Raw genomic sequence first — 144,179 nt, 5'->3', positions numbered from 1 at the left:
AATGGCGGACTCAACGGTTTCGTCGAGCAGTAGCGACGACGAGGAAAACACAGAAAGGCGAAAAAGATCTAGATATAAACGCTGTTACATGCACATTACTTCCGTGAAGCACGCGCAGGTAGATAATTTCACCAATCCACGATGGAATACGTACAAGACAAGCCTACAACGGTGGCTCGGGTTGAGGGGTGAGTCTTCGGACGTGGCCGAAAACTATAAACACTGTGTTGATTTGGAGTTTAAAGACATTCCCGAGGACGCTGGCTTCCATAACACATGCTACCGACGTTTCACCGACAAAAACGCCATGTCAAAGGTGGAAAGACGTCTCGAACGTGAGAGAGAGCAAGAACACGAAGTTACGGAAGACCACGATGTCTTCGAACCCATGCCATCGACGTCAAAGAAACTCAGATCCAGGTCAGGCCTGCCAATCGTAGGCTCTGGCCCCGTCCTTCCTTCCCTTTGCATAATATGCAAGAAAAAGGAAAAATTAATCAACAAAGCAGGCAAACGACAAAGGGATCCTCTGTCAAAGGCTGAAACATTAACAGCGGGTAAGCAAAAATCAAAAATGCAACCCATCCCCCATACACACATACTGTGGTTGAATGACTGAAATGTACAATTATGTGTGAGAGATCTGTCAACAAACTCATTGAGTTCTCCTTTTTGTTTCGTTAAAGCCAATTGCAGAAAGCTGCTAAGTTGAAAGATGACCAAAGCATTCTGATGCATATAAATGACAAAGACTGTGTGGCTCTGGAGGTGCAGTACCACAAAGGCTGTTACAATCAGTACACCAGGTTTTTGACGAGGCCTTTCAAACCAGAGAAAGAACAGTAAGTCATTTATTATATTGTATTTCAAGGAGCTACTAGCCACTGTTTACAATATTCATTATAATGCCCATATTTATTGTTGTTTTCCAAACTCTATCCCTGCGCTGCTATAGTTTTTATATTACCATGTCTACATAATTATCTAATATTGTCCATATTTAAAGCTGGTCTCTTGACTTTATCCTTGCACTGCATTACCTATTTGCACTACCATCATGAAACAGACTATCATAAAGCACCTTACCATACATACTGAATCACAGGGTCTTTATTGACTATACTATTCATATAGATCTCTTTCTTATAATCCTGCTTATGTTGTATGTGTTGTAAGCTACTGGGACCTTATATATCTATCTACTTAACATTATATAAGTAAACATCAAATTTTCCTTCTGTTGTATGTGCACACAATCACAACACTTATTAATTTATTTACTTCTCATTCATATGTGTTGCTTTAGGGATGAGCCAATGTTTGACGTCAGCTATAAGATGTTCTGTGAGACCAGGCCCGGTTCTACGGGGGTGCATAAGCATGCATTGCACCCCCAAAAAAATTGTTTGCACCCTCAATTGAAAAAAGGAGGGAGTGAATTATTATTATTTTTTTATAAATATGATTAAAAAAAAGAAAACACTTGCTCACAAAACTAATTGTTCCATTAAATACCGTTGTTTGCTGCATTTATTTTGTTCACTAAACCGATGAGAACGTTATTATTATTATGACAGGTGCGCGTAAACTGCGCCCCGTCCGGCGGCGCGCACGTCAGTGACATTAAACTTCTTCGGCAGCAACAATTAGGCATTTACAATGGATATCCGAAAATAAAAAAGAACACCGCAAAAGAATCCAATACATCAGACAGTATAACCGTTGTGAACACTAGCACTAGCAACGCTAGCTCAATCCTGCCCGACTCGCTGCCTTTGCCGGCGCAGCTCTCACTCCCGGACAAGCAGCCTGCCGGCGCCACTGTGTTGTTCATAAGAACCCATATTTGCCAATTGTGTTTTGATTGTATTTATTTACAATCTTGTGAACTTTAAGAAAGGCACTATGTATTACTGATTACTTTTTGTGAAAATAACATTCCTAATTGGGTTTTATCTGTCAGCATTAAAAGTTTTGGGCAGCAGAATAAGCACTTATTGACATTAAGTGGTTCACATAAAGGTGCATCTCATAATATTAAAATATCAGGGAAAAGCTATTTTTTTGTAATTTAATTCAAAAGGTTCCATATAATCTAGATGTATTAGACATGAAGTGATATATTTCAAGCATTATCTTGTGAATGATAATGTAAAATTATTTTGTAACATTTAGTGGTTCACTTATATAAATACAGAGCATGTTTTATGTTTATGTTGTTAAATTATTTGGTCTCACAAGGCTACAGTGCTGCTTGAAAGTATGTGAACCTCTTGAGCCTTTTCAAATTTGATTTAATTTAACCATTATTAATTCATTCTCATATCCAAAGCTTGGATATCAATAAGCTAACGTTGCAGCTGAAATGTTCTCCACATCACAAGACATGATGTGATACCATCTTTTAAGCACAGTAAATGTTTTTGTCCCAACATGTCAGTACAACTACCCAGAAGTGCTTGTCTATCTACTGGTAGAAAGGCCTAGTGTAAAAAGCGAAGTCTGAACTGAAGCTGGGTAGCTGGTTTTACTATAGTACTGGTGCACCCCCTATAATCTCAGATGCACCCCAAGGCATTCTGTTCTGGAACCGGGCCTGTGTGAGACGATCATCCGCCAAAGGCTGCTTGTCAACCAAGAGGTGCTGAGAATGGGCCAGCTGAGGAAGGCCTTCATTGAACTGGTGATGGCAAATGAAGGTCTTGATGCTTCAAACTACAGGTAACTGCAATGCAATTTTCTCAAGTCTTATTATTTCTCATGTGCAAGGCCAGCTTAACACAAAATGTGTGTGACATGCCTGTTTGGAGAAATAGTTTTTAAGTCTTGCTGTTTGCACAGACATGTACCAGTTGGCAACAAGGAGAACAGCTGATGTGTACGTGTTGTGTGGTTTGTGATGTTGTGTGCCTGTCTTGGGCATCTTTGGTGTTAAATGTGCTGTATGGCAGAAAGGTTCTAGCCTGTAATGACTTGTACCACCTCCACCACTCTCTGCTTTTGATGGTACTCATGTGACTCTTAATTGTCACTGTTTTGTTGTGTTGCAGACAGGATACGTTGAAGAAGAAGCTGACTCGGGATTTCCCTCAGCTGGTGTTTCACTGTCCCACCAAGCGCAACGTCTGCGAGCTGGTTTTTACAGAGACTCTGTCAACAGATACACTTGTGAACATGCTACCTGATCCATCAGGTGCGGAAACCACCCAATCTAGTGAGTTGACCCAGACCGACAGCGAGACTGAAAAAGGGCCAACACACCAAACGACACAAGAGGACACAAGGACACTTTATACAGCAGCAATGTTCTTAAAAAGACTGCTTAGTGACACTCCTGGCATGTCATGCCCATGGCCTCCCACTTCTGAAGATTTGAATGTCACTGAAGCACAAACTGTTGTTCCCCTTGGATTATACAATCTCGTTAGCTGGATTATAGGAGCCACTGAGGAGCCAACACTGGATCATTATGTCGACATTGCTGATGACTTGCACTTCAAAGTGTTGTCTGTTTGTCAAGACATTGTGTACCTTGCTTCCAAGGGCCGTAAGCAGACCCCTAAGTCATTGACTTTAGGTTTAACTGTTCGACATTTAACAGGATCATCACGCATTGTGTCACTGCTTAACAGACTGGGACATTGTGCATCATGGGACACAGTTTTGAGTCTGGACACTAGCCTTGCCCAACTGACACTAGTAGAAGGCAGAGACAAGATACCAAAAGGATTCTCAAAGAAGGCACCCACAACACTTGTGTGGGATAACATTGACTTTGGTGAGGAGACTATCAGGTCGTGGAACCACTCACCATACAAATGGAATTATGCTCCAGAGTCTGGCCATGTCCACAGAAAACAGACAGCCTCTGAGGAAGGGTGTTTCCACATTCAAAGCCCCACCCCCAATGCCTATACAACCGTACCATCAGTCCAAAAGGCAAGGGCCACAGAACTTGTGTCAACCAGTGCAGCCAGCGACATGCAGAATGGACACCCACTTTGCTGCACAAGCTGAATTGGCATATGTTTTTGTGAAGTCCACGGATACATGTGCAATCCCAAGCTGGACAGGGTTCCATACACTGCTTCAGGATGAAAACACTCTGCAGAAGTCAGCATTGTATTATCTCCCGGTCATTGAGGCCTCACCAACAGAGATGTCAACAGTCAACACTATCCTGAAGAGAAGTGTCCAGATTGCTGACCAGCTAGAACTGGATCATATAGTTTTAGTGTTTGACCAGGCTATATATGCCAAAGCACAGCAAATACGCTGGAAGAATGACGACTTTACACAGCGCTTAGTGATTAGACTAGGTGAATTCCATACATGCATGTCCTACCTGAGTATTTTAGGCAAAAGGTTTGGAGATGCAGGACTGCAAGATATCCTCATTGAATATTGATATTTACCTGCATACTGGCTGGAAATGGTGAATTTGCCCATCACACATCCCTCTTGCCACAGCGAGATGAATGTTAAAGGCCAGTGGACTGTCCAGCGACAAAGTGTTCATGGATTTGCCTCCATTGCTTGCGACCAGGCTATTGAGCAAACACTTAACAGAGATGCCAAGACAAAAGGTGGCTGGACAGGGATCATACAAAACCGGTCTGCAGTGTATCGCTGGATACTGTCACAGCACGAAAGAGCCGCTATAGCAAGACAGTGTGAATCAATGGCAGGGATATCTCCTGAGCTACGGACAAGAAAAGACCTTGACAAGACACGCATCACTGCTGATGAAAGGGCTGTGAGCAGAATCATTTCCACCATTGACTCCATGCTCAACCCTTTTGATGTATACCAAGACGGCATTGTGTGTCTTAGCTCTGGAAGAGTAGCAACAGAAGAAATCATGAAGGATTTGCTTGTTGCCCCAGAAAAGGGTGAAAATGCTGTAAAAGAGTTTATGGACCAGAGACTGTTAACCAATTCAGTTGACATATTTGCCCCCATAAAATCACAAAAACTGCAGACCTTCAGTGATCAGGTAAAGCCCAAAAAGAAATCTGCAGCAGGCAAGGAAGTGATTTTGCGTGCTGACAAGAAGTTGTTTTCCAGGCTCCTCATCCTTGGTCAGAGCAGAAGAATTGAAATGAGGGAAATTCTGTCATATTCCTTGGGAACTGTGTCCTATCCATTAGCAAGTGCTGATGGTTTACTTGCCAAAACAAATAAATCTGCTCTCATGGATCTATTGGAGAACAAAGGTGGAGACTGCTTGGTTGACCAAGTTCCAGTAGATGGGGCCATTCTTTTTGATGGCATGGCAGTCATACAGGCCATGCGATCCAGACCAGGTACATTTGGAGAGCTTGCAGAGACCATACTGCAAAACATACTCCAACTCTCTTTGCAGCACAAGTGTACACGCATTGACTTTGTCATTGACCAGTATCCACTCATCAGTATCAAAAACCTAGAACGGTCACGTAGAGCTGATGCAGGGTCACAACGCATGCAAATCTTTGGCCCGGATCAAAGGGCCCCAACCCAATGGAAAAAGTTTCTCTCTGAAGGAACAAATAAGGAAGCACTTGCCGAATTCCTGTATGTTGCATGGAAAAATGCAGACCTTACAACAGTGGGCAAAAACCTCTGCTTGTACATCGCACATAAAGATCAATGTCACTGTGTGACTGTTATGGAGGGTGTACAGTCTGTTAATGTTGTTGAAGACCTGCAGTGTGATCATGAAGAATGTGACACAAGGGTGTTTTTACATGCACAACATGCTGCACAGGAGCATAAAGCTGTCATTATCAAGAGCTCTGACACGGATGTGGCAGTCATTGCTGTAAGTCTGCAGACAGATTTTCCATGCAGCTTATATGTTTTAACAGGGACTGGCAACAGGACACGTATCATTGACATTACCAAGGTGTCATCAGCTCTTGGAACCAGTGTGTGTTCAGCCTTGATTGGAATTCACACATTCTCTGGGTGTGACTCCACAAGTGCCTTTTATGGCAAAGGTAAAATAAAGACCTTTTCTGTTGCATGTGAGAAAGAGGAGTATCTTAAGGCTTTTCAAAGTTTAGGTACAAACTTTAACTTGGAACAGTCAACATTTGCATCACTTTGCCAGTATGTATGCCACCTATATGATCAGCCAGCTGCCGAAAATGTTAATGAGGCTAGGTACAAGGCTTTCTGTATGGCATCATCGGCCTTGCCAGAATTATCCATTCCCCCTACTTCTGATGCCCTCCATCAGCACTGCAAAAGGGCAAACTACCAGGCTGTAATAATGAGGTCCTGTCTCAAAAGGAATATCAGTGCTCCATCCCCTGCTGGATATGGTTGGCAAATAGAGGATGGGAACTTACACGTCACCTGGATGATAAGAAATCCGGCCCCTGACAGTGTTTTAAATGTGATACACTGCAGCTGCAAGGAGAGTGCCTGTGAGAAAGGCAGGTGTTCCTGTTTCTCTGGAGGACTGTGTTGCACTGACTTGTGTCGTTGTACCAATTGTGCAAACACAGAAGACACAGAGGAAAAGGAAGATGATAACTGTCCGGACACTGACAGTGAGGACTAGTGTCTTATTTCCTTATTCCTTATTCTGTAATTGTATTGTTTTTGTATTGTAAGTTTTGTATTGTAATTGTTAGTTTTGTAAAGTTGTATTTTTCATATTTTTAAAAGATTGTTTTATTGTTTTTTTGATCAGTGTTGTTTTCATTTGTGGATGGATGAATGAATGAATGAACGAATGGTCATTGGCATAAGTACAATTACTGCCTTTTATTTATTTATAAATGACTTAACATAAAAAGTTCACCTTATGGTATATTTGCCTCATTGTTCTTCTTGGACACAGCTATGCAGTGTTTCCCACAGTGTTTTCTTATTTATTTTTACTTGAACGCGTTTTTTAAATGTAACTCCGCCAGCCCGTAATCGCGCCCCCGTAATGCTGCCAGTCCGACATGTTCCCAGTCCGACAGTCCTGTGCGCGTATACAAATTAGCCATGTGCGCCAAACAGAAGAAGGGCGCTATCTTGCGCCCGGCGCAATTGACTTTCTACACCGACGCATGTGTCGTTGCTAGTTTGCACCCGGCGCAAAGCTGATCTTCCCCCGCAGCAACCAGGCACCACTACACTTGCATGTTAAATATTATGATGTCAAAGATTATTCATACGTGTGAAACTGCATAGAAATAGCGTGTGGATTGTGGAAACTTTTTTTCCATAGGGCTGCATGAATGAACATGAATGAAGTATAGTAGGCTATGCCATGCGTTAAAATAATAATCAGTAATACAGTAATACATTCGAGCAAAGTATATTCCAGGCTTCCAAAACAAAATCTAGTTTTAGGGTAAATGACTGGTTAAATGATTTGGGAAAGAACAGCTGATACAGCGGTAAGTTGTACTTTTAAATCAATGCATCTGCAAACACCGTACAGCGAACACATATGTTCTTGACCCAGACATCGTGTACAAGCCCATTACTTTTAGGAGTATTTGATCGTGAGAAAACAAGTTAGTTTTACCGAGAGTGAGTGTTTAAAAGAATGAATGAATGAATGCGGGTGATGCTTGGTGCGCGTCTGTGTGCGCGCCCATCTGTCTAAACACACGCAAATTAAACGTAAGTGTATGAGAAGGAAATCGAGTCAGTCGACCTGCGATAAGCAGCTGATTCTGAACGGACTCGTCTTCGAGATGGACGTGTTCTAACACATTTTAATCAATGAAATGTTAACACAACAGTATATATCTGACCATTTTCGAAATTTTAGATGAAGCAGAGCTTCCCTTGCAGTAGAGAAGTCGCCACTACGAAAGAATGCAATGTATCCAACTAGCGGGATCTAAACAAACTAAGCTCCAGCGAATTACTACAATGCAGAAGTAGTGGAGAATGGCGAAACACAGCAACTCTAGCCTACTCTCAACCAAAATAAAACTAATCGCCGCCCGGTGCAGCAGTGAACTGCCCAGTTTTTAGAACGTCTCAGCCCATCTCGTCGCAAGGAGTTGCAAGCAGTTGCGCCGCGAATCTTTGGTCTGAACTGGGCTTTAGCATTATAAGCAGTGGCGGTTTTAGGCACGGGCGAAAAACGAGACACACGAGAAAGAAAATGATCCGCATTTTCTATTAACGATAATGCCCCCCCCCCCCGTCAACAAATCCGCCACACATTGCTACCTGGTCTGTGGGAAACACTGCTATGTATACAGTCAAGTAAGTACAGGGTACAACCCAAAGCGCCGAAATAGACAAAACAAAACACAGAATACCTCAGACTTAATGAGGTCTTAGTCATATGAAAAAAACATGACAAAAAAACAAACATACAGCACTGTTTAGAATCCATTTGGCCCTGTATCGGTAACGTTGAATCTAACCGTTGAGGCCGCCATGTTGCAATTCTGTTGACAAAAAGCAGCTACCTTATTGGTTTAGCACGATCACGTGTCGAACCGTGGCACCACTCGCGACCAAAATCGTATTACGCTCTGAAGAAACTAGTTCTGCATAAAACATAGACGCACGGACAATCGACTGGAAAATCAGCGACAAACTTTTTTTTGGTAGTTTAGCATGACCTGTTATTTTTTATGAACTAAAGATTATGTAGATGCATGCCTGCAGAGCGGAATTCCTTTTCTAAAAGACTTTTCGTGGTTCACCTTGCGGCCTAAACAGTACCCACCAGTTTTCGTCAAGATTCATTTTGTACCCACCACTTAAAAAGACAAAAAACTTGAGTTTAATTATTATGGATTATTACACGGCTCTTCTCAATGCTGTGGAATGCGCTGTTGACTTGCATGGTCCTTCCCGACTTCCAGCGGTGAATTATTTTTCGATAATTGACCGTTGCATATAATGACCGCTGTCAAGGAAAGTGGCTCTGATGCACGTCTCTCATATCACTCCGCAAGTAGTCTGGTAACTTATCAACCCCAGCGTATTTGGTTGCTAAGCAACGTCAACGTCTATGGCGGACTATTTCTCTGCTGATCAACACTACAGCCGTTTCTCAATTCGCGTTCTCGTGTACTTGCGTTCTCGATAAACGTCATCAGTGGTAGCCCAAGCACTGTTCCAATTCCAAGAAGTGTTCTCGATGCGTTCTCGATGAGGCCGTTCTACCGAGGATGCATCGGAGGTGACTCGTGTGGACTTGGGACCGTTAAATATCCCAGAATGCATTTCGCATCTCGTTTAAATGGCGGAGCAGAAGACCCCAGAGACGACCCATAACTGTAAGCATAATTACTATTTTACAACGGCTAAATACTACTTTTGTTTCACCAAAATCGGTATGTGTTTTTAACGTTTTTATTTTATTTTTTTATGTTTATTAGTTTTTATTATTATTTATCATTCTCCAATCTGTCAAGACCTACTTGACATTTTCTCGGACGTTTTCGTTTTTGGAGCCTAGCTTGTCAGGAAGATAGCTGTAACTCGACAAGACATTTTCCATTTTTAAATTGTTAAACTTGTCTTTATTGTGCATTCGATTAATAAGGGACCAATGATGAGACAAGGGCCCTCATTGAGTGGCGGGCGGCCAATGAAGTGCGCTTCACTGGCCTCCGTAACTCCTCCATCACGGGATGGGAGTGAGTATTCCATTGATTTAAAGTGCTTGTATGTCTTGGGGACGGTTCAAGTCGGGTTTCATTAGTCTTCAATGTGGCTTTGCTTTACCCAGGGACTTTATTTCCACGGTTGGCCCTGGAATTTCCACAAAACAGGCCAAAAAAAAGTGGAACAATCTAAAGGCAAAATACAAAGTAAGTATACGTTGCCTGTTTATCTGCTTTGTATTATATATGACAATTAACCTACACACAATACCATTTCAGTGGCCCTATAAATAGAGTAAGTGTAGTTAAGTGTGAATACATGAGAATAATTAGTTTGACAGTGCAGTAATTAATACCCTGTTTTCAGGAGCTTAGGGACCCACCCACCGGCAGAGGGGTAGAGGCCGGTACAGCTACTGCTGCCACCTGGCAGTGGTACGATGAGATGGATGCTGCACGCAGCACTCCAGGGGCAGCACTCCATCAGTCCGCCCCTGGTAGTCGCAGCAAACCTCACTGCCACTGCCGGTGGCGTAGTTAGCACGCCGGCCTCTACCTCCTCTGCTGGGGAAGCCTCGGAGAGAAGCAGCAGCAGCAGTAGCAGCGCTAGCAGCAGGAAAAGGAGCCTCCTGGAGCTCCTGAGGGAGCAGGGAGAGAGAGAAGATGAGAGAGAGAGAGAGGCAGTGGCGAGAGAGGAGGAGAGGGAAAGGGTGGCTGCCGTAAGGGCAGAGCGTTACCTGGCTTTGTTTGAAAAGTTAATAGAAAAAATGTAATAAATTAAATATTACAATTAATCCAAATCCGCTCATTCTTGATAGCAACAGTGTATTTTTATATTTTACTTTTCAAATACTAGCAAATTCAGAGTGTTACACAAGGACTTCAGGAGGCAAGAGTTTCAAGAAGAAAATCGCTGCTTTATTAAGCATAAACATTACCCTGGAAATCCAGAGAGAGCACTATTTGAATTTCCCATTCTGGGAACAAGCAATATACTCACTCCCTGATTCCCCTTGCCCACAACATTAACCAATCACATCGGTGTATCTGATATAGGCGGGCCAAAAGCGTTGCTGTTTTACCGATCGGATACGGTAAGAGTTATCTATTGGTTAGCTCCGCTGGTCTGGATACGTCACCGCTTGTATTCTTCTGATTGGTCGTAGTGTTATCAAACTGCATGCAGTGATATTTTCAAATGCATGCTTGGTGCCGCCCCTTGAGTTGGGCCATTTTCATTACTCGTTGCCAGACCCTACAGCATTCTAGATGTGGGTCTGGATTTACAGGCTACATACAAAACCTTTCTGCAGAAAGTCATTCAGCATCAAGAACATTGCAACCAAAAACGTATTTACACAGAACTGGAGTTAACAATACTGAACCGATTGAGCTAATAGAGAATATAACTATATATATAATTACAAATGTACATTTACATTTAGCTACAAAGCTAGAAATATATACAATTTTTTTTTGTTTTTTTTGTTTTTTTGGGGGAGGGGGTCGTGTGTGTGTGTGTGTGTGTGTGTGTGTGTGTGTGTGTGTGTGTGTGTGTCTATATGTAATCGTGTTCTCCCAGGCAAATGTCCAGTCCTGCAGGAGCAGACACCTGGGCAGCAAGCCTCTCTCTTGATGCAGTTCCCGACAGGTCCCTCTCTTCGGCCTCCACCGGGTCACCTGGGCCATCATCCTCCTCCTCCATGATATCCCCTGCTGCCATGCAAATGTTATGAAGGATGCAGCAGGCACCAACCACCTTGGGGGCAAACAGAGACCGGATCTCCAGAGAGCGCAGGAAGATGGCCCGCCAGCGCGTTTTCAGGATTCCAAATGACCTCTCCACAATGTTACGCCTTCTGGCGTGGTGCCTGTTGTACCGGGCTTCAACGTTGCCTGGTAATCAGAATTTGCATGGATGTATCAGTGTCACCAAACTAACAATTTGTTTCTGCCCATGTGTGACATAAGAGAGGGTTCTTACTGGCTACAGGGTGGCGGTATGGCGTCATGATGGCCACGGGACGCTGCAGGCATGGGTACCCTCCATCACCCAGTAGGAAGTACCCAGTGGGTGGGTACAGGGCCTCTCTATAAAATGGAGAACGCCGGAGCACAAGTGCATCATGCACCGACCCCGGGTTCCCGACGTAAATGTCAATGAATTGCCCGTTTTCATTGCAGATACCCTGCAGAATGATGGAGGTGAAGAGCTTTCTATTAAAGTAGCTCTTCTTCTGCTCTGCAGGTGGCAAGACTCTAATGTGGCACCCATCAATGGCCCCGGCAGCACATCTGAAGGCCTCGTGACCTGCAAGGCGAGCAAAGCCAGCCCCCACCTCCTCCATCTCCTCAGCCTTGGGGAAATGAATGACCCTGTGGAGGATGGCCATCATCTCCTCCACCACTCCGTGGACCGTCCTACAGACGGTGGACAGGGGCATCCCAAATATGTCTGCCGTCACCCTGTAAGATGCTCCACAGGCCAGCCAGTACACAGCCACCAGCACCTCCACCTCATGGCTCCATCCATGCCCTTTTTGCCGGGGCAGCAAGGCAAGCAGCCGGTTGAAGCTCTCCCTGGAGAGCCTGAAGGCTGGCTTCAGGTCCCCACCAGAAAAAAACACAGCCAGGACAGGCACGGTGGTGTTCAGCTGTGTGTACAGCTGTGAGCTGCTTTGCTCCTGAAACCAAAATAATAATAAATATATTTTTTAATTTTTTTATTTTAATGTACAATAAATGACAATTATGAATTGAATATGTATTGTCTACTATGAATTGTTAGTATAGCAGAATTAAAAATCCATTTAACATTTTACTTGTTTGATCAGTAAAAAAGTAAGGATACATTCACCAGAGGAATCTTTTCTAGGCCTATATTCATATAGCATTTTTTATACATTTCAGCCTGTTCAATATGTTGTGTGTAGCTGTAAGGGGCTTCAATTTTCAACCCTGTGGTAAAATTACAAATTTACCCATTACAGTCAAGTGCATATATCAATATTAATCGATAAATTGAAAGGTTAAAAACAAGCCATATCAATAAAACACATACGTGAGACTCAGACAGACAACTGAGGATGGCTCGTCTCCTTAGCATCCTCAGCCTTCTCCTAGCTCTCCGGTCACGGATCCGCCTCCTCAGTTGGGCAGCCTCCTCTTCTGCCAGCTGATAGAGGAAACCCATCGCGGCAACGGAAATCCCGGTTGGATTCATCCGACGTGTGTGTGTGTGTGTGTTTCTATGCTAATAATAACTCGCTCGTTCGTAAAAATCAACCCTACTCTCCAACCTACTTCGCTACAATCTTTTTCCCGCCACTGACCTTTTATATGTAGGGTAGATGCCGGCACGTGCATCTGTACCCTACATATAAAAAAGCCGTTGCGCTTATACATACGACAAGCATATCTTTTCATTTATATTCATATATTATATTCATTTATAGCTTTTCATTTATATTCATTCAAAATATTCACATACTATTTTAAAATGAAAGAGGCTGGGGGCTTTGTTTTATATAAATTGTTTTTATTAGTAGTATATCTGGCATATATGCCTTAAATGAGGCCGTAAAGCAGTTTACAGAGCTGAGGTGGTGACGTCATCGAGTCCGCTGCTGTTCTCGCGTTCTCGAAAGTCTGTACTTCGAAGTCCGGACTTGCCAAGTACGTACTTCCAAGTCCGCGAGAACGTAGTCCGCGTACTTGGTATTGAGAAACGGCCTATGAATGCTGGTAACAAATGAATTGTAAAAAGAAGAGGCGAGCGGGTAGAGAGAAGACGCAGCATTCTGTCAGGCGGCACAACAAGCGGGCGCACTCCCGTGGAACTGTCGCTTCCGTGCTCATCGAACGCATGCGCGTGCTCGTGTGAGCCATTGGAAGAGTTGAGAACTGTTTACAGCCGTTTCTCAATACCAAGTACGCGGACTACGTTCTCGCGGACTTGGAAGTACGTACTTGGCAAGTCCGGACTTTCAAGTACAGACTTTCGAGAACGCGAGTACGCACCTGCAATTGGAACAGCAGCGGACTCGATGATGCATTCTGGGATATTTAACGGTCCCAAGTCCACACGAGTCACCTCCGATGCATCCTCGGTAGAACGGCCTCATCGAGAACGCATCATACTTGGAATTGGAACAGTGCTTGGGCTACCACTGATGACGTTTATCGAGAACGCAAGTACACGAGAACGCGAATTGAGAAACGGCCATTATCTTTTTGACGCGGCGGTTGAAAAATCTAAATCACGCTCCTCCGCCCGTCACTTCACATGGGAACACGCAACGTGAATCCCCGCGGCCAGCCGACAGCATGAGCGGAAAGTATTTAAAGAGCATTTTTCAACAGCTCTGAGTCGCCAGTTGTGTTGATACATACTATTGATATACCCGAAAGAAGTCCAGACGGAGTCAACTGGAAAGCCCAAAAAATACATGACTGAGGTAAGAGTACAAAGTAGAGGAAACAAAAAAAAAGTTATATTCTGTTAACGTGAGTAGGCCTACATGTAGTCTACAGATAATTGGCCAGACATTCAGTCAGTGACAGACAGCTAGGGTACAAGGTAACAGCTTGCTAGATATGTTTACAACATTGCTAAAATTAGCTTTTAACTAGCTTTTAAAATTAACTAACAAAGTGTTTTCCTTACTTTCAGAATGAATGATTTAGAAGAGAAAGATGCGTTGGTAGTCAAGCAGGTGGATGCAGGCATAAAGTGCAGTTGGAACTGGTCATGGCTAAAATTAGATGCAAAAATTGAGGTCAGGGGAGCAGAGCACACATTCCCTTTAGTGGATGTCTTCAAAAAAATTAATAAAAAAGGTTTGGCAAGGTGTATTCTTTGCCACAAAGAAATTAATTATGCGAACAAGGGCAGCCATGCTTTGCTAGCACACTGCAAAACAGAAGAAACAAGAAGAAAGTCTACAATATAGCAACAACGCACAGTGTGGCCCCTAGCTTTCTACCTGAGTCTGAAGCATCCACCTCAGCTTTACAGCAAGGTCCTGAGAACATCAGACAGCGAAGTCAGGCAAAACTTCCCACACCCATTGTGAACCGCATAGCAAATGCAGAGGTAGGTAGGGTGACCATACGTCCGTATTTCCCGGGACATGTCCGTATTTCATGTCCTGTCCCGGGTGTCCCGGGTTATTTTTAGAAAGTGAGGAAATGTCCTGGTTTTTAAAATTACCTTCTTTGGACCATTACATTTACATGCACTAGGGCACTGCCCACGGCGCTGCGTGCGACGTAGCCTAATCCCCGCCCCTATGCTGTCAGCCCTATTAATCAGAACGTAGACAACGTGACTGTCAGTCATACGCAAGCAACATGCCGAAGCGCAAGTGCTCGTTTACCGACAAATTGCTAAAGAGTTTCCCGGCTTTCAGATCGGGTCGAGACAAATGCCTTGTGGAAGGCATTTGTGGAAGCCTTGTGCACAATGGAAGCCTTGTGCACAGTGTGCAAAGCAGGCACATATGTCTCGGTGTCCAATGGAGGTGCAAGAGATCTGAAAATCCACCTGGACACAGAGAAGCACAAAACAGCTGTCCGAGGCGAGGGTAGTGCTAGCTCGATCACACAGTACTTTCTCAGACCAGGGAACGAGGATGCAGTGAATGCAGCGGAGGCTGCATGGTCATTTCACACAGTGAAACACCACAACAGTTACAGATCCATGGACTGCACTAGTGCATTGCTCAAAAAGACCCTCCCCGATTCAGACACTGCTAAAAAGTTAAGTTGTGCCCGAACTAAGACCGAGGCTATTGTTGATAGTGTACTGGCACCGCATTCTGTAGAAGTGGCGCACGAAGCACTAAAAGACATCCCTTATTGTGGTGTAAGTACTGATGGGAGCAATCATGGTGTGGTGAAAATCTTCCCCATCATTATTCAGTATTTTGATTGGAAGGCGGGTGGTGTTCAGAGTAAACTAATTGAAGTGCAAGATACACCCAACGAGACTGCAACGACCATCGCCAATTACTTAATACAAACATTGACGAAAAACAATTTGGCCTCCAAATGAGTCGCATTTACCGGCGACAATTGCAACACCAATTTTGGTGGAACTCGGCGTGACGAAGGGGGAAATAATGTGTTTGCACATTTGAAGAGGCTGCTACAAAACAAAACATTGATTGGCGTGGGATGCCCAGCACATATCCTTAACAACTGTGTCCATCACGGGGCAGATAGGCTTAATGTGGACATTGAAAATATCATTTTCAAAATCTACCAGTACTTCCACATATACACTGTGCGCACAGAGTCCCTCAAAGAGTACTGCGATTTTGTGGATGTGGAATACAGGAGGATGCTGTCACACAGCAAGACCAGGTGGCTCTCTCTATTCCCAGGAATAGAGAGGATGCTGCAGATGTTCCCTGCTCTAAAAGCATTCTTTTTATCCCAAGAAAAGCCACCTGTGATGATCAAGGTTTTTTTTTGAAAACCCTTTTAGTGAGGTGTATTTGTGGCACATGCACTCCCTCATGTCCATCTTCCACTGCCACATTCAGGAGATGGAAAGGGAGGACAACTCCATCATGGAAATCAAGAAAATATTGAGCAGCATCCACAATGTTGTTATTGAACGGAAGACCAATAATTTCATGTCCCTGAAAGTCAAGGGACTGCTTGCCGCACACCGCAGAGAAGGACTTGGAGAGGGATGTGACAAGTTCATGGCGGATGTGCTAGGCATGTATAGCTCATGCTTGGAGTACCTGGAGAAATGGATGGCGCCCATGGAAGAATTCACACCTTTCATGTGGATGGACATGAGCGAGGCACCTAAGTGGGATGATGTGGAGGCCTGCATCAAGTACCTTGAGGAGAAAGGGGTGGCAATTGACGATGTGAAATGCTTTGACCAAGTGTCCAATTTAAAGAAATTTGTGGAAAGCTGCAGTGAGGATGAAGCATTCATGGGCCTGCAGGTGCACCAGAGGTGGGTCAAGTACTTCGAGAAGGCCAAAAGCATCGGATGCTACTCGGAGCTGCTGAGGATGGCACAGTTTGTCTTCGCACTTTCTCCACATAATGCAAATGTGGAGAGAGTGTTTTCACTGATGCAGAGCCAGTGGACAAAGGAGAGGAACCAGCTCTCAGTTCCATCTTTGAAAGGGATCCTATTTGTGCAATACAATCTCAAAGATATGTCATGCAAGGACTTTCACACGTACATGTTGGGCCACAAGACACTGCTGAAGAAGATCAGCTCTACAGCAAAATACAAATGGGCAAAGAAGGACGAGGAAGAAAAAACAGACGAAGAGGAGGACAAAACAGATGAAGAGGGAGACGAGGATTAAGCAGGGAAGTTACGATGGTGTGTTGATATTTATTATTATTTTTTGTATATTTTAAGTTATTTTTTCGAGTATACAAGAGGGTTTTTTTTGTATTATGCTCATTCGTTAATTTATTTTCTCCAATAGGCTACCTGATTGTAAATGAGCTCATTTGTTATTTATTTTAATTATTTTCAATGATTGTAAATCAGCTCATTTGAGTTATTGTTAACTTAAGTGAAGGATGTTAAGATGCGACATTATTTCTTTCATTGTGCTGTTCATTCATTACAGGAATTGTTGACTCAAGCATTTTGAATAAATACATTTTGAATAAAATTATCATTTGTTATTGGAGTTATTGTTATTGACTTTTACTGAAAAGCATTTTTAATAAACCAACTAAATATCTTGTTCTATCTATATAATATAATATACCGGTATAATTGAATAATAATAAAATACTATTAAAGCAGCAGCATCCTCCACATGACCGCCCACCCCCCAGCCCCCCCCCGCCCCGCCCCACCTTCAACCCCCCTGTAGGTAGGCCTATTAGTTCAGCACAGTAAGTGTCACTACTTGGGCATAAAATATACTACCTGCTTTTCTAATTTCATAATTTCTGTTCTAGGCCATGGTTCTTGGAGTGATAGCAGAGCATTCTCTCCCTTTTGCTATTGCTCCAGTAATTGTTGAGCTGGCCCAGAGTCTTGCTTTGGACAAAGTGGCTTTGCAGGGAATTAAGCTATCTCGAACAGCGGCAGCATACAAAATGGTTCATGGCCTAGGGCAAACCTTCTCTGAGCGGACCTTCTCCAACCTGAGAAGATTTCCCTTTTCCCTAAACTTGGACGAGAGAACATCGAACAACAACAAAAAGGTTGGTCTCATATTTAATTAAAGATACATTGCAATTAGTGCTGTCAAACAATTAAAATATTTAATTGCGATTAATCGCCTATTTGTATCTATTCTAGCCTAAATGTCCCTTGATTTCTTTTTGCCCCATGATTTTTTTCTCATTTGAATGCCCTTATCACACCCATTCTCTACACCTTTGTAATTCAGTGTATTTTTTCTAAAATATCGTAATTTCCCCGCACCCCTAGAACAGCATACACAAACATAATTGGAACTCATTTTATTGAAAACCAGTTAAATGATTTTAATGGGAAGTTACGCTGCAAGACATGTTCTGTTTGAATGAACAGTAACTTAACTGCGAGCTACATGTATAGTTTGTGGTGTTGTAGTTGTTGTTGGCCTAACAAACCACAACGTTTGTTAGGCCAAAAAGAGTTAATCTCGCGCTAAAAAAATTAATGCTGTTAAAATGGGTTTGCGTTAACGCCATTAATAACGCGTTAAACTGACAGCATTAATTGCAATATATTCTACTGTCTCAATTCTATTTGCACTAACTTCTAGTTTAAATCTTATATTATAATAATTGTACATTTGATTCACAACTTTTACATTTGGTTTGATTTGAAGATCCTCTCCATGCTCGTCAGCTACTATCATGATGACTTCAAGAAGGTGAGGGTGGAGCATTTGGGGTCCCTGGAGGTCGTAAAAGTGAACGCCGCTGCCTTGGAGAGGGTGCTCCGCGAGTTCTTCGACCAAAACAAAATACCATGGAAACATCTTGTAAGCATGCTTATGGACTCATGTTCGGTCATGAGGGGCAGCAAGACCGGCCTTGAAAAAAGGATCCTACAGCACTGTCCAGCCCTGCTTGATATTGATGGAGACTCGTGTCACCACATTCACAACGCAGCGAAGAAGTTTACAGAGCCCTTTGAATACTATCTTGAGCAGCTGTTCGATGATCTGCAGACAGACCATCAGTGGTGTCCTGATCAGGTAAAAAGAAATGGAAAGTTTTTAATTTATTCATTCATCAGATAACTGATTTTTTTTTACAAATCTATTTCATAATCTCTCTTTTTATCAGGTGATGTACCTCAAGGAGGTATGTCAAATTCTGAACATCCCTGCCTCCAACCCTTACCTTATTGCCACTCATATTAATGATTCTCTTTTCACAGGCATGACACAGCAAGGGAAAGACAGGAAGAAAAGGGTCTGTCGAAAGGTGTGGCCTGAGGAGACAACACTACTACAGCTCAGCGTTTACATGGGTGTATTGGCTATCCTGAAGGAATATGTCATGGTTTTCCAGGTAGGTGGTTACTTTTGTTACACATTACTAAAACTGTGTAACCAATGATGTTTAGGGTTAGTTTGTTTTACCTAAACAGGGTAGCCAGACGTTGGTGCACAAACTCCATGACAAGCAGTTTGAGCTGTTCCTGGCTTTTTTGGCTTGCTTCATAAAAGGGGAACACATCACTCAAGTGTCTCCCAGGGCTCTGGGAGAGATGGTGCTGGAGGTTCTATGTTGGACAGGAAGCAGACACATTCAGGACCAGGAATCCCAATCATGCGGTTAGTACCCTGCACTATAATAACATTTGATACTTCACTTTTTTTCCTAATTGTTTTTTTGAGATATATAGTAATTGTTTGTTTTGTGGTTTACTATGTTTCAGCTTCTAGAGCCATTCCTGGAACAAGTCAGAACATGCAGAAAAAACTTCCATTGTCCAGCCAGACACTGATTGCCCTGTCTTCTCTGGACCCACTTCTAAGAGGCCACTCACAGGCAACCATCCAGCTGAAGAGGTTGGGTGGAATGCTAGACCACCTTTTACCAGCTGTCAAGGACATCCACAAAGAAATCCTACGGTACAACATTGACCTTAACGTGCCCACATTCAAGGAGGGGGATAGCATGGTGGAGTGGTGGGGTCATGTCTTTGACAAAGGATCTAAGTACCCAGCCCTTGCATTGCAGTGCAATGGTCAAATGTGCCCTCTCCATCTTTCATGGACCCAGAGTCGAATCATCTTTCAGCCTAACTGTGCGTTCACACCAAAAGACACAATTTTCGCCTGTTCGCACGAAGCTGCGTATGTTGTCGTGCGAATCAGCGAAATCTGTCGCTGTGCTTAATGTGTGCTTATTTGTGTGCACTTAACGTGTCGCGGGGCGAATTTTTCGCGGAGCGTTTTGCCTGCCAACGGTCATTCATGCCAATTCATTCTCATCAACCATGGCCGAGATGTGTGTCTGTACCTGTTGTGGAAGAGGGAGAGACGTCGGAATGCCCGTCGTTTATGGGTTAATAATATAATCCGGAGGCACACACCGCTTTGTGCCGTGATATTAAATATATCGTATATATTATATGATATAGATATTTATATATTATATATAGATATAGAGCTCCGGGAGTCGCAAACGGCAACAATCACTTTCTCCTCCAAGCTGCGGTTCACTGAACGGTTGAACGGTGATTGGCTGTTTTACGTTACTTCACCCAGGGAGTGAACTGATTGGCTGTTACGTGACGTCACCCAGGGAGTGAACGCTGATTGGCTGTTTTACGTTACTTCACCCACGTTACCCACAGGGAGTGAACGCTGATTGGCTGTTTCAACGCGAATGCCGCGAAAAAGTTTAAATATTTCAACTGCGAAATCTGTCGCTCATTCGCGCGACAAAATCCACGTGAACGCGCCTGCCCGTCTTGGGGAAAACTGTCGCCCCGTCAATCAAATCTTGTCGCGGGTCCCGGCGACAAAAAGTTTTGCCCGATACGCGTCTCTACGTTCACTTAACATTGAAACGTGTCGCGGGGCGAAGTGCGGTGTGAACACACAGTTATGAATGAAATCCTTGACCCCAGAAGTGGAAACATGAAAGTATCAACATTCGGTGCCATCCAAACCGTGAAATACACCCTCCAGTCCAGGGAGAAGACGGCTGTGGAGCTGTTAAAAAGGGAGGATGTGAGGTACGGGGAGGTGGACCGCACACTTATGCTAGAAAGCAGAATATGCTAGAAAAGCAAAGGCAGCAGATCGAGTATGGCTGCCAAGCATCAGGCAGTGCTTCCTTGAGCAAAAGGCAGAAGGCTGAGGAAGAGAAGAGAGCAAGACTGAGGCATGCTGTAAAACAGCGAAAGCGGGCCCTTGAGACACTGGTCCAGGCCAAGAAGAAAAAGAAATAATGGCATACTGTTATGATATTTTAGTCCAGGAAAGGCCGCTGAGACAGGATCGCTTTTAACTCACTTTATTTGGTTAAGGTTTTGGTCTATTGTCTATCGTCTATGAAACAAAAGGAGAGGGATGGTATATAACACGCGCGGAGCGTCTCTAAGCTTGATATCAAGGATACGCCGCCGAGAGATTCTGCCTGCCTCTGTTCAGCTGTTGCTTTTTATAAACAGGTAAAAGTAGACTTCTTCTACGGCTCTAAAAACTTGCTCACTTCCTCTGTGTGTCCGTTGTTGCCCCTATGTGTAAATGTTGTAACTTTGTTAAATGTGCTCAGTACTGCCCTCTGAGGTTGTGTGAGAGTATTACCGCCTAATTTGTCAAATGTGCTCAGTGTTGCCCTCTGGTGATTGTGAGGGGAAATTACCTCTCAACTATGCTCGGTGCTGCTTCATGTGGCTATGTGAGAGTATTTCAGCTAAAATGTATCACAAGAGAATATTATGGCTGAAATATGTTACAATACTCCTATTGCCCTGTCCTCCCACCTCTTTTCATTTTTCTTGGAGAGTATTAACTTTGTAATAAGTTATTGGGGCTGCCCTTGCACATAATAAATTAATGTTTTGTTCATAATTGTCCGCAGTCCTGTAATTTTTTTTAGCTTGTGACTAACCCTAGTACATTAAAAATGTAAAAGAAAACTATACTATATACAGGGTTATACTATAGAGTATAACCCTGGAACCCCCTAGTGGGTCTGTGTTTTTCTCAGCTCACGCATCATTCTCACCTTTTTCACCCCAAGCCAGTTTGCATGCCTGAAAAGTATGTCCTGAACATGATTGTCTGTGACATAGCTGTAGTCATCCAGTGTCGTGTAGGACTTCAGGCTCTCTCGGGAATAGAGACTTGGTGTCTCGATCAGGTATGAATGGATGTCCGGCCACTGAAGTCGGGGCCACTTTTTCCTCATCAGTTATCCACTCAGCTGCCCCTAATGCGTATGGGTCATTAAGACGTATCCCATTCACTAATGTTAATTTATCCGCATAACCAATTTTATCACTCGCTGATAAACTGTTGTAGTAAGCTGACAACATCGCTAGTTAACACCGCAACTGCAAGTTAACCACACAGAGATAACCATGGCAACCAGTGAAACGTTTTTCTTTCTGCAGTCATGCTGCGCGCGCATCCGCCGTGTTGATAAACAAATAATCCCCCTATACATTATCCCTTACTTATTTTTGTATGAGCTGCCAGCCTGGCTTGGACAATGAATGAGGTATTAATACCAATACTCTTTGGCTGAGATGCAATGATGAGGCATCAGACAATCAAGTCGTTTTAGCCTGAATACATAGGCCTAGGTATAAAGCACCAGAGCAGGTTGGTAGTACCATGGACATACAGAGCGACAACCTGTAGAACTAAACGGATGTGGTAGGCTACACCACGGGATGCATCTGCAGACCACTACCACAAAAATAAAGGTAAGATGCAATATTTATTGCTTAAGATTTGCTGGTGCTGTGGTGAGGTGTGTTTTTTTGCACTCAAGTGGTCGGCTGTTTTAACTCTTGCAATTGATGTTAGCCATAGCCACCAAGTAGCCTAACTTATCCACGGTTTGCATTCGTACAGTGTTGGTATAGTGGAGTAATTAGTGGAATAATTGTGGTGGGGAGTGTATGAGTTTTGGTCAGAATGCCTGATGTAACAGCCAGCTCATGATGTGATGTGAGCGTTCAGCTGTGCAACAAATATCTTTTGCTTTTTCGACATTTGTAGTGCTGTGTGTAGCCACACATTTGCCCCTTCACAACTTAAACACGTAGTTAATTTGCTTTCCTAGCTCCTCTTTGTTTGTGTTGGTAGCTTAGTCATGTCATGTCACGTTGTCAACATTGGGTACATGGAGCACAACATAGTTGGTCATCCCTATGTTCCCCGGGTCCTATGTTCCCGGAGAGCGAATGTGTTTTTCGTAGGTGGAATCCGGAAGAATCATGAGGGTTAGGGTGAGGGTTATGGTTAGAATGAGCGTAACGGTTAGGGTTATGGTTAGGGTGAGGGTTATGGTTAGGGTTAGGAGTCAGTGTGTGAGTTTGCCTGCCGGTCCAATCCTAGCGCACAGTCACGACCGGGGAACATAGGTACGCTTCTGGTCATAGCCTGTCCAATGCTTTTTGGAAACGCGTTCTTCATGAAACGTGTCAGACATCAGTTTTTTGTATACCTTTTTATTCATTAGTAAGCTACATGGGTATGCCGTCTTTCAGAACCTTTCATTACCTGCACTAAAGAGAAAAAAAAAGATTGCATCCTCATTGTACCCAGCACTTCTGAAAATGCACTTTTGAATGCGTCTCTGTCCCCAGCACATTTCAAACCAAACTGACGCCCATGGATATACATGTTTCTAATAAGATGATATCATGAAAAGTTCATAAAGTAACGGTTTAATAACACAACAGCAGAAAGCATGTGAGCTGCTAGTTTAACGATAGCAGTGTCCCTAGCAACCTGACGTCGTTGAAACATGCTTAGCGAGACCGAAAAAAATATATAAATGATCAAACTAAAGATCTGACACATTCACTGACTGAAGATTATGCAAGTTAAAAGTATATTTTTTGCTAGAAATGTTATTAGAAACACGTTTAATGGTGAATCTGCCCTAAAATATTGCATTTCCCAGTCAGATAATAAAGACTACGTAAACATATCACCAAATGCTGGGAGAACGTCTCGCCCCCTGTTGGTGCTATTCCTCCATTCATTTAGATGGGCGGAAAAAAGCGTGTACTCGTCACGCTTTGGTCAGGCAAAGCGTGACAATGTACACGCTTTGCAAGGTGGACCAACGTATCTATTTCACACTTTGGCGTGATACCGGGTTGAAATAACCCTGTTTAAGCTTAGTTACACGTTTGCATTGAAAGGGACTGAGTTATCAACTTTTGTGTTTCAAATTATGTGTGCAAAATGCTTTTCAGAGCGAGAGAAGCACTTTTTGACCAACAATGTGTTTTTGACCCTAACACGTGAATTGTGCTCAAAACCAATGCGCGTCACTTCCAAATGGTGTGCAATGGCATAAATAACCCTATTTAAAGACCGGGTAAACCAAGAATAATTATGGGTTTTGAGTTTATAATACCACAGGAAAATATATTATTAACCACCCTGCCAAATTTGAAGGACTAAAAAAATCGCGAAGTATATAAAATTATGCTTCAAAGTTGATGAAAAATGAGCAGTAATCCCTGGCTCAGGACGGTGGGGGCGTGTGCGCTGCAGGCCAGGAAACCACGCCCATCACCGGAGAGGTCCAGCCCCTCCCAATCTCAAAGCTGAAAGCAGGGGGCGGGTTTATGTGAGTATGACCGCTTTACGTAAAGCGGTCATCGATGTAGACCCGCCCATTTTAAACCTGCACACAGAACATTCTCTGAGGCCTAGCTCCTCAAGGAAATGATGAATGGGAAAAATATTTTTTACATGTTTTGAGGGACACATTTAAGGCCTAATTAATATGATAAGAAGAAAAATACTGAATTTGGTTTACCCGGTCTTTAAGCTTAATTACATGTTTGCATTGAAAGGGACTGTAATGAATTAGCGACTGACTCCATTGATTGCTAGACAGTAATGCTTTAATGAAACCAATACATCCTATTTCCAGCTGCTAGCGTGTGATCATTCATTATACAACAGCGCCCCATTGTGTCCTGGGGACCTTATCATATCATTACATCTCCCCTTTTCTAAGGTGACTTAACTTGAATAACGGGCAACAGTACTGTGTACAGTTTAACTTAAAATAGCAGCAGTTAAAAATCAGGATGTTCTGTAACTTAGGGAATAACATTTAGAACATGTAAGCTCTCGGTAACTTCGTCTTGTACAGGGATAACGATTATAACATGTAACATTCAGTAAGGCGGTATTTAAGTAAGAACGCTCACGGGTAACCTGCAAAGGAATAACAAAAGTTAGGAGGTCAAACTGTTCCCGGGTATCTGTAATAATTTCAGTCTGTTACAAATTCAGTCTTTCTTTGGGTTTGGGTTTTCTGGATGTGTGTCGTCTTTCTTTTATCTCAATGTTCTCTCCTTTCCCCTCTGTACATGCAGGGGTGTCATCTTCTGCTTTGATGAGCTCCCTTCTATTTCGCCTGTACTGCTGTCCGTTTGCGTCCACTAGGTATGAACGTGGTTCGGGTGTTGGTTTTACTACTTTAGCTGGTCTCCACTGCTTGCCCTCCCTTAGCCTTACCGTATCTCCTGGCCTGAGGGCTGGCAGCACGCGTGATCCTCTGTCATAGTAGTGTTTCTCTCTGTCTTGGTTGACCCTCATTCTATCTTGCACCCCTTCCATTCTTCCTGGTTGAAGCAGTTTTTGTGTTGTGGGCAGTCTTGTCTTTGTTCTGCGGCCCATAAGCAGCTGTGCAGGTGAGGGTTTATCCATCCAGGGGTGTATTCCGATAGTCCAGGATGGCGAGGTGAGGGTCTTGTTTGTCAGCTTCGGCTTTCTTGAGAAGGTTTTTAGCTATCTGTACTCCCTTTTCAGCTTTCCCGTTGGATTGGGGGTATGTGGGAGATGATGTTGTATGTTTGAATCCGTACTCCTCACTGAATGTCCTGAATTTGGCGGAGGAATACTGTGTGCCATTGTCAGAGCGGACTTCATCGGGTATGCCATGTCGGGAGAACTGCTGTTTGCAGATGTTGATGACTGCCTGGCTTGTTGTGGTGTTTAGTTTGCTTACCTCAATGAAGTTTGAATAATAGTCAACCAGGACGAGGTAGTGCTCTCCATCGAGTTCGAAAATATCAGTAGCTACCTTTTGCCATGGCCTTTCCGGTAGGTCATCATGCCCAATCGTGGGCTCCTTTCTATTCTGCCTTCTGTATGTGTTGCATATGGCACATCTTGAGACTGTGTCAGTTATCTGGGCTTGCATCCCCGGCCAGAATATGACATCTCTTGCTAGCCTCTTTGTTTTTTTGATCCCTTGGTGGCTGGAGTGCACTTTTTTCAGCATCATCTTTCTCAGGGTGTTTGGTATTACTAGTTTGTTGCCTTTGAATATCAGTCCATCTTCTACTGTCAATTCGCTCTTGTAGTCCCAGTACACTTTGGCCTCCTCCGGTGTTTCTGATCTTTTATCTGGCCATCCCTGGAGGATGAACTTTTTTACTGCTGTAAGGGTTGGATCCTTCTCGGTTTCTGTGAGTATTTCCTGGAGTCTGGCAGGTGCTATGGGTAAGCACATCACTGCACACACTTGTATATCATCTTTATTTTCATCTTCGTCTGTATCCTTTAAATAGTTCCTGCTCAGGGCATTGGCTACGTAAAGTTCCTTCCCTCTTTTGTATTTCACAGTCATGTTGTATTTCTGGAGCCTGAGGAGCATTTTCTGAAGTCTTAGTGGGGTCTCGGCCAAGGGTTTTTTCATTATGGTTTCCAAAGGTTTGTGATCTGTTTCAACTTCGAACACCCGTCCGAACAGATACTGGTAGAACTTGTCACATCCAAACATGATGGCGGCCAACTCCTTTTCTATTTGTGCATATCTTTTTTGTGTGTCAGTAAAGGCTTTTGATGCGTAAGCTATGGGACACTCATCTTGAAAAAGCACAGCTCCTATTCCACAACTAGAGGCATCCACGCTCAGTTTGACTGGCTTTGATGCATCGTAGTATTTTAGTACTGGAGCTTCTGTGACCATCTCTTTTAGCTTCTCAAAGCTCTTGTCTTGTTCCTCCATCCAGCTCCATTCTGTGGTCTTCTCTAACAGGATCCGGATTGGGGCAGTTACGGTGGATAGATGCGGTATGAACTTCGCTAGATATGTTATCCCTAAATATATCTGTAGCTCAGTCTTGTTAGTGGGTTTTTGCATTTTCCTGACTGCCTCCACTTTCTTGGGGTCTGGCTTAAGTCCTTCTGCTGTTAGGATGTGCCCCATGTATGTGACTTCTTGTGCAGTGAATGTGCATTTTTCTGAGTTGAGTTTTATGTTCTTTTCTCTAACTCGCTCCAACACCCTTTCCAGCCCCTTCCAGCAGGTTGTGCTGCTCTTCATTTTCCCCCCATACGAGGATGTCATCAACGATCACCTGTACTCCCTCCATGTCCTCGAACATCTCGGTCATGAGTCTTTGAAATATTTCTCCAGCTGTGTTTATTCCGAAGGGTAGACTTTTGTATGCATAGCGACCGAAAGGGGTGTTAAAAGTGCACAGCGCTGAACTTTCTTTATCCAACTTGACCTGCCAGTATCCACATTGAGCATCTAATGTGCTGAACACTTTTGCTCCTGCCATCCGAGCCATCACTTCTTCGATTGTCCTCATGGGGTAGTGTTCCCTTTCAATAGCAGCATTCAAGTCCTTGGGGTCCATGCATATCCAGATTTTCTGTTTTTCTGGTTTCCATACCGTGACCATGCTGCTTACCCACTGCCTGGGTTCTGTTACTTTTTCAATGACGTCCAGGTTTTCCATTCTTCTCAGTTCTGCCTTTATTTGTCTCTCAAGGCCACAGGGACCTTCCTTGGTGCATGGACGATGGGTTGTGCGTCTGCTCTGATCTTGATGTGCTGTTCTCCTTCCAAACAGCCCAGTCCATCAAACACGTCTGCATACTTCTCCTGTATATCTTGACTTGGTCGTGTTTTCACCTCACTGATGCGTTTTGAGGCCAAGGCATACGCAGGTTGTTAGTCCTAGTAGTGGTGTTGCACTCTGATTTAAAACTTGGAATTCAACGTGATGGAATCTTCTTTTGTATTCTGTCAACAGGCATTTTCCTATTGGCTTTAAGCATTGTCCTCCATAAGTCACTAACTTTGCTTTAGACTTCCCAAGTTGTGCACAAGTCTGTCTGTGGATTGATTCTGGTATGATATTGCATTGAGCTCCTGTGTCTATTTTAAATCTTATTTTCCTGTCATTTATTATAAGGTCTACTTCCCAGTCTTCACCATTATTTGCTTTTACCATGTTTAGAAACATTTCTTCTGAATCTGAGTCAGACTGTTCTTCTACCATGTGTACAGGCTTTTTTGTTGCATATGCTTTGGACATGCATTTGCTTGAAAAGTGATTCATCTTTCCACATTTTTTGCATTTTTCTCCATAGGCGGGACATTTTCCCCTCTGGTGGTCTCTGCCACAGTATCTACAGTCCTGTATCATGTTTTGCCTGCGTGACGTGACAGATGACGTTTGAGGCTTTTCTGCGCGCTCCCGTTTGACTTCATTGATAGTGCACTCTGCTTGTGCAGTTTGAAATTTGTCCATTTGCGTGCGGCTAGCCTCCGCAGCACGACATATAGACACAGCCTTGGGTAGATCTAAATCCATTGTTCTCAACAACTTAGCTCTTAGTTGATCATCCCTTATCCCCACGACTATTCTGTCTTTTATTAGACTGTCACACAAATCTCCGTACTCACATGACCTTGCCTTTGTTCTCAAATCAGTGACGAACTGGTCTATGTTCTCACCAGGGGCCTGAGCACGAGTGTTAAACACATGTCTCTCAAACGTCACATTCCTGTGGGGGGTAAAATGTTCGTCGAATTTCTCCAGTAGTATCTTCAGCTTTATTCTGTCGTCTGACTGCGTGAATTCAAAGGTGTTGTAAATTTCAAGAGCCTCATCCCCGATGACGTGTAGTAACGTGTACCTTCCGAGATTTTCCTTCAATGCCTGTAGCGGTCATGTAAAGTTTGAATCTTTGTCTCCATTTCTTCCAATTGTCTGCAATATTTCCTTCCAATTTCAGAGGGTCTGGTGCTTTTAATGCTTCCATTTTGGCGAAGATTTGTCTGTTCTGACACCATGTAATGAATTAGCGACTGACTCCATTGATTGCTAGACAGTAATGCTTTAATGAAACCAATACATCCTACTTCCAGCTGCTAGCGTGTGATCATTCATTATACAACAGCGCCCCCTTGTGTCCTGAGGACCTTATCATATAATTACAGGGAATGAGTTATCAACTTTTCCAGTTTTTATGTGTGCAAAATGCTTTTCAGAGCGAGAGAAGCACTTTTTGACCAACAATGTCTTTTTGACCCTAACACATGAATTGTGCTCAAAACCAATGCACGTCACTTCCAAATGGTGTCCAATGGCATAAATAACCCTATTTAAGTGTGGCATTAGGTGAAACAGGGGTAAGCGACAACGCCACCCTAGGAATTGCACCCAGGGAAATATCAATCAATGAACGGAAAACAAGAACTTAGCACACACGTTCGTTGACTAACGGCACCAGAGACGAGGTTACGAAAATAGGTTGTCTTTATTGACTAAAACATGTACGTTCCACACAAACATTACAATTACGATGACACTGTACGTTGGGGAAAGACAGAACGATCAGGGCTGAGGCTTACCGGCAAGGGGGGGCAAGATACCAGGAACGCGGAGGGGAGAAACCAGCGACACCAACCAGTCACTCGTGTTCACACATACTCACAACAAAAGCAAAACGCAGGTTCAACATGTCAAAATAAAAAGAGAATCCAAAAGGGCACACGTGACAGACACACTCGGGAAGAAAGGGCACCACCACCTATGGGATCTAGTTGCCTCCCTGCCGTGGGCACTCAGCACCTGGAAACAAAAGGAGTAGAAGAAGCATATACACACGACCAAACTCACAACTTGTAAGTCACCAAAAAGGAAATCAATAAGAAATAAAAATAAAACCCAAATGCACCAAACAGGCCCCAAAGGATATTACACATGCGTGATAGCCCACTGGCTATCCGCAGCTATAAAAGGCCTCCTGCCAGTGGCTTAACAGAAGCTGGACTCAAAACCAAATAAAGACAGAATCCCCCAAATTAAACCAAACACTTCCCCAGGACACACACACACACACACACACAAAAAGGAGTGGTTGTTAGCGTCTTCGCCGCTATCTTCAAGGCTAGCCCAGGACAGCTAAGGCAGCCTTGCAGGTAAGCGAACGGGTGGCAACGACGCAATCGGCAGTACCTAGAAGGTATACAGTGTGACGGGCCGAAGTTGTACCATGACGTGCTGACGTGCCCACTCACGTGACCGCCAGGTCATGCCCCTGCTCACGTGATCACCTGGTTAAGACTGACGTCATAACTGTCATGGCGGGGCCGGCAGCAGTAGCAGCAGCAGCAGCAGTAGCGAAGCAGTGAGAGACCGGAGAAAAGTGATCGTGATCCGAGCCGCTAAAGCGGTCTAGCAGGAAAAGCGAAAGTCGAGCGGTAGTTAATCCCGTGCGTTCGCCTCCGAGCCTGTACCGATCAGCGATCTCCCGTGTGGTCCCGCTGGAGCTGGCCTGAATGGACTGTTGACTGACTGACTCAGACTGACTCTGACTGGTGCGCTTTACCGACTCCCCCCTCTGGTGCGTGTGAGTAATTGCCGATTGATTTTTGTTGGATTATTTTTGCTTTGGTTTTTCCCCTCTTTTTGATGACTGCTTTGGGGTTTTTCTGACATTTTCTGTTTTTCTGAAGATCGGATCTTTTTGTTGAAAAGAAACTGAGAAAGAGACTCGTTAAAAGAACTGCTTATTGTTTGTGAACATTGAAATATATTTTGGTACAAAAGAAAACAAAAGAAACCTTGGTTGTGTCTTGTTTGTCCTTGTGCTTGTGCTGGGTTCAGTGTTTAAAGGTGTTTTTAATGAAGGGTACATATTTGAAAGTGATTTATTGAAAGTGTGTATCCTTTGTGTGGGTTAGTGACACAGACTTTATTGTCAGGACTTTGACGCCTGACTGGCACCCCAGCATTAATTGAACCTAAAAGAAAGTTGCACTAAGAAACCGTCACATAAAAAATGGCACCCCAGACGGGACTCACATCTTCTGTCCCCAGCTAAACAAGGAAATCAACTGTGGAACAAACAAGGGAAATAGTGAAGTCAAAAATGAATAAAGGAAAAAAAACTGTTTGTTCTCAAACAAAAAACAAACAAAACCGAAACTCACTAAGCACCTTTGTTTCTGGAAACAGGACAACAAACTAGACTGCAACTTTGAAAAGAAGAGGCAAAAAACGGGGATCTAACGAATAAACAACCACAAACAAACAACAAACAAAAAGAAAAACAAAACAAAATAAAAACACAAGGACTGGAACAAAGGAACAAAGAACACAAAATGGCGGACAGTCAGAGCTTGGACCCTGTCATCCCAAGGAACCCCAGTGAGCCAGGAACTCGGTATTCCCTACTGGAGATGGATCTGGAACTGGATCTGGGCCTGGGAGGAGACTCCATGCTCCATCAGCCATTGATTCCCCTGCCGGAGGTGAACCTAGACCTAGAAAGGAAAGAGGTACCTGAGCTGCTGGCAGAGGTGAACAAGTGCCACCAGGAGGAGCTAAGGAGCTGCCTGGAACAGAGTAAAAGGGACATTGAAAAGGTGAACCAGGAACAATTGAAGGACCTGGAGGACAAACTGGACAAGCAATTTGAATATCTAAATAATCAGTGCAATTCAACCATAAATTGGCGCCTCAAGCAATATCACACAGAACTTGTGAAAGATTTCAAACATTTGCTCTCCCCGTTGGTATCTACCATGCAACACCTAGAGGAGGAGGTGACACACTGCGCAGCCAGTATTCACACTTTAACAGGGGAAGTGTCACGCATTCGTAACAGTTCCACATCCATGCACCCCCCTGTACGTGTCCATGCCTCTGTACAGACCCTCCTTGATGAACATCCCCTGTTTCACCCAACTGCCCAACCAGCCCGTGCAAGGCTACAGTCAACAATGTTCCCCAGTGTTACTGACGCAGAGCTTATCTCCCCTGTGCGTGCTGAGATACCCCCTGTGGCCAAAGTTATATTTCGTGGGCACAGCCCTATCAACCTGCATTTCCCCATGTTTGGGAGAATAGATGACACACAGGACCCTCTACTTTACCTGGAAAAATGCAAGGATTTCTTGGCACTCCACCCACTTACTGATGCAGAAGTCATCGCTACTCTCCGTAACGTGCTCCATGGCACAGCCCGTGACTGGTGGGAGGTGGCCCGCTTGGAGGTTGCTACCTGGAAAGAGTTTGAGAAGAGGTTTACATCTGCTTTCCTATCAGAGGATTATCAGGATGAGTTGGCTGAGAGAGTCAGAGCACGGGTACAAGGAGAGGATGAAAGCATAAGGGATTTTGCATACATGTACAGGTCACTATGCAAGCGGTGGAATCCAGACATTACCGAGCAGGAAGTGGTAAAGTTGACCCTAAAAAATATCAACCCCACAATGGCCAGCCAGCTGAGGGGCAGCCGCGTAACCACTGTGGAAGCTCTTGTTCGGCTTGGTCAACAGCTGGAGAAGGACAGAGAAAATCAGCGTCATTATGAACAGCGGAAGAAATCAATGCAGAAACCAGCGAGGTCAGAAGGCGCTGCTCAGCCCCATCCACCTGCCCCTCAAATTACTACAGTTTACTGTTGGCGCTGTAAAAATGACCATGCCCCATCAGCCTGCCCACAGTATTTGTATTTGTATTTGTATTTATTTATTTGCACCATAAAAAAACGACAATTACGAAAAACAGAAATTAAAGAAGAATAGTAAGTGCAGGAGAGGTTAAAAAACCCTACATGGGCTTATAAGAAGCACCTCCCCAAGAAATATACACATTCAAAGGATAAATCAACAACAACAACAATAGGAGAAAGCAACAACAAATAACAACAAAAAAGGAAGCAATACAAGTGCCATTTTATAGCAGACACTCAAAGAAGTCAGAAATAAAAACATGGGTATGTATAAATATAAAATGATTGTATTTAACTGAGTGTATAAGTATCAGTTTGGTAAAAACAAGTTTCCAAAGCAAACACCCGTACCGTCAAATCAAAATTCAAGAAGTAATCACCCTCCCCCTACACTTAACACACTCACTCACCCTGGTCAGAACCCCCTTTTCGCCTCACCTGCCTCACCCCTTCCCCGACAGCTTGTGATCCCAGTTGCAGTGGGCTTCTGGAGAGGAACGGCCATCTTGGACACCGGATCCTCATACACCCTCATAAATGACACGCTCTGGAAGGGATTAAAAGGACATGATGCAGTGTTACAACCATGGCTACAGGGTCCCCTCTATTTGGCTGATGGCACAGGGAGATATCCTATTGGTTGGAGCGAATTACAGTTCAACATTCAGCAACAGACAACGACCGTACCTGTGGTGGTCCTCCCCACATCTGGTCTGGCGCTTCCTGTAGTTCTTGGGCTCGACTTTGTTTCCATCTCCGGCCTGCAGTTTGATGTGTCTGAAAAAGCATATTGGTTCAAGTCTTCGATGAAGAGGAGATATCAGTTCCTGAAAGAACAAAGACCGGAACGCAACACAGTTTCATCACAAGTTGCTTATTACTCAGCTGTTCCACCTGTACTGCCACTCCCCTCCACTGCACGTCCTCTGGTTGCTGGTCTGGAGGCTATCATTCAGTCCACTCATCTGGATGAAGAAGGAAGACAAAAATTGACCAACCAGATCGAAACAAATGCAGAGGTTTGTACAAAACGAGTGGGAAAAACGAATGTGCTTGCTCACAAAATCACACTGTCACACGACATGCCAGTAAAACAGAAGCCATATCGTTGTTCACCTGCCAAGCTCCAAGAACTGAAGGCTCATGTAGAGGAGATGCTGGAGGAGGGAGTCATCGTGCCTTCAACATCCCCCTATGCTGCACCCGTGGTCCTCGTGCCTAAAAAAAATACCACCAAATCCCGCTTTTGTGTGGATTATAGGAAACTGAATACTGCCACAAAAACAGACGCCTACCCCATACCCAACATTCAGGAAATCCTGGAGTCCCTGGCTGGTTCATCCATTTTCACGACCCTTGACCTTAACAGTGGGTACTGGCAGGTGCCGATGGAGGAACGCAGCAAAGAGAAAACTGCCTTCATCTGCCCCTTGGGGTTATACCAATTTGAGGTGATGCCCTTTGGGCTGAAGAACGCCCCTGCAACCTTTCAAAGGCTTATGGAGGTGGTCTTGGCAAAACACCTTGGGAAAATCTGTATGGTATACCTGGACGATATCATTATCCATTCATCATCATTGAACCAACATTTTCATGACATTCAAGCGGTACTGGACAGACTGAGAGAAGCTGGACTCACCATCAACATGAAGAAATGTCGGTTTTGCAGGACCACTCTCAAATTCCTCGGACATGTTGTCTCCGTCTCAGGGGTTCAGGTGGATGAGGAGAAGACCCGGGCAGTACAGTCCTTCCCCACTCCCAGAAATCTGAAAGAGCTTCAGCGGTTCTTGGGCCTGGCCGGCTGGTACCACCGGTTCGTGCCCCATTTTTCCTCCACTGCCGAGCCCCTGAATGCTCTGAAGAGGAAAGGTGTTAAATACACATGGACTCCCACCTGTCAAGCTGCTTTCAACACACTGAAGCAACATCTTGCCTCTCCTCCCATCCTTGGCCACCCAGACTTCATTCTTCCCTTTGTGACATTTTTTAATTGTAATATTCCCTAGCGATACATTTTTACTGTAATACTCTCACATAGCCATATCCAGTAGCACCAAGCATAGTTTAGAGGTAATTACCCCTCCTAATCGCCTGAGGGGAGCACTGAACACATTTGACAAAGTTACGAAACATTTACACTAGGGGCAGCAACGGACACACAGAGGAAGTGGGAAAACCATAGATGAAAGGGGGCGGGCTTTTAAAGCCACAGAACACGCCCACCTTTTACCTTCTTATTTAACTCGGACTCCGCCAGTTTAGATTCAGAATCTCTCAGCAGCGTATCCTGGATGCTAAGCTCTGAGACGCTCCGCGCGTGTTATTTACCATTCCTCTCCTTTTGTTTCATAGACGATAGACAATAGACCAATAACCTTAACCAAATAAAGTGAGTTAAAAGCGATCCTGTCTCGGCGGCCTTTCCTGGACCAAAATCCACAACAATTTGGTGACCCTGACGTGATTTATCCAAGGAAAGGCGGACCTGGACTGACCGAGCCGATCGAACACGAGGATCTGATCATCCCTGCCACGGGCCCAATAAAATAAGGTAAGCAGAACCTATTGTCGCAAAGACTAATTCTGCATAGATTAGTTATAGGAACTTTAGGTGGCAGAGGTATCAGTATTCGTTTTCGTGAAAGCTCCGTTATTCCGGTCCATAGTCATTACAGTTAAGCCGAAGTAAAGATGAACGATCGCTGATAACTCCGATTGGGAATTAATTATAAACAATGATTTAGTCGCCATTATAAGACTAAACCGAGGAAACAAAGGGCCAGAATTGTATATATGTTTGTCTAAATGTGATACCCGACGGGGTTTTAGAGGTGATCTGTATAAAGGATTTGTTAAGTTTTCGACGTGTCCGCGTTTTGACCAGGACACAGTAGCCTACTGATGAGCTAAATTGTTATCCAAGTTGTATTAAACAGTTCGTTGAGACCTCGAAGCTGGAAAGAGTGTTCAGAGCATTGTCGAGTCGGCAATACCGTGGTGTTATTAGGCCCAGAAGACTAGAATGGGAGTCCACACGTGGTGGTGTCTCTAGGTCCCATGAGACAAAGACAATCTGTATGGAATACAGTTCTCGTCGTGTCGGTGGCCATGTTAACGCATTTTTTAATGGCGATTATGGTCGACCACATGGTGGAAGCATTGTTTAAACATTGGGGGATGAGAGACATTGTCGTGAAGACTGCCTATCACACCTAAAGGAGCTTCAAAGGGGATCACCATCTGGTTAACAAAGAGAACACCTCCCCCCCCCCCTTCTCTCCCTCTCGACCCCTCCCTCCCTATACGACCCCCCCCTCTCCAGTTCGACCCCTCCCTCCCCATACGACCCCCCCCTCTCTCCAGTTCGACCCCTTCCTCCCCATACGACCCCCCCCTCTCTCCAGTTCGACCCCTCCCTCCCCATACGACCCCCCCCTCTCTCCAGTTCGACCCCTCCCTCCCCATACGACCCCCCCCCTCTCTCCAGTTCGACCCCTCCCTCCCCATACGACCCCCCCCTCTCTCCAGTTCGACCCCTCCCTCCCCATACGACCCCCCCCCTCTCTCCAGTTCGACCACTCCCTCCCCCTACGACCCCCCCTTTCTCCAGCTCGACCCCTCCCTCCCCATACGACCCCCCCCCTTCTCTCCAGTTCGACCACTCCCTCCCCCTACGACCCCCCCTCTCTCCAGCTCGACCACTCCCCCCCCTTACGACCCCCCCTCCTCTCTCCAGCTCGACACCTCCCTACCCCTACAATCACCCCCAGTCTCTCTCTCTCTCTCTCTAACTCTAACACTCTCACCCTCACTCTCTCTCTGTCTCTCGCATTCTGAGCATGACAAATGCGCATGGCTCAATCAGTGAATGTTCCCTTCATTATTGTGTTCTTGCTTGAGAACCCTTGGCTGGGCCTTCAGCTGGCTGGATGTCTTACCGGGCTGAAAGGGCTTCATGACCAGGGTGACACGAAGGGCCAACTCGGGGAACCATCTACCTATCCCCCCAACTCTCTCTCTCTCTCCCTCTCTCCCCCCCCCTCTCTCTCTCCCTCTCTCTCTCCCTCTCTCCCCCCCCTCTCTCTCTCCCCCCCCCTCTCTCTCTCCCTCTCCCCCCCCCTCTGTCTGTCTGTCTGTCTGTCTGTCTCTCTCACTCTGTCTCACGCATTTTGAGCATGGCAAATGTGCATGGCTCAATCAGTGAATGTTCCCTTCATTATTGTGTTCTTGCTTGAGAACCCTTGGCTGGGCCTTCAGCTGGCTGGATGTCTTACCGGGCTGAAAGGGCTTCATGACCAGGGTGACACAAAGGGCCAACTCGGGGAACCATCTACCTATCCCCCCCCCCCCCCTCTCTCTCTCTCTCTCTCTCCCTCTCTCTCCCCCCTCTCTCTCTCCCTCTCTCTCCCCCCCCTCTCCCTCTCTCTCCCCCCCCTCTCTCCCTCTCTCCCCCCCCTCTCTCTCTCTCTCACACAGTCTCTCTCTCTCACACACACACACACCAGACTCACACAGTCTCTCTCTCTCTCTCTCTCTCTCTTCCCCCCCCCCCTCTCTCTCTCTATCCCTCCCTCAACACCCTCACCCTCTCAGTAACTGTATCACATACTATCTCTCACACACACAGACTATCTCACACATATACGTACAGGCTTAAACACACTAACAGAAACACTCTGTCTCACACACACACCCACACACACTCAGTGTGTTTTTACTACTAAATAATTATATTTCTTTTTACCACATTATGTACATAGGATGTAAGAGGTATTCATGCATTGGAGACCTTCGTTATATGTGAAGCCGTAAGTCTGGTTGTCACACTGAGTCCGACTGCTGAAGTGTACTGACTCACGTGTTGCTTGTTGTTGTCGTGCGGTGAACGGGGGGCGTTCAAGGACCGTCGGAAAGTTGATTTGTTTTTGTTTTAGAAAACAGCCTAGTGACGCCACTGCCACACACTGCATCCACACAATACACAGCTGCACAGTGCTCCGACATCTTGTGTCGGATCTGCTTCTACATTGGTCAGCGCACATGTTACGACGGCACATGACGCGGCCGCAAGCCGGCGCGAGGTCCCGTTCATCACTGCGCGCAGTTTTAATTATATTTCTTTTTACCACATTATGTACATAGGATGTAAGAGGTACTCATGCATTGGAGACCTTCGTTATATGTGAAGCCGTATAATTGATTTACGATGGATTGATTGATTTGTGTTTTTTGTGGATTTACCCCATTATGTACATACGACAGAATAGGTCTACTTGCATTTATCCACATGTAGTGGAGACCTCCGTTATTATTGAACCATGAAGAAATTTATGGAGGATGAAACTGTATGAAACTGGATCCCTACTGTCAAAGATACCTTCATTATATGTGGAAGCCGTAGAATTGATTTATGGTGGATTTATTAATGTTCGATGTATTTGTTTTTGAACTGGACATTTTTTAAATGATCTATGTTATTAAAGTTGTGATAAGAAGTTGGCTGGAACCCAGAGGGCCTGAGAGGATTGCTCGGGGGTTGTTCAGTAAGATGATGTGATCAGTGTGATGTTTGTTCACAGATAGACAAACAGACAAACCGACTAGAGGTTGAGAATATTGTATCGATTAGATGTTGACCAACGGAAAACTAGATAAATATAATAATAATATTTTTGTAATGGTATAGATAGATAAGGGACTTGAATAACTAGGAAACTGTTTTGGAAATAATAATGAACAGGTTTGATACTCATGTAACTATAAGAACGTAAAGATGAAACCAGGTTTTACTTTATTAGAATAAGTCATATGCACGTTTGATGTGGTATGCAGAAGGTAGAAGTGTGGCAAAGGATAGACAATATTAAATACAAACAATATGTAGCATAAATAAAGATCAGGTCATCCGATTTAGATAGTTGGGTTAAAAAAGAGACAATTGAATAGAATGATAGAGCATTAATTGTGATTATGAATAACGGTCAAAGCAAAATATTCTTCTACTATTGAAGATGCAAATCTTAATAATGCAAATCTTAATATTGTAATTTTTTTTCATGGGCAAACAATAAGGTGAAATAAAGCTGCAAACAGCATTTTACGGTGCCAAACCTGAGCCGACAAATAAACGATCAAACCATTTTTTGCATTTTTGGACTGTTGCAATAGCGCCAACTTTAGACTGATTTAGATACAATTTGGACAGTTTCATCTTGACCCATGTACCTTTGACTATCCCAGGTTTGATGGTGATTGGGTTAAGTTAACCCTGACTTTTGACGTTAAATTTTGACAATTTTTGAGGATTTTGAGCCTCTAGCAGCCATGTTGTTTTGCCAATCACTTTCATTTCACTTAGCTGGAACTTTGGGCCCAACAGCCACGAAGTTGGTCCCGCTCAAAGCAAACATTGTGTCTATGAGCTGTGGTGTTTTTTGTGACAGGCCACACCCATTTCGATGCCACGCCGTATTTGTAAATATGTTGACTTTATCTTGTTCAGAATTTGACTTTTGCATTGGAGTCAAGATCATAGGAGTCCAACTTGATGTTGATATGAGCATTTAACTATTTTTGTGTTTTAAACCACGCCTCTTTTAGAAGTCAATGACTCATGGGTGCTTTAAACTTTATTGTACAGACTCATGCGGCAAATCTAGGAACCGCAAGTCATAGGTTCCTGAGGCATATTTGTCCAGCCTGAGGATATGCACGTGTGAACAAAGTTTCATGAGTGTAGGTCAAACCGGCTACGAAATATGCTTGTGCAAAGTTTGCATTTTTGGGCAGTTAGTATAACGCCACCTTTGGGCCAATCAGTGTAATATTTGCTCTCTGTTAATCTTGGGTCAACCTCTACAGGTCTAGTAAATTTCATAAAAAGCGTGCGAGCGGTTTAGACTGTGTAATGCAAACGGGGCGGAATAATAATAATAAAACTAACAATTACAATAGGTTCCTCGCACTTTGTGCTTGGCACCTAATAAACGTCCATGCTAATAATCGCCCCCCCTACTGCCCAGAAGAACACTTTTCGTTCTCCCTGATTGTCTGTGTAAATATTTGCTCTGTACACCTAAGATCCATCATGCACACTAACAGTGATACTTAGTTATTAAACCAGCATTTTTACCCATGTCCCTGTCTCTTCTAAGAGATAGGAAGAGACAGAGACACCGTTAAATATTATCTACAGATTATCGTCAGAGTAAACGTTTTCAAAATCAGCTACTAACCCATTGGTGTTTATTTTTGGATTGTGTTATTTTTTGTAATGTACATATTAGTTTGCAACTGTTTCTATTTTTTTGTGGGAAATTTGAGTCCCCTCTTTTTTTCCTATTCGGCAAGTGGTTCCCCTAAGAGGGTTAAAATCCGCCATGACGGTGTTGAATTTAGGCGTGTAGGAATCTGGAATAACCAGAAAAGATTATTGAAAACCTGAAATCGGTCAGTTCGACTCGGTTCGAACTTGTAAATATGTGTTTAGTTATGATGAACATTATTTTTTGTGGTGTACGATTGTCCATGTGTTGAAAACCTGAAATCGGTCAGTTCGACTTATATGGTTCGAACTTGTAAATATGTGTTTAGTTATGATGAACATTATTTTTTGTGGTGTACGATTGTCCATGTGTTGAAAACCTGAAATCGGTCAGTTCGACTTATATGGTTCGAACTTGTAAATATGTGTTTAGTTATGATGAACATTATTTTTTGTGGTGTACGATTGTCCATGTGTTGAAGGAAACCCTATATTGTTTTGTTTTTAAGATTGTTGTTTTTAAGATTGTTGTTTTTAAGATTTTTAAGATTGTTTTTAAGATTTTTAAGATTGTTTTTAAGATTTTTAAGATTGTTTTTAAGATTGTCTCCCACTAAGAGAAGTGGGACACGGGTACTTCTGGGGGTTATCGATTTATGACCCCAGGTGCGGCCAAAAATGTTTAGTCAGAAAAAAGAGACACGCAGAGAAACAAAGGGCCCAGCCCAGAGGTAGTAAATCAGAGGAGAAAAACTTTAAAGATCACAGAAGGTGAGAAAAGCACCAAATGGTGTTTCAGGTGTAAACTCTTTTCTAGTAAAGGGACACCATGATCAATACGTCCCATGGTAATCGCAGAATTTAGGGGTTATTATCTAGACTCCATAACGTGAACAATTAGCATATAAAGTTGTCCATAGCACACACACCGCTCGTCCACAGAAGTCCAGGGGTCAACCAGCGCTGGGGACTCTTAGAGTTCAGGGAAAATCCTCTCTCACCAATCTGAGCAGAAGGACCCGCCCCAAAAGGACTCGGGGACGGCGGAGTTAATGCACAGTTCAACATATCACAAATATCATTGATGTCACATTAAAAAAAAAAAAAAAAAAGGGTAATAGGAAAAATCACACTGGAAAGGATAATTGAATAAAAATGGGTATGACAATTATGAGACTGAAATACATATAATAAAAAGTAAATCTAAAACTGTACAAGTAGAATTACTTGTCAATTAAATCAATTAAAATCTAGAATCATGGTCGATTAGCTGCTATCTGTTAGGAAGTGATCCTACATGCTATGTTCTCAATTTCAATTATCATTTAATGCTCATGGAGTTAACTTGGAGTTAACCATGAGCAAGGAGGGAAGTAGTGAGACTAATCAAACTTTTGACTCAATTGAATTGTGTAGAACAATACCACTAACACTAATGAGTTCTCACATGCAAGCTAACAGAATGACTCATCTAACCTCGCATGAAATATTTACTGGTTGATCCATGCCTTCAACTTCATTTCAAGGATCCCATAAGGGACTTCCGTTAAAGCAATTATATAGAATTAAGAACAATATGTTTGACGACTAACTGCTGTACATGAGTTTGTATTCCAACAAGAGAAAAGCAGAACCTCAAAGCCAGACGAGAACCCACCAAGGGGAGTGGAGCCGGGTGACCAGATCTACCTAAGGGTTTTCAAGAACAAACCCAGGAGAGAAAGACCATACAAAGTCATCAGAGCAACGCCAACAGCCATCCAGGTGGAAGGAAGCACCACATGGACCCGATAGACCCGGAGAATACAACGGAAGAGAATCAACCGTGGCGACCCGTTCCGCCTGTTGCTGAGGGGTTGACACTGTAACCGTGGAGCCTTCCCTTCTGGAAGGTTAGACGCAGAGGTGTAGAAGAACGACCCCAAGAGGCATAGAGGCACGGGCGCCACACAAAGACGATGGCTGATACCACCTCCGCCCAATGCACAGTCTCTCTCTCTCTCTCTCTCTCTCTCCCCCCTCACACACAGTCCCCAGACTCACACACAGTCTCTCTCTCTCCCCTCACACACAGTCACCAGACTCACACACAGTCTCTCTCTCTCCCCTCACACAGTCACCAGACTCACACACAGTCTCTCTCTCTCCCCTCACACACAGTCACCAGACTCACACACAGTCTCTCTCTCTCCCCTCACACACAGTCACCAGACTCACACACAGTCTCTCTCTCTCCCCTCACACACAGTCACCAGACTCACACACAGTCTCTCTCTCTCTCACACACACACCAGACTCACACACAGTCTCTCTCTCTCTCTCACACACAGTCTCTCTCTCTCTCTCACACAGGCTCCCTCCCTCTCTCACACATACAGGCTCCCTCTCTCACACACACAGGCTCCCTCTCTCACACACACAGTCTCACACACAGTCACCAGCCTCACACAGTCTCTCTCTCTCACATACAGGCTCCCTCTCACACAGTCACCAGCCTCACACAGTCATTGTCACACACACAAAAGACGATGACTGATACCACCTCCAGATGCATGGGATCCGTCCGGACCCCAATGCACAAAGATGCAACAATAACGGAAGGCATACTTGTTACGGAATAACAACAATATTTTAACTTGATTTGCCATTTAAAGGACTGCAGACAAAGTGAAGACTCATTCTACAAGGCTGAGAAATATCTGTGTATATCAACTGAGCCTACAATATACTACCGCGGCCCCAGTGCCTTCAAGGTATGAAAGCAGACGTCATGGTTCACACATCCTGGGTACAAGGAGGGATACTATCCCTGTGCAAGCAGATAAATGGGAAGTAGAAACAGGGGGACATAATGTAAATATACGGTTAAAATGGTTGAATTACACGGCACAAGCTCAGGGAAAGACCGACTGTATGATCTGCGCTGAAGGACGACCCACTCTAACCACAGCTCCCGCTAGGATTACCCCGTTTAACTCAAAAGAAGGGTTTGCATGCTTACTAGAACTGTTTGTAGACGGCCACATCACTGGGTGTATGACTAATGTAAAAGGCTTATTAGACATTATGTCTCCTGAGACCCTAATTAGGGCTATACCCCCCAGCTTCGAAGTTAATCTTACTCCTGGCTACCATTGCATCCAAGGTAATGGCATAGGTAAGAAAGTGGGGTCCCTTCCTCCTGAAGTATGTAACACCACTAGAGTGATAGATCTGTTATCTAATATGACTCATGCTCATAGTGACATATGGTGGTTCTGCGGAGGACAAATCATCAGAGGGTTCTCCCCATAAATTTCTCAAGGACATGCGCTGTAATTCAACTTGTAATGCCTATCTATATTTTACCAGATAGCAAACATGTGATGAATCTCAAGATATGGAAGAATAGAGACTTCCCAAATTTTATTCGCCAGAAACTAACACTGAAACCAGTCTCAGGAAGTTTAGATAAAAATATTTACATAGACTCCATAGGTGTGCCCCGAGGCGTCCCCGAAGAACATAAAGCTCGCAATCAAGTAATAGCAGGATTTGAATCTGTTTTTGTTTGGTGGGCCACCATTAATAAAAATGTTGATTGGATAAACTATATATATTATAACCAACAGCGGTTTGTCAACCATACCACCGAGGTGATTAGGGGAATATCAGAACAATTAGATGCTACCTCTCGTATGGCCTATCAAAACCAGTTAGCATTGGACATGTGGACGGCTGAGCAAGGAGGGGTGTGCCAGATGATAGGAACAGCATGTTGTACTTATATCCCCAATAACGCAGCTCCAGATGGGTCAGTGTCCAGAGCGCTGGCAGGCCTACAGGCCCTCAGATTAGAGTGGGCGGAGAACTCGGGCATCACTAACCCTATCACCGGGTGGATGGAGAACATACTTGGTAAATGGATGAGTCCAATTCACTCAGTCTTCATGATGGGAATAGTAACAATAACCGTGTTAGTTGTTATTTGTTGTTGTTGCATTCCTTGCATACAAGGACTACTGAATAGGTTGATCACCACAGCAGTGAGTGCTTCAAGACTGCCAGATGTCTTACAGGCTTATGTAGGAATCGAACCTACTCCGGAGACAATGAGTGAACAGCAACCCGAAGGGCCCGATGTGATCAGATTAAATTACATAGAATAGTCCCCGGTTCCCAGAAGTTATGTGCATGTATCTATCCTCATCCTCATCCTCATCGTCGTCCGCTTATCCGGGGTCGGGTCGCGGGGGCAGCAGCTCAAGCAGGGGGCCCCAGACTTCCCTTTCCCGGGCCACATTGACCAGCTCTGACGGGGGGATCCCGAGGCGTTCCCAGGCCAGTGTTGAGATATAATCTCTCCACCTAGTCCTGGGTCTTCCCCGGGGTCTCCTCCCCACTGGTCGTGCCTGGAACACCTCCCAAGGAAGGCGTCCAGTGGGCATCCTTACCAGATGCCCGAACCACCTCAACTGACTCCTTTCTAAGCAAAGGAGCAGCGGCTCTAATCCGAGTTCCTCCCGGATGACTGAACTTCTCACCCTATCCCTAAGGGAGAAGCCAGCCACCCTCCTGAGAAAACTCATCTCGGCCGCTTGTATCCGCGATCTCGTCCTTTCGGTCATCACCCACCCCTCATGACCATAGGTGAGGGTAGGAACGAAGATCGACCGGTAGATCGAGAGCTTTGCCTTGCGGCTCAGCTCTCTTTTCGTCACAACAGTGCGGTAAAGCGAACGCAATACCGCCCCCGCTGCTCCGATTCTCCGGCCAATCATGCATCTGCATGTATCTAAGAGAAGCAATATACCTGGTTTACTTGAATGAGGAAACATTGAACAAACCCATGAGAGTCATGTTTACTATTACAAAATGTTGTTTAGATTTAAATGTAAAATGTCCAAAACTCTACATACATAAAGCTCACTGAGCCATTCAAACCTATGCATACTCGAAGGAAAATTTAAAATTGTGTTATTTTTTATGTTCAGTAGATTTTCATACATGCTGAAAAAATTGTGTTACTTTTTATGTTCAGTAGATTTTCATACATGCTGAAAAGATTGTTACTTTTTATGTTCAGTAGATTTTCATACATGCTGAAAAAATTGTTACTTTTTGTTATGTTCAGTAGATTTTCCATACTTACTGAAAATTTTTTTTTTTGTTTGTTTTGTTTTGTTTTTGTTATATTCGGTAAATTTTCAATGCATACTGAAAGGGTATAAATTCTGTGTTATGACAAACAAGTGAATTTAAAAAAAGGGTTTAACCATTTACCTATGCTGCTCAATTTTTTGTAATGTTGAAAGTATGTGAATTTAATTTTGTTTTATGCCTAGAAGTGTTTTGACAAAGTTTCCATTGATGAATACATATGTGCCTTTATGATTATGCCTTTATGACCATATGACGTACTGATTGTATTGTGTAGTGTTGATTATGTTGATGATTGTTCCATGGTAACCAACCCATGGGTATGTACATATTTTCTCTTTTGCTTTTTACTCTTGTTTTTTATATATGCTGTTGGTAATATTAGTGGTTTGTAGAATGGTCATCTGAGATGACCAAGGAGGGAATTGTGACATTTTTTAATTGTAATATTCCCTAGCGATACATTTTTACTGTAATACTCTCACATAGCCATATCCAGTAGCACCAAGCATAGTTTAGAGGTAATTACCCCTCCTAATCGCCTGAGGGCAGCACTGAACACATTTGACAAAGTTACGAAACATTTACACTAGGGGCAGCAACGGACACACAGAGGAAGTGGGAAAACCATAGATGAAAGGGGGCGGGCTTTTAAAGCCACAGAACACGCCCACCTTTTACCTTCTTATTTAACTCGGACTCCGCCAGTTTAGATTCAGAATCTCTCAGCAGCGTATCCTGGATGCTAAGCTCTGAGACGCTCCGCGCGTGTTATTTACCATTCCTCTCCTTTTATTTCATAGACGATAGACAATAGACCAATAACCTTAACCAAATAAAGTGAGTTAAAAGCGATCCTGTCTCGGCGGCCTTTCCTGGACCAAAATCCACAACACCTTCATCGTCTACACAGACGCCAGCGATGTTAGGTTGGGTGCGGTACTGGCTCAGCCGAGTTCAGGGGTTGGCAGCGAGCAAGTGATTGCGTTCGCCAGCCGCACCCTGAACTCGGCTGAGAGGAATTATTCCACCACAGAACAAGAGTGTCTGGCTGTCGTCTGGGCCTTGGAAAAATGGCGTTACTACCTGGAGGGCAGACAGTTCACAGTGGTCACTGATCATTCATCCCTGGTCTGGGTTTTCAAAACACAGAAACCCAGTACCAGGCTCATACGCTGGGCACTACGGCTACAGGAGTTTTCTTTCACAGTGGAGTATCGCAAGGGGAAATATAACATTGTACCTGACGCTTTATCCAGAGCTCCAGTGAATGAGACCGACAGCCTGCTCCCCACCTGCGCTGCGGTTCAGCACGCGAAGAGGGAGACGTCTGAGGATCTCCAGATCTCAGACGAAGACATCTGGGAAGCTCAGAAAAACGACACCGAAGTACAGAAACTTTACGAGTCCATCCTGGAAGCTACTGATCAGCCAACCCCCCCCGATACCAAATTCACCATTCTAGAGGACAAGGTATATCGTATTGTGCAGCTGCCACATAAGACCCTGTGTCAGATCTACATACCACTACCTCTCCGTGAACAGTTGCTCCGGCTCTTCCACGACCACCCACTAGCAGGACACCTGGGAAGATACAAGACTTACAAGAGGTTACAGGCTTTGGCGTACTGGCCGAAAATGAGCTTGGATGTCAAAACTTACATCCAGTGTTGTCAGACCTGCCAAATTCAGAAACCGGAGAACCGGAGACGCCCTGGAAAACTGCAACAAACAACGGTCACACAATCATGGGAGATGCTGGGGGTCGACCTTATGGGGCCTTTTCCCCGCAGCTCGTCCGGCAATCTCTATCTACTCGTGTTTGTTGATTATTACTCACGCTGGGTCGAGCTATTCCCTCTCCGCCGAGCTACTGCCGAGACAGTTTCCCAGGTCCTGCACAAAGAAATCCTCACCCGGTGGGGTGTACCCGATTATGTCCTGTCGGATCAGGGATCACAATTCATCTCTTCTGTCTTCAGCGAAACCTGTAGAAGATGGAACCTCAAACATAAAAAAAACACTCCATATCACCCCCAGACCAACCTCACAGAGCGAGTGAACAGGAACCTGAAGGCCATGATTGCCTCATATGTGGAGGACAAACATAAAACCTGGGACAAGTACTTACCAGAGTTTCGTTTTGCCCTCAACACTGCAGTCCATGAGTCCATCGGAGTGACCCCAGCCGAGCTCAATGTTGGCCGGACGCTCAACGGACCGCTGGACACAGAACTGAAGCCTCAGACCTGCACTCCTGATGAGCCAGCCTATCAACAAATGGCACACATACATGACCTCCAGAAACATGTCACACAGAGCATACAGAAAGCTAAAACCCGCCAGAAACTCAATTATGACCGATACAGAAGAGAGCAAGTTTTTGAAGAGAAAGACAGAGTCTGGTTGAAAACTCACCCCTACTCCAAGGCTGACAAGTCGTTCATGGCCAAGCTTGCTCCGCGCTGGAAGGGACCCTACCGCGTGACCCGGAGGACAGGGCCGCTCAATTACGAGATCGTCCTGGAGGACTCAGGTGAAGATCTCCGGGTAGCTAATGTGGCGCAACTCAAGCCGTGCTATCCTACCGCGAACGAGCTGGACAAACAGCAGCGCCGTCGCGTCATGGAGCTCTTTGCCGAGGAGTCCGACGATGAGGAGTTCCCTGGGTTCCCGAAGGCCGACGGCGGAGATTAGGCCGTGGTAGCAGCGCCTGTTCAGGCTTCTCTCATGGGGGAGGGGATGTGACGGGCCGAAGTTGTACCATGACGTGCTGACGTGCCCACTCACGTGACCGCCAGGTCATGCCCCCGCTCACGTGATCACCTGGTTAAGACTGACGTCATAACCGTCATGGCGGGGCCGGCAGCAGTAGCAGCAGCAGCAGCAGCAGCAGTAGCGAAGCAGTGAGAGACCGGAGAAAAGTGATCGTGATCCGAGCCGCTAAAGCGGTCTAGCAGGAAAAGCGAAAGTCGAGCGGTAGTTAATCCCGTGCGTTCGCCTCCGAGCCTGTACCGATCAGCGATCTCCCGTGTGGTCCCGCTGGAGCTGGCCTGAATGGACTGTTGACTGACTGACTCAGACTGACTCTGACTGGTGCGCTTTACCGACTCCCCCCTCTGGTGCGTGTGAGTAATTGCCGATTGATTTTTGTTGGATTATTTTTGCTTTGGTTTTTCCCCTCTTTTTGATGACTGCTTTGGGGTTTTTCTGACATTTTCTGTTTTTCTGAAGATCGGATCTTTTTGTTGAAAAGAAACTGAGAAAGAGACTCGTTAAAAGAACTGCTTATTGTTTGTGAACATTGAAATATATTTTGGTACAAAAGAAAACAAAAGAAACCTTGGTTGTGTCTTGTTTGTCCTTGTGCTTGTGCTGGGTTCAGTGTTTAAAGGTGTTTTTAATGAAGGGTACATATTTGAAAGTGATTTATTGAAAGTGTGTATCCTTTGTGTGGGTTAGTGACACAGACTTTATTGTCAGGACTTTGACGCCTGACTGGCACCCCAGCATTAATTGAACCTAAAAGAAAGTTGCACTAAGAAACCGTCACAACAGGTCACCCTGTTAGTGCTAAACATAATTCTAAAAAAAAACCAATAGCAATCTAACATAGGGGATACATACCAGGAAGTTGGCAACTCCCTACTCAAGTCAGCGAGCTCACAGAGCACCGCTGGATTTTAACGTTCGGTAGGGGATCGAGGATGTTACACGATCAATAATCCCGCACGCACCACCAACCAAGGCAGGGCACCAGCAGGCGACAGGCAGAAGCGCTGCAAAGCGACCAGTGCGAAAAAGTAATCCCACACGCACCACCAACCGAGGCAGGGCACCAGCAGGCGACAGGCAGAAGCGCTGCAAAGCAACCAGTGCGAAAAAGTAAACCACCATGCTACAAACAAATCAGAGTCAGAGCATCCATAACAACGTGCGTACATACCGGCAGCCGGTTGACGGGAGGGGCGCAGCCGGAAGTAACGAGGAGACCAATTGTGGCACCTCCCGACACAAGGGCTACTCGTGAATAAATAAGGTGGAGACGCAAGCCATTGGCTGTGCCGGCCCCGATCATTAAGAAGGGCTCTGCCCCCTGCGTCTCACCACATAAGCTTAGGCCCTGTCCACACGAATACGCGGCTTCACCGAATCCGATCTTTTTCTTAATCGTTTTCAAAAAAATCTCCGTAAACAAGGCATCGTTTTCAGAAATATCTGCGTCCACACGCACCCAGTGAAAACGATGCGTTTATTTTTTTTAACAATGCGTCGTGCACACTTCCAGGCCACTTTATGACGACGTCCATAAATCTGTATTTATAATCACAGACTGCCTGCACATTAAGGGAATGCTTTCCTTTTCGGTTAATGTAGTCCATGGAGTTGGAGGGTGGCTGTTTGATCTCGATGTGCGTCCCGTCAACTGCTCCCAAACACTGCGGCATGCCATGAGCACGGCGGAACCCTGAAACCAGGTCATCTGCTTCGGGCTCCGTACAAGGCAGCTTAACGTACTTTGGGCCCAGGTGGATAGCAATGGCTTTGCACGTCTGTCTAACAATAACAGACACAGCCTGTTGCGACACGCCAAATGCGTTAGCTGTTTTCCGTAGCCTCCCCTCGTCGCTTAAATAGTACAGAGTTATTGCAACTCGTTTCAGCGGCTCAATCGATACCCTCATGTTCGTTGTTTGAGCTTCGATATACGGACGGAGTTCTTCGGTCAGGGCGACGAGAGAAGCCCTGGACATTCCCGGAAATTCTCCCTCCACTCATTATCCACAACCATACCAGCAACAAAGTTGTCCCACCAGCTGCTAGTTCGTCCAGGTCTTGTCCAAAACTTTCTCCTGGTGGCCCTTCTGGTTACTCTGCGAGGTGGATCCAAGAGCGTGTGGCGTATGTTGTTCTCCATGGCCTTTTGTTGCTCGTCGCAGTAATATAGAAGCTGAAGGTTTTGCTGTAACAGCCCTAATAGACTGAGTAGTTTCTGTAGTACGAGCACAAGCATGTAGTCCGCCATTGCTGTTGTTGTTGTTATGATGCGTCTCGTTGCGGCGGCTGAGGTTAAAGGTTAGAGAGGCGGGGCTATGACGTCATCGTTTCAGGAAAAAAAACGTTTTGGCCGTCCAGACGGATGCGCTGGGGCGGCGTTTTCAAATTTTCCCACTCTGGGACCCGTTTTCAAAAAATACCGTTTTCACCCCCTGAAAACGCCGGATCCGTGTGGACGCGAGGCCAATCCGATAAAGTATTTATCCGGATTCGAAAAAAACGGCTTCGTGTGGACAGGGCCTTAGTCACATGTTTGCATTGAAAGGGACTGAGTTATCAACTTTTCCAGTTTTTATGTGTGCAAAATGCTTTTCAGAGCGAGAGAAGCACTTTTTGACCAACAATGTGTTTTTGACCCTAACACGTGAATTGTGCTCAAAACCAATGCTCTTCACTTCTAAATGGTGTGCAATGGCATAAATAACCATATTTAAGCTTAGTTACACGTTTGCATTGAAAGGGACTGAGTTATCAACTTTTCCAGTTTTTATGTGTGAATGTGACACCCGAGGGTGTTCATGTGGGCTAGCTCCACTGTGACGGCCCTGTGCAGCGTTCTGTTTCCTCTTGCAGGTGGGGCTGTTGGGAGACACCTAATGACAGCAGCTGCCGTCAGTCCAGTCCTTCATAAGCTGTGCCAGTCGGTGTCCCTAGAGTTTTTGTTAGAAGCTTGTTTTTTGCATAGTTTAACTTTGATTGATTCCATTTATTTCAGACATATCAACGAAAATAAAAAATACAAACAAATGAAAAGCATGAAAAATCAATGAACAAAAAACGATGTTCAAATTATTTAGAATAAAATAAAAAATATATATTTCATATATTCACTTTATGCCTGAAAAACGTTTTGTTGAATAAATGTACTTTTACTTTTCTGTAAGTAGGCCGGTAATTTAGCAACCCCAGCGACGTCAACGTCTCTGCTGATCAACACTACGAATGGTGATTGTAAAAAGACACACCGTGTGAAGTTATTTTTTCGTTTTGGCAAGTAGCCATGTAATAAGCAAGACCCCTCCCCTCTCTCTCTCTCTCTCTCTCTCTCTCCAGGTGTTCGGGTTAGCTCAAGCTGGCAGACTTCGGTGGGTACACAGACTGGGTCCCCCAGAGACCCCAGAGACCAGGTACCCCTCTGAGACCGGATACCCCTCTGTGACCGGGTACCCCAGAGACCGGGTACCCCTCTGTGACCGGGTACCCCAGAGACCAGGTACCCCTCTGAGACCGGGTACCCCAGAGACCGGGTCCAGGGGGTCCGGCTCAGGGGGTCTCTAGTGAGAACCGGACTGAACCAGAACCAGAGAGGATGAGGAGGAGGAAGAGGAGGAGGAGAAGGAGGAGAAGGAGGTGGTCAAACTGACACTTTGGCCCAAGATGAAAGAGCAGAGCAAAATAGTGATTCTGAAAACGTTGATTCTGTTAGCATCACACAACTGTGAAATGTTTAGCCTCCACTGTTAAGGGTTGATTATGGTTCCACGTCGACGCAACACAACGACCACGCAGACGCTTCCACGCAGTCGTCAGCCTGTTTTGGTTCTGCCTCAGGTTTTAGTGAGCGGACCAATCACAGCCCTCGCTGCTGCGTTGCCTCGACGGAAGGTTACAATTTTTGGGAGGCGCACATCAGACCCTTGCGGAGGACGCAAGGAGGGTTCGCAAGGACGTAACGGGGTACGTAACCCCCTTGAGTTGCGGGTGGGACCACAATCAGCCCTTTAGCCTAACTCAACTGTTACTCTGTGGTTATTTCCTGCCCCACCCCAGGCCTGGCCCGGTCCAGGTCTGTCCCGTGCCAGACGTACTCCTCTGAGGTGGTGACGCTGTGGTACCGCCCCCCCGACGTCCTGCTGGGCTCCACCCACTACTCCACCGCCCTCGACATCTGGTGAGACCCTAAACATGTTGACCCTACACTGTTAGCATCACATGACTCTGATCATGTTAAAGGGGACATATCACGCCACAACTGGTGTGGCGTGATATGTCCCCTTTAAGCATACACTGTCAGCATAGTGAAAGAAATCACAGAAAGGGGCCCTGGGGGAGAGACCAGAACGCCCACTAGAACCAGAACCAGAACCAGCAATCAGACCAGGTTACTCAGGGGGGTACTGGTCCAAACTGGTTCCATCTTGGACACACCCTCTTCCTGGCCAATAACGCTCTTCAGGTGAGCTCCAGAAAATTAGTTCAGTGTTTGTTTTGATGGCCAGAGTGCAGGGCTGCCAACTTTGGAGCTTTGGCTCCACTCCACTCCACTCCACTCTGGAGTGGAGTGTGAAATGTCAGTGTGCTGTGTGGTGTGGCTTGTTAGATTTCAGCTTATTTCTAACTGTTCTAACTGTTCGTATAGTCTCTGCGTTGTGTATATTCCCAATTGTAGTAGTAATTCTTGAAGTGTAAATCAAGGAAGCTTGACAGGTTGGATCAGATGGTAGAATGGATGGTTTATTCCAGCATGTAATACAGCAAGATACAGACTTAGGTTGAATAATATATATTGTAAGTGGTGAGGAACAGTCTCCTGACGTTCTCCTTGGCTGTTGATCCCTCTTCTCGTTGAACCGGAGTATTATAATAAGAAAATGTAAATAACAAAAGGACAGAAGCAGTCTCTCCCTTGATAAGGTATATGGCCCTGGCTATGCCCCAGACAGTCAGGTTGGTTCGTCCTTGTTGGGACATAACAAATGGAGGAATGTTGGAAATAACACCTGGTATCAGTAGGAGAGGCACTGGCCTGTTCATAGACTTAAGAAATGTGAAGAAAGAGAGACACTAAAATACACCAATATTCTACAGGCTCAGAAGAGGAATTAAGAAGCTGTAGACCACTTAGGATGGTGTCACCATCCTGGTGTTTTAATGAAGGCTAACCTGACCCTAACCCTGTCCCTAACCCTGACCCTAAGTCTGACCCTGACTCTGACCCTAACGCTAACCCTACTTACCTTAACCACTACTTAAATTTTTATCTTATCCTAACCTAACCTTTATCCTAACCTTAACCTCTAGCCTTAACCCTAACCCTACCTAACCTTAACCCTTTACTTTCTATGGTAAAAATATATTAAGAAAAAGTTGTTGATGATTATGGGACATGACCCGGGAGTTGATCGACCTCGGGGGGCCTCCCTCGGGTGAGAGTGTCTTGTGATAATGGCCGAAACGCTCGATGATCCCGGGGTCCATAACTGATGACGTGTCCTGCAATTCTTCAACAGAGTTTTCAGAAAAAGTATATAAAACAATTTTAAAACATTAAACCCCCCCCCCCCCCGCCTTTTTTTAAAATAAAGAACAAAAATGAAAAACCCTTCAACCTTAAGACTTCAACTAGGAAATGAATTTTTTTTTTAAAGAAATTCCAACTACAAAATGACAAGCGTTTCAATTTTTAAAGCCCAACTGGAATACGAAAAGCGTTTAAATTTTTAAATAAATTCCAACTAAGAAAACAATAAGCGTTTTAATCTTTAAAGCCCAACTGAAATACAAAAAACCTTTACATTTTTAAATTCCAACTAGAAAACAATAAGCGTTTCAATCTTTAAAGCCCAACTGGAAAACAAAGTTGTTATTTTTATTTTTTGTTATTTTAAAGTCATCGGACAACGTGGGGAGATCTATGGGATAAAGATATACACCTAACCCTAACCCGAATTAAGTCAGGCCGGACCGACCCCCGAGTCTCTACGACCTTCCGTTCTGGAGTTGCGGGATCCCGGGTTCCGTTGGAAAGCCCTTCCCCAAGTTAGTATGCAAAAGTATCCTTGTCTAGTCGGTCAGACCTTCCATTCCAAAGTTATTTCGCCAGGGGACATAATCGATTGGCCCAAAGGTAGCTTTCATCCCTTATCCTAACCCTAACCATCTATCCCCACTAAAGTGACCACGGGCTTTCCGATGGTAACAAGCTTGACCGGATGTGGCCACCGGAAAGGCCAGAAATGGCCGTTGTGAATCTTAAAACGCCTGTAGCTCCAGAACGGAAGGTCGTAGAAACTTTCTTCCAACTCTGGCGTGTTAGGGTTAGGGATAATCGATTGGCCCAAAGGTAGCTTTCATCCCTTATCCTAACCCTAACCCTCTAACCCTAACCCTAAGTATCCTTGTCTAGTCGATCAGACCTTCTGTTCGAAAGTTATTTCGCCAGGGGACATAATCGATTGGCCCAAAGGTAGCTTTCATCCCTTATCCTAACCCTAACCCTAACCCGAATTAAGTCAGGTGGGACCGACCCCCGAGTCTCTACGACCTTCCGTTCTGGAGTTGTGGGCCTTTAAAGATATGTCCCCCATGGCCCCGCCGGGGTTACGCCCACTTCCGGCCGTCGCAGAGACACTCGCTTGGTACTGTTGGAAAGCCCTTCCCCAAGTTAGTATGCAAAAGTATCCTTGTCCAGTCGATAGGACCTTCCGTTCCAAAGTTATTTCGCCAAGGGCCATAAGTGATTGGCCCAAAGGTAGCTTTCATCCCCTATCCTAACCCTAACCCGAACCACTGGCTGAAGAGCGAGAGGTACATTGACTAACGCCACGGACACATAATTTCTGAGGATCAATAACAGGTCACATGATTGAAGAGAAGACTGAAGACCAGGTACTTTATTTAGCAAACTCAACCTCAATAAATTGTTTTATTACCTAAAGCTGAATCTGAAACCGAAAGTACTTTAACAGAAGTACTATATAGAATACATACTGACAGTTAAAAAAACGTATTTTTATATAAAAAATATATGTCCAAAAAAAGTGTGTGTGTGTGTGTGCGTGTGCGTGTGCGTGTGTGTGTGTGTGTGTGTGTGTGTGTGTGGAGTGGCACCAGAGGGGTATTCCATCAACCAAGCTAAGCGCAAAGCCGGGCTTATTTTGTTTAGCCTCGCTTCTTTCAGCTAGAGTTGCATTCCATTAACGTGACTTAAGGGGATCTCCGCTAAGTAACTATGGCAACTTATCCGACCAAACTAACTTGGTCAGTAGCAGGTTAACTGTCAGTCTAACTTGAGCGGTGTTTCAGAGAAGTCCATCTGTCGGCAACAATTCACGATTTTGTCATAAATGTACATATATGAAGTACAAACAGTGTATATTTTCACTAAGGGTCTAAGATTAAATGATGCAAATAAAATAACCATGGCTATTTTCTCAACACATTTTTATGTGTATTATAACAAAATCAGGAATCAGCAGTTGGGTGACTGGTCTAGCACTTGCCCTGTGATACTCGCGACCCAAGTTCGCGTCCAGAGTATTTCCTATTCCTATGCCAATGCCTATTCTTGGCATTGGCATAATTTTGGAATTCCCTTTATTAATTCCCTAATTTAGAATATTCAAAGAAATGGAAAATAAATGGCATGAAAAGGTCTTTGATTTCGCCAGTAATCCTTCCTATATTACTAATTGCATGGGGATTGCACCCCGGACGACCGGGTGCAAGTCCGACACGTTAACTCGAGACTATCTCCCTGATTGCAAATCCATGGTCAATATTCAATGAAAATATGTTAGGCTTAATACTTATGCATTCAACAGATCGGCGATTTTTTTGCCAGGCAGTCTCCCTGTTTTTATTAATGGTTACAGTGCTCCCTTTTTGAATTATTATATGCTTGTACTCCCCATAGACCTCCACAATCAGCTTCTGTTCGCTGCTGGAAAAGATCCCGCTCGGTCCTTTTCGGACCTTTGATTCGACATTCACGGTTCTGGGCTGGTTACATATCTCGTGAATGTGCGTAATCCAGGATAACGTTAGCCTGGCTTGAACTAACCTGAGCAAGGTGTGGCTGAACTGCGTTGATGGAACAGCTTTAGCCTCAAGTGGAAGTTGGCGCTAGTTCTAACTGGGCTTAATCAACTAAGCCCCGCTTTGATGGAATACCCCTCAGGTGCACTGAAGTATATGCCTGTGTGTTGGTCTGGGTAGGGCGGTGTGTCTGTGTGTGTGTGTGTGTGTTTGTGTGTTTAGAGAAGCACCATGTACAGCAGCCACAATAACACACAAAGTGTCCCAAACCAGGTGTTCCAGTCCAGGCTGATGATGTCATACACCTCACCAACCAACCACTTTTCACTGCTGTGGTTAGAGTGTGTGGCCTGCAAGGCGGCAGTACGGTGCAGGGCGCTGTGTTGGTCGGAGGCCTGGACCTCTTTCAGACCAGAGGGGTTGTTGTCCACTGAGTTCAGCGGCTGGCCTTCTTTCAACCTGAAGCGACGATGACAGCCATCAGCACAGCCTAGCATCTCCATACACTTAGCAGAGCTTGCAGTTTCACATAGCATCTACATAGCATCTATCTGCATATGCAAAGAAGCGGTAGCCATGTATTTGACGCCCTGGTTGATTAACCGTGTAGGTCCTCCACCGGCCTATAGGTGGCAAGCAGTGGTAGGATCAAAAAGCCCTGTCAAAGTGATCAATAATTCAATGGGGAAAAGATAGCCTATCATCCCCATACCATACTTAGCAGAGATAGCAGCATAGCCTAGCATTTAAATACAGCTAGCTTATCTAGCAGCATATCCTAGCATTTACATACAGCTAGCATATCTCTCAGTATAGCCAAGCATCTTCATATATTAAGCAGAGCTACTAGTATAGTCTAGCATTTAAGACACCAAGCAAGCCTAGCAACATATAGCCTATAGCCTATAACCTCCATTCACTTTGCGAAGCAGGTAGTATAGCTTTGCATCTATATAAGCTAAGTAGGGATGTCCCGATCCGATCTACGGCATCAGTATCGGTCCGAAATTGTCCCATTACGCTGGATCGGATATCGGAGGGGAGAAATAAATATGATCCGATTCGCGCAGCGTGTCACGTTATAACAACAGTTATAACATGAACAATACCTGTTCAACAGTCATGTCAGCAGTGTGGCTGTATTTCAACCTAAAATAAGAAAAAAGTGCAACAGCCTGGGCCTGGCTGTTGGAAAATAAATGGCATGAAAATAAATGGCATGGTCACGACGCGGTCGTGACGAGGTCACGTCACACGCTCCAGCCTTGGCTAGAGCAGACCACAGCTGTTGTGATAGCCACAAGCTTGGCGATCACAAAAGCTAACCATTTCGGACGTCACGAATGTCCAATCGATTAAAATTATTGATCAATTGGAAATATGATTATTATAAATCGGGCGTTTGTGTTTGGGGACCCCCATTTATATGGCTAGAGGCTAGCTGCTTCTTACATATCCGATGTACTTACAGTAGAAGCTAAATGCTAACATAAACAATCTCTCTCACATCATGATATCTACACAAATGATATGCCATATGATAGAGACTCCAAGGAGTCCAACGATATAAGCCTCATCATTTTGTGAGCGTAACTAGATGTGAAAGAATAACGTCAATAACACTTGGTTACTACACCTGGTTACTACAAGTGATGACACACACGCATGCACAAACGCACACACTCAACCATTTCAAACTATCAGCTGTAACAGCTCAGCTGCTCAGCTATTCTATATATTATCTCAAATGTATTCAAACTTGAACCATTTAGCTATTTGTTTAACCCTTCACTTTATGTTTCCGACCATTTTACATTTTTTAAATGTGTGCATGTTTACATTGTTACTCCATTTTAACTTTTGAACTCAAATCTTAAAAAAACTTTTCACTTGATTTAAGCCATTCAACTTTTCTTTAGTGAGATGTTTTAAGGTGGCTTATTGGCAATCATGAGCAAAGTGCTTCCATGTATTTTTTTATTATTATTATTTGTTCAAGAGTAAAACAAAGTATCAGACTGATATCGGTATCGGCATCGGTATTGTATCGGAAGTGAAAAAGTGGTATCAGGACATCCCTAAAGCTAAGCATAGCAAGCAGAATAGCCTTGCATATATACATACACCGAGGAGATTAGCTTACTGGAATATACTAGAATCCTGAACCATGCTATCCTGGTGAACCATGCTAACCTTGTGATCAGTGCTAACCTACTGAAACACACAAGGCTACTAAACCATGCAAGGCTGGAGAACCATTCTAACCTATTGAGCCATGCTAACCTCCCAAACCGAGAAAAATGCAGATATTCTGAAAGATGCTAACATCCTGAAACATGCTAGTCTACTGAGACATGCTTATATCCTGAAATATTCCCACCTGGTGAACTATGCTAGCCTGCAGAAACATGCTGGGCTGTTGATTAACTCTGAAATTGGTGGTCTGAAATTGGTGGACTGATTACTGCTAGAGCCAGACTAAGCTAGCTGAAGTTAGCATCAACTCTTTTAGGTTATAGTACTGAAACAAAAACAGTCTGTTTGAAGATGTGTTGCTGATATTGCAAATTAGGGCTTCTTATGGTTGATTAGAACTCAAACCACATACATGTTAAAAATACATGACATGTCAGCTATGTGATGATGTGTTCATGCAGCTGTCCTCTCTAGTCCTCTGCATATATATCCAGATATATGCATATGTTTGGGTCAAGTTGAATACCAGTAGCTCTTCCTCAAGGTGAGTTATAAAAGTATTTGAGGCAGTATCATATGCAGTATAAGGCAAAGTACTATAAGGGATGGTAGTGGTATATGTTGTGCCATATGTTTTACTATATAGGGTGGTGTGGCTGGTTGTAGACTACCCACCAGCTGAGGGTGGTCTCAGGGACAACTTCAGACACCTCCAGCTCCAGTGTGAGTTCAGAGTTCTCCATTAGGCTTGGTCTACATAGAGGCCTGCTGAAACCAGGAAAGCCAGCCATGGAGCTATTTCCCTGGGGAAGCCTCTCTGCTGGGGGCTGGGGATGAGGCAGAGGAGGCCCCTGTATAACTGGGATGCGACAGATGGCCTCCCGGACAGAAAGGGGTCGACACACAGCTGGGTCCTGGTTGTGAGATGGTAGGTGGGGAACCTGGAGAGGGAGCTGGGACAGAGCATCTGCCAAGAACAAGGGCTTACCTTTGGCCTGCTGGGGCAGGTGGTTGTTGGAAATTTTCTGTTGGCTAACACCAGAAACTGAGCTCTTGAAAATAGTGACTGGGTATTCATTTCTGCCTTGGATTTCAGGGCTGACTTGTGTGCCAAGGCTGCATTGGCTTTCATGGCTTTCATTTTGTGTGTCACAGCTTTCACTTATCACTGGGCAGAGAGAGATGGCCCCAAGAACAGTCATGGGTCGACACAAATCTGGATCCTGGTCTGGAATCGGTACATGTGGAGGCTCTGGTGCCCAGAGAGGGAATTGAGACAGAGCGACTTCACATGACGAGTGCTCTTCTAGGGCCTGCTGGGGAGGGAAGCTGCTGGGGATCAACTGCTGGCTAACAACAGAGACTGAACTCTGGAACAGATTGACCCGGGATTCATGGCATTCTTGTGTGTCATGGCTGACTTGGATGTCGAAGTTGCCTTGAATGTCATGTCTTCTTTGGGTATCCTTGCTGATGGTATCATGGCTGCCTTGGGTTTCATTGCTGTCTTGGTTGTCAAGGTCTTCTTGGCTGCCCTGTGTATCTTGGTAGACTTGGGTGTCATGGTTGCCTCGATCATCGTCATGGTGGTGAGGGAGAAGATTGCAGGGTTGTAGACCTTTAGTTGCCCTGGAGACGTCAGCGTCTGTACAGCTGGAGCTCCTACACATTATCATGCTGTCTTGGGTGTCATGGCTGATCGATTGGGTTTCATAGCTGCATTGAGTGTTATCCATGTATTGTGTCTTATGGCAAACCGGGTACTCATAGCTGCATTGGGTATCACAGCTGCCATGGAAGTCAAGGCAGAATTGGGTTTTGTAGCTTTCATTTATACCTGGGATGAGACAGATGGACTCCCGGACGGACAGGGGGCGACAGACATCTGGGTCCTGCACTGGAGTTTGAGGGAGGGGAGGCTGTGGTGCCTGAAGAGGGAGCTGAGACAAAACGTCTGCCCAAGATGAGGACACTTCTATGTCCTGCTGGTGCAGGGAGCTTCTGCGGATGATCTGCTGGCTAAAATCATAGACTGAGCTCTGGAAAAGCGTGGTTGGGGATTCATGGTATTCTTGTGTGTCACGGCTGTCTTGGCTCTCAGGGCTTTGTTGGCTGCCAACGTTTCCCTGTGTGTCATGGCTGCCTTGGATGTCAACATTGCCTTCTGTGTCATGTCTGTTTTGTGTGTCATGGCTGCCTTGGGTATCTTGGGTGTCATGGCACACTGGGTTGTCTTGGCTGTAGGGGCTACTGTAGATAATCTGCTGGCTAACAACAGATTCTGTGTTCTGGAAAAGACTGACTGGGAATTGAAGGCATTCTGGGGCATCATGGTACACTGGGTTGTGATGGTTATATTGGGTGTCATGGTTTTTCTTGGTGTTCTGGCTGTATTTGGAGTCGTCATGGTGGTCAGAGAGGACAATGCAGGGTTTTAGTTTTTCAGTCGGCCAGGAAACCTCTGTGGCTGTAGAACTAGAGCTGCTACACATACTCATACTAATCCTGTTGTGGGTCTCAAGGCAAGCTTCTGTGTCATGCCTTTCATATATTCCTTGGGTGTCAAATCTGTTTTGAGGATCATGGCTGCCTTGGGTCTTAAGGTTCTCTGGGATGTCAAAGCTTTCAGCGGTGTAGTAGCTGTCTTGGTTCTTGTCTTGGGTGTCATTGCTGCGTTGTATATCACGGTACACTGGGGTGTCATGTGTGTCACACCTGTCTTTGCTTACATGGCTGCCTTCGGTTTCATGGCTGTTTTGGGTGTAAAAGCTGTCTTTGGTGCCAAGGTTGCCTTGGGTGTCATGGCAGACTTGGCTACCTTCAGTATCATAGCTGTCTTGGTCGTCATGGGTTTTACTCAGGTTGACACAGATAGCCTCATTGACAATTAGGGGCTGACATACATGTGGTTCCTGGTTGTGAATTGTTAGGTGGGGAGGCTCTGGAGGCTGGAGAGGGAGCTGGGACAGAGCATCTGCCAAGGACAAGGGGTCATCTTTGGCCTGCTGGGGCAGGGGGTTGCTGGAGAGACTGGCAGAGACTTTGCTCTGAAAAAGTGTGACTGGGGATTCAGGGCATTCTTGAGTGTCATTTCTGGCTTGGAATTCATGACTGTTTTGGTTGTCAAGGCCGTCTTGGCTGCCCTGTGTATCATGGTAGACTTGGGTGTCATGGCTGTACTGGGTGTCATCATGGCAGTGAGAGAGGTCACTGCAGAGTTGTAGACCTTCAGTCGGCCAGGAAACCTCAGCGGTTGTAGACCTGGAGCTCAAGTACATACTCCTCAAGTCTTGGAACTCAGGGCTGCCTTGGGTGTCATGGCTGTGTTGTGTGTAATGGCACACTGGGGTGTCATAGCTGTTTTGGGTGTAATGGCTGCCTTGTGTATCATGGCAAACTTTGGTGTCCTGAGTGCCTTGGTTTTCAATGCTGTATTGGTTGTCGAGGCTTTCCTGGGTTTCAGGGCTGTATTGAGTGCCATTTCTGTCTTTGGAGTCATAGCTGTATTGAGGGTCATGGCTGACTTGGGTTTCCTCATGGACATGTGAGAGGACGGTGCAGGGTTGTATATCTTTAGTTGACCAGGAAACTTGAGAGGCTGTAAACCAAGAGGTCAGACATATATTCATTCTGTCTTGGGTCTCAATTTTGTCTGGGATATCAAAGCTTCTATCTGTATCATAGCTGTCTTGGGTATACTCAGTGTCATGGGTTTCCTTGCTGCATTGTGTGCCAGGGTACCCTGGGGTGTCATGGCTGCCTTGGGTTTCATGGTTGACTTTAATGTAATCATGATGGTCAGTTGGCTGGGAAAACTCAGTGACTGTAGGGCTGGAGCTCCGACTCATACTCCTGAATTTGATGTCGAGGCTGTTTTGGATGTTGTAGCTGCTTTGAGTGTCATGGCTTCCTTGGGTCTCAAGGCTGTCTGGCCTGGTTTTATCACTGCATTGTGCACCAGGGGACACTGGGGTTTTGTGTATGACATAACTGTCTTGTGTGTCATGGCTTCCTTGGGGGTCATGGCTTTCACTCATCAATGGGATGAGGCAGATGGCCTCCCGCACAGTCTCGGGTCCATAAACAGCTGGAAAGTGCTTAGTCTCTGGAGGCTGAAGAGGGAACTGAGACAGGGCCTCTGATAAGGAAGAGGGCTTGTCTAAGACCTGCTGGGGCAGGGGGCTGCTGGAGATCAACTGTTGATCTCCAGGGCCCTCTTGGGAGTCATGGCACACTGGTGTGTCTGGGCTGTATTGGGTGTCATGGCTGACTCCTCCTCTTCTCTGTTCAGCCGTGCTCTGTAGAGGAGCAGTCTGTGGGAAGGTAGTACTGTAAACAGGGCAGTCTTGGGACAAACGACCAGGTCTTGTTCCATGGTGATCATAGTGGATCTGAAAGTAGCCACTGACCTTCCCGGGTGCCTGGTTGTGCTGGAGGATCCTGGACTCTGAGGGGGGGCAGTGTTGAGAGCAGCCCAGGGAGGAGCCAGCGTCTTTGGGTTGGTGGGCTGCCGGTGTCCCCTTCACCACCAGGTGGCTGGAGGGGGAGTGAGGGAATGAGCTAAAATGAGATAAGATGGTACTTTAGTAATCCTACACGGAAAATTTGGATGTCACAGCAGAATGTACAGGACAGTAGTAGAAATTAGACAGAGCAAGTTAAATAAACAGAACAACTGTTATATATAATCTATCTATAAGATAAATATATTTATATATAGATGCTATTTATAGATTCAAAATATGAACACTATGAATGTATACTGTATTGTAGTTGTTTCTGAACCTGACAAAACAGTATTAAGGGTTAATATCAGCAGAATAAATAACAGGAAATACTAAGGTAGTTGGGCTGTTTAGGTCTGAATCAGCAGCTAATTTTCTATGTCCTCATGTCCCCTATGTCTGGTACTGGTTGATGTACTGGTGAGTGTTCTGGGCACTGTGGGAGCTGTCCTGGTTGTTCTGGGCCCTGTGCTGGATGTATGATTATAATTGGTGCCATTCCATAGTAAAAGTGATTTGCACAGTATGAGCAGCACATTCCGTTTTAATGTGAATCAAGACTTTGGAGAAAATAATGTAAGGAAGAAGGAGTTGAAGGGAGATTCAATATTCATCCATAAATTTGTATTCATTCGATTCACATTCTCACTGAACTACAGGGGTGATCCAGGGCTCGGTCTGCACCCAAGTCTGATCGCTGCGCTCATCCCACACAAACCGAACAATGCAGGTGTGAAAGCTCCCTTAGGGTGTCAGCTTTGTTAACTCATATTGGACGACAATACAAATATGGCTCATTCCCTATATCCTCATGTCCCCTGTCCTCATGTCTCCTATGTCCTTATGTCCCCAGTGTCCTCATGTCTCCTATGTCCCCAGTGTCCTCATGTCTCCTATGTCCTCATGTCCCCAGTGTCCCCTGTGTCCTCATGTCCCCTATGTAATTATGTTCCCTATGACTTCATGTCTCCTATGTCCTCATGTCTCCTTATGTCTTATGTCCTACTTCCTAATTGGAGGTAAACTGACCTTGCTCTGCCCTGTAGATCTGTGCCGTCAGTTGGACAACTCTTCATGTCCAACACTAAACCAGTTACAACTTCTGTCTCCATGTGGTACTGGTTGATGTACTGGTTGTTCTGGGCGCTGTGGGAGCCGTACTGGTTGTTCTGGGCGCTGTGGGAGCTGTGCTGGTTGTTCTGGGCACTGTGCTGATTGTTCTGGGAGCTGTGGGAGCTGTGCTGGTTGTTCTGGGCACTGTGCTGATTGTTCTGGGAGCTGTGGGAGCTGTGCTGGTTGTTCTGGGAGCTGTGGGAGCTGTGCTGGTTGTTCTGGGCACTGTGCTGATTGTTCTGGGAGCTGTGGGAGCTGTGCTGGTTGTTCTGGGAGCTGTGGGAGCTGTGCTGGTTGTTCTGGGCACTGTGGGAGCTGTGCTGGTTGTTCTGGGTGCTGTGGGAGCTGTCCTGGTTGTTCTGGGTGCTGTGGGAGCTGTACTGGTTGTGCTCAGAATAATACTGGTTGTTCTGGGTGCTGTGGGAGCTGCAGCAGGCGGCTTCGTCTCTGTCCGACCACACTAAGTTAGACTCTGGAGTCGCTGACAGCGGGGGGAGGGAGATGTCATCTGGGGACACACACTCGTAATCATCATTGGACAGAGACTCCTCTGACATCACATCCTGTTCCTGGTGATCCTGGGACAGATGAAGTCCAAGAAAGAAAAAGGTCAAAGTGAAACTCAGATTATTGCATATCAATCTTTAATCCTTACAGAACACATCACCATAACATACACAAAATATTCTGCTAGAATAAAATACAATATAATAATAGAATATAATAAAATCACCAAAGACTCCAAATGTCTAGCACCTTGAGCTCCCTCATTTGCTTATCAATTGGGTTTATTGACCTGAGAGCCATGATTGGCTCTCTTGGTCTATAAGGCCACACTTGTTACCTATGTTAGACATCATCTATTCATCTATTCATCTCACCGGGGCCTCGTGGAGGTTCTCAGAGCTTGCCAGCATCCCCAGCCACACCCCGACCTGGGGCGGGGGAGCAGCCTTGAGGTCAGAGCTGGGCTGGGATTGGCTGAGGATGGCAAAGACCCGCCTCTGGGGTACCGGTGGAGAGCAGGATAGGCTCAAGGTCTGAGAAGAGGAATAGCAGGAGGTGTGGCCTTCTTCCTCAGAATAGGACGATGACTCCCATCTAGATAGCGAGAGAGAGAGAGGGAGAGACAGAGACAGAGAGGGAGAGACAAAGACAGAGAGAGATAGCGAGAGAGACATATATGAAAGTGGAGATGAACGGTGTAGAACAGCTACACCAGTTAACATCAGGCATCATGTTATACTGTCGTTCCAATACAGAGGAACGACAGGACACAATAATCCCCTGAAGAGTTAAGAGAGCAGGAGGTGTTGAAGACATCCTAATGGTTGAAGACACATATCTGTAGCTCATACTGACGCCTTCAAACACCTCCGGTCTGAAGCCTTCCCCTCCTCGTCCTCCCCATGGCTCTGCCCCTCTGACAGAGCCTTCCAATTGGCTGCTTTCTGCCAGTTGATGGGCACCTCTTTGCCATCATGCTCTCTGGTCAGTTCTGGGGTGTGGCCGGATTCCTTTGGCTGCACCTGCAACACGCCACGTTGTTGACTAACCTGGTCACATGACGGGGGCGGAGCTAAGTGTTGAACAACCCTTACCCAATCAGATGTGTTCTTTACAAAGTTGTTGTCTGTCTGCTCCACCTGTTCCCTTCTCTCCTTCTCCTCTCCCTTGTTATCCGACCATCCTCTCCACCCCTCCACCTCTGTCCTCTCCTCTTGACCTTTGACCTGCAGCCTCTGTCTCTCTGAGAGGATCTTGTGCTGCAGGTCTCTGATGGACTCCATGATGTCAGAGTGTTTCCCCACCGTCCTCTTCATCAGGTGCTCTCCCTCTGCTGCGCCTACACACACACACACACACATAGAAACATTAACAACAAGTCTACTACATAGTGAGTGTGTTATGGTGTGTGTGTGTGTGTGTGTGTGTGTGTGTGTGTGTTTGTGTGTACCATGAAGCTTGATGGCCATATCTGTCATCTGCTGGATGCTGTTTTCCTGCCACACGACCGTTGGGCAAACACAGGAGTTGAACTGGGAGGAGAGGGCGGACAGAGCCTGGACACTACTGCACTGAGAGATGGAACCATCAACCCTCCGCACCAGCTCCAGGATGTCACCACACCACGAGCCATGCTGAGAGAGAGAGAGTCAGAGAGACAGACACGGGGAAAGGGAGACATTTCAATTTTAAACACTTTGTTTTGACCAGGTTTTTTGATAGCTTACATTTACATTTAGCAGATGCTTTTATCCAAAGCGACTTACAATAAGTACATTTTTCATAAGTGAAACAATATATCAGGCTAACCCCATTCCCCGTATACAGCAGTGATAGCTAGCTACTGCAGATGCTACACAACTAAGTACATGCTACACAACATGCAAGCACAACACAATTAAGTACATGCTACACAATTAAGTACAATGAATGAATACAACCTGTATTAAGTGCGTTCATCAAGTGCCAGGACGTACAACAAACAATAGTGCAACAGACAAATAAGGGACTGAATGGCTATGTAGAGTCTAGGTGAACTCTGAACAGGTGGGTTTTGAGTCGTTTGTGGAAGCTGGTGAGCGACTCTGCGTTCCTGACATCAGCAGGGAGCTCGTTCCACCACTGTGGTCCCAAGATAGAGAAGAGTTGTGATTTAGCTGATCGACCTTTGGTTGCTCTTAGTGATGGCGGTACCAGACGTCCAGCTGAGGTAGTTGAGCGGAGGGATCGAGCTGGGGTGTGTGGTTTGACCAAGGCTTGGAGGTAGGCTGGGGCAGTTCCATTGACTGCCTTGTATGCCAGTACCATCATCTTGAATCTGATGCGGGCTACTACAGGGAGCCAGTGGAGGTGGCGGAAGAGGGGAGTCACATGGGAGAATTGAGGTAGGTTGAACACGAGGCGCGCTGCCGCGTTCTGGATACGCTGCAAAGGTTTAATAGCAGAGACCGGGAGTCCAGCTAGGAGCGAGTTGCAGTAGTCCAGGCGGGAGATGACCAGCGCTTGGACTAGAAGCTGAGCTGCTTTCCTTGTGAGGAAGGGCCATATCCTGCGGATGTTGTAAAGTGCAAATCTGCAGGATCGGGCCACTGCGGTGATGTTGGCGGTGCAACATAACTGGTTGTCTAGTACCACACCAAGGTTTCTGGCAGTTGGAGACGGAGATACAGTGATGTTCTCGACAGTGACTAGTAAGTCCAAGTGTGGGCAATCTTTCCCCGGTATTAGGAGGAGCTCAGTCTTGTTGAGGTTAAGCCTCAGGTGATGGGCAGTCGTCCAAGTGCTGACGTCTGCCAGACATTCAGATATGCGCATTGCAATCAGGGCTTTGTCAGAGGAGGGGAATGAGAGGAATAGCTGGATATCGTCGGCATAGCAGTGATATGTAAAACCGTGTGGTGTAATTACAGAGCCTAGAGATCTGGTATAGAGGGAGAACAAAACTTACAGAGCTTACACATAACTAAAACAAATAAATGTATTTAATTATACAAAAACATGTAAATAAAAAATATATAAATAAATAGTCCTGCAGTCCTCGGTTTTCTGAGCTGCTCTTCAGAGAACAACACTACCCGTACCCCTCCTGCAGCCCCTCCCTAAACCTCAGATCGACCACGATTCTAGAGGAGTACTCTGAGGAATAAGGTGATTTTCCACCTGCCCCAGGTCAACGTGAAGTGTACCGTTTCCATTTACCAGTTCTTCAGTAAAATCTGTGGAAGCAGCTGAGATAGATGAGGTGTGTCAGTAAAGTCAGGGTCGATCACGTCATTCCAGCTTCTACAAGGTACAAAGAATTGATTTCATTCAACTCTTTGTGGACACTGAATTTGGAATCAAAAATATGCCATGTTGATTGTTTTAGAGACGTTGACATTTAGCAGATGATTATCTTTGGTCACTCAGACTCATTGCCTCAACACGAGCGTACGCAGGTCATACGACGGGCAACTGCATTGCCAGGTTGGTAGTGCTGCTTACAAAACCAAAATCCTTACAAACATGAACAAACATATAAACTAACCAAAATTACTACACACAAAGAATCAAACTAACCACACAGAGACAAGTAGAGAGACAGGTAGAGACAGGAACAGAGAGCCAGGTATGAGAGAGACAGGTCGAGAGAGACAGAAACAGAGAGCCAGGTAGAGAGAGACAGGTATGAGAGAGACAGGAACAGAGAGACAGATAGAGAGAGACCCTACCTCCTCCATACAGAGCAGCAGTGTGTGGGTGGTGTGCAGGGTGAAGAGGTGCTCATCTATTCTCCTCTCACTGTCACTCATCTGCCTCTGCAGCTGGTTCACAGTTTCCTCCGTCGCCTTGGTAATGCATCCCTCCCGGAGCTGGGAGCCCAGCTGGGAGGTGAGGTCTGATAGGCGGTCCTGGGTGGCCTGGGGGGGGGGGGGGGAACAGAGGATGATGGTCAATCCCTAGGAGCTTCCCGCTCCACTTCCTAGGGCATATTCTCTGTCTCGGTCCTGTTTGTCACTATCTACACCTACCCAGTCTGTTTTTATGTCAGTTGAAATTTTGGTCCAACTTCGCTCTACCGTCGGTCGCAGGCACCATCTAAATCTCCTGCCTCTGAGTGCTCCAAGCTCCGGTTTTTGAAAATTTCCTACAGACTCGCAGGAGGCCTACTTTGATCCAAGCAACAAGTCTTATCTCCCCCTACCCATCCCCTGTTTCCCTTTTCCTATGGTTCCCAGACTGTCGAGCTGGGCTTATGGACAAACACCTAATAGCCAAAGCTACACCCGTCGTTTGCAAGCATTTGTGGACTCACCTGCATAATCACCTGCTCCTTCCTGGTCTACCATAGGCTAAGCTACTCCCCATCATGGGAATTCTACAGGTAGATTGTTAGTCTTTACTTTAGATCTGAATTTGTCAACCTGTATGTATCATGAAGAAAGAGACTTTCCGAGGACTTTGCGATTCACTACATACACCTCGTCAAAAGGCACATTACACACACTGTGATACATTTCAGCCATAATATCCTCACATAGCCACAGGGAGCAGCACCGAGCACATATTATAGTTAAGAGGTAATACCCTCACATAGCCACAGGGAGCAGACTGAGCACATGCAGTAAAGCTCAACACTTGCACATAGTCAAGGGGGCAACAACGGACACACAGATGAAGTGAGCAGGTTTAAACGTTGTAGAAGAAGTTAGCTAGTTTAACACAATGACGTCAGGGAAGCGACGGCAAGCAGCCAATTGCGTACAGAGTAATTTGAACTAGGCCCGTTGATCACGCCTCTTGTGCTGAAGAAAATGACAGCAGCTTCCCCAGACCAACATGCAATCTACTATTGAGCTTGGTCTGGCAATAGCCAGGCTAATTAGAGGATACAATGTATTTCGTGCAGATAGGAAGAGCAAGGGAGGGGGCATGGTTATTTACGTGAAATCTATATAAATCTATATAAGTATCATGCCACTCTGTTGAAGTCCATAAGTGTCACGAGAAACGACATTTTAAGACCTTTGACCAACAAGCTTTCATTCATGATATTTATCATTGTGATTGGAATATCACATTCCAATATATTATATCAATATAATATTGATATCCATAGGCGTCAGTTACGCTGCGCAGTTTTCGTCAAGATTCATTTTGTACCCACCACTTACAAAGACAGATTGTGATCAACACTACGAATGCTAATAACAAATGAATTGTAAAAAGACACACAAAAAAAAAGGTGCGATCGGGATTGTTGACGGGGCGGGGTGGTTGTTGACGGGGGGGGGGGGGCGCGCGATCGGGATTGTTGACGGGGGGACGCGAGATCGGGATTGTTGACGGGGGGGCGCGCCCTAGGATGTTCATGTTTAATAGACATGTTTCATTTGGGCGCCCCCAACACATTTTGTCGCCCTAGGCGATGGCCTAGTTTGCCTATGGCAATCGCCGGGCCTGAGAACAAGCCCCTTCAGGGCGAGACACCTTCGTATCGCGCAGTGTCCGGTCCGCCCTGTCGGGGCTTATTTCCCCGATAATGACCGGCGTTCTATAGATTATCCCTTACTTATTTTTGTATGAGCTGCCAGCCTGGCTTGGACAATGAATGAGGTATTAATACCAATACTCTTTGGCTGGGATGCAATGATGAGGCATCAGACAATCAAGTCGTTTTAGCCTGAATACATAGGTAAAAAGCACCAGAGCAGGTTGGTAGTACCATGGACATACAGAGCGTTAACCTGTAGAATTAAATGGATGTGGCAGGCTACACCACGGGATGCATCTGCAGACCACTGCCACATAAATAAAGGTAAGATGCAATATTTATTGCTTAAGATTTGCTGGTGCTGTGGTGAGGTGTTTTGTGTTTTTTTGCACTCAAGTGGTCGGCTGTTTTAACTCGATTGAAGTTAGCCATATAGCCACCAAGTAGCCTAACTTATCCATGGTTTGCGTTCATACAGTGTTGGGTAGTGGAGATGACAATAGTGGAGTAATTAGTGGAATAACTGTGGTGGGGCGTGCATGAGTTTTGGTCAGAATGCCTGATGTAGATTGGATGCATGTTGTGAATTGAGAACAGCCAGCTCATGATGTGATACAGCGTTCAGCTGTGCAACAAATATCTTTTGCTTTTTCAATCTGTTTCGACATCTGTAGTGCTGTGTGTAGCCACACGTTTGCCCCTTCACAACTTAAACACGTAGTTAATTTGCTTTCCTAGCTCCTCTTTGTTTGTGTTGGTAGCTTTCCACTGTTGGTGGAAAAGCGACAATAGTGGGTCATAGAATATGTCCAATGCTTTTTGGAAACGCTTTCTTCATAAAACGTGTCAGACATCAGTTTTTTGTATACCTTTTATTGGGAGCTTACATGTTCCCCGGGTCCTATGTTCCCGCGACTGTATTTTTCGTAGGCGGAATCCGGAAAAGGTTCCGCCTCAAACACTAGGATTGGACAGGCAGCCTGTCAGGCAAACTCACACGCTGACTCCTCACCCTAAACCTAACCCTAACCATAACCCTCACCCTAACCATAACCGTAACCCTAATATTCATGATTCTTCCGGATTCCACCTACGAAAAACACATTCGCTCCCCGGTCACATACAAAGCGGGTAACATAGGACCCGGGGAACATAGGGATGACACCCTTTTATTCATTAGTAAGCTACATGGGTATGCCGTCTTTCAGAACCTTTCATTACCTGCATTAAAGAGAAAAAAAAGATTGCATCCTCATTGTACCCAGCACTTCTGAAAATGCACTTTCGAATGCGTCTCTGTCCCCAGCACATTTCAAACCAAACTGACGCCCATGTTGATATCACATCATATCAATATATTGGAGTATCATTCATTCCTAATGTTCATTTGGCATGGACTTTAAGGATCTATTCATGGGACTTTTAAATAAACATGCACCTCTAAGGCAGTTCAAGGTTAAAGGGAGGGATAACCCCTGGTTTTCCGATGCATTATCCTACATGAGAGGGACCTGGCCTGGGCAAAGGCAAGGAAATCTAGCTTAGAAAATGATTGGTCCATTTTCCAATGCTTAAGAAACAAATGCACAGCACAGATACGTAAAGCTAAATTGCAATTTTACATTTCAGCAACATTTCCGAAAACTGTTAAATCTTAAACTCCTCATCGTCAGGTTTACCTAAGCAAATATGTGTTGATTCTATACAAATCACAAATAAAAAAGAGATAATGGACTCCTTTAATCAGCACTTTGCTTCTGATGGACACCTTTTTAAGTCAATACCAAATCAACCCTTAGATACACAGTCCCCAAATGTTGGAAATATTAACACTTTCTCTTTTGAGCCATTTACGAGGGAAATGGTCCTGTCAAAATTGCAACATATAAACTGTTGAAAGGCAGCTGGACCCGATGGGCTTGAATGGATCAAGCCCATAGGGTCCAGCCGACTTTCTCTCCTGAAGCTTGTAGCTGATATTATTGCTAAGCCACTCACACACATTTTTAATTTGTCCTTGGAACAAAACATTATTCCTGAATCCTGGAAAACAGCTAATGTAACACCTCTTTCTAGTTGTGGGGGCCCCACATTATTGGACAATTATCGCCCTATATCTAAACTTTCGGTATTGGCTATGATATTTGAGGCATTAGTCAGCGATCAATTAAAAGAGTTTTTAACTTGCAACAGTATCTCACCCCTTTTCAGTCGGGTTTCAGGAAGGGGCATAGCAATATCACTGCAGCCACTAAAGTAATTGATGACGTTATTACTGCCATTCATTGCAAAAACTCATGTGCAGGATTGTTTATTGAACTTTCAAAGGCTTTTGATACAGTGGATCACAGTATTTTGTTAAAGTGTCTGGGTAAAATTGGGGTGTCAACAAATGCTATTGGTTGGATCAAGAACTATCTTACAAGTCATTTCAATGTGTTACATGTGACGGTATTGCATCAGGGAAGGCTGAAATTAAAATAGGAGTTCCACAAGGCTCCATTCTAGGGCCACTGTTGTTTACCTATCTACATAAATGATATTTGCAAACATGTAAATGCTAATGTACACCTCTATGCAGATGACACCGTTATCTATTGCACTGCTATGGAAGTAAATCTGTCTCATCGGATTTTGGAAATAAAAAGCCATTGAATTTTAAGCACTGAATATTTATGCATTGAAATAACGTATCTGGATCTGTTTAATTCTTTTTTTCAACAAATCATTTCGACCTTTATTTTTCAATGTTCAAAAATTCTAAATCAAATATTCAATGTTATAAAATCCAATGTGCAAAATTCAGATGCAAAATTCAATGTATACAATTCCACTTGAATATTTTCAATGTCCCCAAATTCAACATGCCAAATTCAGCTGCAAAATTCAAGGTATGAAATTTAGTGTTAACATCTGGGGACCCAAGGAAGTGCAATCGATCCTAGATGCTAGATCAATAAGAGTGTCACTCGTTGGATACCTGACTCTGATGCGGGAAGGCATGTGCAATGGCTGTGATGATGGGTCTTTCTTTCTTGATACAAACGTTAATTCTAAACAGCATTTTACACAGTATAGCCTATAATAGGAAATGCTCAAAGGTAAATCAACGTCATTAAACACTGACTGAAGCTTTTTATGGGGAAACTAAACGCCCTATCCATTGTATGGGATTGTAAAATGGTAATCAAATCAAATGTATTTATTAAGTATGTTTAATATCAAGGTGGGGGGGGGGGCGATTTATGTTTTTGTTTGGTGTGAGTCTGGAGCGATCTGAAGCCCGCTGCCCATTGTGGAATGAGAGCGCAGAGCCAACAGTATTGCGCACTGAGTGGCAACTGAAGCGGCAACAGCCTGTAGTTCCAATGGAAGCACGGCTTGCCTCGGGAAGAAGTGCCCGACAGCAACCTGATTTTTATTTGTCGTCCTCATATCTGTATCATGCCACTCAGTGCACAATACTGTCGGCTCTGCGTGCACGTTGCGCTCTCGTTATGCCACCACAGAGGCATATCAACTGTTTTACTTCAGCCACTCATCGTGCTATTGCCCGGTGTCCAAAACGAATGCACCCATTCCGAGTGATCGATGACGATACAAACGTTACGTTTTAAGCTTGTGCATATTTCCGCACGTGAACGACTTCATGCCTATGCTTCAAACTCGTGCATGTTGCAGAAAATGTGCAACAGCGCCCCCTGGGGTCCCACTTTTCGGTGGGTCACAGAATTTTATGTAACACCCGCTCACTCTCCTTGCTTCACCGTGATCTAGCATCTAGGATCGATTGCTCTTCCTTGGGTCCCCCGATGTTAACGCTGAATTTTGTACATTGAATTTTGCAGCTGAATTTGGCATGTTGAATTTGGGGTCATTGAAAATATTGAAAGTTGAAAATAATACATAGAATTTTGAATCTGAATTTAGCCTATTGAATTTTTTCACTTTGAATATTTAGTTAAAGACCGGGTAAACCAAATTCAGTATTTTTCTTCTTATCATATTAATTAGGCCTTAAATGTGTCCCTCAAAACATGTAAAAAATATTTTTCCCATTCATCATTTCCTTGAGGAGCTAGGCCTCAGAGAATGTTCTGTGTGCAGGTTTAAAATGGGCGGGTCTACATCGAGGACCGCGTTACGTAAAGCGGTCTTACTCACATAAACCCGCCCCCTGCTGCCCTCTAGGTATAAATACATTAACCGCGCACTAGCATTCTGTGGTTTCACCCGTCTATGGTTTTACCGCTCACGAGTCTGATTTGAATTGTCAGTTTGCAGCTAGCTTGCCCGTTGGACCTCTCCGGTGATGGGCGTGGTTTCCTGGCCTGCAGCGCACACGCCCCCACCGTCCTGAGCCAGGGATTACTGCTCATTTTTCATCAACTTTGAAGCATAATTTTATATACTTCGCGATTTTTTTAGTCCTTCAAATTTTGCAGGGTGGTTAATAATATATTTTCCTGTGGTATTATAAACTCAAAACCCATAATTATTTTTGGTTTACCCGGTCTTTAAATTCAGAAGAAAAAAAATCAGATATGTTATTTCAATGCATAAATATTCAGTGCTGTGACATTTTTTAATTGTAATATTCCCTAGTGATACATTTTTACTGTAATACTCTCACATAGCCATATCCAGTAGCACCAAGCATAGTTTAGAGTTAATTTCCCCTCACAATCGCCAGAGGGCAGCACTGAACACATTTGACAAAGTTACGAAACATTTACACTAGGGGCAGCAACGGACACACAGAGGAAGTGGGAAAACCATAGATGAAAGGGGGCGGGCTTTTAAAGCCACAGAGCACGCCCACCTTTTACCTTCTTATTTAACTCGGACTCCGCCAGTTTAGAGGCAGAATCTCTCAGCAGCGTATCCTGGATGCTAAGCTCTGAGACGCTCCGCGCGTGTTATTTACCATTCCTCTCCTTTTGTTTCATAGACGATAGACAATAGACCAATAACCTCAACCAAATAAAGTGAGTTAAAAGCGATCCTGTCTCGGCGGCCTTTCCTGGACCAAAATCCACAACATTTTGGTGACCCTGACGTGATTTATCCAAGGAAAGGCGGACCTGGACTGACCAGGCCGATCGAACACGAGGATCTGATCATCCCTGCCACGGGCCCAATAAAATAAGGTAAGCAGAACCTATTGTCGCAAAGACTAATTCTGCATAGATTAGTTATAGGAACTTTAGGTGGCAGAGGTAATCAGTATTCGTTTTCGTGAAAGCTCCGTTATTCCGGTCCATAGTCATTACAGTTAAGCCGAAGTAAAGATGAACGATCGCTGATAACTCCGATTGGGAATTAATTATAAACAATGATTTAGTCGCCATTATAAGACTAAACTGAGGAAACAAAGGGCCAGAATTGTATATACAGTATGTTTGTCTAAATGTGATACCCGACGGGGTTTTAGAGGTGATCTGTATAAAGGATTTGTTAAGTTTTCGACGTGTCCGCGTTTTGACCGGGACACAGTAGCCTACTGATGAGCTAAATTGTTATCCAAGTTATATTAAACAGTTCGTTGAGACCTCGAAGCTGGAAAGAGTGTTCAGAGCATTGTCGAGTCGGCAATACCGTGGTGTTATTAGGCCCAGAAGACTAGAATGGGAGTCCACACGTGGTGGTGTCTCTAGGTCCCATGAGACAAAGACAATCTGTATGGAATACAGTTCTCGTCGTGTCGGTGGCCATGTTAACGCATTTTTTAATGGCGATTATGGTCGACCACATGGTGGAAGCATTGTTTAAACATTGGGGGATGAGAGACATTGTCGTGAAGACTGCCTATCACACCTAGATGAGCTTCAAAGGCCAGAACACCATCTGGTTAACAAAGAGAACACCTCCCCCCCCTCCCTCTCTCCCTCTCGACCCCTCCCTCCCCCTACGACCCCCCCCTCTCTCCAGTTCGACCCCTCCCTCCCCATACGACCCCTCCCTCTCTCCAGTTCGACCCCTTCCTCCCCATACGACCCCCCCCCTCTCTCCAGTTCGACCCCTCCCTCCCCATACGACCCCCCCCTCTCTCCAGTTCGACCCCTCCCTCCCCATACGACCCCCCCCTCTCTCCAGTTCGACCCCTCCCTCCCCATACGACCCCCCCCTCTCTCCAGTTCGACCACTCCCTCCCCCTACGACCCCCCCCCTCTCTCCAGTTCGACCACTCCCTCCCCCTACGACCCCCCCTTTCTCCAGCTCGACCCCTCCCTCCCCATACGACCCCCCCCCCCCTCTCTCCAGTTCGACCACTCCCTCCCCCTACGACCCCCCCTCTCTCCAGCTCGACCACTCCCCCCCCCTACGACCCCCCCTCCTCTCTCCAGCTCGACACCTCCCTACCCCTACAATCACCCCCAGTCTCTCTCTCTCTCTCTCTAACTCTAACTCTAACTCTAACTCTAACACTCTCACCCTCACTCTCTCTCTGTCTCTCGTATTTTGAGCATGGCAGATGCGCATGGCTCAATCAGTGAATGTTCCCTTCATTATTGTGTTCTTGCTTGAGAACCCTTGGCTGGGCCTTCAGCTGGCTGGATGTGTTAACGGGCTGACAAGGCTTCATGCAGGGTGTCTCAAACGGGCCAACTCGGGGAACCATCTACCTATCCCCCCAACTCTCTCTCTCTCTCTCCCCCCCCCTCTCTCTCCCTCTCTCTCTCTCTCCCTCTCTCCCCCCCCCTCTCTCTCTCCCTCTCTCCCCCCCCTCTCTCTCTCCCTCTCTCTCTCCCCTCTCTCCCTCTCTCTCCCCCCCTTCTCTCCCTCTCTCCCCCCCTCTCTCTGTCTGTCTGTCTGTCTGTCTGTCTGTCTGTCTGTCTGTCTCTCGCATTCTGAGCATGGCAAATGCGCATGGCTCAATCAGTGAATGTTCCCTTCATTATTGTGTTCTTGCTTGAGAACCCTTGGCTGGGCCTTCAGCTGGCTGGATGTGTTAACGGGCTGATGTGTTAACAAGGCTTCATGCAGGGTGTCTCAGGAGGGCCAACTCGGGGAACCATCTACCTATCCCCCCAACTCTCTCTCTCTCTCCCTCTCTCCCCCCCCTCTCTCTCTCCCTCTCTCTCCCCCCCCTCTCCCTATCACCCCCCCCCTTCTCTCCCTCTCTCCCCCCCTCTCTCTGTCTGTCTGTCTGTCTGTCTGTCTGTCTCTCGCATTTTGAGCATGGCAGATGCTCATGGCTCAATCAATGAATGTTCCCTTCTTTATTGTGTTCTTGCTTGAGAACCCTTGGCTGGGCCTTCAGCTGGCTGGATGTTTTTTAACGGGCTAACAGGGCTTCATGCAGGGTGTCTCAGACGGGCCAACTCGGGGAACCATCTACCTATCCCCCCAACTCTCTCTCTCTCTCTCTCTCTCTCTCTCTCAGTCACCAGACTCACACACAGTCTCTCTCTCTCTCACACACACACCAGACTCACACACAGTCTCTCTCTCTCTCTCACACACAGTCTCTCTCTCTCTCTCACACAGGCTCCCTCTCTCTCACATACAGGCTCCCTCTCTCTCTCACACAGTCTCTCTCTCTCTCACACAGGCTCCCTCTCTCTCACATACAGGCTCCCTCTCTCACACACACAGGCTCCCTCTCTCACACACACAGTCTCACACACAGTCACCAGCCTCACACAGTCTCTCTCTCTCACATACAGGCTCCCTCTCACACAGTCACCAGCCTCACACAGTCATTGTCACACACACAAAAGACGATGACTGATACCACCTCCAGATGCATGGGATCCGTCCGGACCCCAATGCACAAAGATGCAACAATAACGGAAGTAACCACGTTGGCATACTTGTTACGGAATAACAACAATATTTTAACTTGATTTGCCATTTAAAGGACTGCAGACAAAGTGAAGACTCATTCTACAAGGCTGAGAAATATCTGTGTATATCAACTGAGCCTACAATATACTACCGCGGCCCCAGTGCCTTCAAGGTATGAAAGCAGACGTCATGGTTCACACATCCTGGGTACAAGGAGGGATACTATCCCTGTGCAAGCAGATAAATGGGAAGTAGAAACAGGGGGACATAATGTAAATATACGGTTAAAATGGTTGAATTACACGGCACAAGCTCAGGGAAAGACCGACTGTATGATCTGCGCTGAAGGACGACCCACTCTAACCACAGCTCCCGCTAGGATTACCCCGTTTAACTCAAAAGAAGGGTTTGCATGCTTACTAGAACTGTTTGTAGACGGCCACATCACTGGGTGTATGACTAATGTAAAAGGCTTATTAGACATTATGTATCCTGAGACCCTAATTAGGGCTATCTTACTCCTGGCTACCATTGCATCCAAGGTAATGGCATAGGTAAGAAAGTGGGGTCCCTTCCTCCTGAAGTATGTAACACCACTAGAGTGATAGATCTGTTATCTAATATGACTCATGCTCATAGTGACATATGGTGGTTCTGCGGAGGACAAATCATCAGAGGGTTCTCCCCATAAATTTCTCAAGGACATGCGCTGTAATTCAACTTGTAATGCCTATCTATATTTTACCAGATAGCAAACATGTGATGAATCTCAAGATATGGAAGAATAGAGACTTCCCAAATTTTATTCGCCAGAAACTAACACTGAAACCAGTCTCAGGAAGTTTAGATAAAAATATTTACATAGACTCCATAGGTGTGCCCCGAGGCGTCCCCGAAGAACATAAAGCTTGCAATCAAGTAATAGCAGGATTTGAATCTGTTTTTGTTTGGTGGGCCACCATTAATAAAAATGTTGATTGGATAAACTATATATATTATAACCAACAGCGGTTTGTCAACCATACCACCGAGGTGATTAGGGGAATATCAGAACAATTAGATGCTACCTCTCGTATGGCCTATCAAAACCAGTTAGCATTGGACATGTGGACGGCTGAGCAAGGAGGGGTGTGCCAGATGATAGGAACAGCATGTTGTACTTATATCCCCAATAACGCAGCTCCAGATGGGTCAGTGTCCAGAGCGCTGGCAGGCCTACAGGCCCTCAGATTAGAGTGGGCGGAGAACTCGGGCATCACTAACCCTATCACCGGGTGGATAGAGAACATACTTGGTAAATGGATGAGTCCAATTCACTCAGTCTTCATGATGGGGAATAGTAACAATAACCGTGTTAGTTGTTATTTGTTGTTGTTGCATTCCTTGCATACAAGGACTACTGAATAGGTTGATCACCACAGCAGTGAGTGCTCCAAGACTGCCAGATGTCTTACAGGCTTATGTAGGAATCGAACCTACTCCGGAGACAATGAGTGAACAGCAACCCGAAGGGCCCGATGTGATCAGATTAAATTACATAGAATAGTCCCCGGTTCCCAGAAGTTCAGTGCATGTATCCAAGAGAAGCAAGATACCTGGTTTACTTGAATGAGGAAGCATTGAACAAACCTATGAGAGTCATGTAATATATTACAAAATGTTGTTTAGATTTAAATGTAAAATGTCCAAAACTCTACATAAATACAACTCACTGAGCCATTCAAACCTATCCAACTCGAAGGAAAATTTAAAATTGTGTTACTTTTTATGTTCAGTAGATTTTCATACATGCTGAAAAAATTGTGTTACTTTTTATGTTCAGTAGATTTTCATACATGCTGAAAAAATTGTGTTACTTTTTATGTTCAGTAGATTTTCATACATGCTGAAAAAATTGTGTTACTTTTTGTTATGTTCAGTAGATTTTCCATACATGCTGAAAAAATTGTGTTACTTTTTGTTATGTTCAGTAGATTTTCCATACATGCTGAAAAAATTGTGTTACTTTTTGTTATGTTCAGTAGATTTTCAATACTTACTGAAATTTTTGTTTTGTTTTGTTTTGTTTTTGTTATATTCGGTAAATTTTCAATGCATACGGAAAGGGTATAAATTCTGTGTTATGACAAACAAGTGAATTAAAAAAAAAAAAAGGGTTTAACCATTTACCTATGCTGCTCAATTTTTTGTAATGTTGAAAGTATATGAATTTAATATTGTTTTATGCCTAGAAGTGTTTTGACAAAGTTTCCATTGATGAATACATACGTATGTGCCTTTATGATTATGCCTTTATGACCATATGACGTACTGATTGTATTATGTAGTGTTGATTATGTTGATGATTGTTCCATGGTAACCAACCCATGGGTATGTACATATTTTCTCTTTTGCTTTTTACTCTTGTTTTTTATTTATGCTGTTGGTAATATTAGTGGTTTGTAGAATGGTCATCTGAGATGACCAAGGAGGGAATTGTGACATTTTTTAATTGTAATATTCCCTAGTGATACATTTTTACTGTAATACTCTCACATAGCCATATCCAGTAGCACCAAGCATAGTTTAAAGTTAATTTCCCCTCACAATCGCCAGAGGGCAGCACTGAACACATTTGACAAAGTTACGAAACATTTACACTAGGGGCAGCAACGGACACACAGAGGAAGTGGGAAAACCATAGATGAAAGGGGGCGGGCTTTTAAAGTCACAGAGCACGCCCACCTTTTACCTTCTTATTTAACTCGGACTCCGCCAGTTTAGAGGCAGAATCTCTCAGCAGCGTATCCTGGATGCTAAGCTCTGAGACGCTCCGCGCGTGTTATTTACCATTCCTCTCCTTTTGTTTCATAGACGATAGACAATAGACCAATAACCTCAACCAAATAAAGTGAGTTAAAAGCGATCCTGTCTCGGCGGCCTTTCCTGGACCAAAATCCACAACAGTGCTAAAAATTCAATGGCATTAATTCAGCGGCAAAAAATCCAGATACGTTATTTCAATGCATGAACATTCAGTGCCTAAAATTCAATGGCTTTTTATTTTCAAAATCCAATGAGACAGATTTACTTCCATTGAAATGTTTGGCAGAGGCTATTGATGTTAAACGGAGAGAAGCTAATTCAGCAGCCGCTAGTAAAGAGGGTAGGCAAATTAACTTTGTGCGTCAGGGGGAAAAGGCTAGACCATTTAGAGGCAGGCATAGAGTCGGGCAGCTAAGTAATGGAGGAGCCTGGGAATTGAAGGCGGACCTTATTCAGCAGGTTGTTGTGCCTCCACACATCGTTAGCACTCGGCTAAGACCAGATATGCTATTGTGGTCAGACTCAGAGAAGATTGTTTATTTTATTGAGCTTACAGTTCCTTGGGAAGACAGAGTTGAAGTAGCCAATGAGCTTAAGAAAGCGAAGTATGCTGAGATGGCTGGAGAGGCAGCGCAGCGAGGCTGGACTACGCGACTAAGGCCTATTGAAGTCGGTGCGTGGGGGTTCATGGCTAGATCTGCTATTAGCTTGCTGACTGAACTGGGTATTTGTGGACGAAGTCTGAGGCAGGCGGTTAGTAACATGTCCGTGGCAGCAGAACGAGCAAGTGAATGGCTGTGGTTAAGAAGAAAACATACTTCCTGGGGTTACCAAGCTAAGGTAAGCTAGATGTGCTAACGTGTGCTACTGTTCTAACGTGTTTGTTTGGTCAGGGTTAGTGGTAGGGCTAGGGGTATGATGCAGGAAAGAGTGTTTAGATGCATTAAATGTGGCAATGTGGTGGCAGCATTGAGGGGGGTGAATCCAGGACGCTGGTTTCATTGTTAAGCCTTCAGGAGGTGTCGTGGGCCTAACTTAACGAAACATCTGTGAAAGAGGGTGCCCACTTGATAACCCCAATGATATTCTGCTTACTGCATACTGCTGTATTTACTGCTGTTAGTTGGGCTAGTTGCCGCGTGTTTTTCACCTTTGGTTGGTAGCTTAGTAGCCAGTGTGCTTATAAGGTTGGTTTGACCAGGGGGTCATTGTCACTACCTGGAGCTTGCACTTAAACGGAGCCTGGGTCTGTTGAAGGTGGCATTGCTGTTTTTAGGCTGTGATAGCCATAGGATAGGATAGGTACATTGTATTTTATTTATTTATTTATTTTTCTTTACTTTTCACCTTTGGTTGGTAGTTTGGTAGCCAGCATGCTTGTAAGGTTGGTTTGGACAGGGGCCTCTGAATATGTGTTTTCCTTGGATTTTGGCACAAGGGATTATAACATCTGATCCTGTGTATTAATGAAACATACACTGCCCCCTCTCCATGTGAGTCGGAGGAGGCTGCAGGAGGCTTTCACAGCTTTACAAGAAAATTTACTGAAGTTAAAGTTGGTGCTAAATTAAAAAAAAAAAAATACATGCTGTTCACACATTCTCAGTCCAAAGTAAAATCTTTACCTCAAATTATAACCTCACAGGGACAAGAAATAGAGAAGTTGTCATGCTACACATACTTGGGTTTTTTATTGGACGAAAATCTTTAATTGAATCCTCATGTAAGACATTTGGTAAAGAAACTTAGAGTCAAGCTATGTTTCTATTGAAGAAATAAGGCTTGTTTTAATTTAAAAACTACTTGTTGCAGCCACCTTTTTATCTGTTCTGGATTATGGTGACACTTGCTTCTGGTTGGATGCCACTATCAATACGCAGACAACGAAACTGGTTAATTTTAATTTATAAAGCAGCTATTGGATTATTACCATCATATTTATCAGTGTTCTCATTGACAACAAACAATAGATATAACCTCAGGTCTAACAATAGCATACTTTTTAATGTGCCTACTGTTCACTCTGAACTTGGTAAGATGGCCTATTGTTATGATGCCCCCATAACTTGGAAAAAACTGAAACTTCATCCCGCTTTATGATTTTAAATGATGATTAGATGAAGATTAGCACACAGCAAATATTACACTGATTGGCCCAAAGGTGGCGCTATACCAACTGCCCAAAAATGCAAGCTTTGCACAAGCATAACTCGCAACCGGTTTGACCTACACTCATGAAACTTTGCTCACACATGCATATCCACATGCTCAACAAATATGCCTCAAGAACCTATAACTTCCGGGGGGTCCGATTTTCCGCCATTTAGAATTTTATTAAAAACAGTAAATTGCCTAACGATCCCAAAATCCTTTAGCCCATATCATCTATGGGCCATTATCTTCAATCTGACAAAAGGATTAGTCTGTACATTCAAGTTTAAAGCTCCCATGAGCCATTGAGTTCTAAAACGGGCTAGTTTAAACCGCGAAAATAGTAAATTGCTCATATCGACATCAAGTTGGACTCCTATGATGTTGACCCCAATACAAAAGTTGTTCAGAATCAAATTCTGAACAAGATAAACTCAACATATTTTCAAATAGGGCGTGGTATCGAAATGGGAGTGGCCTGTCACTAAAATTGGCACAGTTCATAGACGCAATAGATGCCTATTGGGGTCCAAAGTTCCAACTCCTCAAGTAAAATTAAGTTGATTGACAAAACAACATGGCCGCCAGAGGCAAAAAATTGTCAAAAAAACGCGAATAGCCATATCAACATCAAGTTGGACTCCTATGACCTTGACTCCATTACAAAAGTTGTTCGGAATCAAATTCTGAACAAGATGAACCCAACTTCGTGTTTGTAGCGCCCCCTACAGGATCTTTAAAAAGCAGCCCCTGCGCCACGTTTCACCAATATGTATGAAACTCGGTAGACACGTACAACGTGCCAATACCTACAGAAAAGCCCCTTGGACCCATGCCCCAAAACCCACAGGAAGTCAGACATTTTCATTTTCACTCTCGGCGGCCATTTTCACTTTTTGGCCTTGTATTTGAACGAACTCCTCCTAGGGAATTTATCGGATCAGCTTAAAAATTGGTCAGTACAGTCATGAAGTGGTGCTGAATAAATGTCCTAACATGTGCGCACTTGTCAGCGCACTTGTTACGCACTTGCGCACATGTTACGACGGCACGTGACGCGGCCGCAAGCCGGTACGAGGTCCCGTTCATCACTGCGCGCAGTTTTTAAAAAGCGCAGTTTTAATTGTGTTTATGTTTTTATGTTGTGTTTTTCTCTGTTTTTATGTGTCTTTTAGCTAGGTGCTTTCTTGGCCAGGGCTCACTTGTAAAAGAGACTACTGTCTCAATCAGTGCGTTTACATGACACTAAAGAAAGTCGACTTATTGGCTTAGTCAAACTATGATTGGATTACTAAGATGCATGTATACACCTTAGTCGTGCTATACTCGAATTGAATTGGGTTACTCATAGTCGAATTAAGACCCCTAGATAATGCGATTCATAGTCGAGCTAAGCGTGCATGTAGCCAATCGAATTGGATTATGCGTTGATTTGCATTCTGCGCATGCTCAAGATCTTTTCCCGGGGCCGTGAGCCGGAAGTAGAAGGAGACGATAGTCGTGTTGTTGTTGTCGCTGCTGTCAGATAAGGGATAACGAGAAACGGCGATTTATTTAAAAAGGTGGCGCAGAAGATGGAGGAAGCCGGTGAATGTAGTTACCCCCTATAAGAATTGTGTCCCGGCTGTGGGAGCGCGCATGGCATGCATTCATTAAAGGTGGAAGCACACGGACACTACGCTTCGATTTCACCCAAGGCTGAATTAAAAGTACATGTTTTTCTAAATGTTGCTCATCAACGAGGTTGTAAAGTAGTAACTTCGGGCACATCTGTCAAAATAAAAGTTTTTTCTCCCGACGTGTTTACGATCTTTATTAATTCATTGCGCCGCGGCGGGGAATGTATACGGACGGGCAGCGGAGGGGCTGCTCCGGCGGGAGAAAGATGTTTACAGTAGACAGCAGTCAACTCACTTCGGTGGGTTTATTTAAAAAGCTGGCGCAGAAGATGGAGGAAGCCGGTGTCGTGCCAATGTAGTTACCCCCTATAAGGAGTGTATCATCATCAACGTGCATTCAGATAAGGGATAACGCCCTTATCTGAAGGGCGCTACCCACTAGTCACGAGAGTATGCGGACTGCTCCGCCGGCAGAGCAGCCGGAGGAGTCGGCATACGACCGAGAGGTCGGAACAATGCATCAGAGAAATTATATAGACCCGAAGTGAACTGACAGCTGTCTGCTGAAACATCGCTTTCTCGAATGAGTTTGTTGTTGGTGACGTAAAGAGGTCAACCGGTGGCTTATTACCACTAGTTGAAATGGGCACAGCGCCACCTATCGTATTGGGGCATGACACGCTTCGGCCAATGAATCGATTTACTCACCGCCATGTATACGCAGACAATTGCAGTTGTCCAATTGAGGAGCATAATCAAGCTATGGCTTTAATCGAAATAAGTGTGAGTGTGACTACCCTGGTAAAACAAAGGATAAATTAATTAATTAAAAAAATGGAGGGATGATAGAGGAGAGACAGGATGATGGAGGGATGAGAGAGGAGAGACAGAATGATGGAGGGATGATATAGACAGAATGATGGAGGGATGATAGAGGAGAGACAATGATGGAGGGATGAGAGGAGAGACAGAATGATAGAGACAGAATGATGGAGGGATGAGAGAGGAAAGACAGAATGATAGAGGGATGAGAGAGGAGAGACAGAATGATGGAGGGATGAGAGAGGAGAGACAGTGATGGAGGAGAGACAGGATGATGGAGGGGTGATAGAGAGATAGAATGATGGAGGGATGAGAGAGGAGAGATAGAACAATGGAGACAATGCAGAATGATGGAGGGGTGAAAGGAGTGACAGAGTTCTGGAGGTGATGGTGAATGACTGATGATGGGGTGATGGAGGTTTACCTGCAGCTGGTCCCGGTACAGCTCTACCTGCAGCAGGTGGGTCCTGAGGGCTGAGGGGTGGATGCTGCTGTCCTTCCTCTTCAGGAAACTTGTCTTCTCCACGTTAAAACGCTTCAGTACTCCCAGGAAGCCCTCCCTCAGCTGAGGAGCACACACTCACCTATTACAGCTCTACCTACCTAGGTAACCTGTCTCCCCTTCACCTGTATCTCTCCTCACCCCCTCTGTTACCTCTTCTGTCCGTCACCTCACCTGTCTTCTTACATCACCTGTCTGTCTCCTCACCTCCCCTGTAAGCTCACCTGTCTGTCTCCTCTTCTGTCTGTCTCCTCACTAGTGGTGGCTCGTTCGCGAACGAATCAGTTCGAACGAACAACTCTTTAAAACGAACAAACCGACCTGATTCGCCGCTCTCGTTCGTCGTCGTTCGTCTCATTTGTTCGCCGAGACTCGACTCCCAGCTCCACCCACTAGTCGCTGAGAGTAGTCTACTACCCACCCACTAGTCACGAGAGTCAGCCGGGCAACAATATCCCGATTCCGAACATGAAGCACTCCTCAGCTAAAAGGAACTTAGTTAATGTTGTGTTGATTGATGACCGTTTGCACCATTGCACGATCGTGATTCGTTTGAGAATGAGAACGCGAGAGGAGCTGAGTCTGACCGACTCGGCTGAGAACGTGCATTCGTGATTCGTTTGAACAAGAACGAGGGAGGAGCCGAGTCTGACCGACTCAGTGACTGAGAATCATGGTTCACCGCTACCGGAAATGCGACCGAACGAATGAACGACTCTTCTTGGCGAACTGACTGACGCGAACTGATTCATTCAAACGAATCATGAAATCCACCACTACTCCTCACCTCCCCTGTAACATCACCTGTCTGTCTCCTCTTCTGTCTGTCTCCTCACATAACCTGTCCATCACCTTAACTGTCTGTCACCTCACCTGTCTGTCTCCTCTCCTGTCCGTCGCCTTCCCTGTCTGTCACCTCACATGTCTGTCACCCCACCTGTCTGTCTCCTCTCCTGTCTGTCACCTTTTGGGGTGTTTGGGGACTCTTCTATTGTATAACATTTAATGTAATACATACATTTAGCAGATATTAAAGAAAAAAAAAGATATAACCCAAAAAGTTAAATAATTATTTTAGCAAATAAAAAATTCACAACATAAGCAAAAATAAAAGCAACTGCTTTAAAGTGCTACACTGGCGTGGTCTACCTCTGAGAGAAGCAGGTTTGTGTGCAGGTTGTCGTGGTGACTGCGGGTCTGTTGAAGCCAGACAGAGAACTCCTCCTCCAGATCCACCAGGACCTGGTTCAGCTTGGAGACACTGAACCCCGGAGAGCCCTAAGCAACACAGACTCACTCATAAATTGGCTCGGTGCAGGGTTCTAGGGTTCTTCTTCCGCCCTGAGTGTGTGGTCGTAACCTTCCAGTCTGGCTACGCTAGTACTTGCTATGGCGACTTTTTATACTAGATGCCTGCAGGACCTGCCTACCATTTCCATCACAGATGTCCATCGTCTCGTTCAGACGGGGAGCTCTTCCCCCAGAAGTAAGCGGGAGAAGGGGTACAAAATGTACCTGTGGGGTTACATTGACAACTATGAAGGTAAGTTGTAACTTAATTGCACAACATTAAGTTAGCCATGCTAGCTAACCTACAGTGGCCCCTAGCCACTGTAGGTTAGCTTACTTTAGCGTTCAAAATAGCCCTAGTTATTTACTATTTATTACTATGCTGGGTCTTGGATCGGCTGTACAGTGTTTGAAAGATATACGATTACTGTTTTGTAACATAACATGAATGATGTTGAATATCCACAGTTTCAAACAAAGATCCAACAGGAAGAGTGAGCATCAGGGCAATCTGTCACACATCTGTCTATGAGGAAGAATGAGAAGCCTCACGACCTCTGAGTAGGGAGAGAAAGAAAAATAACTACTGTTTAATTTCAAGTTCAACTACTGTTTAACTATCGGTTCAAGTCAGGATCTGGGTTGTTTATGTGGCTTGAGTTGGTGATTTGGATGTAGAATAGAAAAATAAGTCTAGCTAGTTAGCTGACAAACATAAACGTAGCTTTCATCGACACCCCAGAAACTGGTTGTTATTGCTCCTTTTCTTTGAGTATAGGTATAGGTTCAAGTGTTATAAGTTTAAGCCCATCCATGGTCAGGTACAAATGTCAGTGTGAGGTATGAGCTGATTTTGTACCATGAATCTTGGCTATACAAACCTGTTCAACATTTTACTAACACTGTTGATCTAAATCTATTATGATACCTGATAGCCATTTAAGAGATAAGTAGAGCATAAGTTTAGGTGTTATAAGTTCAAGCCTATCCATGGTCAGGTACATAAGTCAGTGCGAGGTAAGAGCTGATAGTGTGCCCTGAATCTAAGCTATACTAACCTGTTCAACGTTTTACTAATACTGTTACACTGTTATGATACTTGAAAGCCATTTAAGAGATCGGTGAGACCGGCTTATTTGTTTGGATGTCAAGTCACAGTATTTGAAACTGAGTAGAACTAGATGTTTATTCATTTAATGAACTAAAATGGTTGCACTTTTTCCATACCCGCTATTTGCTTGAACAGTAAGCCTCCTCTCAACTTCCTCATATTTGGTGTTCTATTATAGTAGTGACATAATAACTTCAATGTGACATATAAGTAATTGTGTTTTCATTTATAAGACGTTTTTACACTGCCAAATATGCCGTCTTATGCACACCTTTTTCACGGCACAGCACGTTTACACTGCCCGAGGTAAATTGCCTGCTTGAGCTAGCACCCCAATTGACCCTCCGGGATTCTACACACATTGGCGGTTTATTTTCATGTAAATGAGATTAGACGCTCCGCGGTTCCGGGGGGGTGGGGGGGGAGCTTGGGTAGAGGTGTTGCTGTGTTGTCTCTACAACAGAGACAACGCAGCGTTATCAACTTGAGTAGTTCTAATTGGAGAGACGTTGAAATCCACGAGCTGCTGACCATCATGGGAGAAAAGGTGATGCAGTCACATAATACATTTAACAAAGACAGGGAAAGGTGGTGCCATCTACGAGAAAGATGCAGAGGAACTGTCCTTACGAGGCTTTTGTCTGGATAAAAAACAAGTGGTCAGCAAAATAAAGAATATACTGGCGTTTTTGCACTTGTAAATAGTTAATCGTGTGACGGGGTGAATTATTGGTTTAAGTATAGACTAAATATTCATTGGTTACATACACTCCCTCCCTACAGAGGGAGCCGGTTTGATCTCGGGGGGACTTTAGGAGGTTGATGGCGGGGGTGGTGTGTTGAATGGGCGTGGTCTCACACTGGAGCTTAAGGCTAGAGAGCTGGGCTGAAGTCCCACCACCTGCGTCTAATGTGTAATTGGACGAGCGAGCGTGTTCATTCACACTGATCGGCCCATCGCCGCGAACTGGGGCTACGGAGAGCATTGCCCAAAGACGTGTCGTGTCGGGAGTCATTGCGCAAGGTAGCCACTCGTGAGTTTAATTGCACTTTAGCAATACTTCTGTCTACATTTCCCGCATATTTATTACAAATGGTGTGCCATATGTACGATTGATTTTATGTTTAACGTACTGTATAGTACAGGGAACGTTTAACTGAAGATGATATGTTTCTATCTGTGTGCTGTGTGTCATTATGTGTGTTTTTGGTCTGTTTCAGACGTGGCGTGCGTCTGAGTGTTTGTGCCGCTTTCTCCCCTGTATAGTTTACCTCCAAGCTTCTGTGGGAATTTAATTATTATATTAATCTATTTTGGTTTGAACTTCATTTCTTTTGTTTCTTTTGGGATGGGGGGGGGTCCTAATTATTAGGGCCTGGTCGAGAGCGCGTGTTGTCCATTAATCTATGTTCATGGTAGCTCATACTAATAAGTTTACTGTGGTTTGTCACTTGTATTACTATGTGCTTAGACTATCTTGTTGTGCTGTGTATCGCCATCTTTTGAGTGCTGTGCAATAACTGAACTGATTGAATAAGATTTTGGGCGACTGTGTTTTTATGTGACCAGGTCTTACCTCCTTGTTTATATTTACTATATTTATTGTGTCATAATAAATTAAGATTTATCTTTTCTATACCAGCGTCTTTGTGGGTCCTTTAAGATCTGTTGGGGAAGGACTACAGAACTAGATTTTCACTATATTACAATCGCATTTGTAGCCTACACTCAGACATGAACTCATTCTTGCATGCAAGCGTCTTCATTCATAAAAAAACAAAAAAACATTCGGAAGTGTGACAGTTTGACCACTGTCCCTGTCTGTCCTCTCACCATGGCTCTGTACTGCAGACTAAAAGAGTCAGCGTGGGGCTGAGGGCTTTAAATATGGTGTCAGGAAACACCTGCTGCCACTGATTGGGCCAAACCATTTTTCCCTTGTGTCAAAGGAGGACACTGGACATTGGACATTAAGGGGCGACAAGCCTAAAATGCACTAGTGAAAATCACTGATCTAAAAGATGAAATGAACTTTAACATGGATGCTGTATTTCGATGAGTTTATTTATGGTTAATTAGCAAAGTGCCACAGTATTATAATCCCCCTGTTAATTGGGCCTGTCTAGTGGGAGGGGCCATGGGGTATAAAAGGGGTGGGCTGCTGTCCTTCTGACAGGCTGTTGCCAGAAGAGGTGGTCTGGGTTGCTGTTGCCAGAAGAGGTGGTCTGGGTTTAGTACCACGAGATACTAAATATCAACTGAGATGTTTGGCTTTTGGCCTCCTCTGTATGTTTGCACTTATCTGACACTTGGGGGGAATAAATCTTGTTATAAACCGATTTGCAACTGTGTGCCTGCCATCCTTTGGGTTTGAAAGTCCGGTGTATTAAGGGTACATTACCTTCACCCGAGGCGGGGTGTGACAATTGGTGGCAGTGGTGGGATGGCAGGCCGCAGAGGTTTTAACAAGCCTGGCAGAGGCAGAGCGAGAAGTGGGTTACGATCCCAAGTGTCAGTGCTAGCAATTACAGAGGAGGCTGAAGAGGTGGCCAAGCCGAGGGCCATGGCTATGGAGCTGGAAGGAGCGGCGGCCATTGTTGAGGATCGTGAAGGCTTTGGACGGAACACCGAGGAGGCGGCGGCCATTGTTGAGGATCGTGAAGGATTTGGATGGAACACCGAGGAGTCTGAAGAAGATGTTCAAGGTTATGAGAACTTGGGGGCTAGGCCTAAGCGGGACAAAAAGGGGTCTAGAAAGGCTAGGTGGTCTGCTGAGCCACCGAGGCCTACAACAATGCCAGGTGAACCTACACTGGTTGATATGTTCAAAAACTTTTTGGTTGGCCAGCAACGTAGGGAGGGTGTATTGGTCCGTGAAATTCAGCAGTTAAAAACTGCCATTACAGTGCCTAACATAACCGCCTCACCTGTTAGCCAAAATGCTAACCCTCCTCTTAACCTTCCTTCTGATGGTAGTCTTCGTGTGCAGATGCCCACCGCCACTCCCAGATCTCAAGCTTCAACACCAAATCCTCCTCCGTCTCCGTCCAGAGATTCTTCCAAGACACCTCTGCGTCCAGGTCCAAAGATGCTTCCTTTCCAAGAGGGAGAAGACATTGAGAACTTTCTTGTGCGCTTTGAGCGGATCGCTCGCACCTGGGGCTGGCCTCCGTCTGAATGGGCTTGTCGGCTCATTCCTCTCTTGACAGGGAAAGCCCTGGATGCCTACTCTGCGATGGAGGAAGATGACTCCAACGTCTACGCTAGCCTTAAAGAAGCACTCCTTGCAAAATTCGACATCTCTCCTGAGACATACAGACTTCAGTTCCGGTCAACCTACATTCCCCCGGGTGAATCTCCCAAGGAGACTTATAACAGACTCAAAGGACTCTACAGAAGATGGATCAAGCCAGAGCAGCGGTCCAAAGATGACATCGCCGAGCTTGTCATTCTTGAGCAAATGCTTCGCATGCTTCCCAACGAAATGAAGACCTGGGTCAAGGAACACGAGCCAGAAGATGGACTTACTGCGGCTAAGCTTGCAGGCCAGTACTTGAATGCTCGCAAAGGTCTCAGAATGCCAAGGCAACAGAATACACGAGTAGCAGCCCAAGGGGCAGCTGACATGTCTCACAAAGGAGGTGAGCACAGAGCCAGTGGTCCCGTGAGTGTTCCAGGCACCTTTGGGGAGAAGAAAGGATTCTGGAGACCGGGTTCAGTGAAGGATCTCATCTGCTACCACTGTCAACAGCCAGGGCATCGGGCCTCAGTCTGTCCTTTGAAAGGGCCCAAACTGTCCAGCTTCTGTTATGTGCCACATCCATCTCTCCCAGCTTCAGTTGTGGCACCGTTCCTAGCACCAGATCCTGAGCTTGAACCTGACACTGAGCCTATCATGATCCCAGCTTGTGTTAACGGTCGTCAAGTGCAAGCACTACTTGACACAGGTAGCTCTATGACACTGCTCAACCATTCCTTTGTCTTGCTTGGCAATCTTGACTATCGGCATGCCACAGCCCTACAGTGTGTCCATGGTGATCAAAGAAGATATCCAGTGACTGATGTGACCGTCGTCATTGAAGACCAGGCTTTCTTGCTCCGTGTGGGGGTTCTTGAAAACATGCCCCATGACATGATCTTGGGCAGGGACTTTCCCATTCTCCATGACCTTGTGCATCAGGCACGCCAGAAGCGGGTGAAGTCCAATTCAACCCCAGTCATTCAAGAGGCTTATCCAGTACTTACCCGTTCCCAGACAGCCAAGCCAGGGCTGGAGCCTCTTCCTGACTTGGACCCTTCTTTATGCCAGGGTGGACGGAAGGGACCCCTGAAAAGCAAACGCCAGCGCCGCCTGGAGAAGATCCAAGGTACTCCACTGTTAGGCAATCTCTCTAACTTGAAACCTGATGAAGAGTGGCAGGTACCTGAAGACATCAGAGAGCTACAAAGAGCCGATGCCTCACTGGCACCCCTACTGGCGAAGTTGAAAGATGCTAACGTCACCTTGCAGCCAGACCAGAGTGAGAAGTACCTCCTGGAGGATGGAGTCCTGTATACAGCAGGTCAGCCAGAGAATCGCTTGGTTGTTCCAACTTGTATTCGGCCTCTTGTACTCCATCTGGCTCATTCCATACCCTGGTCTGGTCATCTTGGGCAAGACAAGACTCTGGCTCGAGTCAAAGCTCGCTTCTTTTGGCCTTTAATGGTCAAAGATGTCATTGAGTACTGTCAAACTTGTCCGCAGTGCCAGAAGACTTCTCCGAGACGACCTGAGAGAGCTCCACTACTACCTCTTCCTCTCATTGATGTTCCTTTCCGGAGGATTGCAATGGATATTGTCGGACCACTGGACAAGAGCAGTGCAGGCCATGAATATATCCTTGTCCTCTGTGACTACGCAACCAGGTTTCCAGAGGCCTTCCCACTGAGGAGTATCAAGACACCCAAAATCATCAGTTCACTTGTCCAGTTCTTCTCACGAGTTGGAATTCCAGATGAGATAATTACGGACCAAGGCACAAACTTCACTTCCAAGCTTATGAAGCAGCTTCACAAACAACTTGGCATTACTGGCATTCGCACCACCCCCTATCATCCACAAACTGATGGTTTGGTGGAAAGATTTAATCAAACACTGAAGGGCATGCTACGCAAGTTCGTAGACAACACCGGTCGAGACTGGGATAAATGGCTTCCCTTTGTTCTCTTTGCTTATCGAGAGGTACCTCAAGCCTCTACCGGCTTTTCGCCCTTCGAACTTCTGTATGGGTTCCCTATTCAAGGTCCTTTGGATCTCTTGAAGAAATCCTGGGAGTCCAAACCACCTGCACCACAGGGTGTGCTTTCTTATGTGCTGCAGATGCGAGACAGACTAGAACAATACCGAGCTGAGGCGAAACTAAATCTTGGAAAGGCCCAGCTGAAGCAGAAGACCTGGTATGACCAAAAAGCACGACACAGGGTGCTACGGCCAGGTCAAAAGGTCATGCTCTTGCTTCCAACCTCCAGCAATAAGTTGCTAGCCCAATGGCAAGGTCCTTACTCCGTTGCCAGACAAGTTGGACCTGTCACCTATGAGATCTCTCATCCGGACAAAGGAAAGGCATCCCAGGTATACCACATCAACCTTCTAAAGGAATGGAAGGAGAGGAAAGGATCGGTGGAAGGAACTGATGTCCAGGACAGTCGAGGACCTACTCGGAACAAGGAGTTACGAGTGGAAAAGGTGATGCTGGCACGGGAAGTGGGAATGGAGGATGCCGACGAGGATACAGATCTAGCCATGCTTACTACCTCACAGCAACCTGACGTGAGTCACTTGCCTGCACAACCAGCCCTTGAACTCTTGCAGGTGTTTGAGGAGTTCCCAGACCTTTTCAGTGGAAAGCCCGGGAAAACTCCATTAATCGAGCATGTCATTCGGTTAAAGAACCCTACCCCTATCCGTCAACGCCCATACAGGGTGCCTGAGCGAATGACGGAACCCCTCAACAATGAGATACAAACCATGCTGGATCTAGGAGTGATCGAACCCTCAGACAGTGAGTGGTGTAATCCCATTGTTCTTGTTCCAAAGAAAGACAACACTATACGACTCTGTAATGACCTACGCAAAGTGAATGCAGTTTCTAAATTCGATGCTTATCCTATGCCACGAATTGATGAACTCCTTGAGAAACTTGGCAAAGCTGTGTTCATTACCACCCTTGACCTGTGTAAAGGATATTGGCAAGTGCCTTTGGAGAAGGCATCAAGGGAGTACACTGCCTTCCGTGGCCCAAAGGGTCTCTATCATTACACAGTCATGCCGTTTGGACTCCATGGAGCCCCTGCCACTTTTCAGCGGCTTATGGATCGAGCTCTGCAGGGATGTGCCCAGTTTTCCGCTGCATATCTTGATGACGTGGTGGTCTTTAGTACTTCCTGGGAAGACCATCTTATTCACCTGCGTCAGATCTTGCTCCGGATCCATTCCGTTGGCCTCACACTTAACACCCAGAAATGTGAGTGGGCCAAAACGGAGGTTTGCTATCTGGGCTACCATCTTGGCAATGGCCAAATACGTCCCCAGGTGGACAAGGTGAAGGCAATCCGAGACAGTCCTAGACCACGGACAAAGAAGCAAGTCCGGTCATTCTTGGGGCTTTCTGGGTGGTACAGGAGATTTGTGCCACATTTTTCTACCATCACGGCTCCTCTTGTAGATCTGACTACCAAAGCATCCCCTAATCCGGTGAAATGGTCAGAAAGATGTGAAACTGCCTTCTCCAATGTCAAAGCCATCTTGTGCTCTTCCCCGGTCTTGCAAAGTCCTGACTTTAACCAAAGATTCCTTGTTCAAGTCGATGCCTCTGGTGTGGGCCTTGGAGCCGTCCTAGCACAAGGAAAGGAGGGTGAGGAATGCCCTATTCTCTATTTGAGCCGTAAACTGCATCCCAGAGAAACTAGGTACTCTGCCATTGAAAAGGAATGTCTTGCCATCAAGTGGGCATTGGACAGCCTTCGGTATTATCTTCTTGGACGGACATTTGATTTGGAAACTGACCACCGGGCATTGAGCTGGATCAACTCCATGAGGGATAAGAACTCCCGTGTCACCAGATGGTACTTGGCATTACAGCCATATTGCTTCAATATTACTCACAGAGCGGGAAAAACTAACTTGCTTGCCGATTACCTGTCCCGCCTCCCTGAACTTGCAGTTCCTGGAGAGGAGGGAGGTGATGTGACAGTTTGACCACTGTCCCTGTCTGTCCTCTCACCATGGCTCTGTACTGCAGACTAAAAGAGTCAGCGTGGGGCTGAGGGCTTTAAATATGGTGTCAGGAAACACCTGCTGCCACTGATTGGGCCAAACCATTTTTCCCTTGTGTCAAAGGAGGACACTGGACATTGGACATTAAGGGGCGACAAGCCTAAAATGCACTAGTGAAAATCACTGATCTAAAAGATGAAATGAACTTTAACATGGATGCTGTATTTCGATGAGTTTATTTATGGTTAATTAGCAAAGTGCCACAGTATTATAATCCCCCTGTTAATTGGGCCTGTCTAGTGGGAGGGGCCATGGGGTATAAAAGGGGTGGGCTGCTGTCCTTCTGACAGTCTGCTGTATGCTGTTGCCAGAAGAGGTGGTCTGGGTTGCTGTTGCCAGAAGAGGTGGTCTGGGTTTAGTACCACGAGATACTAAATATCAACTGAGATGTTTGGCTTTTGGCCTCCTCTGTATGTTTGCACTTATCTGACACTTGGGGGGAATAAATCTTGTTATAAACCGATTTGCAACTGTGTGCCTGCCATCCTTTGGGTTTGAAAGTCCGGTGTATTAAGGGTACATTACCTTCACCCGAGGCGGGGTGTGACAGGAAGTATGCAAATTATTGCAAAGAGGTCTAGACTGTGCGTGGCCCCGCCTTCTCCAGCAAACCGAGAAAGCCGGCTCTGTGACGAACGGGGATTTAACCCCCTCGGTTTCACACAGGCAACTTGAGATAAGATGATGGAATTGCCGGGCATGCCAAGCCGCGACCGAACCGGCTTGGCAGTGTAAAAAGGCCTACAGATGACTTTTGAGAACAGCTTGCCTGTGCAAATCGCTGTTGCTGAATGCAGCTGTGTTGCTGGAAGAGTCCTCTGCAATCACAATGTTGCACTACTTTTTCAAACTGCGCACTACTCAACTCTGAGACTTAAGGCAGTTCCTCCGTTCTTAGCTGCACAGAAACAGAGCAATGATGGCATAAATCACGAACTATGGCAAGAGCTTGATCACAAATTGTTAACATTTTTTACTGTGATCCCATTAAACATGTTTTAATTTATATCATATCATCATATTCTTATTGTTCTTTGTGTACTTACTAGGGTGTGCAACCAGGCAGAGTGAGTGACATGGTCATCATTTCAACAAAGCCAAAACCCAGGCAATACACAGTTGCTGATGGTGTAAGGTAATATCTACCGTCATGTAATGTGTGCTGTCTTTGTCGATGTCTTTTTGTTTTGTTGAGTGTATTCTCTCAACTTTTCCCTAACTCCTTATTATAATACTTTTTAAAAGAACTATAATAACTTTCTTATTATAATATAATAACTTTTTCTTTCAAAGGAGTAAGCGCTACAAAGCAGTGCTGGGGGACTTGCTGGACCCAGATGTCCTGAAAGTTGCTGAGGCTTACATTGACTTCACAGCAGACATTGCTCCACTGATCACCACAATGGCAATATCTGAGGATGTTCCCCTTGTTGATTCGGAGCAGTCCAGGAAGATAGCCCGATCTCTTATCAGCATCCAGTGCCAATTAGTCAGGTAGTAGTCTACCTCCCAGACGCCCCCCCTCCACCACCTCTGCCATTTGATGGATATAGGCTGGATCCCTCCATGTGTCATTTTGTGTGCAATTATGAACAGCATCTCCAGGTAATGTCGCTTGCCATTACCTTGGATATGGCAAGGAAGATAGAGATGGCCACAAGGGACCAGAGCAACAGTGTGGAGTGGCACCAAGTCAGGAAGCCGAGGCTCACTTCCTCTCATTTCAGGGAGGTGTGCCATGTGAAAGGGCACAGTTCTGCTGAGAACCTAACAGAAATAATTAAGAAAGGTGGGGTTCAGACAGCTTTAATGAAAAGGGGGTTGGCATTGGAGCCTGTGGCCGTCCAAGAGTACAGTAGGATGAAGAATTACTGGCCATGTGGCTTTGTAATACATCCAGATGATCCTAACCCTCTCCTGATGGTGTTGTGTTTGATCCAACTGAGAGCCCACCATTTGGACTGATCAAAATCAAATGCCCTAATTCTAAAAGCTATGTGGACTGTAAATACCTGAAAATACAGAGTGGCACATTGAAATTAAAGCCGAGCCACAGCTACTACTGGCAAGTCCAGGGGCAGTTGTTACTCACCGGGATGGAATGGTGTGACTTTATTGTTTTCGCTGAGGAGTAAATTCTGGTACAGCGTATCTATAGGGATGCCGAGGTGGCAAGGGTTATTAGGGAGAGAGGGGATTATTTATTTTTTCACTTTTACCTGGGTTGATTCAATGAGTTGTTTATGAATGTGTGTGTGAGTATGTGTGTATTGTTCATCTGCAATATTTCCTTATTAAATTATCTTATGTTATATCTAGTGTGTTTTCATTTATGTTTTCATTTTTAATTTATGTTTTCATTTGTCAGTAAAACACAAAATGTAGTGTAAAGACCACAATGACACTGTTTTTTAAAAGTCAAGGCACATCTTTAATTTACTGTTGAGTTGCCTTTACTAGAGGGCCGTTCTGGTAATTTACCAGGATGCAGGCCACATTGAACAGCTCCTCAATGTTCCCACATACAGACAGTGGTATGTCCTTGTCAAAAAGTTTGTTTTCCTTCACCCTCCTTATGCACCTCTCCACATGCACTCTCAGACATGCAATCGCCTGTGTCTCCCTGACATCCTCCCTACTCATTTGGTTTTTTTGAGCAAGAAGGCAGGTCAGTACACCTTACAGCCAGCAATGTTGTCCACAATGAAGCCTTTGTCCACCATGATTGCCATGTCTGGCCATAGCAGCTTTGTGATTTGTGATGAAATGCCATAAATTATTCCAGAAAGCTTGAATATTTCACAATCACTTATGGCATCCTGCATAAAGCCCTGACACAAAGGTAATGGCACCATGGGGAGCCATGCCAATCATTGCATTGAATGTAGCATGTGATTTATAGCTTGAATACTCTGCAGGAGAAGAGAGGATGGTGGTTGGCAGAAAATCTCAGTGCAATCAAGCACCACCTGTGTGTCAGCAAATGCAGAAAACTCGGGTGGTAGGTGAGCTCTGACTACTTCTGATGGGATCCACAGACGCTTGCTTCCCAACAGGCAATGAAGGAAATTTGTCCAAGTGGACACAATCCAACTGGCAGTGCTGCGGTGTATAACTATGGGGTCAGAACAGTCTCATTAATAATGAATGCACAGAGAAGGATTCACAAATGTATTTTGTGATTTATATATAAATTACTCTCTTCTCACAAATACATTTCAATACACACAAATGGATATCGGCATGTATAAATGTAAAATAAATCCATAAACAAAAATAAGTTTCACAAACACATTTCTGATCCACACACAAATGTGTCTTGTTTTAAATAAATGTAATATAAATCCATAAATATATTAATTTTTTTTTTTTGTGCAATTTTCATCAAAAATGTATTTGAATGTTGTTACATTTATATACAAACTGTTAAACTTGAATTTACAAGACGCTTTTCATTTGTGAACTTGTTTGCATTTGTGTGTGAACTGGTCTGTATTTATATGTGGATTTTTGAGACTCCCCTGACATGACTGGATTCACAAATGCATTTTTTTCACCAAGGAACTCTCTGTAGCCAATCAGATGCCTCCTTAGTTTTCAGCTAATCACATGGCTCCCGTGTCTCTCGGCCAAATGATCGTCCATAACAAACTCTGTAGGTGGCGAAGAAGCAAAAGCTGCTACATTTTTAATTTATATATTTATGGATTTATATTACATTTATTTTAAACAAGACACATTTGTGTGTGGATCAGAAATGTGTTTGTGAAACTTATTTTTGTTTATGGATTTATTTTACATTTATACATGCCGATATCCATTTGTGTGCATTGAAATGTATTTGTGAGAAGAGAGTAATTTATATATAAATCACAAAATACATTTGTGAATCCTTCTCTGTGCATTCATTATTAATGAGACTGTTCTGACCCCATATATAACCTCTCTGGTCCCTGAGAGGCTAACCGACTGACCGATGCATCAGGAACAGCAGCAGCTTGTCAATAGGTGGAAGTTTCTGTTGAAATGTGAAAAAAAAAAAATACTAAAGATGTAGTAACCTTGCTGACTAACATTATTATTACTTATTGTTGTTGTTATTATTATAAAGTTAAATCAGAAAAATATATAATACAAAAATGATCTTTGTAGCTTTATAGGTCTACTTTGTAATTAGTTAACCCCCAAGCACTGGTAATTATGACACACTATGTAACAGAATGACAATTTGAGTGTCTACATACCGTTGTTGGGTGAGAGACTGTGCTGCTGCTCTTGGTGCTGGTAATCCTCACCATCTTGCTGTTCACGGCAGGCTCAATCAATCTCTAAAATGCCAGGAAATGCGAGTAGGACACAAACCTGGTGTAGAAGCGAACCTCGACCTGATGTTGCAGCTCCCTTATCTTCTGACGCAAGGCTTCGTTCTCGTCAGTCAACACACTTGCTCTCACCCCCATTTCTGTGTGGTTTCTGGAACCACACAGTAATCGTGATTAGGTGCCACTGTCACAGTTTCCATTTCGGAGTCAGAACCTGAATCCGGGATATCACTCTCAGCCCCCGGACGCCGTTGCCAAACACTGTGTCTGGGTACAGGTAGTTGATAGCCATTCCATGCAAAGACAACAGGTATTGTTCCCTTCTGTAGCCCTTTCAGTCCCCCAGCAGTCACGACAACATCAATGACATTAAAATGCCTACTACAGGCCCGGGTGTTTTTGGTAGGGTTGAAGTCTTCTCTCTGGATCTTCCTCATCCACTCAGCCCGTACCGCGGGATCAACAGGGAATGAATTAAAGCTTATTTCCCTATTGTATCGTGACAAATTTGTGCATTTTGGCACACAACAATGGAGCGCTGAATTTCGTACCTTTTGGTAGGCAAGTCGCCGTTCTTTAACTGTAAATACACTCATTGTACACGTATGAAAAACGACATAACCAACTTGCCGGTATGCCGCTCTAGTTGTCAAACGCTGCAATCAGGAAGTATTCCGGAAATTCTCAACCACACTCTCGAGTTACAAGCGGAAACAGACGCCATTGTTGTGCACGTAGCCAATTCACACACACACACACACCCCCCCCCCCCCCAAACCTCGGCCAGGATACAGAGGTTGTGTCCCAGGCTCAGGCTGCTCCTGTAGAGCTTCTGGACCTGTTGCTCCTGCAGACGGGACCACTCTCCACCGCCCCCCAGCTCCCTCCGAATCAACCCCTTCACCTGGGGGCAAACAGGTTATCCCCGGTCAGAGGACACGGCTGACACACAGGTTACCCCCGTCAGGGGACACACACAGGTTACCCCCGGTCAGGGGACATGGCTGACACACATGTTACCCCCCGTCAGAGAACACACACAGGTTACCCCCGTCAGGGGACACACACAGGTTACCCCCGTCAGGGGACACGGCTGACACACAGGTTACCCCCCGTCAGGGGACACAGACACAGGTTACCCCCGTCAGGGGACACGGCTGACACACAGGTTACCCCCCGTCAGGGGACACACACACAGGTTACCCCCGTCAGGGGACACAGACACAGGTTACCCCCCGTCAGGGGACACACACACAGGTTACCCCCGTCAGGGGACACGGCTGACTGGCATACAGCTTCAAACAGACATCAGATGTTGGCTGTTAGTTGCTAGCCTAAAGATAGCAACTAACAGCCAATAGCTTACAGGTAGCATCAGACAGTTAGCAGCCAAGAGCTAATAGCTAACAGTTCACAGCAGGTAGCTAAAAGCAAACAGATAACTGCTAGCAGCTAACGTCAGACAGCTTACAGTTTACCTGATCAGCTGTTTGGTGGAAACTGTCGGCCAGGCTGAGGACTCTGTGACATCTCTGGATCTGCCCTTTGATTCGCTGATGGAGGTTCTGAGTACGCTGAAGCTCCACCTCCTTCTCCTTGACAGGAAGTCTAGCCTGGGACAACGACGCCCACATCCTGAGCACCTGGTCTACCTTGAGGTCCAGACACTGCAAGAACACACACACGACACACGTTCACACCAACACACGCACACACCGACACACGCACACGCACACACGCACACACCACACACGACACACGCATACACCAACACACACGCACACACCGACACACGCACACACCAACACACGCACACATGACACACCGACACACGCAGTCACAGTGGTGCTGGGCAGGAAATGATGAGTGAGATATGACACAGTTATTATGTATTTGGTTATTAGATCTGAGTTGTATATTAGTAAGAGTTCCTGGTACTCACGGTAAAATGTGGTTGGGCCCGTTGGAAGTTGAGCAGCAGTCTGGAGACGATGTGGGGGTCACAGCCCAGGTCCACTTCACTGGGGACCACCAGGACCTCCTCCACCGAGACCAGGTCCTGACCCACCTGAACAGAACAGTAGAGACCAGTAGAGTACACCTGACTACACACCAATAGAGTACACCTGACCACACACCAGTAGAGTACACCTGACCACACATCAGTAGAGACCAGTATACATACAGACACTAGGGCTGTCAACGAATATTCTAAATTTGAATATATATTCGAATAGTTTTGAAAAACAGACATTCAAAGGTGAAAATTAATATTCGAATGTGGAAAAACACACCCACGGCAGCCGCGGTGCGGCTGTCTGCTTTGCGAGTAGGCGACCAGAACACAAGACAGACAACAGACAAGAGTCAAGTGACAAGAGTCGGGACCTTAAATTGCTTACACAAAACTCTTGATCAGCAATCAGTATTTGTTTATTGTCATTCTTTATTTAAACCAGTATGCGCAGAGAGAGTGGGGGGGAGCGAGAGAGAGCGAGAGAAAAAGAGAGCGAGGTCTGCGGTCTTGGCCATTAGTTCATTTACTTATTTTTGTGTAGGTAATATGTTGTCAAATATGTTTAAACTTAAATAAACTACCTATACAAGAAGTTATGTCTCGTTGTATTAGTTTGTCCTGTTATTGACGTAATGCGCGTCATTGTCATATTCGAATAGTATTCGAATATATGTTTTTTTTCAGAGGGAATATTAGTATTATTAGGAGACATATTAGGTATAGATATTAGGAGACTGGGTACCAGAGCTCTACCTCGCCACTGGACGACGGTAACCAGCTGGAATGAAAAGAGGGTGACTGTGGGGAATAGATGTTTCTCATATTGTTGTTTCTCAGTCCTGTATCCTGATGGAAGAATCGAGACAGGCGAGACCACAATACTGGTTCAACTTACTGAACTTTTTAACTGTTCTTTAAACTATAAGACCTTAAAAAATAATACACTCTGACAGTACCCTGGAAATCCAGAGTTCTTGCGAGAGCACAATTTCAATTTGCTCAGCGAGTCACTCTGGGAACGAGCAATATACTCACTCCCCGATTCCCCTGGCCCAGAACATTAACCAATCACATCAGTGTATTTGATATAGGCGGGCCAAAAGCCTTACTGTTTTACAAACCGGATACAGCAAGAGTCGTATCTATTGGTTAGCTCCGCTGGTCTGGATATGTCACCCCTTGTATTCTTCTGATTGGTCATAGTGTTATCCAATTGTGTGCAGTTATATTTTCAAATGCATGCTTGGTGCCGCCCCTCGAGTTGGGCCATTTTCATAACTCATTGCCAGACCCTACAGCTTTCTAGATGTGGGTCTGGATTTCCAGGCTACTCTCACAGTACAATACGCATAATCTGTGGGCCTGTGTGGGTGTCTGTTACCAGTATCTCTGCTATGGACCTTGGTACACCCAGTCCCAGGAGTCAAGTATCCTGATGAGCTTACACAGTGTGCTTGGATCGTGGTGCTGCATCGGATGGAACCATGAGGCCGGGGTCGGTCGCACTCAGTCCTACACGACACAGTAAACCTCTCCCCAACAGGTTCGTTAGAAGAAGAGAATGCCTGAGTTGTTCATCATCGTCTTGTACGGGGAGCAGGACAGTGACAGTAACAGGACCTGACAGCCCGCACGACCACATGTATACATTGACCGTTTGAGGACCGGATAGAGGCATCCAACCTATCCGAATACCCGTCACTAAAAAACATTTATTTTAGAATGACGGCTAAAGTATACAGTGAATACTAACTTATGCAAATGTAGCACAGTCACTCCAAGACATCTGACAGCCAAGGCCTGACCGAGACCTGGAGCCCAGCAGAATGCTGCTTCTGTAACACCTAAAGGCCCTCAGGGCCGCACTTAGGTCTGACCACACGCTCCTTCACACGGACTGGGGAAGATAGAACAATGTTTTGGGGGAAAGGAGAAGATTGATTGAGTTCCAAATTGAAAGGAGGAGCTTTTAGCTGCAGAGGCAGATTAGAGGAGAGAAGAGATTGGGATGCAAGAATGGTCAGGGATCTGGGATTTGCACCACTCTCTTTCCGCTGCCCGTAGGTTGGTTCTGTCAGGAAAGCAGAGGGACAGATGGTTGCAGGGTATAGGGACAGTATGTGTGGAAGAGGGTGGGTTGGCAGTTTCAGAGGGCGCGAGAGCAAGATAAGAAGTGGTTAGAAACATGAAGCGGATTTATAGAAAGTCTTAGGTATAAGAGGTTAAGTATGTTGCCAGCTTTGTGAGTGTGTGTGTGTGTGTGTGTGGGGGGGGGGATCCCAGAGAAGTACCAGCCCTCTTCGGGGGTCTCCATAGGAGGATCTACCTTGGAGGAAGAGGATCTAATTCCTCCTAGAATTTCCAGAGTCACCTTATGGGTGCTAGAATACATCAATCTCCACCAAACGTCGATTTGGGGGAGATTAGCAAACCAGTTCCGGTTTCAGAATATTTCCTGTATGGGGTCATATTTGAATGGGAACAGGAAACATTATTACGGGAAATCTACAACAATCAATTTCCTGCTCAAGACCTAGTCACATCTCCAGGTCACTGCCTGTGCGGCTGGGTTGGGAACGATAGCGGTCCCATGGCTGGGAGCGGGACAGATAGGGTAACGTCCGTCGTATGGAAGGTGCTTCCACCTAGAGCAAGTGAACCAATCACAAGACATATTTGGATCCACAACTGTATATCTTAATGCGCCAATGCTTTCTGGGTCAGATGATATTTAGTGATGACCCTGATGCAGATGGCTGAACCATTGAGACCCGTAGCAACTGATCGCTCAACAAACCAAGAACACCTCAATAAGGGAAGATGGGTGATCTCCTAAAGTTAGAGAACGTCCAAAACTGTATCTTAGACTGTGTTGAAAATAAACACTTTGAACCCTACACTGGTTATAAGATGATTCACCACAACCCTATGTGCAGGTAACCCTAGACATCGTGGTGGAATGGTGGAATACAATGATAGACTTACTGACCATACTGACACAATTTACTTCTAACAAGGTTTAAATCCAGTAAACCAAAGGAGAGCAGGAAGATCCACAACAACTCGATCCACAACACAAGAAAAATTAATTAAATTAAGATTATATGAAGTCTACTTACACCAAACCAACAGTGTACACACACAATTATACAACAAATATTGTTGTACACCTTACCTCACACTACCACCAGTACAGTACACCTAAGCATAAGCTACGACCAGTACACCAGTAGAGTATAGTGCAGTACAATAGAGTACAGTAGAGTTAGGTTAGGTTGAGTATGGTAAAGTACAGTAGAGGACATTATAGAACAGTAGATTAGATAAATTGAGTATAGTACAGTCAACTTAGAAACCTTTTGCAGTAGACTGTCGAACATGCTCCAGTGATTCTTTTCAAAACATTCTTGGTTCTTCTGGAACTTCTGCTGGACCGGCTGCTGGTTCTGCTGGACCTGCTGCTGGTTCTGGACCTCCTTCTGGTTCTGGACCTCAGGTGTGTTCTGGACCTTCTGCTGCTGGTTCTGCTGGACCTCTTGCTGGTGTTTCTGCTGGACTTGCTTCTGGTTCTTCTGCTGGTTCTGGACCTTCTGCTGCTTGTTCTGCTGGACCTCTTGCTGGTGTTTCTGCTGGACCTGCTTCTGGTTCTGCTGGTTCTCGACCTTCTTCTGCTGGTTCTGCTGGACCTCTTGCTGGTGTTTCTGCTGGACCTTCTTCTGGTTCTTCTGCTGGTTCTGGACCTTCTGCTGCTGGTTCTGCTGGACCTCCTGCTGCTGGTTCTGCTGGATCTGCTGCTGGTTCTGCTGCTGGTTCTGGACCTTCTGCTGGTGGTTCTGGACCTGCTGATGGTTCTGCTGGTGGTTCTGGACCTGCTGCTGGTTCTGGACCTCCTGCTGGTTCTGGACCTGCTGCTCGTTCTGGACCTTCTGCTGTTGGACCTGCTGCTGTTTCTGCTGCTGGTTTTGGACCTGCTGCTGGTGGTTATTAGGGACCCGCTGCTGGTTCTTCTGGACCTGCTGGTTGTGCTTCTGATGGACCTGCTGCCGGTTCTGGTAAACCTGTTTCTGGTTCTGTCGGACCTGCTGCTGGTTTTGGACCTGCTGCTGGTTCTGGACCTGCTCCTGGTTCTGCTGCTGGTTCTGGACCTGCTCCTGGTTCTGGTAAACCTGCTGGTTCTGGACCTGCTGCTGGTTCTGCTGCCGGTTCTGGACCTGCTGCTGGTTCTGGACCTGCTGCTGGTTCTGGACCTGCTGCCGGTTCTGGACCTGCTGCTGGTTCTGCTGCTGGTTCTGGACCTGCTGCCGGTTCTGGTAAACCTGCTGGTTCTGGACCTGCTGCTGGTTCTGCTGCCGGTTCTGGACCTGCTGCTGATTCTGGACCTGCTGCTGGTTCTGCTGCTGGTTCTGGATCTGCTGCTGGTTCTGGTAAACCTGCTGGTTCTGGACCTGCTGCTGGTTCTGCTGCCGGTTCTGGACCTGCTGCTGGTTCTCGACCTGCTGCTGGTTCTGCTGCTGGTTCTGGACCTGCTGCTGGTTCTGCTGCCGGTTCTGGACCTGCTGCTGGTTCTGGACCTTCTGCTGGTGGTTCTGGCAGAGTGAGGTTCTGTTCCTCATGTCTGTGTGTTGTTCTTTGACGTTCTGTCCCATGATGTTCTGCTCCACCTTTTCTGTGATGTCCTGTTCTATGTTCTGCTGCTCTTTGATGTTCAAGTCTGTGATGTTCAGTTCTTTAATGTTCAAATCTGTGATGTTTATGCCTGTGAAGTTCTGCTCCACGTTCTCCTTGACGTTCTTCTCCAACTGCCATAATCTGTCCTGGAGCTCCTCCCCCAACTTCTCCACCCTCCGCTCACTGAGTCTGCCAACTGACTGATTCTGTAGACACCAAAGATCATTAGCAACATTCCACCACCCCTCATTCATCTATCTATCCTCCACCCCCACCCTTCCAGCCACCATCTGGCCTGCTAACCCTCGTCTCCCCACCTGTGAGTCTTTGAGGTGAAGTACCGCCCCGGTCCTCTGGAGGGCGGCAGTGCTCTGAAGATCCCTCAGCAGGTGAAGCAAAGCATATTCACCATTCAGAACCTGCAGAGAGCGTTCCAGAAGACCTGCCGGGACCCCAGAGATACAATAACACTTACAGTATGTGCTTCTAGAGTTGTGTATCTCCGTCTAGTGTGTAGTGTATCTCCTAGTGTGTAGTGTATCTCTTCGTGTGTATTGTATCTCCTAGTGTGTAGTGTATCTCCTAGTGTGTATCTCCTAGTGTGTATCTCCTATTGTTTAGTGTATCTCCTAGTGTGTATCTCATATTGTGTAGTGTATCTCCTAGTGTGTATATACTAGTGTGTAGTGTATCTCCTAGTGTGTAGTGTATCTCCTAGTGTGTAGTGTATTTCCTAGTGTGTAGTGTATCTCCTAGTGTATAGTGTATCTCCTATTGTGTAGTGTATCTCCTAGTGTGTAGTGTATCTCTTCGTGTGTATTGTATCTCCTAGTGTGTAGTGTATCTCCTAGTGTGTATCTCCTAGTGTGTATCTCCTATTGTTTAGTGTATCTCCTAGTGTGTATCTCATATTGTGTAGTGTATCTCCTAGTGTATAGTGTATCTCCTAGTGTGTAGTGTATCTCCTAGTGTGTATCTCCTAGAGTGTAGTGTATCTCCTAGTGTGTAGTGTATCTTCTAGTGTGTAGTGTATCTCCTAGTGTGTAGTGTATATCCTAGTGTGTAGTGTATCTCCTAGTGTGTATCTCCTAGTGTGTAGTGTATCTCCTAGTGTGTAGTGTATCTCCTAGTGTGCAGTGTATCTCCTAGTGTGTAGTGTATCTCCTAGTCTGTATTGTATCTCCTAGTGTGTATCTCCTAATGTGTAGTGTATCTCCTAGTGTGTAGTGTATCTCCTAGTGTGTATCTCCTAATGTGTAGTGTATCTCCTAATGTGTAGTGTATCTCCTAGTGTGTAGTGTATATCCTAGTGCGTAGTGTATCTCCTAGTGTATAGTCTATCTCCTAGTGTGTATATACTAGTGTGTATCTTCTAGTGTATAGTGTATCTCCTAGTGTGTAGTGTATATCCTAGTATGTAGTGTATCTTCTAGTGTGTAGTGTATCTCCTAGTGTGTAGTGTCTACAGGAGCAAATTCCATAGATTCACAATATAGCGGTGCCTGGTACGTATGATTTGGATGGTTACGACATTATGGCTTTTAATCAAAATCTCGATGATGAAAATGAATGGGATTTTTACTTCCGGAACCACACTGTTGCACTCTATTGGGCACGAGACAACCGCATTAATGACTATTGGCTGAGGTAGAGTAACATTTCACAGTAAGCCAATCAGAGGTAGAGTCGGACACACAAGGACACAAGTGAGTCAACAAGAAGTAGGAATGGCAAGCCCAAATAATCCAAAAACAGCCTTCTTTAAATGGAAGTATAGCCATTACTTTTCCCTCCAAGAAATTATTGTAACGAGTGTAATGGTGAAATGCACATTATGTCCTGGACAAAAGTGCCTCCCCACGTCGGTGTCAAGTAATTCAAACATCTTTCAACGTTGCATGCTTCCATGCTTCCTTGCATGAACATGAACATGCACATATATTTTGAGTTCTGTTGGAGGGGTGGAGATGGGGTCCAAATTATTTGACACATTTGAGCATTTAAAAATGTACTTGAAAGTAACACAATCGTTACTTTCCACAGAAATATATAATAATATATATATTAATAATAATATAATCATAACTGAGCATAAGTTAACAATGGCACTTCATATGATCTGCTCACTGCAAGTAAAATGTATTATTATTATTATTAATAAGTATAATAATAATTCATTTATTTTGTATAGCACTTTTCAATGACCCAAAGACGCTTACCATTCACACACAGTCATACCGGTGGTGGTAAACCACGATAGTGGCCACAGCTGCCTGGGGCAGACTGACGGAATCGTGGCTGCCATTCAGCGCCTACGGCCCCTCCGACCACCACCTCAAACATACAGCAGTCAGACACACACACATCAAGGTGGGTGAAGTGTCTTGCTCAATGACACAACAACCATGACACAAGTGGCAAGGGAGGGGATCGAACCGCCGACCCTCCCATCACCCCAAGTATGTTGATTTGTTGTTGTTGGTTACTATGAACAAAATTATTTCCACATAAAAATGGATATTAACCCACATGCCTTGTGTGTTGAAATTAAATTATCTGATGAAAATTAGAATTGAAGGTACATTTATAAAATTCAAGACAGCTAGGTAAATGGTCCTCATTTATATAGTGCTTTTATGCAAAGCACTTTACAGTGTTGACTGACATTCACCCACACATTCACACACCGACGGCGGAGTCAACCACACAGGGCAACAGCCAGTACGTCAGGAGCAGTTAGGGTGAGGCGTCTTGCTCAGGGACACCACACCACGACAGCTAGAAGGAGCCGGGGATCGAACCAGCAACCTTGCGGTTACCAGCCAACCAGCTCTACCTCCTGAGCTAATGCCACCCCTAGCGAGGTTTGATATGCTTGTTACAGTTTTTCGTGGTTGCATCAATTTGAAAGTTGGACCAAAGCCAATTCAAATACAATTAGCCAAATTAAAGGCCTCAATTTGGGTTGTTTTTCTCTCAATGTTTTTCTCTCAATGCGTAAAATCTGGGCTGTTTTTCTCTCAACGCTTCAATAGGTAGATGCCTTTCACCAAGGCTGAGGTCAGGGATCTTGGGCCTAAAAAGGTTGCTGACCACTGTTCTAATGTGTAGTGTATCTCCTCCTAGTGTGTAGTTTATCTCCTCCTAGTGTGTAGTGTATATCCTAGTGTGTAGTGTATCTCCTCCTAGTGTGTAGTGTATGTGTATGAATGTTGTGTTGTGTTGTGTTAGATATATCTGACTGAAATGTGTGTTGTTGAAGCTAAATACACACTTCTGCAGACGCCACATTTGCACAGATCCCGATTGGGCTGGTTGGAGAGTGGCATGCATTCACCCTTCCACCTCACATTTATTTATGTACACAAGCCAGAAGTATAGTGTTTCCAACCGCAAGCAAATCTGAAAGCAGAAATGTGAGGGTCTGCTGCATTGAAACCATGTTGGAAAAGCAATATATCCACGTCATAAAGAAGTTGCAAAATCATGAAAATACACTTCTGAAAAGTGATGTATCGTACTTGATAATACAGTGTTTTGATTTTGCTTGGTGCATCCATTGTATTCTGGCAGTCAGGAAACAAAACAAAACACTGGTCATGTTCCTAACGTGAGCAACCAGCTATTATCAGCCAAACTCCCTCAATCACTGCAGAGCCAACCCCAGTTGAGTGAACGCTGTGCGCGCTCTGGCTGCCACTGCTCACTGGTTGTTGTTTATTTTGCTACTGTTTTTTCTGCTGTTTTGCCCGGACATTATCGGATCCATATTGCTAATTTTTGATGCCATACTGCCGAGTGGTCTAGCTATGTCACAGTGATACTGTCTGATGTCTAACCTGGCCACTGGCGTCTGCTCTAAAGCCATTTCATGGTCTCTTGCATTGTGTTGTGCTTGTTTGCCTCTTACCATCTGACAATGCAACCAGTATATACATCCGCTGCTCTCAAACTTCTATGCTGTCATGCTCCCCTGGATTCAGTGTCTTATAATCTATGCCACTTCTTTGGAATTACCCACCGTCCACGTTACATACACCGCTCCAAAAGAGGACCGTCACTTATCTACGGTCATGATGCTCAAATTCCAACTTTACTTAACCCTAATGCATGTCGACCCCAGAGGAAAGCTATTAGAGGGATTAATCATGAACATCTTCTTTGTCCCCCTATGGCTGCCCCCTCCTCTCCAACTCATCCCTAGTTCAACCTCACCCATCTGAATGCACAGTCCATTTCCAAAAAAACATCGCTAATCAATGACCTCATCCTACGGAATAATACAGACATGTTTTGTCTCTCAGAGACTTGCCAAAAACCTAGCGATAGCATACACTTAAACTTGCTGACCCCCCCCCCCCCCGGCTATAGCCACTTAGCTAAACCCAGACCAGTAGGGAGAGGGGGTGGGTTGGCCCTGGTGTATTGCTCCGATTTATCTGTCAAACAACTCACTCTATTTGATGTTACTTCTTTTGAATATCTTGCTCTTAAGATTGCCTCATCTCCTTCCATAATGCTGTTGCTAGTATATCGCCTTCCTAAACCAACTACACATTTTCTGTCTGAACTGAATGAACTCCTCACAGTTATCTAATCTGTCTGCCCTGCTGTTATTATGGTTGGCGATTTTAAGGTCCATGTTGATACAGAATGTCCTTACACCTCTGAGTTCATCTCTATTCTTGAATGTTTTAACCTGGTACAGCATGTTGACTTTCCAACTCACATTCAGGGCCACACACTTGACCTGCTATGCTCTACTGGTCTGAATGACATTTCTGTTACTGGTTCTGTTTCTGGTGTCTCTGATAATACATTAATTGAAGGCCCTTTCCATACCATCCTCCCCCCCTCCTCCTCCTCTGAGAAAATACCTATCACCTACTGGGACCTTAGGTCCATTGACCACACCCTCTTCGCTGCCTCCATACAGGCATCACCTCTCTCTGACCCACAGGATAAGCTCTCCTCCCCTGATAATCTGGTCACCAAATATAATCACACCCTCTCCAGACTCCTGGATGATGTAGCCCCGGTCAAGAATAGACTTGTACCTGCCACCCGCTCATGCCCCTGGTACACCCCTGAGCTTAATGTAATGAAGGCCTCAGGCTGCCGTCTTGAGAACCTGTATAAAAAAACTGGCCTCACCATTCATTCAATGCTCTACACTGAACACATCCATATCCATATCCAAGTACAGGGATGCTCTAAATGCTGCCTGTGCCAGTTATTTTTCATCATTAATCAACTGCTCTCAGTCTAGGCCAAAGTCACTTTTCAGAACTGTCAATAAACTACTCAAACCTCCTATTGCTGCCAGCCCAAAAACACCTGAGCAGTGCCAGGCTTTTCTAGATTACTTTGAACACAAAATAGATCTAATCTACCATTCTTTTCAGCCTTCTGCTCAATCTCCCTACACATTCTCCTCCTCTGGGCCCTAAACTCACCCATTTCACACCTGTTGACTCCCTAACTATCGTAAATATCATTACTAAATCTAACCCTTCCTCCTTTCAGCTCGACCCTGCCCCCACTCCCTTACTCAAGGCATGCACCAAGGCCATTTGTGAACCCTTGACACTACTGGTTAACTCTAGCCTCAGCTCTGGTGTTGTTCCCCCTGCTCTTAAAATTGCTGCAGTTACCCCCATTTTATAGAAACCTAACACTGATCCCACTTCTCTGTCCAACTACCATCCTATTTCCAACCTCCCCTTCCTGGCCAAATTATTGGAAAGAGTGGTTGCCTCACAACTTCACTCCTTTCTCACTGACAATAAACTCTACGAGCACTTCCAATCTGGTTTTCGTCCACATCACAGCACAGAGACTACACTCCTCCGAGTCGTAAACGACCTGCTCCTGTCTGTTGATAACGGTTCCCCAAACATTGTTATCCTTCTGGACCTTAGCGCTGCATTTGACACAGTTAATCATAATGTTCTCATTACCCGCCTGTCAGCTCTTGGTATCATAGACATAGCCCTCCACTGGTTCCGGTTACCTTACCTCTTCAACAGACAACAGTTTGTCACTCTGGGCCCTCACAAATCCTCCACATCCCCTGTCACTCATGGTGTCCCCCAGGGTTCTGTTCTTGGGCCTCTCCTCTTCCTCTCATATATCCTGCTGCTTGGCCAAATCATCCGCAGACATGGCCTTAAATTCCATTGCTATGTGGATGACATCCAACTATATCTCACCACAGCCTCCTCCACTGATCCTCTTCCCAGCTCACTTACTGACTGCCTATCCGACCTAAAGCTGACTAAAACTAAGCTCTCGGAGGACTGCACATCCTGGGCTACGAGTGGCTCTTTGCCGGTCAGAGGGGCATGCATGGCCTCGGAGGACGAGGCAGATCTTCACATGAGGGCGGAGCTGTGATCTGGGCTTCAGTCTGTCAGGTGTCTTACCTCTCCTGGTGAACCGGTACATCTCGGGGTCATCCTGACTCTCCTCCGCCCGTTCTAGAGACACAGCAAACTACACATACAGAGAGTGAGTGAATGCAAATTGTTACTTTAAGGAGTGCAGGAATTTGCCATGCTACTAGCTGACAGAATTGTTACCTAGCAAACTGTCTGGCTAACACAGTGGCCCCCGAGCACACTGGCTAGCCAGCAGAAGGGCTACTCAGCACACTGGCTAGCCAGCAGAAGGGCTACTCAGCACACTGGCTAGCCAACGGAAGGGCTACTCCGCACACTGGCTAGCTAGCATGATGCTTCTGAGCACACTCCTGCACGGGTTTGGGTACCAGGGCACCACCCGACGGGTGACCGGCATAATTTGGATGAAACTGGAGAAAAATTATGTCCTGTGTCGGACACGGGTGCGGATCGGTTCGGACACCTGAACAGCGCAGGTCGGTCCCGGGTTTTGTGACTACCATTTTCAAGGCGTCACGTGCAAATAAAAAAATCATTATTAGTGACACATCTATAAAATATGCCTGCATTTCAAAATGATGAGAGCTGTGCCTGAGCAGTGCCCCCGGCCCTCACCCGAGAAGGGAGCTGCAGACACTATCGTAGAGGATTCCAGTGATGAGGCTGCTTACATTGATTACAAAACACCTAAAGATGAGTCTTTGGGTGTGTTATCATGGTGGGGAGAGCATGGTCGTTCATTTCCCAATATTGCTCAGATTTCCAGATTTATCCTCGCCATCCCTGCACCCAGCGCAGCAAGCGAGTGATATGTTATTCAGGAGGGGAGGAGTCAACCAAAACCGTCAACAGTGATGTGATGATGATGTGTAATTCCCCAGCGTTCCATATCTAAATTTCCTTCGGGTGCGGGTCGGTATCAATTTATAGCGGGTCAGCTCGAGGTGTGGAATGTAATTTGTGCTACTGTCGGAAAACGGGTTGGATGTGGTTTTAAGTATGGTTGGTACGGGCAGGTGCGGGTTTACAAAATAAGACCTGGCAAATGCATCAAATAGCACAGTAGCTAGCTAACATCAACAGATGCTGTTCAGCTGTGGAGATGTTAAACTAGCCTATCATCACCTGTGTGTGTCTGTGGGTGGTTGGGTGTGTGTGTGTGTGCGTGTGTGTGTGGGTGTACCTGCTGGGCCTTCAGGTAGAACACGGCGGCCTCCTGGAGGAGAAGCAGACGTTTCTCCAGCAGGAGGAGGAGCAGATTCCACCCCTCCCTCAGGGACTCAGCCATGGCTTCATAAACCCCAATACCATGTCCATCAGCCCCGTCCTCACTTCCTACAGCCCCGCCCTCACTTCCTACAGCCCCGTCCTCCCTTCCACCAGCCCCGCCCTCACTTCCTACAGCCCCGCCCTCACTTCCACCAGCCCCGCCCTCACTTCCTACAGCCCCACCCTCACTTCCACCAGCCCCATCCTCACTTCCTACAGCCCCGCCCTCACTTCCACCAGCCCCACCCTCACTTCCTACAGCCCCGCCCTCACTTCCTACAGCCCCGCCCTTGTCCTTCTCTGCTGTCTGGTCTGCCTGGGACAGCCGAGCCATCACCGCAGACTTGTGCTTCTGAAACAGGGAACAACGCGGACAGGATTGTTAAGAGAGCAGCCAGCCTATAGCGGCAGCCTAACTCTTTATTTAACTTATTTTACACATTTGAGAAGAACCATGCCCAAAATAGCATTTATTTGGCTATGATATCAATATTTTAGAGCTCCCCCAAAATTTCACAAACCATGTTTCCAGGGGAGCTCAAATCACCACTAGGGGAGCTATAGCTCCCCCTGCTCCCCCTTAATTCGCACACTGGCCCTGGAGCTGAAGGGATCTAAAGTGAAAACAAAGGGAGCAGCAGTGAACTCTGCTGGTCTGGCACATCATAGAAGGTCGCCAGGTCTGCACACATTGCACTTGAAATGTAGCCTGAACCAGGCGACATATGACATGCTACTAGCAGTCCCCTTACTCTGGACCTTACTCCATCACCTCACTCACTTGAATCGTTCCAAATAATACTTACTTGCGTCATCCCCTGCTTTACTGTACAAACCGAAAACAGTGACCCCAAAACTGTGATCAACTGAACCATGAATTTTGTGAACCGTTCAACCGCTAATATCTATAAAGGCCTATATAGTTGGTCAAAGAGTCAAAGTGTTATTTTCATGTCGGAAAAACTGCAGAAATGTATTGGTACTTTTCATTTACAGCCGACTAGTTTGTAAAACAGTGACATGGGGTCCTACTCATGGCTAGGTGGGGAGGCCTTGGTAACGGGGCCATGTTCCAACTCTGAGCGGTCATGACTTTTACTCCAAAGCTCACTTTGTGCGACTCACAGGAGAGACTCTGAGAGGCTGGATACCTTGAGGCTGATCAGTAGCTGCTGGTGTTCCTGGACCAGGGTCTGGTTCTGCTCCCGGTCTGATCCGATCTCACACAGACCTGGACTCACTTCAGCCAGGTGAACGTGGACCACTGAGCCACTCTACAACACAAAGACACTTCAGTGTGTTGTCCTTCAAGCTGCTCTCCAGGGGCTGTACCTCTCAGAATAGGTCACATGATTGAGTGCTGATATTTTAAAGGGATGTGGACGCTGCGTGTGTGTACGTGTTAGTTTGTGTGTGTGCGCATGTGTTAGTGTTAGTGTGTGTGTGTGTGTGTGTGTGTTAGTGTGTGTGTGTGCCCCCCAATGACCGTGTCACGTTGTGCCCTGCTCAGCTGACATGCCAGACCCCTGAATAACGCAGACTTGGAATGCTGCAACACGCACGCACACGCACACACACACACACATACACATAGAACTCCCAGAATATTCTCTAGTCTTCTCTAACTAGCTCTAGGTCTAGCTGTAGTCTGCCTCCTATTACTATCCAACCATTTCTCGTCTATCTCTAGTTTACCGCTTACTTTTATTAACTGTCAACCTCCAACTACCTCTTACCCTCTAACTATCTCAGGTCTATGTCAGTTCTAACTAACTCATCATTTTGCTGGTCTAAATATCCACACCACCGTTTTATATATAGGACTACTGTATAACATTGATAATGTTCAACTCCATACAAAGATTACATCTTATCGCTATTCTATATACCCATATGCATATGCATATATATATATATACTGTATATAAAATACAACACATAACATCCTGTTATTTATTATCTGTATATAGGAACTATATATGATTTACATCCATTAACTACACGATTCTACCTCTTGTCTGTACATGAACTATTTAGATATTTTATACGACTAGACATACTGAGCTAGGAGTTCTCATCTGTTCAACACGATAAAGGAAGCATTCCAACACCAACAGCTGAGCCAGTACCTTGAGGACAGAGACGACCAGCTGGGACAGGCCGGCCTGCACAGCCACCGTACTGAGAGTGGTGAAGGAGGAACAGGGCACCTTCTTCTCTTCTCCTCCATCTTCATATCCCTCTATCTCTGCTTTCATACCCCCAACTGCAGGCCAAAGGTCAGACCAATATCTGGAGGGCCTCAGGGATATGGGACTGCACTCAGCTACAACACAGATAGTTCCTGTAACTCCACCAGTAACTCTACAACAGAGATAGTTCCTGTAGCTCCACCAGTAACTCTACAACAGAGATAGTTCCTGTAGCTCCACTAGTAACTCTACAACAGAGATAGTTCCTGTAGCTCCACCAGTAACTCTACAACAGAGATAGTTCCTGTAGCTCCACCAGTAACTCTACAACAGAGATAGTTCCTGTAGCTCCAACACTAACTTGCAGAGTCTTGTGCCCTTCTTCCTTCTCTCTATCCCCCCATCCTCTTCCTGGCTCCCAGTTTAAGTAGAAAGCATTCTGGCCCCAGGTCAAACGTCTGCATCAACAGGAGTATGGGTTTCCTCTTTTCTGGTTCACCCAAAATCAATGTTTCTCTATTCAGCACGTGTCAGTGTGGCTCTGAGACAGAGACCACCTCTCTCTCTCCGCCTCTTATGGCTCAACTCTAGCCTGACCCTCTCACAGCGGACCCCCCCCCCCTCTGATGGGGTGTTAAAAATACACATCCTTTATGTCTTTATGGCTTAGCCGATAATAGCTTCACAACTTGTGATTCTACTCAGTTTCTGCTTGACAAAAATATGCAAAATAAACCTGAAAAGGTACGGCAATATAACCTGCATACCAAAGGAGGCTGGTGACAGGACAGGAGGTAGAGCACAGAGCAGTATTCACAGCTCCACTATCTGCTGGTGACAGGACAGGAGGTAGAGCACAGAGCAGTATTCACAGCTCCACTATCTGCTGGTGACAGGACAGGAGGTAGAGCACAGAGCAGTATTCACAGCTCCACTATCTGCTGGTCTCCTGCTCTTCTCTCCTCCAGGGGGTAGTGTCGGCTTCAAAGATGTTGGGTGCAGAAGAAGAGAATCGACCAATCATGTCAGTTTAAAAAGCTTGTTTATTTAGATGATGATGAGGTCACAATAATGTCATAACAAATGTAGCCTAGCTAGCTAGCCCTTTATACATGGTCAAGAGGAGGGGCCTAAGGGCTGAGGCCAGCCAATAAGCTTTGAGAGAGTAGAGCAGGAGTCCAGGCAGCTGTGGTCTGTGTGGTAGTTCAGATGATTAGTAGCTCCTATCTGGGGGGATAATTTAGTAACAGGCCATCCATTAGTTTTCTTAGAGAGAGAGGGGAGGGATTGGCGCTCCATTAGCTAGCCTTGGGAGAAAATGAGATCCATGATGCTGAATGTTGATCTGTGGTCATCTAACAGTCCTGTGTCGCTCTCTTCTCTTCCTCCTCTTCCTCCTCCCTTCCTGCCTCTTCCTCCTCCTCATTGGCCTCTTCCCCAATCACGTCTAGCCCTGCCTCCAACTGACCCCGCCCCCCAGTATCTAGCTCCTCCCCCTCACGGTGTAGCCCCTCCTCCTCTGCTAGCCGCAGCCCCCGCTGCTCCTCAACCAATAGGAGGCGCTCTCTGATGGCCTCCGCTGACGACGCCGTCTCCCCTGGAGTCCCGAAGAACTGCTCTGTCCTGAAACAGACAGGTAGATAGAGAGACAGACAGGTAGATAGAGAGACAGACAGGTAGACACAGAGACAGACAGGGAGACACACACACACACACACAGGTACACAGAGAGACAGACAGGTAGATAGACACAGACAGGTAGACACACATACACAAAGACAGGTAGACAGAGAGACAGACAGGTAGACACAAGTAGACAGAGACAGACAAGTAGACACAGACAGACAAGTAGACACAGACAGACAGGTAGACAGAGAGACAGACAGTTTGACACACACACACACACACACACACACACACACACACACACACACACACACACACACACACACACACACAGACAGGTAAACAGAGAGACAGACATAGAGATAGACAGACAGACAAACAGTTCAGTGCCAAACATATCATAGAGATCTACCAAGTATGTTTACGAGCGCATTCAGATATTTATTTTATTATATCTTCAAGATCCCAGTTGTGGCTTCTTATTATATTGAGGTCTCCTTCAGTAACATTAACATGTGAACAAGATCCACCCCGTACTAGATACATGTTGAGGTCTCCTTCAGTAACATGTGAACAAGATCCACCCCTTACTAGATACAACATGTTGAGGTCTCCTTCAGTAACATTAACATGTGAACAAGATCCATATCTTACTAGATACAACATGTTGAGGTCTCCTTCAGTAACATGTGAACAAGATCCACCCCTTACTAGATACAACATGTTGAGGTCTTCAGTAACATTCACATGTGAACAAGATCCACCCCTTACTAGATACAACATGTTGAGGTCTTCAGTAACATTCACATGTGAACAAGATCCACCCCTTACTAGATACAACATGTTGAGGTCTCCTTCAGTAACATTAACATGTGAACAAGATCCACCCCTTACTAGATACAACATGTTGAGGTCTTCAGTAACATTAACATGTGAACAAGATCCACATCTTACTAGATACAACATGTTGAGGTCTCCTTCAGTAACATGTGAACAAGATCCACCCCTTACTAGATACAACATGTTGAGGTCTCCTTCAGTAACATTAACATGTGAACAAGATCCACCCCTTACTAGATACAACATGTTGAGGTCTCCTTCAGTAACATTAACATGTGAACAAGATCCACCCCTTACTAGATACAACATGTTGAGGTCTCCTTCAGTAACATTAACATGTAAACAAGCTTCAGTCCCTCCCTAGAGTCAACATGACAGAGGTTATATCACTAGATTCAACATAAAAGAGGTTCTTCTCGTTGGTTTAAAAGGGAGCTGAAATGCGAACCATTGTAGGTCTGTAAAATAATAATATAAAATCGTACTACTATAATAGCCTGTCGTAGAAGTTGCTCCTGCGAATGTGCCAATTATTTTCGATTTGAACATTTTCTATTTTAACATTTTAGAGGAAATTTCAAAGTTCTGTTACAGTGTTTTTTTGCAGAGAAATGCTGAATAAATTAATGATGTTTTAAAACAAAAAAAAATTATCGTTTGAATAATCGTGACTTCAATATTGATAATCATGATTATGATTTTTTTTCCATAATCCAGAAGCCCTACGTGACACATTAAACAAAGAGCAACAATGGAGGACCTCCAAGAAGGAAGGCAAACTTTTGCGCAACATTTTCTTTAATAGTTAGTAAATTTTTGTTACATTATCGACCGGGGTTTCCACATTATAACTAGAGGCTGAGAAACTCTAGTATATAATAGTACTTTTAGTAGTGTTGAACAGTGAGTAAGTCATTGTAATGAACCTGCTGTTACTGCCCTGTGGACCTCAGTCAACCGGTTACAACTGGGATTCCTCTGTTCATGTTTACACTGCTGTGTTCATGTGTGTGCGTTGGTGTGTGAGTGAGAGTGTGTACCCGTCAGGAAACACCACAGGGATGCTAAGTCGGTCCAGTAAGCTCCTCCCCACCGTCTCCAACTCCTCAAACACCTCCTCCAGCTCTTCCTCCTCCTGCTCCTCCTCCCCCCGCTCCTGAAACACCTGCAGATATACTCATCATGATGTACCTGATATATAGATATACATTCTACATGTTAACCTGAAACACCTTCAGATATACTCATCATGATGTACCTGATATATAGATATACATTCTACATGTTAACCTGAAACGCCTGCAGATATACTCATCATGATGTACCTGATATATAGATATACATTCTACATGTTAACCTGAAACGCCTGCAGATATACTCATCATGATGTACATGATATATAGATATACATTCTACATGTTAACTTGAAACGCCTGCAGATATACTCATCATGATGTACATGATTAAAGTACATTCTACATGTTAATCCTGCAGGGAGTGGTGACTCATATATGATATACATATACAGTATACATGTTATATACTATATACAGTATACATGATGCATATATGGATTCTATTCTAGTGTTATGATCCATTACCTTGTCGGCAGTGGTGTGGAAGCGCAGTGCCATCGTCAGGCGGCTCAGCCTCTCGTCGGCCGTCACGCTGAACTGCTTCCAGACGCGCTGCAGCCGTGGCAGCGTCTCGCCTGAGGATCGCGTGGCGCAGCGCAGGGACTGGCACAGCACCACCGTGGCCTGGAGCAGCTGCCGGCCGTAGTCATACGTACTCTGAGACAGGATACATAAATTAAAACATAGAGACCTTAATACATAGAGACCTTAATACATACATACCTTAATACAAGAGACCTTAATACATACATACCTTAATACATAGAGACCTTAATACATAGAGACCTTAAAACAAAGAGACCTTAATACATACATACCTTAATACATAGCAGAGGTGTATAGTAACGAAGTAGATGTACTTCGTTACACTACTTAAGTATTTTTTACTACTACATTTAAAAGTTAAAAAATATACTTTTACTTTGTTACTTTGACATTTGCCACCTCGTTACTCGTTCCAAATTAAAATATGTTATATTATATTTGTATGAGCTGTGTGATACCTCAGTCAGTAGGATACTAAACAAGGTAATACGAATTGGCTAACCATGTTTTATCTGCAGTGGTGAAAATGTGACTAAACATGTGGATTAGTATCCTAACCACTCTGGCTAGATTTGATTTTAATGTAATTGTAATGGGATACTTTTGGAAGAAAAGAAAAAAAAAGTTCTATACCCCATTTCATTCACCTGAAAAAGTTAAATAAAAAACAAGGGGAGAATAATTTTGGGTTGTTTTGCTTCTTTTCATGCGTGCTATAAAATACTTTTACTTTTGATACTTGAGTATATTTTTTCACAAGATACTTTTGATACTTAAGTACATTTAATGTGAGCTACTTTAAGACTTTTACTCAAGTAATTTTCCTTAAGGAGACTTTAACTTTTACCAACTTTTACCAAAGTCATCCTTAATACATAGAGACATTAATACATAGAGACCTTAATACAAAGCAACCTTAATACATAGATACCTTACCATAGTTACCTGTTAGGCACAGAGCTGTGGCTCATATTTAGTTCATGGTTTGGTGGAGGTTGTGAATCAGGTTATGTTGGATGGCAAATTTAGGAAGTTAATAATGTCCAGGGTGGCATGAACGCTTCACTGTGCCCCCCTCCCCCCCACAAACAATAATCAAATTGTGGACATTATCATCAGGGCATTTTATTAACAACTTGTGATTAAATGTTCAACAACTTAGCCTTGTTCTAGAACTCAACACAGGTGTAATGTCGGCCTAACTACTGTTTTTAGATAAAGACAGCCTATGATTCACAGATCACTAATACCAGCAGTCACCTGTGTCCTCTGGCCCTTAACCGCCCTCCTGGCTGACCGCTGACGGAGCTACAATCCACAATCAGTAAGTATGGTTTTATTTATTTTATTTTATTTGACACGGACAATGCACAATATATAATTGGGCCAGATTTTAGCCACAAGGCTAATTTAACTGGTTTTAACTGGTTCCTACTGATATGGGCTATTAACTTCTTCCTACTGGTTCCTACTAACCTGGGATATGTCAATTAACTGGTTCCTACCGACCTGGGCTTCGTCTATTAACTGGTTCCTACTGACCTGGGGCCTCATGTACAAAGACTTGCGTGGATTTCTGACTAAAACTTTGCGGACGCCAAAATCTGGAAAGCTGCTGCGCACAAATAAATCTGGATGTATCAATCCTTGCGTAAGCACGATTTCACACAGATTCTCTTTGTACATCCCAATTAACGTGAAATTGAGCGCACATGCACGAGCCCGTCTCTCCACCCAGTCTCCTCCCTCATTTAATATGCTAATTCGTATAAATAGGCCTGCAGTAGTGCACTCGTTAGGAGAAAGGAGAACATGGAGAAAGGAAGAAAAAATAACTTTAGTGAATGCGAGGTGGAGGTGCTGATTTCGGAGGTAGAGGCCAGAAATACGATCTTGTTTGGCTCTCTTTCCTCCGGAATCAGCACCAAAAGCAAAAAACTGGCGTGGGAAAACGTTGCCAAGTCGGTCAATGTGGTTGGGGCGGAAAGCCGAACTGTGGCTGACATTAAAAAAAGTGGTCGGACATCAAGGTGGACGTAAAAAGAAAGGTCTCTGCTCTGACCCCGGAGAAGCGTGGGTCAGAGCGCAGCGGGGCGGAGTCTGGGAGCTCGCCCTATTTGAGCAAAGGGTGGCAGCTGTGATTTGGGATCGGCTCTTTTTTGTCCAAAAAATCATAATAGTCGCGGAACACCCGTTAATTTTGAATGCGACCATCTTCTAACAAGGCCAACACTGCCATTGTCAACCTATCGATTATTGCCACATTTTGCGCATGCTTTTATAGGCCTATTCTCATTTATTTGGATGCATGCTGACGATAGGTTGTATCCATACACCCAATGTGTCAATAATATGTACATAATTCGAAATTGGCCGACTGGTTCATTGATGGATTGATTTTAAGTAACAATGGCTTGTGCTTACTCCACTCAACATCACATAATAATATTGCAGTCAAGAATTTCACAACAAATGTGTGAAGAGAGATCATATGTCATGCGTGGTCCGGAAAATATGTAACGTTTAATAAACAAGCCATCACTGAAAATAATATTGCTGGGGCTTCCTTTTAATTCCAATATTGACAATTTAGTTTTATGGGTCTGTTTAAGTTTAGCCTAACAACAGTGTCACATTATGCGTCTCGACAACAATAACGCATGATTGAAGCGCATTTAAGATCACACATTCCGACGTTCAAATCCACTTTGAACTCGCCTCATATTGCAATATTACTTCATGACTCGTGATCGTGTAGGCTTAATGTTGTTGCGCTGCATTGCCTCTATGTGCCTCCAACTGACAAAATGCAGCAGAAATGTGCGTAAGCCAGGCATTTAGTTTGCGTGGAGAACCGCACTTTCTCACGTCAAGTCAGTCTTTGTACATCCAAACGTTTGCGTGAGAAGTTGCTTACGCAGCTTTTTTGTGCGTAAGCATGCTTTGTACATGAGGCCCCTGGGCTTTATCTATTAACTGGTTCCTACTGACCTGGGCTATGTCTATTAACTGGTTCCTACTGACCTGGGCTATGTCTATTAACTGGTTCCTACTGACCTGGGCTATGTCTATTAACTGGTTCCTACTGACCTGGGCTACGTCGATGAACTTGGTGTGCTTGTCGATCAGAGCGCTGGTGTCCTGGGCATCGTCTCCCAGCCGGAGGTGAGTCTTCAGGAGAGCCTCCAACAGCTCGCCCAGCCATTCCACCGCCTGCACCAGAATACTACATTAATACACACTAGAATACTACTAATACTTCATACCCCCAGCCACTGCACCACCTGAATACGTGAACACACAACATAATACTGATTAATTCTGACTATAATACTACAGTAATACACACTATATTACTACATTAATACTGATTAATACACACTAATACTACATTAATGCTGCGTTCCAGGGACACTTTTCAACCCGTTACGACAAAGTTATGACTTAAAGTCACGACTCACGACCTGGTAGCGTTCCAGGCAAGTCACAAGTCACGACAACAGACCCTTCTGCGGCTCTGTGGGCTGTACCTTCTCTGGCTGTACCACGAAACTCGATTAGCGGGTTAGCGAGGTATGTTGCGCTCAAAGCCAAGGTTAGCTGGGACACAAAAGTGGCTGTTTTAGCGTTGCTGTATCACCATGGTGTCTAGAGCAGTTGTGTAAAAGCACCGCCTACTGAGCAATCAATTATCTTGAAAACAAAGTTATCTCACGCATAAGATTATGTCATATATGTTACAGGGGGAGCTCTGCCTATCCAAACATTCTCGCAGGTGCATTTAACAATGTTGTGTGTGCCAAAATGCCACTAATATGGACGTTCATACCATAAAACATTTGATTATTTGATTTTATAGATAGTACCAACAGAGGCCGCCATTGTTGTTTATGTGTGTGTGACGTAAAGGCTGTAACTGGGAGTACATGGATCTGGTACGAGGTCACGGGTAGTGAGCTACGGGTTTGACTGCCGCTCCAGGGCACTTTCACGGGTAGAAGGTTGTGAAAACACGGGTTAAGGACTGCCTGGAACGCGCCATAATACACACTATAATAATACATTAATACTGATGAATACATACTATAATACTGCATTAATACTGATGAATACACACTATAATACTGCATTAATACTGATGAATACACACTATAATACTACATTAATACACACCATAATACTACATCAATACTGATTAATACACACTATTATACTACATTAATACCCCCAGCCACTCCACCGCCTGAATGCAAACCACACTATAATACTACATTAATACTAGTAATAATATCCCATGATACAAACAGGTACATATTGATGTTGAACCTATATGATGAGTGTACCTGAGAGGAGTCCTCTTCACACTTAAAGAGCTGAACCATCTGGAGCATCTTGAGTCTGCGCACGTCCACCATGTCCTCACACCTGGGACAAACAACACTTCACTCAACACTCAGTGATATCCAGTATGATATTATACTGACACCTCAACACTCAGTGATATCCAATATGATATTATACTGACGCATCAACACTCAAGTGAAATCCAGTTATTATTATATATATTATATATATATTATATTATACTGACATCTCAAGGCTGCCAGTGATATTCCCTAAACGTTATAGCTTTCATATTACAGTTCAGGCAGAACAGGGAGAACTAGCTAGCAGGTTAGCTGGTGGGTTAGCTAACAATCTAGCAGTTTAACAAGCTAGTGGGTTAGCTAGAAATTTAGTTAGCTAGTCGGTATCCTAGCCATTTAAATGTGGCTTAAGGTTAGCTTTAGCTTGCGGTAAGGTCTGGCTATTGTGTAACTCTAGCTAGCGGTTAGCGGTCACCTCTGCTTGCGGAGCTGCATGTCCTCCAGCACCGAGTGGATGTGGTGGACGTTGTCATTGGTCTGAGCTGCTGGGGGCTCCTCCACCTCCAAGGGGGGCTGGGAGGACACCTGCTCCAGCAGAGCCTGGCCCTTCTCCCTGAGCCCCTGCAGACTGCCCTCTGCACACAACAACACCTTTAACTACACCTTGTTAAATAAAGAAAAAACAGTGTGTTTATATATATATATATGAAGATCATAGCAGTACATCCTACTGACCCACGGCCTTCAGGCTCTCCTCCAGCTGCTTGAGGCTCTGCTGGATGGAGGCTCCGTCCGCCGGCACCACGTCAGCACAGAGCATACCCAGCAGGCCGTCCAGCTGCTGGGACAGCTGGAGGAGAACCAGAGGGGGAGGGAGGGAGGGAGGGAGAGAGAGAGGGAGGAGAGAGAGGGAGGGAGGGAGGAGGAGAGAGAGAGGGAGGGAGAGAGAGAGCGGGAGGGAGGGAGGGAGGAGAGAGAGAGGGAGGAGAGAGAGGGAGGGAGGAGAGGGAGGGAGGGAGGGAGGGGGGAGAGAGAAGGAGGGAGGAGAGGGAGGAGAAGAGAGAGGGAGGAGAAGAGAGAGGGAGGAGAGAGAGGGAGGGAGAGATAGGGAGGGAGGAGAGGGAGAGAGGAGGAGAGAGAGGGAGGGAGGAGGAGAGAGAGGGAGGGAGGAGAGAGAGGGAGAGGGAGAGGGAGAGAGAGAGAGAGAGAGAGAGAGTGAGAGAGAGAGTTAGGCCCAGTCCCATTTCTCTCCCCTTAACAAGAACACTTGCTTTGAGTGCCCTTAGCTGCTAGCTAGCGTTTAAGGGATGATTTTAAGGGAAAAACAGCACTCCCCCTTGCTCCCTTAAGTATTGGGACACCCTACCCCTTCACCCTAACCCTAACCCTAACCCTACCCCTTTGCGGGTATGCACAAAATCTAGGGTTAGGGCTCAAATCAAGGGGAAGAGGGAGAATTGGGACAGGGCCTAAGAGAGAGTGAGGGAGCGAGAGTGTATAGTGTGTAGTAGTGGTGTGTGTAGTGTGTAATAGTGGTGTGTGTGTGTATGTAGTGTGTAGTAGTGGTGTGTAGTAATGGTGTGTGTAGTAGTGGTGTGTATAGTGTGTAGTAGTGGTGTGTGTAGTGTGTAGTAGTGGTGTGTGTAGTAGTGGTGTGTAGTGTGTAATAGTGGTGTGTGTGTGTAGTGTGTAGTAGTGGTGTGTGTAGTGTGTAGAAATGGTGTGTGTAGTAGTGGTGTGTATAGCGTGTAGTAGTGGTGTGTATAGTGTGTAGTAGTGGTGTATAGTGTGTAGTAGTGGTGTGTATCGTGTGTATAGTGTGTAGTAGTGGAGTGTGTAGTAGTGGTGTGTAGTGTGTAGTAGTGGAGTGTGTAGTAGTGGTGTGTAGTGTGTAGTAGTGGTGAGTGTAGCAGTGGTGTGTGTAGTGTGTAGTAGTGGTGTGTGTAGTAGTGGTGTGTGTGTAGCAGTGGTGTGTGTAGTGTGTAGTAGTGGTGTGTGTAGTGTGTAGTAGTGGTGTGTGTAGTAGTGGTGTGTATAGTGTGGAGTAGTGGTGTGTGTAGTGTGTAGTAGTGGTGTGTGTAGTGTGTAGTGGTGGTGTGTGTAGTGTGTAGTAGTGGTGGTGTAGTAGTGGTGGTGTGTATAGTGTGTAGTAGTGGTGTGTAGTGTGTAGTAGTGGTGTGTGTAGTAGTGGTGTGTGGTGTGTAGTGTGTAGTAGTGGTGTGTGTAGTGTGTAGCAGTGGTGTATGTGGTAGTGGTGTGTGTAGTGTGTAGTAGTGGTGTGTGTAGTGTGTAGTAGCGGTGTGTGTAGTGTGTAGTAGTGGTGTGTGTAGTAGTGGTGTGTATAGTGTGTAGTAGTGGTGTGTGTAGTGTGTAGTAGTGGTGTGTGTAGTGTGTAGTACTGTGTGTAGTACCTCATGGGCGGAGCCATGGAAGCTCTGTGCTGATTGGAGGAGGGTCTGCCTGTGCTCCAGCTGATTGGCCTGTCGATAACACACATCGCTGAGCTGCTGCTGCAGGAGGCGCAGCTCCTCCTGCTCCTCCTCTTCCCCCCCACTCAGCAAGGCAGCGATCTGCTGGTTCAACTCCACATACACCGCAAACCACTCCTACACACATCAACACACACACCGAACACCACCACCCATAGTTAGACACGTGTGTACACCACCACCCATAGTTATAGAGTCATAGTGTGTGTGTGTGTGTGTGTGTGTGTGTCTTACACTGTGCTGGCTCTCGATCAGCTCGTGTTGGTGCTGCAGGTCCTGAGACGCTCTCAGTGAATCCCCAATGGCTCCGCTGGTCTTCAGCTGCTCGCAGCCCGGCCCCTCCAGCCACTGGACCACCTGACACAGAACACCTGACTCACTCACCCTCCACTGGACCACCTGACACAGAACACCTGGCTCACTCACCCTCCACTGGACCACCTGACACAGAACACCTGACTCACTCACCCTCCACTGGACCACCTGACACAGAACACCTGGCTCACTCACCCTCCACTGGACCACCTGACACAGAACACCTGGCTCACTCACCCTCCACTGGACCACCTGACACACTCACCCTCCACTGGACCACCTGACACAGAACACCTGGCTCACTCACCCTCCACTGGACCACCTGACACACTCACCCTCCACTGGACCACCTGACACAGAACACCTGGCTCACTCACCCTCCACTGGACCACCTGACACAGAACACCTGGCTCACTCACCCTCCACTGGACCACCTGACACAGAACACCTGGCTCACTCACCCTCCACTGGACCACCTGACACACTCACCCTCCACTGGACCACCTGACACAGAACACCTGGCTCACTCACCCTCCACTGGACCACCTGACACAGAACACCTGACTCACTCACACTCCCATGGGCTCTAGGGTGCAAGTGGTGGTAGAGTGCTAGAGTGTGTGTGTGTGTGTGTGTATCCAACATCCCAACGGTGAACTGCGAATGCTCGAGGGGTCTCCATAGTTACAGAGTCGGATTACGGATACAGAGGCCTTTAGCCTCAAAAGGTCATTGCTAACGAAGCTGTTCACAGAGAGCTGTATCCAAGCTTATTAGTAGAAAGTTGAGTGGAAGGAGGAAGTGTGGTAGAAAAAGGTGCACAAGCACCAGGGACAACCACTGCCCTGAGAGGATAGTCAAGCAGAGGCCATAATGTGTGGGAGCTTCACGAGGAGTGGACTGAGGCAGGAGGCGGTGCAGCAAGAGCCACCAGTCACAGATGTATCCAGGACATACTACTGTCGCAGTCCTTGTGTGTCCTGAACCAGAGACAGCGTCTCACTAGGCTAAGAGAACTGGTCTGTCGCTCAGTGGTCTGTCGCTCATTTCATTTGGAAATCAAGGTCCCAGAGTCTGGAGGGAGCCATGTCATCTTCTAGTGTTAGTCCACTGTATCTCATCAAGTTCAAAGTCAACGCAGCCGTCTACCAGGACATTTTAGAGCTCTTGATGCTTCCTTTTGCTGACATGCTTTTTGGAGATGCTGATTTCCTTTTCCACTTGGTAAATGGTTCTCATTTATATAGCGCTTTTATCCAAAGCGCTTTACAGTGTTGACTGACATTCACCCATTCATGCACACATTCATACACCAATAGTGGAGTCAACCACACAGGGCGACAGCCAGCGCGTCAGGAGAAGTCAGGGTGAGGCGTCTTGCTCAGGGACACCACGACACTCAGCTAGGAGGAGCCGGGATCGAACCAGCAACCTTGCTGTTATGAGCCAACCCGCTCTACCTCCTGAGCTAATGCCACCCCACTTGGCACCTACCCACACTGCCAAAAGTACCAATACCTGGTTTAATGACCATGGGATTACTCTGCTTGATTGGCCAGCAAACTTGCCTGACCTGAACCCCATAGAAAATGTATGGGGGATTGTCAAGAGGAAAATGAGAGACACAAGACCCTACAATGCAGGGCTTCATAACCCCTCAGCAGGGCCACAGGCTGATGGACTTTGTGCCACACCACATTGATGCCATAATTCATGGAGCCCCAACCAAGTACTGAGTGCATTTAGCATTTAGTAGTTGTGTATATAACATAGTGTTGGTAGAGTATATATTATAGTGTGTGTGTGTGTGTGTGTGTGTGTGTGTGTAGTTGTGTATGTAACAGTGTTGGTAGAGTATATATTATAGTGTGTGTGTGTGTGTAGTTGTGTATATAACATAGTGTTGGTAGAGTATTAGTGTGTGTAGTTGTGTATATAACAGTGTTAGTAGAGTATATATTATAGTGTGTGTGTGTGTGTGTGTAGTTGTGCATATAACATAGTGTTGGTAGAGTATATATTACAGTGTGTGTGTGTAGTTGTGTATATAACAGTGTTGGTTGAGTATATATTATAGTGTGTGTGGGTGTGTAGTTGTGTATATAACAGTGTTGGTAGAGTATATATTATAGTGTGTGTGTGTGTGTGTGTGTGTGTGTGTGTGTGTGTGTGTGTGTGTGTGTGTGTGTGTGTGTGTAGTTGTGTATATAACAGTGTTGGTAGAGTATATATTACAGTGTGTGTGTAGTTGTGTATATAAGTGTTGGTAGAGTATATATTACAGTGTGTGTGTGTGTGTAGTTGTGTATATAACATAGTGTTGGTAGAGTATATATTACAGTGTGTGTGTAGTTGTGTATATAACATAGTCTTGGTAGAGTATATATTACAGTGTGTGTAGTTGTGTATATAACATAGTGTTGGTAGAGTATATATTACAGTGTGTGTAGTTGTGTATATAACATAGTGTTGGTAGAGTATATATTACAGTGTGAGTGTAGTTGTGTATGTAACATAGTGTTGGTAGAGTAAATATTACATTGTGTGTGTAGTTGTGTATATAACATAGTGTTGGTAGAGTATATATTATAGTGTGTGTGTAGTTGTGTATGTAACATAGTGTTGGTAGAGTATATATTACAGTGTGTGTGTAGTTGTGTATATAACATAGTGTTGGTAGAGTATATATTATAGTGTGTCTAGTGTTAGCCCGCCAGCAATATTATTTGGCCCTCCTCATCATTTGGCAACGGGAAAAAAAGATGGCAGATTTATTTATCAGTTGAAAATGATATTTTATTGGTAAAGTGATTTCACTTAATCTCTGAGTGTTGGACTTCAACCCTCAACCCCTCATTCACTGAACTAAGGGTGGGATTCAAACTGTCAATCTCTCACTCCTCAAACCTCCAGAGGGCCATAGTGGGGTCAAGACCCCTAACCTCTAGTGTGTGTATTCCATAGTGTGTACCTGTGTGACCTTGGTGTGCACCTCCTCCAGCTGGGAGCGCTTGCTCCTGAGCCGCTGGGCCTCCTGGTAGCGGGTGTACTGCTCCCTCAGGGAGTCCAGCAGCCGCAGCACCTGGGGCTGGGCCAGCAGCTCCTCCTCCATGGGACACCAGGGGGCTGAGGACACACGGACCAGGACCAGGGACCATCAGGACCAGGGACCATCAGAACCATCAGGACCATCAGGACCAGGGACCATCAGGACCAGGGACCATCAGGACCATCAGGACCAGGGACCATCAGGAACATCAGGACCATCAGGACCAGGGACCATCAGGACCATCAGGGGACCAGGGACCATCAGGGGACACACGGACCAGGACCAGGGACCATCAGGACCATCAGGGGACCAGGGACCATCAGGGGACACACGGACCAGGACCAGGGACCATCAGGGGACACACGGACCAGGACCAGGGACCATCAGGACCAGGAACCATCAGGACCAGGGACCATCAGGACCAGGGACCATCAGGACCATCAGGGGACCAGCAGGACCATCAGGGGACCAGGGACCATCAGGACCACGGACCATCAGGACCAGGGACCATCAGGACCAGGGACCATCAGGATCAGGGACCATCAGGACCAGGGACCATAAGGACCAGGAACCATCAGGACCAGGGACCATCAGGGGACCAGGGATCATCAGGGGACCAGGGACCATCAGGGGACCAGGGACCATCAGGACCACAGACCATCAGGACCAGGGACCATCAGGGGACCAGGGACCATCAGGACCATGGACCGTCAGGACCAGGGACCATCAGGACCAGGGACCATCAGGACCAGGGACCATCAGGACCACGGACCATCAGGACCAGGAACCATCAGGACCAGGGACCATCAAGGGACCAGGGACCATCAGGGGACCAGGGACCATCAGGACCACAGACCATCAGGACCATCAGGACCAGGGACCATCAGGGGACCAGGGACCATCAGGACCAGGGACCATCAGGACCAGGGACCATCAGGACCAGGAACCATCAGGACCAGGGACCATCAGGACCAGGGACCATCAGGACCAGGGACCATCAGGACCACGGACCATCAGGACCAGGGACCATCAGGACCAGGGACCATAAGGACCAGGGGCCTCATGTAAAAAGCTGCGTAAGCAACTTCTCACGCCTCCTGGTAGCGGGTGTACTGCTCCCTCAGGGAGTCCAGCAGCCGCAGCACCTGGGGCTGGGCCAGCAGCTCCTCCTCCATGGGACACCAGGGGGCTGGGGACACATGGACCAGGACCAGGGACCATCAGGACCAGGGACCATCAGGACCAGGGACCATCAGGACCATCAGGACCAGGGACCATCAGGACCATCAGGGGACCAGGGACCATCAGGGGACACACGGACCAGGGACCATCAGGACCAGGGACCATCAGGACCATCAGGGGACCAGGGACCAGGACCATCAGGGGACACACGGACCAGGACCAGGGACCATCAGGACCAGGAACCACAGGACCATCAGGACCAGGGACCATCAGGACCATCAGGGGACCAGGGACCATCAGGGGACCAGGGACCATCAGGACCATCAGGACCAGGGACCATCAGGACCAGGGACCATCAGGACCAGGGACCATCAGGGGACCAGGGACCATCAGGACCAGGGACCATCAGGACCACAGACCATCAGAACCAGGGACCATCAGGACCACGGACCATCAGGACCAGGGACCATCAGGACCAGGGACCATCAGGAACACGGACCAGGGACCATCAGGACCACAGACCATCAGGACCAGGAACCATCAGGACCAGGGACCATCAGGACCATGGACCATCAGGACCAGGGACCATAAGGACCAGCCTCATGTACAAAGCTTGCTTATGCACAAAAAAGCTGCGTAAGCAACTTCTCACGCAAACGTTCGGATGTACAAAGACTGACTTGACTGACTTTTCAGTGATGGCTTGTTTATTAAACGTTACATATTTTCCGGACCACGCATGACATCTGGGCTAATTGATCTCTCTTCACGCATTTGTTGTAAAATTCATGCACAAAATGTGGCTATAATCGGTGTGTGTGTGTGTGTGTGTGTGTGTGTGTGTGTGTGTGTGTGTGTGTGTGTTGGCCTTGTTAGAAGATATTGCGAATGGTCGCATTCAAAATGAACGGGTGTTCCGCGACTATTATGATTTTTTGGCTCATGATGATGACTGGCTTATCAGCCGATTCGGATTCCCAAGAGCTATCCTCTTGGAACTATGCATTTCTCCTAACGAGGGCACTACTGCATGCCTATTCATACTAATTAGCATATTAAATGAGGGAGGAGACTGGGCGGAGAGTCAGGCTCGTGCATGTGCGCTCAATTTCACGTTAATTGGGATGTACAAAGAGAATCTGCGTGAAATCGTGCTTACGAGCTTTGATACATCCAGATTTTTTGGTGCGCAGCAGCTTTCCAGATTTTGGCGTCCGCAAAGTTTTAGTCAGAAATCCACGCAAGTCTTAGTACATGAGTCCCCAGGGACTTATCATCTATCTATCATCTATAATATATCTAAGATCTATCCATCTATCATCTATCTATGATCTATCCATCTATCATCGATCTATAATCTATCTATCATCGATCTATAATCGATCCATCATTGATCTATAATCTGTCCATCATCGATCTATAATCTATCCATCTATCTATCTATCATCTATTGAGAGAGGGACGGAAAGACAGACTGACAGACCTATTAGAGAGAGAGACAGACCTGTCAAAGAAAGAGACAGCTAATAGAGAGACCGGTTAGAGAGAGACAGGTAAGAGAGAGACACATTAGACCTGTCAAAGAGAGAGACAGGTAAGAGAGAGAGACAGTTCGAGAGAGACACAGACCTGTCAAAGAGAGGGACAGGTTAGAGAGAGACAGATAGACAGTTCTCACCTCCTCCTCCCTCTGAGCCGTTAAATCGCCGCTGCTGAAGCTCTGATAACAACTCATGACCTGGAGAGACAGACACATGGAGATATTAGACAACTGTGACCTGGTATGGAGAGACACACAGATATTACACAACTCATGACCTGGTATGGAGACACACAGATATTACACAACTCATGACCTGGCATGGAGACACACACACACACACACACACACACACACACACACACACACACACACACACACACACACACACACACACACAGAGATATTAGACAACCTGACACACTTTAACAGAGAGAACTGGCTTTGAGGGAGCACCATTTAAATCAACAACAGTTTACAGTAGTGGCGGTGTACCTGTCTGCAGCACCGTCTCAGGGTCAAAGGAGGGCAGCTGGTTCCAGTCTGAACCTCTGGAGAACAGAGAGAGAACATCAACACAGGGCACTAGTCTCTGCCCTGCGGACTGGAGACGTGGAGATAAGACATTAAGTATGACAGAAAAGTCCAAATCAGAGATACGGCCCAACCCTGAGGGACTGTGACTGTGTGTATCTTTACGTTAACACATCTCACCGGTCCTTCTCCAGTAGACCGTCGTTGATGACTGACAGCTCATCCAGCAGAGAGGTCGACTCTATGGTGAACTTCTCAAAAACCTGCAGCCACACACACACACACACACACACACACACACACACACACACACACACACACACACACACACACACACACACACACACACACACACACACACACACACACACACACACACAATAATAAATAAATAAACAACCGCTTGTTAGTGGGTATATCAGCAAACATTCTTACATTTGAGAGCAGCAGGAGAGAGGAGAGCAGAAGAGAAGGAGGAGAGAGGGAGGAGAGAGAGCGTACCAGTCTTTTATTGAGCCAGTCTATGTGGTCGTACTCCAGACTTCCTCCAAATTCATCGGTCAGCTGACACGGTTCGATGTAGCGTGTCAGCTTATTGGCCGACACCAGGATCACCTGACAGGAATAAAGCTAGGGTGTGTTGAGTGTGTGAGGGCAGACTCCCACAGCCCAACATGGAACAAAGTGCTCCGGCCGCATGTTTGAAGAGAGGTTGTGCAAGGCGGCCCCCTTTCCTACATTTGTAATATTGGTCTATTCCAGAATATAAAGGCGGTTTAACAGCATTGGAGCTGGCGAGGAAATCAGCAAGACGCCTGGTAGGAAATAAAATAAAAACATTTTCTCTCCTAATGTGCATGATTCTTCTGGATCTTTGTGGCGGTTGGCAAACCTCTTCATGGTGCACTACCGCCCCCTACACACCAGACCACCATAGACCCTCACTGGGAGTATGGAGGGACCGCCTGCGTGACCGGGACAGCAGCTGCCCTCCAACGCAGAACCCAGGACGTATGTCCGAGCCTTCAGCCTCCACCACGGTCCCCAACCTTACACTATCAGAATCATACACCCCCTCTCTCTGAAGATGCCTTCATGTCTTCCCCACATCATGCTCCATTATTCCAAACCCTTCACTGTAGGGTCTACAATCACTTCTTTTCATCGGTGTGTGTGTGCTCACCTCGAAGCCCAGGCGATCCTTCTCCTTCCAGAAGCAGAAGTGTGTGACCTTCTTGTCCCAGAATTCATCTGGTTTCACCACACAAACCAGCGACACCTCGGCTGGAATAACGTTCTACAACACACACGGTTACATCTTCACACGTATGCCTCATACACCTCTACCTTAGTGAGTGAGTGAGTGAGTGAGTGAGTGAGTGAGTGAGTGAGTGAGTGAGTGAGTGAGTGAGTGAGTGAGTGAGTGAGTGAGTGAGTGAGTGAGTGAGTGAGTGAGTGAGTGAGTGAGTGAGTGCGTGCGTGCGTGCGTGCGTGCGTGCGTGCGTACCTGCAGCATCAGCACCACCGTCTTGACGATGTTCCACTGAGACTTGCGTCCGTCCACGATGACAGTGAAGCCCCGGGCCTTACAGCGCTCGCTGGAACAGAGACGCTTGGTTAGTCTGTACCCTACGTACGTAGGGTACAGAGGTACCTATGTATGTACGTATGTAGGGTACAGAGACGCTCGGTTAGTCTGTACCCTACATACGTAGGGTACAGAGGTACCTATGTATGTACGTATGTAGGGTACCTGTTACATACGGCTACATACGTACCTAGTACACACTCTCAGAGTACCCTACATACGTAGAGTATACCTAGTACACACTCTCAGAGTACCCTACATACGTAGAGTATACCTAGTACACACTCTCAGAGTACGTTATATATATAGTGCTACTTAGGTATACTGAGTGGGTAGTGTAGAGATTTTTAATGAACCTTTATTTAACCAGGGAGAAATTACATTGAGATAGATATCTATTTTACAAGTGAGCCAAGGTAGCAGCACACAATTAACGTAGGACTGACAACGGTAATCAATAGACATAAAACATAGTCAGAAATTAAAAACAGGAGCAGACAATTTGAAATGTTTGGATGAGATATGATTTAAACTCAGTAAGTGAAATGAAAGCAGTAATGTAATGTACAAAGGAAGCTGGCCAACTAAAGCCTTGAACACAAGTATTAGCCAATGCTTGTGTCTTCTTATATGAAATGAGGGTCAACCAACCATTTCATACAGTGTGCGGTGAACCGAGTGGAGTGATTTGCATGAGTTATAAATCTTAGAGCAGAGCGATATACAGAGTCTAAGGACTGCAGAAGAGCCTTGGTGGTCTATAAAAAACATCTCCATTGTCTAAAACAGGTAAAAAAAGTAGCTTCCAACCGTTTTCTCTTAGCTGACTGTGAAAAACAAGCAGTGTTCCTGAAATAAAACCCCAATTTTAATTTTATTCTTAGCTTAGTCAGCAGTTGTTTAACATGTAGTTTAAATGAAAAGTCTTCCTCCAACACAAAGCCTAAGTATTTGTATGAGGAGACCAATTCTATTGGTCTCCCCTGCAGCGTATAAAGAGATGGTGGAGAGGTTTAACACTTAACTTTCTTAGAAAAAATCATGCATTATGTTTTCCTATCATTTAGGACTAGTTTTAGAGAAAGGAGATTACGCTGAACTATTTCAAACGCTTCCTGCAGTTTTGAAATGCAACCAAGTGAAAGTACTAACAATCTGCTAAATGCCCTAAATGTAAAATGTAAATGTAATTACTAATACAGTCTATTGCGGTTTCAGAAAGACCAATACTAACCAGATGTGATAAAAGAATGTCATGATTGACAGTATCAAAAGCTTTAGTAAGATCAATAAATATTGCAGCACATGGTTGGATGCCTGGTTGGATCACCACCTTTTAACAGAGGTACAAACAGACAAACAGATTTCCAAATGTCAGGAACAATATTCTAATTTTCTAATTTCTAATAAGTTGAAAATATAAATCAATGGGCCAGCAACAATCTAAGCAGCTACTTTAAGAAAATAAGGATTGATTTCATCAGGCCGGCAGACTATTATGTGTTTTTTAAGGCCTTTAAAACCTAATTTCTTGAGACTGGAGAAAAACTAAAAGTAGGGCTATCTTCTTTCATTGGGAGGAATGAAGTTTCAGTATATTACAGTCAGAAATATCATTAAAAATAGAACCCGAAGAAATAAAATGCTTATTAATGCTATTTACCATCTCCGTCTGGTTAGTGCTAAAACTATCTAATCATTTTTTACTAATATTTGATATTTGACTTGGGAAATCATTAGATAAAGTGGAGGGAGAAAGTGATTTGATGGTTTTCCAGAATTTTTAGATTTTGTGATGTTTCATTTAAGTAATATTCAGACTTTGATTTACGGACAAGAGCTGTACATTTGTTTCTTAGTACTCTAAATACCACCCAATCTCTTTCTATATCTGATTTCCTGGCTGTGGCCCAAGCCAAATTTCTTTCATGAAAGAGTTAAGATAATTCATCTGAACCATGGATTATCACAGTCTTTTACTCTGAAATTCGTAATAGGTGCATGTCTATTCAGGGTCTTCAACATAAGGTGTGGAAATACTGCCATGCAGTGGTCACATCAGGAATTAAAAACAGTTTATCCCATTCACATGCAAACAAATCATGCAGAAATCCTTGAGTGTCCAACATTTTAAAACTCCTTTTTGTAATATTTCCTGGTTTTGCTTTGGGGATTTTACAATTCCTTATAACTACTACAGTACAATGATCATTGACATCAAGAGGAAAATTTCCTGTATGGGTGTATTTATGGGGTTTATTTGTTAGTATGACATCAATTAGAGTGGACTTGTTTGGGTTCTTATGATTAGGTTGTGTAGGCGATTCAATAAGCTGACTAAGGTTCACAGAATCACAACATGTTTTAAACTGGTTTGAGTTTGATGACAACCAGTTCCAATTCAAATCACCCAGTAATACAAGATCTTTAGAAAGCAGGTCAGTCACAACAGCTGACAGTGAGGTGAGAGCATCACTGACAGCTGAGGGTGGTCTATAGCAGCCAACTATACATAAATGGCAATCCTTTCCATATTCCAGGTCTATAGCCAAAAATTCATACTGTTTAGGGAGAGAAATTGATTTGACAAAAGTTGCATGAAAATTTGATTTAATATATATTGCAACTCCACCCCCTTCACTTTTAAAATCAGCTCGAAAGACATTGTACCCTTTTAATGCAATGTCGTGGCTTAAAATTTATTTTTTTGAGCCATGCCTCAGAGATAACCAAAATATCTGCTTTGTCGTCTTGGCCCAACATTATGAGACATCGCTGCCTTAAGTTTTTTGTTGGAGGGCTACATTGTCCATTATGAGAGTCCAATATAGAGTTTGACGAGGAAAGGGGATTGTAAGGGATGAGAATAAAGACGAGTGAGTTCATTGTCCTTGTTTCCATTGAAGCGGCATTACAAGCAGCCCGACTTGTGAAGATAGAGTGTGTGTTTTGATGGGAGATGCATGCAGAGACACCACAGATGAATCACTTTGTCTCTGTATTCCTTAATCTGTCGCATAGTCCGAAGATGCAGATAACTGCACAGAGAAGCAGCACCTTCATGATACCAGCGTTCTAAAGGAAATTGCATCAACTATGGAGCTCCACTACCCCGACAAAAATGTGATGCCATTTAAAATGCATCATGCTCTGAATCATTCACTAACATCCTTTCCACAATATCAAACAGAAAGGTCAGAGAAACAAACAAGTAAAAGAACAACAAGAACACAACTATTGACACTACAGGCTGTAAGCAGTAGCGTAGCTAGGATTTTTCAACAGGGTGGACTTATACGAAGTAGGGGGGGGCACTATTTTTTTACATTACATTTTTTTGATTCCGATATAGGCAGTACAGCAATTGTCCCAAAATTAAACAACATGTGATTTCATCACAGATCAGACAATTAATGGCAAATAATAATAGGCTACATTGAGAAATAGATCAATATTCATCCCCGGGGGGAATTTGACAAAACATGCATGCATGGTTGAGAAGGAATTTGGGGAAAAGAACTTTGGCTTTGACTCCCTGAAGTCCAGATTTAACCGGGACATGGAGGAGAAAGGGATTGTTGCCGGTGTGGAATCCCAGACACCGGTGGAGCTCAGCTCCTGGAGCTCAGCTCCGGGAGCTCAGCTCTTGGACTCCTGCTGGAGCTTCCGCCCGAGCTCCTCCTGCCGGAGCTCCCACCGGCCCCCGGAGCTGAGCTTCCAGGGCAGCTAACTCCCACCGGAGGAGCTCCGGCTGGAGTCCGCAAACGGCAACAATCCCTTTCTGGTGTCCCGGTTGTCCCATGTCCCGGTTAAATCTGGATTTCAGATTGATGTGGAAGTGGAAGAACCAGAGACGTCTGAGAACCCGACGCAGTCATTAAGATTCATAAAATCATCCGGAGGCGCACACAGCTTTTGGCCGTGATATTATATATTATATTATATTATATTATATAGATATCTATATATTATATTATCTTATATCATTTAGATATAGAGCTCCAGGACTCTCGCCGGAGCTCCCGGAGTGTTCTAGATTAGAATATTTTATAGAACCCGGCCAAAAGCTGTGCGGCCTCCGGATGATTTTATGATTCCTAAACGACTGCTTCGGTTTGTCTGACGTCGCTGGTTCTTCCACAACAAGTAGAGACTGGCTATGGTTGTATGGTTGAGAATGAATTGGCAGGACAGAAAAATGGGAACGCCAATATAACCGAGCCGCACCGAACCGCAGTGCTTGGTGGAAACACCTATATAAGCGAACAGAGCCGCACCGTACCGCAACTAACCGTAACGCAACAAACCGTAACGCAACGAACCGTAACGCAACGAACCGTAACGCACCGCTCGGTGGAAACGAGGCATACCACTGAGCAGGTTGGTTCTCGTAGCCTAGATTTGAGGAGATAACCCCTCCCTCCGGGCTGCTCCACAGCCAGGGCTCCTGCTCATTGGTTCATAGTGCAGCCAGGGCTCCTGCTCATTGGTTCATTGGGCAACCAGGGCTCCAGCCTATTCATGAATAGATTTTGGCGCGATTCAGACCCCTTAGCTAGTCCCACCCGCTCAGAGGAGGACTTTCCTCCTCTCTTGAACCCCATGTTATTCACCGGCTGCCAACACTGCCGGGGAAATGAATGGGAGTCAGTAGGAGGCTGAGACAAGCAGCAATTTTCAAAAGGCGAAAGAGGGTGCTAATGTCCCTTTAGGGAAACAAACATTACATATACAAAGGCATTAAAGTAGTCATATTTAAGGGCATTAATTCATTACAGTAGTCTGGGCAATCTACATTTTCTACAATCTACATTCTCAACAATGTTAAGGAGGATCTTCCTCCCTCTCCTCACTGGAGAAGCCTCCACTATAGTAATACCTAGGTATACTGAGCAGGTAGTGTAGAGTAGTGCTGTATAGTATATATAGTATATATACTATTCAGCACTACTCTACACTACCTGCTCAGTATACCTAGGTAGTACTATATATTATATAGTACTACCTAGGTATACTGAGCAGGTAGTGTAGAGTAGTGCTGTATAGTATATATAGTACTACCTAGGTATACTGAGTAGGTAGTGTAGAGTAGTGCTGTATAGTATATATAGTACTACCTAGGTATACTGAGTAGGTAGTGTAGAGTAGTACTCAGCTCCTCCAAGTTGGTCTGGTCTGAACACAGCGGGATGGTCAGTATGAGACCACTTCTTCTGTCCTTACCTCCTACACACAGACACAGACACAGACACACACACACACACACACACACACACACACACACACACACACACACACACACACACACACACACACACACACACACACACACACACACAGTGAGTTCGGATTCTCTCATTAATTCAGGGGCTTTTGGGAGGTTGGACCAAGGTTGGAGCAAGATTGGAGCACACTTCACATCACACACCAACACAGGGCTGCAGACAGGACGCTTGTGCGACCAAACTCAACCTCACCCCAACCCCCCCAACAGACAGCAGGGGGAGGGAGGGGAGGGGGAGGGCGAGTGGGGGGAGAGCAGGGAGCGGGAGGGGAGAGGGGGAGGGCGAGTGGGGGGAGAGCAGGGAGAGGGAGGGGAGAGGGGGAGGGCGAGTGGGGGGAGGGCGAGTAGGGGGAGAGCAGGGAGAGGGCGAGTGGGGGGAGGGCAGAGGGAGGGAGGGGAGAGGGCAAGTGGGGGGAGAGCAGGGGGAGGGGAGAGGGTGAGTGGGGGGAGAGAGGGGAGAGGGGGAGGGCGAGTGGGGGGAGAGAGGGGAGAGGGCGAGTGGGGGGAGAGCAGGGGGAGGGAGGGGAGAGGGCGAGTGGGGGGAGAGCAGGGGGAGGGATGGAGGGGAGAGGGCGAGTGGGGGAGACGGACCTGAAAGGAAGGCCAGTTTCTTCTTGAGGATGGGCATGATGTTGTTGGCATCCATGGTGACGCAGGACATCTGAGAGAGACAGAGAGACACAGACACTTCAACATCCACCATGAAGAGGACACATAGTGGTGGGCTTCAACATCCACCATGAAGAGGACACATAGTGGTGGGCTTCAACATCCGTACCCTGGGATGGACCCAAACACGGCCCAGGACTATCAGAACCGGATCGGCCCACAACAGGCCACTGTCTCACAGGATACCCCCCGACATACATACCCCACAACCCCAAACATATACCCCAGAATTGTAGGCTATATGTTGTAGGGGTGGGAAAAATAATCGATTCTTCAATGCATCGCAATTCTCTCTAGAACGATTCTGTCTCGATGCAGAAAAATTAATAATCGGAAACAAATTTAATATATATATTTTTTTTAATCAATTTGTTGGCCTGCTGCAGAGCACTACAGAAAACTCCTTTCTGCCTGCGGGTTCTCTGCACAGAGAACCGACTTTATCTAATATAAAATATTAGATAAGGTAATTCATCTGTTGATTGTCTTTAATGATCATCACACAAGTAGGAAGTGATTAGCAAACTCTGAGTAGCAAAGTCCTATGTATATATATATATTTTTGAAAATCCCGCATGGAAATGTACATTAAAAAAATAGTTGAATCGAGATGCATCGATAATCGTTTTATAATCGAATCGCTGACCTCGTGAGGTGAGGTGCCAAGAGATTCCCAGCAGGGGGGCCAATTAGAATGAATCCCCGGGGCCCCTGATGCCCTACTGACGCCCCTGTCACCGTGCCACATCCTATGACCATTAAAGGAAGTGATTGTCACGCGTTATGGAGCGTAACAGCTCACAGCGGTCCGCTTGGAGAGCTAGAAGGGTTTGGGTGCTAAGACACAGCGGGCCGGGCCCCTAGGCCCTGGGTTCGGGGTTCGGGGTTCGGGGCCCTTGGCTCGGGGCCCTGGGCTTGGGTTCCTGCTCTGTCTGCTTCAGTCAGATTCCGGTGAGCCTTGCACATTTCTTATCAAACAGGCTTTATACAAGGTAATATATATTTTCCTTTATGTCATCAGCCTGTCGCGGCTGTCCGGTTTCTTCTTGAATTTCCCAATGGCCGACCGTCCCTTTCTGAACAAAGACATCACCTCACTGCAGAGAGGACTACACAAGGTGACGTAGAGACCAGGGCGTAGCTATGGTGATGTAGAGACTGTAGCTATGGTGACGTAGAGACCAGGCCGTAGCTATGACATAGAGACTGTAGCTATGGTGACGTAGAGGCCAGGGTGTAGCTATGGTGACGTAGAGACTGTAGCTATGGTGACATAGAGACTGTAGCTATGGTGACATAGAGACTGTAGCTATGGTGACATAGAGACTGTAGCTATGGTGATGTAGAGACCAGGGTGTAGATATGGTGACATAGAGACCAGGGTGTAGCTATGGTGACGTAGAGACCAGGGTGTAGCTATGGTGACATAGAGACATTTACATTTAGCAGACGCTTTTATCCAAAGCGACTTACAATAAATACATTTGTCATAAGAAGTGAAACAATATATCGCCGTCGGTACAGTAAAGATGTTCGTAGAACCAAGTTCAAGTACTAACAATCGCCAGGCTAACCCCATTCCCCGTATACAGCAGTGATAGCAAGCTACTGCAGATGCTACACAACTAAGTACATGCTACACAACATGCATGCACAACACAATTAAGTACATGCTACACAATTAAGTACAATGAATGAATACAACCTGCATTAAGTGCGTTCATCAAGTGCCAGGACGTACAACAAACAATAGTGCAACAGACAAATAAGGGACTGAATGGCTATGTAGAGTCTAGGTGAACTCTGAACAGGTGGGTTTTGAGTCGTTTGTGGAAGCTGGTGAGCGACTCTGCGTTCCTGACATCAGCAGGGAGCTCGTTCCACCACTGTGGTCCCAAGATAGAGAAGAGTTGTGATTTAGCTGATCGACCTTTGGTTGCTCTTAGTGATGGCGGTACCAGACGTCCAGCTGAGGTAGTTGAGCGGAGGGATCGAGCTGGGGTGTGTGGTTTGACCAAGGCTTGGAGGTAGGCAGGGGCAGTTCCATCGACTGCCTTGTATGCCAGTACCATCATCTTGAATCTGATGCGGGCTACTACAGGGAGCCAGTGGAGGTGGCGGAAGAGGGGAGTCACATGGGAGAATTTAGGTAGGTTGAACACGACGCGCGCTGCCGTGTTCTGGATACGCTGCAAAGGTTTAATAGCAGAGACCGGGAGTCCAGCTAGGAGCGAGTTGCAGTAGTCCAGGCGGGAGATGACCAGCGCTTGGACTAGAAGCTGAGCTGCTTTCCTTGTGAGGAAGGGCCGTATCCTGCGGATGTTGTTAAGTGCAAATCATCATCACCACTGCGGTGATGTTGGCGGTGCAACATAACTGGTTGTCTAGTACCACACCAAGGTTTCTGGCAGTTGGAGATGGAGATACAGTGATGTTCTCGACAGTGACAAGTACAGTAAGTCCAAGTGTGGGCAATCTTTCCCCGGTATTAGGAGGAGCAAGACTGAGGAGCTCCGTCTTGTTCAGGTTAAGCCTCAGGTGATGGGCAGTCGTCCAGGAATAGCTGAGTGTCGTCGGCATAGCAGTGATATGAAAAACTGTGTGATGTAATTACAGAGCCTAGAGATCTGGTATAGAGGGAGAACAGAAGGAGCCCCAGTACAGAGCCTTGAGGGACACCAGTGTCAAGTGTGCAAGGTTTGGACAAGGAGCCATTCCATGTGGCCTGATAGGTAAGACGTGAACCAGGATAGGGCCGATTCAGCAAGGCCAAGTTCGGCGAGAGTGGCAAGGAGGATCTGGTGGTTCACTGTGTCAAATGCTGCGGACAGGTTGAGGAGAATGACAACCGATGAGAGGGACGAGGCTCTGGCAGCACGGAGGGACTCAGTCACCGCGAGGAGAGCCGTCTCAGTGGAATGTGCCTTCTTGAAACTTGACTGGTGGGGGTCAAGCAAGTTGTTATGTTGTTGTTCTGTAGCTATGGTGACGTAGAGACCAGGGTGTAGCTATGGTGACGTAGAGACCAGGGTGTAGCTATGGTGACGTAGAGACCAGGATGTAGCTATGGTGACGTAGAGACCAGGGTGTAGCTATGGTGACACGTAAAAACTATAAACCTTAATGAACCATGTTTCAGAGTCTCTCCGACTGGGGTTAAGTGATGAGCAGGCGGTCCATAAGGGCAGTCGGTTCTATTGAGTTTGTACCCAGTCTTCTGTTGAGCCAT

At 45.4% G+C, this 144,179-nt stretch overlaps 2 protein-coding genes and 1 pseudogene across 3 annotated transcripts; 1 reads left to right on the top strand and 2 right to left on the bottom strand.

Moving 5' to 3' along the window:
• Window positions 1–14,239: 14,239 nt before the first annotated feature.
• On the top strand, window positions 14,240–20,970 carry LOC311358218 (annotated as a pseudogene). The gene is made up of 7 exons: window positions 14,240–14,661; window positions 17,523–17,771; window positions 18,386–18,757; window positions 18,849–19,076; window positions 19,156–19,342; window positions 19,447–19,822; window positions 20,622–20,970. The product of its transcript is annotated as an uncharacterized misc_RNA (transcript).
• A 33,592-nt stretch (window positions 20,971–54,562) lies between these two features.
• Window positions 54,563–106,177, bottom strand: ccdc141 (coiled-coil domain containing 141; the record flags this gene model as incomplete). The annotated part of the gene is made up of 16 exons (XM_084478223.1): window positions 54,563–56,174; window positions 58,587–62,224; window positions 62,321–62,447; window positions 63,446–64,107; window positions 64,411–64,630; window positions 64,892–65,058; window positions 65,131–65,375; window positions 65,487–65,670; window positions 67,747–67,935; window positions 85,122–85,262; window positions 86,349–86,477; window positions 100,017–100,142; window positions 100,717–100,905; window positions 101,181–101,306; window positions 104,612–105,601; window positions 105,809–106,177. 16 exons carry the CDS (start codon window positions 106,175–106,177, stop codon window positions 55,934–55,936), a joined length of 7,743 nt encoding a protein of 2,580 aa, XP_084334349.1. The 3' UTR covers window positions 54,563–55,933.
• Window positions 106,178–116,810: 10,633 nt separating this feature from the next.
• sestd1 (SEC14 and spectrin domains 1) lies at window positions 116,811–141,087 on the bottom strand. The gene is made up of 18 exons (XM_084478592.1): window positions 140,873–141,087; window positions 140,115–140,223; window positions 134,917–135,007; window positions 134,593–134,706; window positions 133,911–134,024; window positions 133,590–133,672; window positions 133,371–133,426; window positions 133,014–133,073; window positions 130,076–130,230; window positions 127,024–127,146; window positions 126,712–126,906; window positions 125,036–125,150; window positions 124,776–124,935; window positions 124,277–124,358; window positions 123,024–123,146; window positions 119,853–120,044; window positions 119,292–119,416; window positions 116,811–117,408 (listed from the first exon to the last, which is right to left on the bottom strand). Exons 1-18 carry the CDS (start codon window positions 140,982–140,984, stop codon window positions 117,141–117,143), a joined length of 2,277 nt encoding a protein of 758 aa, XP_084334718.1. The 5' UTR covers window positions 140,985–141,087; the 3' UTR covers window positions 116,811–117,140.
• Between the last annotated feature and the right edge of the window lie 3,092 nt (window positions 141,088–144,179).

This window comes from Micromesistius poutassou, assembly GCF_964030765.1.
Source record: "Micromesistius poutassou genome assembly, chromosome: 14".
Lineage (NCBI taxonomy): Eukaryota > Metazoa > Chordata > Actinopteri > Gadiformes > Gadidae > Micromesistius > Micromesistius poutassou.
Note: the sequence above shows the minus strand (reverse complement) of the source record. Positions and strands in the feature narration are given on the sequence as shown.

What these genes read in the sequence shown, in the direction of transcription:
- sestd1 (XM_084478592.1), bottom strand. Translation starts at nt 140,984, where the DNA reads ATGGTGGATGTTGAAGTGTCTGTGTCTCTCTGTCTCTCTCAGATGTCC. An exon ending in TGCACACCAAGGTCACACAG is followed by an intron (nt 127,147 to 130,075) that starts GTACACACTATG and finishes GTTCTGTGTCAG; the next exon opens with GTGGTCCAGTGGCTGGAGGG. An exon ending in AGTTCATCGACGTAGCCCAG is followed by an intron (nt 120,045 to 123,023) that starts GTCAGTAGGAAC and finishes ATCCTGTCTCAG; the next exon opens with AGTACGTATGACTACGGCCG.